Below are 121,896 nucleotides of genomic sequence, written 5' to 3' on the forward strand. Positions count from 1 at the left end.
GGTACCCTTCCCCAGATCTTTGCCTCGACACAATCCTGACCTCATGGCTTGTTTTTTGTTCTGACATGCACCGTGGGGCCTTATATAGATAGGTGTGTTTTCCTTTTCAAATCAATTGAATTTACCACAGGTGGACTCCAATCAAGTTGTAGAAACATCTCAATGGAAACCGGATGCACCTGAGCTCAATTTTGAGTTTCATAGCAAAGGGTCTGAATATTATGTAAATAAGGTATTTATGTTTTTATATTTAATACATTCGCAAAAATTTCTATAAGGATGTAATGTAACAAAATGTGGAAAAAGTCAAAGGGTCTGAATACTTTCCGAAGGCACTGTACCTTGCGGAAATCTCTGGTACAGGTAGATTCTCAGAAAATGTGGTAATCATTTGGGTTCCACATTATTAGTGAGGAGATTCTGGGAGCCACAGATCTACTGACAAAAGAAGTAAGGAAGATCATTGAGTTTAATGTCTGTTTCTGAAAATGACTTGGCTTGGTGAAAGTGTAGGTTACAGTATGCTGTGAAAATATTTTCTATTCATTTTGTCCAGATGGTCTTTGAATGGGGATATGTATCCCAGCTTGAGACCAATGATGTTTAGAGAATATGTGGGATGAATTAGGCAGTCATTTTATCATGTTGACTAGGTTTATTAATTTACATTGGAAATGAGCAAAGCATCGCTGGCAGTCAACTGACTAGACTACTGTAGTTTACCTGCAATTCTGTAAAAGTCCTCCTTGATTATATGGACAGCTTGATGGCCAGGGAATGCAACAAAGACATTCAAAAAAATCTCTTCAGCACGAGGGTGACTCTTCGTACGGCTCTACACACAATTGCCTTGCCAAATTGTTCAACATCGCCCACGATGTACAGGAAACTTCCAGTAGTAAAAAATGAAAGCAATACACGATGTTTGTGTAGCAGTCAAAGCGATTTGCTTTATATGGGTTGAGTAAATGTACCAGGTATATGATTGATTGTGCGGAAAAACGATGACGTTCAAAAATAAATACTTCTGAATGATCTAAAGGATGTACTCGAGGTCCAATAATGTGTTCCCTTTGTAAAGCACTGTGAACAATACAGGCTCCAATGTCAAGTGGATTTTCCAAGAATGGACAGGCCATAGTGACAAACAAGAATCTGATTGGCAGAGAAGTCCACTATTTATTCACCAGGACAGGCTAAGATCAAGTTAACCTAGTAGGTGGCAGGTTTGCTTCAGATCATTCGTAACTATGGTTTCTAATCAGGCTCTCTTTCAATCTCTCTTCCTGGAGCCAGAAATTCTGAGTCTGCACACGGTCTAGTTTGACAGATCTTGCTAAATCACGAATCCGGCTCCTGGAATACGAATCCGGCTCTCTGATCTTTGGTTGACCTGGAAAAAGCAGGCGACTCGCACAAACTCTACCCACAATGGGATTACTTTAGACTTTTAGAAAGTGTTTTACTCAATTATTTCAATCACTGGTAAGCTCACCCTTGATGTGATGAATTCTAAATAGTAATTTCTATTAACTAATTCATATTATGGTTTCTATCAGCTGAGAGTTGGCTAGTGTTAGGCAAGGCACTGGAGTGATGAACCTCCCTTGCTGTCTCTGCCTGGTCGGCTGCCCTCTCTCCACTGGGATTATCTGCCTTTGACCTTATTACGGGGGGTGAGTAACTGGCTTACTAATGCCCTTCCATGCTGTCATTAGGAGGGGTGTTTGACGTCGTGCCAGGCTTTTTTCGCTATACTCGACTTGAGTGGGTTGTGTCACTGATGCGATCTTCCTGTCCGGTTTTGCGCCCCCTCGGGCTAGTGCGGTGGATGAGATCTTCGTGGGCCATACTCAGCCTTGTCTCAGGGTAGTAAGTTGGTATCCCCACAGTGTCCCTGGATCCCCCCTGTCTCAGCCTCCAGTATCTATGCTGCAATAGTCTATGTGGAAGGCAGTTTTTACTGGGTGACTTTCTATTAACTGGGTGACTTTCTATTCTTTACTTTTACTCAAGTATGACAATTGGGTACTTTTTCCAACACTGGTGCCGGGGGCCAGGAGTCAGTCTGTCCTATCTGGTGAAATGATCCTGTCTCATCTGGTGTCCTGTGTGAACTTTTAAGTATGCTCCCTCTCTTTCTCCCATCTCTCTCTCTCTTGATCTCTCTCCCCTCCTGGAGGATCTGAGCCCTAGGATCATGCCTCAGGACTACCTCGCCTGATGACTCCTGGCTGTCCCCAGTCCACCTGGTCATGCTGCTCATCCATTTTCTGCTGTTTTGTCTGTGGCTATGGAATCCTGACCTGATCACCAGACATGCTACCTTGTCATGCTGCTGCTCCAGTTTAAACTGTTCTTTCTGCGGCAATGGAACCCTGACATGTTCACTGGACGTGCTACCTTGTGCAGGACTTGCTGTTTTCGACCCTCCCTCTCCCTTTTTCTCTCTCTTACTCCCTCCTTCACGTTCTCTACAGCCCCTGCAGTCTTGCAACTGACATTTACTACTAAAGGTGCTGACCTGTTGCACCCTCTACAACCACTGTGATTATTATTTGACCCTGCTGGTTTATGAATGTTTGAACAGCTTGAAGAACAATCTGGCCTTAATGGCCATGTACTCTTATAATCTCCACCCGGCACAACCAGAAGAGAAATGGCCACCCCTCAGAGCCTGTTTCCTCTCCAGATGCTTCTACATCTGCATTGCTTGCTGTTTGTGGTTTTAGGCTGTGTTCCTGTATAAGCACTTTGTGACATCTGCTGACCTAAAAGGGCTTTATAAATACATTTGTTTGATTGAATAGGATGGTACATTTAATCTGAATTGTATTGGAATTTTACACACAGCCACACTGTAAAAAAAATCTGGGGTGAATTGAAATTGTACAAAAAATAAAAATAAAATATTCTTTTTTTTAATACATGTTTACTTATTTAGGGGTAGATCAGCTTCAATATTGCAGATCAATTATGTGCTCTATCAATGTAATTGTCTGCATCATTTCCAGTTCCCCTTATATTTTTCCCTAACCCAACCACCCCTCCCCTAATTGGAGTAAACTAATGGACAACAATACTTAGGCTTCTACTTCCATCTTAAACATGCATACACAGTATATTTGACATAGCTTTTTTATTTGTTTTTAGTACCACCCTTCATCTACCCTCAACCCCTCCCATCTATCTCTAATTGCTATATATTTTTCAACTGTGCTGTAATGTTTCACAAAAGTTCCGAACCCTTCTATTCTCATAGTTCCTACAGATTGTAAATTAAAGATGAACATTTTTAGATTAGTATTATATTATTGATCAATTGATTATGGCTGTTCAGGTCACCCAGCAGTGCTATTTGCAGAGTTAGCTCCAGGTAAATGTTGCAATTCTTTAGCCTTTCCTGAACCTGCGACCCAAAAAAGCTACATATGGTCAGTACCAAAACAAGTGATCTAATGATTCTGTCTCTTCACAGCAAAATCTGCAGAGCTAGGATGGTAGTATGTTGGGCCGACAGACAAGTTCCTTACCTTCTCCCATGCTTCTTTCATTTTTGCGGTAATGCTGCAATCAGTTGGTTGTAATTTTGGATAGAGCAGATATTTCCATATATATTTTTTGCTGCATGTGTGACAACTCCAACAGTCCTATTTATTATATCATTAACAAATATGATACCATTTTTTTTTTTTTACCATAATATTCGTTCTGTATTTTCTGGTGGATTAAACTGAAATTGCAACCAGATTTCTATGGCTTGTTTTAAAAATGTCGATATTCTGGAGATTTCATTTTCAAATAACCGAAAGGGAGAGGTTGTAATCTGAATAAAGGGAAAAAGGCTGTTTTTGAACACAAAGTGAGCCATTCTTACTAATCTGCTGGAAAACCAGTTCAGATTTAAGTACAACTTTAGTGAGAGGTTCAATGCTTTAATATTTAATAATTAATTCATATGAATTATATTAATAGGCCCATTACATTTTTTCTGACTTGCAGTTGCAAATAAAATCGGATTTTAAAAAAAGTATTTTTTTAAACAAGTCGTCCGGTGTAGGCAGGGCCATAAAAAAAAAAATTGTAAACTGGGATATGACTAAATAATTAATCAGGGTGATTTTTCCTTTCCATGGTAGCATTGTATCTATTTTGATAACTTTCTGTTAAAATGTATTGTAGTGAGATCTTTGCTTTCTTTTGGGATATGAATACTGAGTATGTCCACCGTCAGAACATTATTATTGATAAACTACACGGTAATGTAAAAGTTATATTTTTTTGTGAACCAATACATAATACGGTACACTTATCATAGTTCGGTTGTAATTCAGAGAGGTTGGACAAATTATCTAAATCCTCCATGAGGCTATGCAGGGATCCATATTACAGATTTTAAAGAAAACATGAGTCGTCAGCGTACAATGACACCTTTTGTTTTTAAGCCCTGGATTTTTTGCCCCTTGATATTATTGTTGGATATAATTTTAATAGCTAACATTTCGATGGCCATAATAAATAGATATACTGATAGTGGACAACCTTGTTTCCCTCTTTTTTCTGAGAAGTAGTCATTATTTAAATTTTTTTAACATATATTTAAAAATGAATGCAAGTCATTTGATAAGATTTGTTATTTTCATTTTACCTACAAATTTAAGAATAAATCCAACTTAACATGTTTCCCGAAGTGTAAGTCTCATTTATGAGGATGACCAAAGTCAGAAAATTGAGTGATTGAACTCATTGGAAGTCTGGTTTTAATCTCCTTGCACTTCCTATCTTGCCACATGACTCTGTTTTAAGAGGATTGTGGGTTTTATGATTATTATACACAATGTTGTATGCACGGCTGAAGAAAGAAAAGTATACTTCTGTTTCAGTTTTAATCAGCTTATTGTTGTGCCATGCGGTGTAATGGATCATGATGAACAATGGATCATGATGAGCGGATATAAAAACCTACAGGAAAAATGACATTCAATGATGAGACGACCCATTCCCACATTTCCAACTTTTAATGTTAGAGACAAATACACTATCCTGCAATGTTTGCTGTAAAACAGCTAGTTACTGCTGGTGGATTGAACACTGCTCAACAATGCCTGACAAAATGGGTTAAACCGGCAAATGATCAGATGCATAAATCAATGTTCAACATTTAAATGCTGCAGAAGAAGAGATCTAATTCTCCACTGAACAGAACTCTTCAACACCAAAACACTATTTTCAACCATTTCCAGTAGTGCTCTCAGTCCCTGGCAAGGTGTTGCACAACACTTGATTAAGTGGTGTTTCAACACACCAATAAATATTTCAAAACATCTCAGGAGGATGTGTTTAAATACTCCAGCAAAGTTAAGGTTTTGTCTCCTTCACGTTGGTGGCAACTCAATTGCCACTAGTTTGGTGTTAAAAATCCCTTAATTTTAACAGTGCACAATAATTGACTGTCATCCACCCGTCATAACGCAATGTATATTATAAATCCAAATTATACCTTTTCTATATCACATGATGGAGAAATACATCTTTGAGGAATAAATCTTCAAGAAATCTAAATTGGCAACAGTTCACAATGCTGAGCAACAGAGTATAATGTGCACAGCAGGCTATCTGTTTGAAATGTGTTGGTTCTCTTTCAATCAATAGTTTCAATATCTCACAGCGGGATTCGTTACAATCTCTAAGCATCTCGAAGAACCAATCACACACGTCTGTCGGAGACAGACAGGTCGAGTGGCGAATGAGGGAGCCCCAACCAGCACATGCGTGTCCATGCGGGGCAACCATATCAGGCAAGGACATGCATCCCTTGTGTGTCGTGTGCTTGGATCTTGAAGTGGAAGCAACGCTTGACGACCCCCAGTCATGCGTCCATTGTAGGGATTTTTCTGCTGGCAGGGCAGCCCAACGTGGCAGGGAGAGGGCAATTCGATGGCACCAGGGCACTGACCACACAGCGACGCAGCAGGCATTGACCTTATAGTTTGAAATCACTAAACAGTGGCCGACAGTGGGGAAAACGGTCCTTCACTGCAGCCGCATCAAGGTCCACTTATTTGATTCCCTTGGAGGGAAGAAGGGGTGCTCGATCTATGGGTACGACCCCTGCGGCAGAAGGGCAGTCAGCAGTTCACCCCATGTTCTGGCCTGCCACCTATCGGGTGGAGCACAGTACAGCACCTGTGCTCCTAAAACCCTTCCTTGTGCTGTGACCCATTCTCATGTGTTCGCTGTCAAGGAAGAAGGAGGGAATCGACTCTACCCCCAAGTGCCTAACGTGCTACGGCTCTCCCCCTGGCTCTAGTTGAAGCAGCAGGGGTAGGAAGACTAATTGTCAGTTGCCACCAAGCACTGTCTCCATGTTCCAGTGTGTCAACACTGCCCTTTTCAATTAAAAAAAGTATTTCCTGTATCCAGCCGTTTGCTACCAACACATAGCAAAAATACAATAAAAATGACTAGCTCCATCGCCACCAAAGGGTGAGCGAGAGACTACCGACCCATGGGCTACTATCTGAAGAATTTCACGTTCCGTATGCTTATGTTCATCGTGTTGTCTCGCTCTATTCGTTGAGGCAACTGGATCACAACAGTCGACCTGCAGGACGTTTATTTTCACATAAGCATGCTGACAGCACACAGGAGGCTTCTAATGTTTGCTTTTCAACGCACAGCCTATAAATACCTCGCTGTTCCGTTCGGGCTAGCACAAGCTCCCCAAACAAAACAAGTCGCTGAGAGTCTCCACCTGCATAGAGGATTACCTGCTTTGCTCCCCATCACGGGAGCAAGCAGTATGAGACATGAATTCTCTAGTAACCCACCTCTCCGAGCTAGGGTTCAAGATTAATCACAGAGAATAGAATCCGAGAGGAAGAGGTGAAGCAAAAGGTTTTATTTTACTCCACCCAACATCTGTACATGAAAATAATTTTTGTATTGAGGTCAATGAGAGAGTGTTGAATTTGGTAAACAAAAAATGTTATTGCTAATTTGCTAAGTGAGGCTTATTTGACCAAATAGAAGTTTTGTAATGTTGTTACGAATGCATTAATATAAGCAAGTAGCATTACTTTATATCGGACTTGTGCCTGTTGTTCACAGATGTATCTGCCCTCTCATTGGCTAGATCGGTCCCAACTGATCTCGCCTCTTCCTGCCTGCCTTCCATCTTTGGGAGCATGCATTTCCATTGTTAAAGCAGTCAATTGACTATTTTGTCAATATAATAGGTCATCTTTGATGGAATACCTAGGCGTAATGCCTGATTCTCTCTTATCAGGCAACACTCTCGGGCGACCGCATCGCATCTTTTCGACAGTGCCTCTACCTGTTTCACAGGGAGCGCTCGGTCACATTCAGGATGTGCCTCAGAGTGCCGGGGTTGATGGCATCCACCATCTCAGTAGTACCTCGGACTACAGAGGATGAGAGACTTCCAGCAATGGATGTTTGCCCAGCGTCTGTGTACACGGCGTCACCTCAATCTTCATATAAATGTGACCTCCGCATATCTCTTGGCTCTCTGTCACTGGAAGAGCACCTCAATCTTCGTTCTTGTTACTCCCCTAGGGATAGTGGCAACAAGAAAAGTGGTGATGCCAGATGCATCACTCTCGAACTGGGGTGCAGATCATTAGAGCAATGCAATAAACGGAGTGTGGAACTAGGGGTCTTCACGGGTCTAACAGACCCGAAATTCTGAGATCCTGGTCCTAAATTAGTACTTTGGGTTGGGTCTGATATAATTACCACAGGTCTCATATGTGCAACTAAAATGTATTTACACACCGATTGGACACGTTTAATGTGTGAGGTGATGAGAACTGCACAAGCTTGTTACAGTACCTTCAGAAAGTATTCACACCCTGTGACTTTTCCCATATTTTGTTGTGTTACAAAGTGGGATTAAAATTGATTTAATTGTCATTTTTGTCAACGATCTACACAAAATACTCTAATGTCAAAGTGGAAGACAAGTTCTAACATTTAAAAAAAAAAAATATATATATATATGAAAAATTAAACACTAATATATCTTGATTAGAGAAGTATTCAACACCCTGGGTCAATACATGTTAGAATCACCTTTGTTTGGGCGTGTTTAATGTGTGAGGTGATGAAAACTGCTCAAGCTTGTTACAGTGCCTTCAAAAGGATTCACACCCCTTGATTTTTTTTCCACATTATGTTCTGTTACAGCCTGAATTTAAATGTATTAAATTGATAGTGTGTCACTGGCCAACACACAATACCCCATAATGTCAAAGTTGAATTATGTTTTTAGATATTTTTACAAATTAATTAAAAATGAAAAGCTGAAATATCTTTTAAGTATTCAACCCCTTTGTTATGGCAAGCCAAATACAGTGCCTTGCGAAAGTATTCACCCCCCTTGGCATTTTTTCTATTTTGTTGCCTTACAACCTGGAATTAAAATAGATTTTTTGAGGGTTTGTATCATTTGATTTACACAACATGCCTACCACTTTGAAGATGCAAAATATGTTTTATTATGAAACAAACAAGAAATAAGACAAAAAAACTGAACTTGAGCGTGCATAACTATTCACCCCACAAAGTCAATACTTTGTAGAGCCAACTTTTGCAGCAATTACAGCTGCAAGTCTCTTGGGGTATGTCTCTATAAGCTTGGCACATCTAGCCACTGGGATTTTTTCCCATTCTTCAAAGCAAAACTGCTCCAGCTCCTTCAAGTTGGATGGGTTCCACTGGTGTACAGCAATCTTTAAGTCATACCACAGATTCTCAATTGGATTGAGGTCTGGGCTTTGACTGGGCCATTCCAAGACATTTAAATGTTTCCCCTAAAACCACTTGAGCGTTGCTTTAGCAGTACGCTTAAGGTCATTGTCCTGCTGGAAGGTGAACCTCCGTCCCAGTCTCAAATCTCTGGAAGACAAACAGGTTTCCCTCAAGAATTTCCCTGTATTTAGCCCTATCCATCATTCCTTAAATTCTGACCAGTTTCCCAGTCCCTGAGATGAAAAACATCCCCACAGCATGATGCTGGGATGGAATGGTGTTCTCGGGGTGATGAGAGGTGTTGGGTTTGCAGTTTCCTTGACGGCCGAAAAGCTCAATTTTAGTCTCATCTGACCAGAGTACCTTCTTCCATATGTTTGGGGAGTCTCCCACATGCCTTTTGGCGAACACCAAACATGGTGGATAATTTTTTTCTTTAAGCAATGGCTTTTTTATGGCCACTCTTCCGTAAATTCCAGTTCTGTGGAGTGTACGGCTTAAAGTGGTCCTATGGACAGATACTCCAATCTCCGCTGTGGAGCTTTGCAGCTCCTTCAGGGTTAACTTTGGTCTCTTTGTTGCCTCTCTGATTAATGCCCTCTTTGCCTGGTCCGTGAGTTTTGGTGGGCGGGTACCATAAACCTCTCTTGTCAGGTTTGTTGTGGTGCCATATTCTTTCAATTTTTTAATAATGGATTTAATGGTACTCTGTGAGATGTTCAAAGTTTCTGATATTTTTTATAACTCAACCCTGATCTGTACTTCTTCACAACTTTGTCCCTGACCTGTTTGGAGAGCTCCTTGATCTTCATGAGATCAGGTGACACTTAGATTGCACACAGGTGGACTTTATTTAACTAATTATGTGACTTCTGAAGGTATTGGTTGCACCAGATCTTATTTAGGGGCTTGATAGCAAAGGGTGTGAATACAAATGCACGCAACACTTTTCAGTTTTGATAATTTTTTAAAACAAGTTTTTTTTTTATTTCACTTCACCAATTTGGACTATTTTGTGTATGTCCATTACATGAAATCCAAATAAAAATCCATTTAAATTACAGGTTGTAATGCAACAAAATAGGAAAAACTAATTTTGCAAGGCACTAAGATCTGGACTAAAAATGTGCTTAGTAAGTCAAATAATAGTTGCATGGATTCACTCTGTGTACAATAATAGTGTTTAACATGATTTTTGAATGACCACCTCATCTCTGTACCCCACACATACAATTATCTGTAAGGTCCCTCAGTCGAGCAGTGAATTTCAAACACAGATTCAACCACAAAGACCAGGGAGGTTTTCCAATGCCTCACAAAGGGCACCTGTTGGTAGGACAGAATATCCCTTCGACTATGGTGAATTTATCAATTACACTTTGGATGGTATACACCCAGTCAGTAGAAAGATGCAGGCATCCTTCCTAACACAGTTGCCGGAGAGGAAGGAAACCGCTCAGGGATTTCACCATGGGGTCAATGGTGACTATAAAACAGTTACAGATTTTAACTGCTGTGATAGGAGAAAACTGAGGATGGATCAACAGCATTGTAGTTACTCCACAATACTAACCTAAATGATAGAGTGAAAACAAGAAAGCCTGTACAGAATAAAAATATTCAAAAACATGCATTCTGTTTGTAATAGCACTAAAGTAAAACTGCAAACAACTAAGCAAAGAAATTAACTTTTTGTCCTGAATACAAAGCATTATGTATGAGACAAATCCAAAAACACACATCTCTGAATACCACTCTTCATATTTCAAGCATCGTGGTGGCTGCGTCATGTTATGGGTATGTTGGTCATCAGCAAGGACTTGGGATTTTTTGGGGGTGGATAAAAATAAATGGAATAGAGCTAAGCAAAGGCAAAATCCTAGTGGAAAACCTGGTTCAGTCTGCTTTCCAACAGATACTGGGAGACAAATTCACCTTCAGCAGGACAATAACCTAAAACAAAAGGCCAATTACTAAGATGACATTGAATGTTCCTGAATGGTCTAGTTACAGAGTTTTGACTTAAACTGGCTTGAAAATATATAGCAAGACTTGAAAATGGCTGTTTAGCGATGATCAACAAGCAACTTGAGCTTGAATAATTTGGAGAAAAAAAGAATATGCAAAAATTGTACAGTCCAAGTATGCAAAGCTCTTAGAGAGATTTACCCCCAAAAGACTCACAGCTGTAATCGCTGCCAAAGATGATTCTAACATGTATTGACCCAGGGTGTTGAATACTTCTCTAATCAAGATATATTAGTGTTTCATTTTACATATAAACATATTGTTTTAAATTTTAGAACTTGTCTTCCACTTTGACATTACAGAGTATTTTGTGTAGATTGTTGACAAAAATGACAATTAAATCAATTTTAATCCCACTTTGTAACAACACAATATGGGAAAAGTCACGGGGTGTGAAAACTTTATGAAGGCACTGTATCTGCGTCAGTCAATTGACAGTAAATAAAACGTATAGTAGGTCCAGCTCAAACTTGTACCGGCCACTAACTTCACGTGCACCTGCTGCTGAGGAGAGAGAGAGAGAACCTTGGCTTAGCCTAGGCTATTGCTGAATGCTTAGACGGAGGTATTTTTCATTGAAGTAAAACGAAAGTTAGTGGAGAAAGAGTATAGTGAAAAGAAGCCGGTAAGGGGAATGTCCATGGGGATAAGTTTGAATATTGTAGTGGACAAAGTGAGAAGAACTTTGGTTTGGCCAAATGGACTGTGTGCAACTCGCTATTCAGGTTTGATGCAATTTTTTTTCTTTAACCTCTTGGGGCTAGGTGGGACGCTAGCGTGCCACCCGTGGTGCACTCCATCAACAGCAGGTGCATTTCAAGAGCGGCAAATTTGAATCCAAATAAATGTCAAAATTCAAATTTTTCAAAAATACAACTATGTTACACCATTTGAAAGATAAACATCTCCTTAATCTAACCACGTTTTACGATTTCAAAAAGGTTTTACGGCGAAAGCATAAATTTAGAGTATGTTAGGACAGTACATTTACAAGAGTTGTGTGTAATGTTTTGTCAAGTCAAAGACAGGGTCACCAAAACCATAAAACCAGCTAAAATGATGCACTAACCTTTTACAATCTCCATCAGATGACACTCCTAGGACATTATGTTAGACAATGCATGCATTTTTAGTTCTATCAAGTTCATATTTATATCCAAAAACAGCGTTTTACTATGGCATTGATATTGAGGAAATCGTTTCCCTCCAATAACCGGCAGTCAAGTCAGCGTAACAAATTAAATAATTAAAATTAGAAAACATTGGTAAAATATTATATTGTCATTTAAAGAATTATAGATTTACATCTCTTGAACGCAATCAACTTGCCAGATTTAAAAATAACCTTACTGGGAAATCACACTTTGCAATAATCTGAGCACTGCGCCCAGAAAAATACGCGTTGCGATACAGACTAGACGTCATGTTGGGGAGATCTAAAATCGAAAATACTATGTAAATAATCCATTACCTTTGATTCTCTTCATCAGATGTCACTTCCAGGTATCACAGGTCCATAACGAATGTAGTTTTGTTCAAAAAAGCTCATCATTTATGTCCAAAAATCTCCGTCTCGTTAGCACATGATGTAAGCCAGCCGGACTTCTCGTCATGAACGAGGGGAAAAAATATATTTCCGTTCGTTCAAACATGTCAAACGTTGTATAGCATAAATCATTAGGGCCTTTTTTAACCAGAACATGAATAATATTCAAGGTGGACGAATGCATACTCTTTTATAACGTATTGGAACGAGGGTACCCAACATGAACTAGCGCGCCAGGTGTCTAATGGGACATCATCGTTCCATGGCTCTTGTTCGGTCAGATCTCCCTCCAGAAGACTCAAAACACTTTGTAAAGGCTGGTGACATCTAGTGGAAGCAATAGGAAGTGCCAAAATATTCCTAAACCCCTGTGTTTTTCAATGGGATAGGTTTAAAGTCAATACAACACATCAGGTATCCACTTCCTGTCAGAAAATGTCTCAGGGTTTTGCCTGCCAAATGAGTTCTGTTATACTCACAGACACCATTCAAACAGTTTTGGAAACTTTAGAGTGTTTTCTATCCATATGTAATAAGTATATGCATATTCTAGTTACTGGGTAGGAGTGGTAACCAGATTAAATCGGGTATGTTTTTTATCCAGCCGTGTCAATACTGCCCCCTAGCCCTAACAGGTTAATTTATTGTATATTATTATTATTATTATTATTATTGTAGGCATATTTATTAATCTAAACCTGTTCTTTAAATATGCTCAATGTGTTTTGTTTCATTCTGTTAAATGTTTTGTCTTTTTAATTTTGTGCTCCGTATTTAGTTTAAGAAATGTTGTAAGTATGCCTGTTGTAAAGCAAATATCATTAGCCTATTGAAGTATTTATGTAAATGATTGGGTACAGTAGGCATTTGCCTTTGCTGGTAATTGCTGCAATATAACCTGTTAAAACATTTGTAAAGGTTTCAACCAGTTCTTTTAATATGCAAAGTATTTTGTTTAATTCTGTGGAGCAATTTTCTTTGACCAAATTAAGTACCAACAGTACTGTTGTGTTTGTCACGATATAATAGAAGTACTATGTTGCTCGCATTCAAACCATGAAAAGGAAAAACCAAGGAGGCCGAGAAAATAAATAAATGTAATTTAATGCTGCAGTATGGGCAGTACGCACCGACTCCTACAGATGTGCTTGTGGTGAGGAAAAATGTTTAAAGTCTACCAGAGTTACTCCTTTAATCGAACAATATAATGCTTATATAATGCTAATGATCTGTTTTTTTAAAAGTAATTTATGCCTATCGGGTGGGAAAGCCACTTGTCCATTTTGGAACAGGTCCAAATTTTTGGACCTGTGAAGAGCCCTATGTGGAACCCACAACACCGCTTTCGTCAAATAAACTAACTCAAATTGCTGACAGTGTTTCTTGCTCTGAGACACTTTCGACCCTCCCTTTGGAATTGTCAGGTCTTGATCAAAACGGACAATACGATTGTGGTGGCGTACATCAACGGCCAGGATGGCACTCGCTCCATGCGGTTACACAGGTTATTTGTCAGGATTATTCTGTGGAGCAGAGCACACCTACTGCCACTATGCACTATGCGCGACTCATGTCCCAGGTAGGGCTGTGAAGGTCACGAAATTTTGTCAGCTGGTGATTGTCAAGCAAATAACTGTCGGTCTCATGGTAATTGACCATTAATTAACATAAACAAATCTAGCAGTTCCTGGCTTCCACACAACCCACTGATGCAGACCTTTGGAACATCTACATTTTAAAAAGTCTAATACATCCATAGCCTACACCATCACAATACATCCATTATTTATTTTAGACAAGTCTAAAGAAACATGATATGAAGAATATAATAGCATACTCTGAGTTGTCCTTATGTTAGGTCCTGATATGGCTATGCCATATGGCTGTGGGCTACACTTTGTTTATTTTATTTAAGTCATTTAAGAACAAATACTTACTTACAATGATGGCCTACCCCAGCCAAACCCTTCCCTAACACGGACAATGCTGGGCCAATTGTGCGCCGCCCTATGAGACTCCTGATCACGGCCGGTTGTGATACAGCCCGGGAACGAACCAGTGTCTGTAGTGACACCTCTAGCACTGAGATGCAGTGTCTTAGACTGCTGTGCCACTCGGGAGGGGTAGTTAATTTAGTAGACAAGATTTGCTTAGAATTCCATGACATTATTTTATATTATTTTATAGTATGAAGAATACAATTGAACAAAGCTGAATTAATTAGAAAGGATATTTTCTCCAAACGATTTGCGGCTATTCTGTATTGAGTTAGATGTGCTGATGTCACTCAGGCAGTTTAAATGATTGACTGAGGACCTCTATGTAGTTGAATGTGATTGCTTTTATTAAAGATGTTTATTTTGGTTTATTGTGTGCTGAATAATATTGTTTTATACACATGTGTATGTTGTTTTATTATGTAGTTGTTATTGCAATCTATACAGGGCTCTCTTGTAAAATTGAGGAAACAATGGGAAAGTAATTCTGCTTTGAAAGTTGACTTCCAGACACATAATGAGACAACACCCCACTCTAACCATTTTACTCACCTTAGCAGAGCTGGTTAGGCTTTTTTCATGTTATCCAGAGCGTTAGTGACTGTAACTGTGCTGCTGGCATTAATAGAATTACGCTTTGTTGACGACGTTTACTGACACCGGACATATTCAACGGATGTTGAGCGTTCAAAAATGCATCAATTATTCTGTGCTCTGGCACACTTAGACGAGAGTCTTTTGTTATGAAACATAACTAGATAGGTAAACAATGAATCCCAGCGCATGACGTAACGACGTTAGTTAGCGAGCCAGCCAGCTAACAGCACACTTTAACTTGAAATAAAAATACAAAATTAGAGTGTAGTCTTTTGTTAAGACATGTAGCTAGCTAGCTAGCTAGCTAAACAATGGACCATAATCACAACTCATGACGTTACTACCCTGCATGAATCTGCATGTAGCTAACCAACCAGGTTCTATGGCTATAACTAGTCATGCAAATGTATCTGAGATACGAAGAATAAGATCACACACATAAAGTTAGCTATCGACCCAGCCAGCTAACGTTAGCTAGCTAACAGTACAGTTGAAATGAAACCACTTTCTGTCAAAATTAGAAGCATGTAATATCTGAACATCTACCAGTATACATCATGGTTGGACGCGTCTCCTGTCTGATGTCATGCATGGTTGCCTTAGTTTGACGATGTAATCGAGACTGGTGTTTTCTCCATCTCCTTAGCTATCATACTCGAATTCCACTGATTTCAAAACTCGGTCCTCCAGAAGTGGAGAGCATACACATACAGTGAGGGAAAAAAGTATTTGATCCCCTGCTGATTTTGTACATTTGCCCACTGACAAAGAAATGATCAGTCTATAATTTTAATGGTAGGCTTATTTCAACAGTGAGAGACAGAATAACAAAGAAATCAAGTAAAACGCATATCAAAAATGTAATAAATTGATTTGCATTTTAATGAGGGAAATAAGTATTTGACCCCTCTGCAAAACATGACTTAGTACTTGGTGGCAAAACCCTTGTTGGCAATCACAGAGGTCAGGCATTTCTGGTACTTGGCCACCAGTTTGCAAACATCTCAGGAGGGATTTTGTCCCACTCCTGTTTGCAGATCTTCTCCAAGTCATTAAGGTTTCGAGGCTGACGTTTGGCAACTCGAACCTTCAGCTCCCTCCACAGATTTTCTATGGGATTAAGGTCTGGAGACTGGCTAGGCCACTCCAGGACCATAATGTGCTTCTTCTTCAGCCACTCCTTTGTTGCCTTGGCCGTGTGTTTTGGGTCATTGTCATTCTGGAATACCCATCCATGACCTATTTTCAATGCCCTGGCTGAGGGAAGGAGGTTCTCACCCAAGATTTGGCGGTACATGGCCCCGTCCATCGTCCTTTTGATGCGGTGAAGTTGTCCTGTCCCCATAGCAGAAAAACACCCCCAAAGCATAATGTTTCCACCTCCATGTTTGACGGTGGGGATGGTGTTCTTGGGGTCATAGGCAGCATTCCTCCTCCAAACACGGGGACTGCAGGATTTCAGTGCTTCACGGCGTAGTGTGTTACCAATTGTTTTCTTGGTGACTATGGTCCCAGCTGCCTTGAGATCATTGACAAGATCCTCCCGTGTAGTTCTGGGCTGATTCCTCACCGTTCTCATGATCATTGCAACTCCACGAGGTGAGATCTTGCATGGAGCCCCAGGCCGAGGGAGATTGACAGTTCTTTTGTGTTTCTTCCATTTGCGAATAATCGCACCAACTGTTGTCACCTTCTCACCAAGCTGCTTGCCGATGGTCTTGTAGCCCATTCCAGCCTTGTGTAGGTCTACAATCTTGTCCCTGACATCCTTGGATAGCTCTTTGGTCTTGGCCATGGTGGAGAGTTTGGAATCTGATTGATTGATTGCTTCTGTGGACAGGTGTCTTTTATACAGGTAACAAACTGAGATTAGGAGCACTCCCTTTAAGAGTGCGCTCCTAATCTAAGCTCGTTACCTGTATAAAAGACATCTGGGAGCCAGAAATCTTTCTGATTGAGAGGGGGGGAAAAACGTATTTCCCTCATTAAAATGCAAATCAATTTATAACATCTGTTTTTCTGCATTTTTGTTGTTATTCTGTCTCTCACTGTTCAAATAAACCTACCATTAAAATTATAGACTGATCATTTCTTCGTCAGTGGGCAAACGTACAAAATCAGCAAGGGATCAAATAATTTTTCCCTCACTGTAACGTTAGCTAGCGAGCTAGCTAACAGTACACTTTAACTTGACATTAGATTCATGCAGTTTTACTACACAATCATTTTTTTAAAGCAGTGTTTGACATGATTACCTAAACATACTGACCAGCTCCAGTAGACAGACGCATGCTATATTGTAGACCAATCCAAACTCATCTCTCGGCATGTCCAGCCCACTCATTATCTCAGCCAATCATGGCTAGCAGGAACGTTGCTCAATTCTTTTGTGGCTAAACCAACTTGGCTCATAATTTAACCATTTTATTTGTATTTACAGATGGCATACAAGTTTGATATTAAGGCACATGAAAGTTCACATGTTCGAGAAGGCATTTCTGGCAAAAAAAAAACGCATTTTGATGAAAAATAATATTTTTTATGTTCAAACAGCTTTCCTGTGAAGCCGTAACTTGCAACATACGCCTAGTTTCCTCAATCGTGTCACATATGGTCGGTTGAGGTAATATGGTCACTGCCTGTTCTTCTTCACACTACTGGGGTGGATGTGCTGGCACACCCTTGACTGAGGGTATTGCTTTACACTTTTCCTCCCCTCAGCCCTCATCTTGGTAGCCCCTTGATGGCATGGCAAGCTCTGGATAGCTCTCCTGCTGTGCAATGAGCTTTGGCAACTCCTGTCATGCAAGCGAACCAAGCGAAAGGAGAGATTATCCACCCTCTGCCCGACACCTTGGCCCTCTGGGTCTGGCCCGTGAGAGGTTAAATCTGGATACGACAGGCCTGCCTCTCAGAATCATTGAGACTATCCAGAGTGCTAGGGCTCCTTATGCACGCTCACTGTATGGAAACAAGTGGATTTGTCTATTGTGCTTGAGGCGATTTCACAGCAGCCTTTTGAGCCGTTGGAAAGCGTAAAGATGAAATATGTCTCCTTTAAAGGGGAATTTCACCCTGGCTCTGCCACGGCACATAGTCATTACTACATTAAGAACATTAAGTTTTTATCATAAACATCACAATTATCCAAGATACAAGCTAGAACTAGCACATTTTCATTTGACTGGTAGAATCGGAAGGTTTTGACTCCCTGTGTATTCGTCTGCTCATAGTGAACCATAAAGTCCGGCATTCAGAGCGAATGCTGATACCACCCACTAGGTAGAGGGGGCGAAGCCACAAACTTGAATAATGCCGTTGTTTACCTTGAACAACCAAAACAGTAATCTCAGACAAGGTGTTTTTGAAAACGTTTGATATTCACAAATTTGTGTCGTCATGCCCATGTGGTGTTCTGGGCCTTTGTGCTAATTACAAACAAGCGCGAACATTTGTTAACTTTCACCATTCTACCTACCAGAGATTCACCCCGATTCTGCCAGTGGTTTGCGGCTACCAAGAATGATGCAGTGACCAAAGCTTATCAGAGGGATTTTAACGCTGAACTGATGGGGAATCCATTTCGACGACGGCTGACTTTTTTCCTTCACAACAAAAGTTACCTAGCTTGCGATCCTAGCTGGGTAAGTTACCTAGCTAGCTAACGTTACAGTCCTGAACTCTGAAAGCCATCAGCTAAATCATTTAGCTATCTTTTGATATACACATAGTCAATCCATGTCACCTGTGCCATGGTAGTCACTGTTAGACTGGTAGCTACCATCATCAGACAAAACACGTTTGTTTGTTCGGTCTATCTTTGACTGACGTTAGCTAACGTAAGCTAGCTAATGTTACCAAATAGCCATTTATTTCCCCCTTGTCTGCATAATTTTTTGGGGGGGCTATAGCTAACTCATTCTCTGTTTGTGTGTTGGTAGCAATGATGAATATGTACAGTTGAAGTCGGAAGTTTACATACACTTAGGTTGGAGTCATTATAACTCGTTTTTAAACCACTCCACAAATTTCTTGTTAAGAAACTATAGTTTTGACAAGTTGGTTAGGACATCTACTTTGTGCATGACAGAAGTCATTTTTCCAACAATTGTTTACAGACAGATTATTTCACTTATGATTCACTGTATCACAAATCCAGTGGGTCAGAAGTTTATATACACTGAGTTGACTGTGCCTTTAAACAGTTTGGAAAATTCCAGAAAATTATGTCACGGCTTTAGAAGCTTCTGATAGGCTAATTAACATAATTTCAGTCAATTGGAGGTGTATTGTGGAGGTATTTCAAGGCCTACCTTCAAACTCAGTGCCTCTTTGCTTGACATCATGGGAAAATCTAAAGAAATCAGCCAAGACCTCAGAAACAAAATTGCAGACCTCCACAATTCTGGTTCATCCTTGGGAGCAATTTCCAAATGCCTGACGGTACCACGTTCATCTGTACAAACGATAGTACGCAAGTATAAACAACATGGGACCACGCAGCCGTCATACCGCTCAGGAAAGAGATGCATTCTGTCTCCTAGAGATGAACGTACTTTGGTGTGAAAAGTGCAAATCAATCCCAGAACAACAGCAAAGGACCTTGTGAAGTTGCTGTAGGAAACAGGTACAAAAGTATCTATATCCACAGTAAAACGAGTCCTATGTTGACATAACCTGAAAGGCCGCTCACCAAGGAAGAAGCCACCGCTTCAAAACCGCCATAAAAAAGCCAGACTATGGTTTGCAACTGCACATGGGGACAAAGATCGTACTTTTTGGAGAAATGTCCTCTGGTCTGATGAAACAAAAATAGAACTTTTTGGCCATAATGACCATTGTTATGTTTGGAGGAAAAAGGGGGAGGCTTGCAAGCTGAAGAACACCATCCCAACCGTGAAGCACGGGGGTGGCAGCATCATATTGTGGGGGTGCTTTGCTGCAGGAGGGACTGGTGCACTTCACAAAATAGATGGCATCATGAGGGCGGAAAAGTATGTGGATTTATTGAAGCAACATCTCAGTCAGGAAGTTAAAGCTTGGTCGCAAATGGGTCTTCCAAATGGACAATGACCACAAGCATACTTCCAAAGTTGTTGCAAAATGGCTTAAGGACAACAAAGTCAAGGTATTGGAGTGGCCACCACAAAGCCCTGACCTCAATCCTATAGAAAATGTGTGGGCTGAACTGAAAAAGCCTGTGCGAGCAAGGAGGCCTACAAACCTGACTCAGTAACACCAGCTCTGTCAGGAGTAATGGGCCAAAATTCACCCAACTTATTGTGGGAAGCTTGTGGAAGGCAACCCAAAACGTTTTACCCAAGTTAAACAATGTAAAGGCGATACTACCAAATACTAATTGAGTGTATGGAAACTTCTGACCCACTGGGAATGTGATGAAAGAAATAAAATCTGAGATAAATCATTCTCTCTACTATTATTCTGACATTTCACATTCTTAAAATAAAGTGATGATCCTAACTGACCTACGACAGGGAATTTGTACTAGGATTAAATGTCAGAAATTGTGAAAAACTGAGTTTAAATGTATTTGGCTAAGGTCTATGTAAACTTCCGACTTCAACTATATAAATCGTCTATGGTTGATTAATTGGTTCTCAACCCGTCTAGGCTGGCAATCAATCTTGCTGCCAATTTAGTGATGCTAGTTAGCTAACAGCAAGCTAACAATATTGAAATATCCATGTTAGGTATGCTTGGCTAGACAGTCTAATAGAGATCAACAATTGGAGATCTTTTGTATCTTGATTGTAAAACCTCTTCTCTTTTTAGTTGTAGGTGTGGATAGCTACTAAATAGCAAGCTACAATGTTACAACCAGCCACTTAAATCTTAGTTTACCAGCAAATGTTAGCACATGGCTGGAGTTGGCTAGCTAGTTAGACTGGCGCCTACTAACTTGTTATGAGCCACCGTACTTCTACATCTGCATTGCTTGCTGTTTGGGGTTTTAGGCTGGGTTTCTGTATAGCACTTTGTGACATCGGCTGATGTAAAAAGGGCTTTATAAATACATTTATTTGAAATTTTATTGATTGCATCTGGTCAGTTCTTTCAGTTTTGCCCAAAGGATTGTTGTAAGTGTCCATCTCCTTTTTAAAACAGCCCGCCTTGGGGGAGGGACGGGGGCTACAGCATGATGCACCGCCCAATGCAAGTTGTAGTCTTTCAGAGACTGGAAAAAATGTATTTGCTTGTATATTTAGCAATGAACCCACCAATGGAACATCGCTGAAAGACATCCAATTGCTCTATCAAACAAGTACAACCATATCGACACTCACAAAAACCTGTAGTTTGATCAGTATAACATAGAGCCTTCACTAAATGCCACAAAGCAGGACTACATGTATTTTTAGACCCCCCCCCCAACATCAATCACCGAAAGCCATCATAGGGTGTATCATTCATTGCGCTAAGCCCTGACCTGCCTTCCTCTTGGGCAATTATGTGTGAAACACATCACACTCTCCTATAAATGCCTCAGACATGATGAAAATAAGCCCCCTTTAAGACTGCTTCACTGGTGCCCTTATGTTGGCAAAGTGAGTGAGTGAACTAGATGCACTGTCAGTTCACCATTCGTGCCTACAGTTTGCCCATGTTACCTTCTTATCCAACCCTGCCTTTATACATAAGGTCAGCGGCAATACAATTGTCTCACCTTGGAGATTGTGGCTTTTGTGAGATATTGAAACTAATAATTGAAAAATAACTTAAGGTTACTTGCATTACCCCAGTTCTCTGATATTATGAGTGAGATATCTCACCACATTCCCCTACTTGCAAGAGTGTGAGGAAGTTCGGCATGCTCGAGAATGATCAGAGATTAAGCAAATGGCTCTTTAATATGAGGGGAGGTCCCTCATTCGTCACTCAACCTGTCTGTCTCCTACAGACGTGTGTGATTAGTTCTTCGAGCTGCTTCGAGATTCTGGTAAATCCAACTGTGAGATAGCAAGTAACCTTTTAGTAATAAAGGTTTTAGTAATAAACACACACTTTTTAACTGAATTCTCTGTAACTGAAAATGTCTGGCACATAGTTTGTTCTATTTGTTCTATTCATGCTTCAAGGGCGGACTGTCAGCAGAGGAGACGGGTGAGGGGAGGCTGGCTCATAATAATGGCTTGAATGGAGTTGATGGAATTGTATCAAACACATGGAAACCATTCCGTTTATTCCATTCCAGCCATTATTGTCAGCCATCCTCAGATTTGAAGTGCCACCAGCCAGCACTGGCTGTCAGGTAGGATCAGAATACTATTTCTCCCTGCTATCTGTTGCCCATGAACTGAGCAACCAGGCTCTGTCTCTGCTGGTTGTCCTGCTCCTGTGTTCCCCCCTGTAGGTGACTCATGCTGGGCAGGGCCACCGGCTGGGGTGGTACCCAGGTCTGGTAGTAGGGACAAACCTTCAAGTGCTCCGACATGGACGGCACGTTGTCTATAAAACGCCACAAATCTACTGTAGAGAACAGATGACTGAACTCCCACACCTGGGGAGCGATACAAGATGAGAGGAAAGGAAAGAGAGGAGAGGGTAGGCAGGGAGAGAGAGGAGAACATGGGAAATGTGACAAGACACAGAAGGGGGTTACGTTTCCATTTCACTGCATTTAACTTACTCGACAGACTGTTGTCATTGTAAACTCCGGTGCTCTTACCGTTTTGGCCTTCCATTTGGCCACACCAGACTTGTAGGTCTTCTTTTCCCAGAGGAGGGACACCATCCCCCTGTCCTGCAGCAGAGAGGAACACACCTCTCTCATGAGGCGGGACACAAGGGCTAGTTGGGACAGGGACAGGCTGTCCAGGAAGCTGGCCATGTGGCACAGCACCTCGGATGGCAAAGCACTCAGAGAATCGCAGTCCCCTTCTCCCCTCAACCGCCTCCTCCTGGGGGTTGGGACAGGTTCTGGAGCAGACTGTGACTTGGAGGGTTTAAGGGGCTCTGGTCCCTCCCCTTGAGAAGCTGGGATGGTGGGTCGGAGGTTGAAGATGCTCAGTTCCTGGCTGTAGGTAAAGGGTCAGAGGCCAGGATTAGGGTATGGTAATGAAAACACCTCTCCAAAAAACATTTGCAATTGGAGGGGATGTACTGAATGACTGTAAATACAACTACTGAACTATATACAAACACTAGTTCTTCCACAATCAGAGCATGAGTTGTGAGTAGTTAGTTGAATGGTTCTTACTTGTAGGTGACCGTGGCAGGTTGTTTGAAAGGCTCTAACCTTCTCTGGCTGTAGGTGCAGCCCAGGTAGGCCAGGGGACACCTCTGCTCAAACCAGCCACTAGCACATGTCTGAATGTCTGTGTGCACGTTCCTGAATAATTATAACAATGTTTCATTTTAGTTGTGTGGAAACCATTACAATGGAGGCTATACAGCCATATCAGGGCAACTACTCAAGGCTACATGACATCACAGGGGCCCAGGTACCTGAAGTGTTTGGGGAACTCTTTGCATTGGAAGTGTTTGGGGTACCTGACGTTTTTGGGATACCTGAAGTGTTTGGGGAATTCCCTTCGTTGGAAGGAGTGTCCACAGAGGAAGGTGAAGGCGGAGCTAGCCTTGTTGTGTCGGCTGGAGGTGCTGTCCGCATGCAGCTGGAGGCTGAGCTTCAGAGGCCTGTCCCTTGTCAGGTCTGCTAACGTCGTGTCTCGTCTGAACGGTGCCGTCTTGAAGGAGTGGGTCTGCATCCCCATGTCCACATAAAGCCCGTCCTGTCCACGCTCCTCACTGATCTTAGAACCAGGAAGACAGAGAGAAAGACATCTCAGCTCGCTCAAGAACAGCTCCAAGAACCTTATCTGGGCAGCGATAGCAAGAAATGGGGCGGCAGCGTAGCCTAGTGGGTAGAGCGTTGGACTAGTGACCGAAAGGTTGCAAGTTTGAATCCGAGAGATGACAAGGTACAAATCTGTCGTTCTGCCCCTGAACAAGGCAGTTAACCCACTGTTCCTAGGCTGTCAAAGAACATAAGAATTTGTTCTTAACTGACTTGCCTAGTTAAATAAAGGTAAAATAAAATAAATTAAAAAAAATCTCCATCAATTGTTTATTAGGGGTTACTCCCAACAGGGGATGGAACCCGGGACTAGCTTGTCAACCCAACACCTTAGCTGTTACACCAACAGATCCAAACCACTTGATAAAGTAGCCAAGTGTTGGGTTAACATCGCTATAATATCTTTATGTGTTATGGATGTACGTATTGTATTTCTGTTCTGATAGCTGTGAAACGTATGCTCTTTTTTGTTCAGCATTTTATTGCACCTAGCACTTGCACTTATTTTAACCTGCTGTGCTATTCTGATAGCTATAACTTACCTGATGCCCCATGACCTCTCTCTCTGCGTATCCCAGTAGTGTGCTGTCAGCCTCGTCCGTCCACCAGGACTCCTTTAATGCCCCCAGGTCAGACGTATCCACACAGGCCCAGGTACTCTCAGCACGGGCTGATGCGTCATAGTAGTGGACACTACGCTGCTTCTCACGGTAGCTGACAGGAACCTGCAGGGGAACAATGATTGATAACACATACAGTAACATGACTACATGACATTACTTTACAGAGATTTGTGTATGTAAGTGTTTGTATCTGTGTGTACGTGAACATGCATATGCCTTAGAGAGAAAAAAATAAACAAAACTGCATCAAGTTTCTGCTTGCCCTTATTTTTTACATTGTGTGTGAAGTCTATGCAGGCCTCACTTCTACCTTCCACCCTACCTTCCACCCTTACCTTGAAGGAGTACAGTGACTGAACAGGGATGGGCTCTATGTTTCCATAGACAAAGTCTTTTTCCCGTGGTGTGCAGGCATCCATCTGGCCAAAGGTGAGCAGCATGCGTCCGTGGTGCACCAGGTACATGTTGAATTCCTGAGGGGTGACCTCCTTGGCCATGCGCTGCAGGACCCCGTCCTGCCACGGGGCCATACCTGTAATCCCTGTGGCATTACGGTTGGCCTCGGTCCCCCTTGGTCCCCCTGGAGCTTCTGGAGCTTGCAGAGCGCCCATCAACCCTTCTGCATCTCTTCTCTCCTTCTTCTCTCTGCACGACTGCTGCTCCAACTCCATCCAATGGTTCCACTCCTTCCCTGCTCTGCCCCGGCTGTTTTTGCTGTCCACATTACAGCCTCCTTTATCCATATTGAACATCCTCTCATACCTGTTGTATCTGTCAGAGCTGATGTCTCCCCCTGGTTCCTCCACACCCACATCTCCCTCCTCCTTCTCCAAAGAAAAGTCTGAAAGGTCTGTCACTGCTGTTTCTGGAACGCCTGGCGTGGAGAGAGAGGGTAATAATGAAGAATAACAAGTTATTGTAATTTATAACAAAGTTCAAATAACATTTTGGATTTGTCCAGAAAATCCAGTTACCAGATAGGATATGATATGGCCTATCTTCACTCCACCCATCATCAGCACCCGTACAGAGGGTGGAGGCCCCATTTCTTAGATGCACTGTGGCCCAGTCTTCTGTCTTCTCCTTTTTCTTATCTTCTTTCTTCTCCTCTTCCTCTCCCTCCACCTTCTCTATCATCTCTGGGTAGAGAGTCTTCATCTTCATACGGGCGTACAGGTGTCTCTGATCATCCAGGGCCATGGCCAGGTCCAACTGTTCTCCTGCCTTCTGCTCCTTCAGCAGGTTCTCATGCAGGGTGTGTGTGGGTGCGTGGACGTCGAGGTGTGTGTTTGCGTAGGCTTCATCGGCTGGCCAGCGGATCCACTCCATTGAGCAGCACACCACACTGGCGGGACAGACCTGCAGGTGGCCCGCCTGCCAGGAACGGGGCATGATGATTGGACAGCCGAAGGCGGCGTTGAGGCATGGCACCTTCTCATTGGGGCAGAGGAGCGCATGCTCCCCCTCTTTGCACATGTGGAACAGGGCTCCACACAAAAGGCGGCAGGGGATGAGCACACAAGACACGGAGATCACCACGGGGGCCTTACACCGCCGGCTGTAGCAGCTGTCACAGTGGCGATGACCGGCAGGACGGGGTGGACGAGAGGAAAGGGAATGACGTCTCTGATGGAAGAAGGATGGAAAGAGAGAGAGAATGAAAGAAAGTGTGAGAGGAAGAGAACACAGTCAAAACTACTTCACCTCTCACATATTAAAGTCATGGGATGGCATAGTCTCCACTTGTACACGAAACATGAATTGTAAACACGCATCTAAAGTCTTGTGAGCTAGACATGGTTAACTATTTTTATAGGGAAACAGCATCAACTGTTTCACAGAAGCTCTATAGTACACATTCCCCACAAAAACATAATGACGAAATCAATTCAATGAAAACATTGAGAAATGTTGTTCAATTTGGTTGTATTGTGGTTTTTACTTTAACATGCCATAAAGTAAGCTTCAATTTAAATAAAATAAAACATACCATGTTCTTATTCTTCAGTTCAACATTGTTCAACTCAAATCCCTTTAAACAGAAAGACATTTTGAATGCAACCTTGACTTTATACTTAACCTTATAATATAATGTAAAACTAAAAAGTTTAAAGGTTTCAAACCATAGAAACAATTGTTACACAACTGTCTTGTTGTCCATAGTCTCAACATTACCTGAAGTAAGCCATTTCCCTTGTGCCGCTACAGTACTACTGCATGGTATCTGTCCCTTCTGAAGATCATGTGTTAGTGCTATAAATAGGCCAACGTGCTGACTGAGAAATGCTACACAGCTTGTTCAAAAACATGCTCTGGTTACCAGACAAGGGCTGACCCTGGGTCAGTTGAGAACTCAGTTATTCAACCAACCAGTGCGACTGAGTGATAGGGAGAAACTTGTGAGGAACCATAGCGATATTGATCCCTACTTGGAAATAACCTGTTTTTGCATAGACATTGCCATTGAGGACTTCCACCATTTTAAAGTAGTCAACTGGGTGGGACTAAGGCTTAAGGAATGACCGAAGGTTACGTATGTAACCATGGTTATGTGAGCTACTTGGATCTCTCCAATATATTGGTATCACTCTGCGGCAGAGGGATACAATCGAGGTGAGCATTTACAGATTTACTCCCGTGTACACACGTTCTCTACATCATTTTTGAAGTGCCTCTAGCACCGTAGAGGATTGGAGTGATCCAAATAGCTCACTTAACCGTGGTTGCATACGTAACCTTCGTTATGTTTCACTATACTGGATCACTCCAATATATTGGTATACCCGTACCAGATTAGTCGGTGCTAGAGGGCCAGCCAGCGGCAAAGTCCCAGCGTGGAACCGAGACGCAGGGGCCGTCAATGTGGAAGGGGGGTCCCGGCACAGTCCTTTGATAGCCCAGCCCCCAGGACTCTCTCACCATAGCAGACAAAGAGCTGGTCTGTTGTTCTCACTGACCGTGTCAACTCCACATAGGCAGCCAGTGCCCTCACAGGACACAGCATGCCAGAGGGAGGCCCAGACTGTGCCGGGGAGTCAATGCCGGGGAGTCATAAGCAGACAGGATAAAAGGGACGTTCACATGCTTATCTGACAGAAGCTTTGGGAGGAATGAAGGGTTGGGGCGGAGAGATACACCCCCCCCCCCCCGGGGGTCCATCCGGTAGCACTCAGAACTTACCGAAAGAGCATGGAGCTCACCCACCCTCTTCATGGAAGCAAACACTACCAAGAAAGCCACCTTCATAGAGAGGTGTTTCAGGGAGGCTGACTCCAACTGTTCGAAATGGGGCTTTGCCAAAGCTGCCAAGACCACATTCAGATCCCAGATCACCATTGAGTGGGTCCTAGCTGGACGCAGGCGACGAACCTCCTTCATAAACCTGGAGACCAAGGGATGGCGCCCCACTGGCCTGCCCATCCACCCCACATGGCAGGCAGATATAGTGGCCAAATACCCTCTCAGTGTAGAGGCTGTCAAGCCCTCATCCAAGTGAGACTGCAGGTATTGGAGGACATACTGCACCCCGCATGACTCGGGCACAACCTCAATACCAGTGCACCAAGAGCAGAACAACAGCCAGCGCAACTGGTATGCCGCGGTTGTAGCCGGTGCCCTTGCCATCTACATGGTGTTCATTACACCCTCCTGAAAATCTTAACATGGACCATTGGTGACATTCAGTGGCCAAGCACACAGACTGAGGCGGTGCGGCCTCGGATGCCACAGAGTTCCCTCAGCCTGAGACAGCAGGTCCGGTCTCAGGGAAAGTTGCCAAAGTGTCCCAGACAACAGCAACAGGAGAAGGCTGAACCAGGGTCGTCTGGGTCAGAATTTGGCCACCAGAAGCAGACGATGCTCTACCAACCTGGTACTTTCCAGCACAGGACCAGGGGGAATGCGTAAGCTACAGCCCTGGCCAATCGTGACCCAGAGCATCCAAGACTAGAGGCCCTGGTGACTCTGACATGGAGTACCACAGGGGGCAGTGTGATTTGTCCAGGGAGGCAAACAGGTCCACCTGCACCTTCTCGAACTTGTCCCACTGGTGCTGCACCACCTGGGGATGTGGGCTCCAGTCCCAAGGTGGCGGGCCCTCCCTCGAGAGCATATCCACTGCCACATTCAGGATGCCAGGTACGTAGAGATGCTAGATGTCCCTGAGCCCAGAGAAGGAGCTCCCGTGCCATAAGATGGCGGTGGTGCGACCTCAGTCCACCCTGATGGTTGATGTAAGCCATTACTATGGTGTTGTCCATTCTCACCAGAACATGTCTTCCCTTCAGATGTGGAAGCTCAGACTGCAGGGCCAGCAGTACAGTTCGGAGCTCTAGTGTGTTGATGTGCCTTCTGCAATAAGGGGGTGGTCAACAGCCGCTGGCTGACATGCCCTTGGTCACACCCCTCCAGCCAAACTGGGAGGCGTCTGTGCTGACGAGCTCCCACGGCACATCCTCAGCATCTCCACCCCACATGAGAGAAAGGAGTGACAGTGCCACCTCAACAATGCCCTGAAGCACTGTGCGGTCACCCGCAGCTGGTGGGGATGGTGGTGCTTCCGGGGCAGCCGGTGGGAGTTGAGCCACCGCTGAAGAGGCCAGAGATGGAGCAGGCCTAGGTGAATCAACAACAAGGCCACTGTCAGCAAGCCCAACAGGTAAGTTAGGACAGATACCATCCGCCCCTGCCAAAAGTGGTCGAGGCCAGACAAGATCGCCTGAACCCTTCTGGTGGGCAGGCATGCTCTCATGAGGACTGAGTCCAGTTCCATGCCAATGAAGGCCACCCTCTGGGTGGGCGTCAGACGACTCTTCTTGTCGTTTACAGTAATTCCCAGCCTGCCGATGTGGGTCAGGAGCATGTCTCTGTCTGACAGGACCTGGGTCCTGGTTGGGGCACAAATCAGCCAATCGTCCAGGTAATTGAGGATCAACAACCCCCATGGACGTGAGAGGTGCCAGGACAGTGCCCATGGACTTTGTGAAAGTGCGGGGTTCCAAGGAGAGGCTGAAGGGAAGAACCATAAATTCATGAGCCCTCCCTTCGAAAGCAAATTGGAGGTACTGCCAATGAGCTGGGTGAACAGGAACATGGAAATACACATCCCTCAGGCCAAGCGTCACAAACCACTGGTCCCTGGACACGGCCTGCAACACGCGGGTTGAGGACAGTATGTGGAACCTCAGTACCTTTAAGTACCTATTGAGGTTGCGGAGGCCCAGAATCGGACGAAACCCTTCTCTTTTTGAGTAGAACCCACCTAGACGTTCTGATCTCTCAATCCTACGGATTTCACCCTTGTCCAGGAGTGAGGCAAACTCCAGGCGCAGGGTTTTCTTCTGGGGGTCGGCCACCGTGGTGACACGAAGGCCCCTGAAGGACGGGGCCTGCACCAGAATTGGAGTCGGTACCCCTCGAGCATTGTGGACAACAACCATGGGGACTCCACACACTCCTCCCACTTTGCCCTTTGAGACCAGGAGAAGCAGCCAAGGCCGGGGAAGGGTGTGTCAGGGGTCCTGCCCGGGCCCCCCTTTCCTCTGGTGCTCCAAGCGCCTGGGTCCCCAGGCACGTCCCTAAGGCGGTGACGGTTGACAGGTTGTTGTTCCACCGCACGCTGTGCCACTCCCCGCTGTCTTTCCTCAGCACAAGGTGAGGAGGCAGGAGAAGGACCCCACCATCATTCGGGTGCAGGTGGGTGGCGACGGTCCCCCTGTCTTGGACCCGGGGCCTGAGGATGCGGCATGAACTAAGATCCTTCCTTATCGGTCTGCTCCAGAATGTCATTAACCGCTGTGCCAAATGTCAGCCCTGGGGTGATGGGGAGAGTGGCAAATGTACTCTGAAGAGCAGCTGGCAGAAGGGATTGGGCCAGCCAGAGAGGGCGCCGGGAGGTAACCACCTGCGCCATGGCCCAACAGTTGGAGCGGGCCACATCCCTCTGGAGCAGGAAAAGCAGGCGAGACACCTCCATCGCTTCCTGGAGGAGCTCCTCTGTACCCGCCTGCAGCCGGGGCAACAGAGTCTGCAGGTAGGCCTGCAGCAGCATGGCCACATTGGTAAGGCGGCCGAGAGAGCAGAGGGACCTATATGTGGCTTTCAAGTCCGCATCAAAGACACTGGGGGGTCCTGGCTTAAGTCGCAGGTTCCGCCATATAATCTCCCAGTACGGGAGGACCATGGCAGCTATCATGGTGTCCATGGTCGGGTACTCCCGGAGGCTGAGTGACTCTGCGCCCGCCACATAACTCCATGGTCCAGTCTCTGCTGTGAGTCTGAAGCACCCCCTGGCAGAGGCTCAGCTCTCCTGCAAGGCCTCACAGAATTCAGCAGAGATGGGGACAGATGAAGAGTCATCACTGTCCAACAGTTTGATGTCCAGTGCAGTGGCTACCCGAGTGAGTAGGCCCCTCATAGCCTCTCGAGCTGCTGGGGGCGATGAAGCCCCACCGCCGGCTTTCTGATGGCCTGTCAGCCTGGTAGCTCCGCTCCCAGTGGTGAACAGTGCCAGCATCGTCCCTCAGGAACAGCCTATCACTGCCCAACAGGTAACAGCTATCGTCGCCATTGAAGCTATCAACCTCCTGACACAGGGCATGCGCCTTCCATTCAAGGTGGTCCCAGCGGTCCGACTCCTGCCCCCGTCCAGGAGAGGCAGCAGATGGGCTCTGCCTGCGGTGGCTCCGGCCACACCTCCTGGGAGGGGTACTGGGCCCAGTAGACTAACAGCACGGTGGCGCACCACTTCTGAGGAAGGCAGCTCGTCCCCAGCCTGAGCCCGATCCTGGCCAACCTACTCGCGCATGGCCTCCAATCTCGCCAGGTGCAGACGTTCTGAGAACACCACACAAAACAGGCATCTAGTAGGGCGCTTCACCGCCCTCTCCGCGTGGCTCAAACCCAGGCAGTGCATACACAAGGTATGTGGATCTCCAAGGGGATGTCACCATCACACCTGTCACAAAGGGAAGCCATAAACTCAGCCAAGCCAGCAAGGCCATGGAGCAGGGGTCCGACGCCCTGGGAAAGCTTATGTCGTGACCCGCTTGAAGGAATAGGAACTTGGTGAGGGATAAATTACCCAATCATTTTGAAAAACAGGCAGACACAAAACAGCAACCGGGTAATGGATTTGTTGTGGATTTGATTAATGTGAATTGCTTTAACATGACAGCATGTTAAGCAATTCACAACACACACAGAACAAGCCAGTCGGGAAGTTGTGTAAGGTAAATACAGTTTGGGGCAGCAAGAGCCACCAATATATTAAAAGATGCACACAGAGTCGTAGTGTAACGCTAACGAAACACAAGCACGACAAACCACAGGCGGAAGATACAGATGAACCGCGCGCAGCAAGTGGAGCACTCAAGAAGAGGGGCTGGCCATGTGGTCCAGCTGCTCCAGGCTGCAAACAGCCAGTGAGTATACCTCCAGTGAGTATACTTGTGAGCAAACATTCCATAATTGCAGGTGTCAGTAAATCGCCAATCTTGGCTTTATACCTGTTCAAACAACACACTCTAGGTGGCAGTATGCAGCCTTTCAATTTGTTTATCAATTCATAGAAGTAGTAGAATTTGATTTAGATTTAGATTTATTAGGATCCTCATTAGCCGACGCCGATGGTGACAGCTAGTCTTACTGGGATCGGCACATAACGAAAAAGACATTACAAACAAAATAATTTACAATTTACATAGATTTAAAAACATGAATTAGATTTAAAAACACACATGTAGTGTGTGTGTGTGTGTGTGTGTGTGTGTGTGTGTGTGTGTGTGTGTGTGTGTGTGTGTGCGCGCGTAGTAGCTCACATGGGGGAGAGGCATTGTGCCATTTTTATTTATTTATGTCACCTTTATTTCACCATGAGGTGTTGCTTTATTTGTTTTTTAAACCAGGTCTGCTGTTCACTTGCGCTACATGAGATGGAAGTGAGTTCTATGCACTCATGGCTCTGTTATAATACTGTACTTTCCTTGAATTTGTTCTGGACCTGGGGACTGTGAAAAGTGTGTGTGTTGTGTGTAATTTGACTATTTGGAATTTCCAAAATATTCATGTTTCTTATAAAAACAAGTAGGTTAGAAGAAGAAAATTGACTACTTCAAAATGGAGATGGCCTCAATGGCGCTGCCCATGCCCTCACATATGCCTTAATGGGACAGATACAAAGATGTGCAATCTTGTGCAAAGATGTGCAATCTAACTATGTGAGTAACACTCCTCCACATACAACACAGTGTCCTCTAGTGGCTGTTTACAAAAAAATGTATGCAAAAGTAAAGCTATGATTGATCCAGTTGGATACCAACTCTTACCTCCCACTCTCAGACATATCCTCTGAGCAGCGGAGGCTGGTGGGAGGAGCTATAGGAGGACAGGCTCATTGTAATGGCTGGAATGGAATAAATGGAAGGGTATCAAACACATAAATCATATGGAAGCCACATGTTTGACTCCGTTCAATTTATTGCCATTACAATGAGCCCATCCTCCTATAGCTCCTCCCACCAGCCGCCACTGCCTCTGAGTATAGTCTAGCCCTACCCATCAGACAAGTCTTGATGGCCCCTTGCAGAGCTGAAAGCAACTTGATGGGTGTAAGCAATATGTCAGACAACTCTGCCCAACCCACGAAGCCTTGCCTGCCTTCCACCATGACAGTTTTCACCTTCAGAAGACACACTGACACTGACCATTACAGACACAATGAGCTGATTGACAACATGACATCCATGTTGGATCTATAATGCTTTGAAACACCAATGAAATCTCTGCAGTGTTTTGTGGTTTCCTTCTGTCTGTATCACTGTGTAACCTGACTCCACTGCTCCAGAGAGAGACCCCCTTCACCCTGCAGACCAGAATGCAACCTAGCTATATTTATCACTGCCCTGGTAAATGTTGTAACAAAATTCAGGACTGTAACCCATGCAAGGTTGACAGACTGACTAACCGAATGTCTGTTTGACTGACTTTGTGACTGACTAGGTGACTAACTGCAACTAACCCTGACTAGGTGACTAACTGCAACTAACCCAACACTGTCAGATTAGTAAGTACACTGTTCTGAACTCCTGGTTCTGGAGGGTTGCAGTCAATTGCATTTCAAATCAGCCAATTTAGGAAGTAAATGGAAGTTCCAATAAAAACAAATGTCTGAGAAAAGCACTGAAACACAATGGAATTGGAATTTCAGTTTACATCCTGAAGTGACTGAATCTAAATGGAATTGACCCCAACCCCGTTGTCTTACGTTCAGATGGTGTTCACTCCTATGCGACGTTCATCACTCGGTTCGACACACTATCTGATGCAAGACAATGCTCCAACCCTGGTTGCAGCATGTGCAGGGTTCTGTCCTAGCCTAGCACTAACACACCAGATTAAGCTAAGCAAGGTCTTGATGATTAGTTGATTATTTGAATCAGGTGTGTAGTGTTGGTTTGGGACAAAAACCTGCACACACCACGGCTCTCCAGGACCAGGGTTGATTTACTGTAGGTTCTGTATTGGAGGTGTTAATTAGAACTATTCAGTGAAGTCACAGGACTGTCAGGGCTTCTAGCCAGAGTGTATTTTCCAGGATATTCACATGAAATGAATTTTAACTCAAAATTAACTAAAATCAATAGCTATTGAAACCAAATAAAGACAATCATAAAAGAGGAAGTTACTCTCTTACCTTTTTCCCTCTCTCTATCTCTCATTCCCTCCCTCTCCCTCCCTCTCTCCCTGTGTCTCACCCTCCCCAAAGGTTCGTCCTTCCCGCCCCGCCGTCACGCGACTGTGACAGCTGTTTCAGCTGGCCCTGAAAGGCCCTGTGGATATCTCTGTGTCCTGTGTGCTCATCCCCTGACACCTGCTGTGTGGTGCCCTCTTCCACCTGTGCAAAGAGGAGGAGCATGCGCTGCTCTCCCCCAATGAAAAGGTGCCATGCCTCAATGTCGGCTTCGGCTGCTCAATCAGTATGCCCCGTTCCTGGCTGGCGGTCTACCTGCAGGTCTGTCATGGGTGTGCTGCTCCATGGAGTGGAACTGACACCCGGCGCCAGGATAAAGTGACTAAGGGGGCAGTGAAATTGGCGAGGGGTCAACATTTTGGGGGGTTCTTGCATTGGAATGATATTGAATTCTGCTTACATCACGCTATACCACAATAAACACAATGTTCAAATGCCGAGACTCAGAGATCATTGAGTGCTTTTGAAGTGACAGGTAGGCTACATATTTCGCGTCAACCTATCTCCACTCTGCTGTTAGAGCACAATGGACAGAGCCCTTCACACTAAAGCAAGGCTGTTTTGCTAATAAATATGGGCTACAAGATAGATAAGGTTATTAACCTGTTACAAACAGCCTATTTGACTGCAAACATACACACAACTGTCTTACCAAAATACTACAAAATAAATGCTGAATATAGTAGCCTCGTTATTCAGTAGTAGCCTAGCCTGCCTGCCGTCCAGTACCTGTATCTGCTGACTCTGACCTGATCACAAACCTCTGCCTGTCCTCGACCTGCCCTTTGCCTGCACCGTGTTAATAATAAATTATCTGAAAACTGTACTATCCGCCTCCTGGACCTCGACCCCCTCATAGCCTTGACCATCCGGATCGATAGGTGGCTACGGGAATGTAGGAGGGAGAGGGAGTCTGTTCCCTGTCGCCGATGCTCGTCCTCGATTTCCACCTCACCTCGGAGAAATCCCGTAAATCCCTGAAGCCCACATTTCCGAGTGGATCCGATGTCGCCCGAGATCTCTTATATATATATACCTTGTTTATAGAAAACTGTTTATAACTCTATTTCATGGTTGCAACTTGCTGAAAATTGTCCACAGTGGTCCTATCATCTAGTTTAACCTCTATGGGCTAGGTGGGACGTTTGCGATGTTAACAACGCACACACACTCATGAAATATATCATTACATTTCCTCCCAAATGAGCGGCGTTGGATCACTAACTGATGGTTGTATGGGGGAGTTGTTTATGGCTCAATCACTTTCTACGTGCCAAAGAAAATGAAACAAAATGAATGAAAGCATAAACAAAACAAAATATAGTTATGCCACCTTAATCATCTAATTGGACTGTATTCTATCTACGTCCATGGTTTTGGCAACATGACCCTATCATGGCATTGTCTAATGTCATATCTAGGGCTTTCCTAATTAGCGGGGTGTTGCTTAGGCACTATCCTAAGTTGATAACTATATGATAAGTCTACAGATGTAAGGCACTAGTTTTGGGCAGTCTACAGGGATGACCTATGGCCTTCTGGGGAGAAAACTGGTGAGTGCTGTAGCTGTAGAGTTAAAGGCTTCAAAATAAATGTTCAACTTTACTAAGGCTGGTATTTTGCTTGAACCCTTAACTTCTCTAGGGCCAGTGGGACGATTTCGTCCCACCTACTCAACAGCCAGTGTAATCCCGTGGCGCGTTATTCAAATTCCTCAAAAATGCAAAAACTTCAATTTTTCAAACATATTACTATTTTACACCATTTTAAAGATAAGACTCTCGTTAATCTAACCATACTGTCCGATTTCAAAAAGGCTTTACAACGAAAGCAAAACATTAGATTATGTCAGCAGAGTACCAAGCCAGAAATAATCAGACACCCATTTTTCAAGCTAGCATATAATGTCACAAAAACCCAGAAGACAGCTAAATGCAGCACAAACCTTTGATGATCTTCATCAGATGACACACCTAGGACATTATGTTATACAATACATGCATGTTTTGTTCAATCAAGTTCATATTTATATCAAAAACCAGCTTTTTACATTAGCATGTGACGTTCAGAACTAGCATTCACCTCCGGTGAATTTACTAAATTACTCACGATAAACGTTCACAAAAAACATAACAATTATTTAAAGAATTATAGATACAGAACTCCTTTGTGCAATTGAGGTGTCCGATTTTAAAATAGCTTTTCGGTGAAAGCACATTTTGCAATATTCTCAGTAGATAGCCCAGCCATCACGGCTAGCCATTTAGACACCCACCAAGTTTAGCCCTGACCAAAGTCAGATTTACTATTACAAAAGTTTGATTACCTTTGTTGTCTTCGTCAGAATGCACTCCCAGGACTGCTACTTCAATAACAAATGTTGGTTTGGTCCAAAATAATCCATCGTTATATCCAAATAGCGGTGTTTTGTTCGTGCGTTCCAGACACTATCCGAAGTGGTAAATCAGGGTCACGAGCATGGCGCAATTCGTGACAAAAAATGTCTAAATATTCCATTACCGTACTTCGAAGCATGTCAACCGCTGTTTAAAATCCATTTTTATGCCATTTTTCTCGTAAAAAAGCGATAATATTCCGACCGGGAATCTGCGTTTCGGTAAACAGAGGAAAGAAAACAAAGCATTCTGTCGACGCGGGCACGCGCCTGAGTCTCACAGTACTGTAACCAGCCACTACCCAAACGCGCTACTTTTTTTCAGCCAGAGCCTGCAAAGCCACGATTCAGCTTTTTGCCGCCTTCTGAGAGCCCATGTGAGCCGTAGGAAGTGTCACGTAATAGCAGAGATCCTTTGTTTTGGATAGAGATGGCAAAGAAGGCCAAGAAATGGTCAGACAGGGTACTTCCTGTACAGAATCTTCTCAGGTTTTGACCTGCCATTTGAGTTCTGTTATACTCACAGACACCATTCAAACAGTTTTAGAAACTTTGGAGTGTTTTCTATCCAAAGCCAATAATTATATGCATATTCTAGTTACTGGGCAGGAGTAGTAACCAGATTAAATCGGGTACGTTTTTTATCCAGCCGTGTCAATACTGCCCTCTAGCCCTAACATGTTAAACAATAGGGCGGGAATTGTTTGCTGGACTCCCGTCCGGAGCCTGCCGTTGGCTCGAGCTGGAACGGCTGTTATTTACGTCCCATCGTGGGACTATGCAGGTGCTGTATACTTCAGTTGCATTGTGGCCACTTCACCCAGGCCCCATACAACAGCTGTAATGGCTGGCGTGAACCTCTCTGCAACCTTCTGTCTGGATTGTCAGGAGCACCTGGAATGGACCAGTCCAGTGCTGTTGTTGGCAAGTCTTTCTGTGGAGGTGCTTGATGACCACCCAATCTCCTAGTTGAAGTTTGTGGAGCTGTCCTCCCTTTGGTTCAGGCAAAGCTGCTTTAACTCTGGGGAAAATAGACTTCAGAGCATTGTTAGTAACTTACCATTCCAGCGGTATACTTGACGGGTATTTGACCTGTCCTTAAGAAAAATGAGTTAAACAGTTCAAACAGTTCAAACAGTTCATCATTATGCAATCATTCATTCACCATCATTCTGTTATTGTGTGCGTCCATGGGGTACCCCTCCTTATTTGTTTAGTTCTTCAACAGTATCTACATTTCTTAACAGTTGTCAACTCTTAGATCAATCAGTTAACTAGTATGGGCTAGGTGGGACTCTACTGTCCCACCTGCGGGACACAGCCAGTGAAATAGCAGGGCAAAAATTCTAAACAGTAAAAACCTCATAATTCAAATTTTTCAAACATACGACTATTTTACACCATTTTAAAGATACACTTCTCCTTAATCGAACCACGTTGTCCGATTTCAAAAAGGCTTTACGGCGAAAGCATAACGTTAGATTATGTTAGGACAGGGACAACACAAGAAAAACCACACAGCCATTTTCCAAGCAGGAGAGGGGTCACAAAAACCAGAAATTCAGCTAAAATTAAGCACTAACCTTTGACGATCTTCATCAGATGACACTCCTAGGACTCAATGTTACACAATACATGTATGTTTTGTTCGATAAAGTTCATATTTATATCCAAAAACAGCATTTTACATTGGTGGGTGATGTTCAGAAAATATTTTTCCTCCAAAACTGCCGGTGAATCAGCAGAACAATTTACAAAAATACTCATCATAAACGTTGATAAAATATTAAACTGTTATTCAAAGAATTATAGATAAACATCTCCTGAATGCAACCGCTGTGATAGATTTCAAAAACGATTCACGGGGGAAAGCACACTTTGCAATAATCTGAGTACGGCGCTCAGAAAAATACAGACAATACAGATACGCGCAATTTTGGAGTCATCTAAAATCATAAATAGCATTATAAATATTCACTTACCTTTGATGATCTTTTATCCAAGATGGCGTAGCAGTTCAGACGTTCTTTGTTCTCCTCCTGTCGTGTCCTGTGTATATATATTTACATATTTTCTTCGCATATCTTTTTACATATTATTTTCTAAAAACTCAACCTCAAAACACTCTCCTGCAACCCGCCTCACCAATAAAAAAAAAAGTATTATTTACCTCAAATCTGAAATCCACAACAGAAGCTAGCCAGAGGTTAGCCATTTCACTGGCTAACGTTGGAGTTCAGCTAGCCACGGTTAGCGGTCATCAGCTAGCCACGATTAGCGGTCCTCAGCTAGCCATTAGCTCGAAAAGCTATCGGCAGTTTTTGTACAGCGCGACTCAGACCAGAGCATACCGGACCTATTCTCTCTCCATATCCCCGGTTTTCTACCGCAGGCTCTGGACATTTACACCTGGATCTTGCAGCGAGCTAGCTGCTACCTGAGTGACTATTGGCAAACGTCGGTCCTGGAGCTAACATAAATTATTCCGGAGCTAGCCAGCTGAAGAGTTCCTTCAGCCACTCCTGGGCTACAACCACCTATGCGGACCCATTTTTACTGCCGATGCGGAGCCCCATCGGGCCTTCACGACTGGACCACCCACGTTATCTGCCCGAGGGAGTTATCCAACTGGCCCCTCCGTCGCGACGTAACCTGAACGCCCATGTGCGGCCCGCTAATTCGTTAGCTATCTTATCGGCTGCTCTCTGAATAGGTCTATCGGACAACTTTCTTGGGCCACTATAACTATAACTATTTTGCCAATTGGACCGGTCCACCCTACCACACGGAACCCCACTAATCTACAGACAGAAACACACGAGGTGGCTAAAAACAGACATCCCTCCATCTTCTACCAGCTTGCTACCTATGGCTCAGCTAGCTATCTAATTCTCACTGGACCCTTTGATCACTCGGCTAAGCATGCCTCTCCTTAATGTCAATATGCCTTGTCCATTGCTGTTCTGGTTAGTGTTTATTGGCTTATTTCACTGTAGAGCCTCTAGCCCTGCTCATTACACCTTATCCAACCTCTCAGTTCCTCCACCCACACATGCTATGACATCTTCTGGTTTCAACGATGTTTCTAGAGACAATATCTCTCTCATCATCACTAAATGCCTAGTTTTACCTCCACTGTATTCACATCCTACCATACCTTTGTCTGTACATTATACCTTGAAGCTATTTTATCGCCCCCAGGAACATGCTCCTTTTTCTCTCTATTCCGGACGTCACAGACGACCAATTCTTATAGCTTTTAGCCGTACCCTTATCCTCATCCTTCTATGTTCCTCTGGTGATGTTGAGGTGAATCCAGGCCCTGCAGTGCCTAGCTCCACTCCTACTCCCCAGGTGCTCTCTTTTGATGACTTCTGTAATCGTAATGGTCTTGGTTTCATGCATGTTAACATTAGAAGCCTCCTCCCTAAGTTTGTTTTATTCACTGCTTTAGCACACTCTGCCAACCCGGATGTCCTAGCCGTGTCTGAATCCTGGCTTAGGAAGTCCACCAAAAACTCTGAAATCTTCATCCCTAACTACAACGTTTTCAGACAAGATAGAACGGCCAAAGGAGGCGGTGTTGCAATCTATTGCAGAGATAGCCTGCAGAGTTCTGTCCTACTATCCAGGTCTGTTCCCAAACAATTTGAACTTCTACTTTTAAAAATCCATCTCTAAAAACAAGTCTCTTACCGTTGCCGCCTGCTATAGACCACCCTCGGCCCCGAGCTGTGCTCTGGACACCATATGTGAACTGATTGCCCCCCATCTATCTTCAGAGCTCGTGCTACTAGGTGACCTAAACTGGGACATGCTTAACACCCCAGCCATCCTACAATCCAAGCTTGATGCCCTCAATCTCACACAAATTATCAATGAACCCACCAGGTACCACCCCAAAGCCGTAAACACTGGCACCCTCATAGATATCATCCTAACCAACTTACCCTCTAAATACACCTCTGCTGTTTTCAACCAAGATCTAAGCGATCACTGCCTCATTGCCTGCATCCGTAATGGGTCAGCGGTCAAACGACCTCCACTCATCACTGTCAAACGCTCCCTAAAACATTTCAGCGAGCAAGCCTTTCTATTCGACCTGGCCCTGGTATCCTGGAAGGATATTGACCTCATCCCGTCAGTAGAGGATGCCTGGTTATTTTTTTTAAATGCCTTCCTCACCATCTTAAATAAGCATGCCCCATTCAAAACATTTAGAACCAGGAACAGATATAGCCCTTGGTTCTCCACAGACCTGACTGCCCTTAACCAACACAAAAACATCCTGTGGCGTTCTGCATTAGCATCGAACAGCCCCCGTGATATGCAACTTTTCAGGGAAGTTAGAAACCAATATACACAGGCAGTTAGAAAAGCCAAGGCTAGCTTTTTCAAGCAGAAATTTGCTTCCTGCAACACAAATTCAAAAAAGTTATGGGACATTGTAAAGTCCATGGAGAATAAGAACACCTCCTCACAACTGCTCACTGCACTGAGGATAGGAAACTCTGTCACCACCGATAAACCCACTATAATTGAGAATTTCAATAAGCATTTTTCTACGGCTGGCCATGCTTTCCGCCTGGCTACCCCTACTGCAGTCAACAGCACTGCACCCCCCACAGCTACTCACCCAAGCCTTCCCCATTTCTCCTTCTCCCAAATCCATTCAGCTGATGTTCTGAAAGAGCTGAAAAATCTGGACCCCTACAAATCAGTCGGGCTAGACAATCTGGACCCTTTCTTTCTTAAATTATCTGCCGAAATTATTGTAACCCCTATTACTAGCCTGTTCAACCTCTCGTGTCGTCTGAGATTCCCATAGATTGGAAAGCAGCTGCTGTCATACCCCTCTTCAAAGGAGGGGACACTCTTGACCCAAATTGCTACAGACCTACATCCATCCTACCCTGCCTTTCCAAGGTCTTCGAAAGCCAAGTCAACAAACAGATTACCGACCATTTCGAATCCCACCGCACCTTCTCTGCTATGCAATCTGGTTTCAGAGCTGGTCATGGGTGCAGCTCAGCCACGCTCAAGGTCCTAAACGATATCGTAACCGCCATCGATAAGAAACAATACTGTGCTGCCGTATTCATTGACCTGGCCAAAGCTTTCGACTCTGTCAATCACCACATCCTCATCGGCAGACTCAATAGCCTTGGTTTCTCAAACGATTGCATCGCCTGGTTCACCAACTACTTCTCTGATAGAGTTCAGTGTGTCAAATCCGAGGGCCTGTTGTCCGGACCTCTGGCAGTCTCTATGGAGGTGCCATAGGGTTCAATTCTCGGGCCGACTCTTTTCTCTGTATACATCAATGATGTTGCTCTCGCTGCTGGTGATTCTCTGATCCACCTCTACGCAGACGACACCATTCTGTATACTTCTGGCCCTTCTTTGGACACTGTGTTAACAACCCTCCAGACGAGCTTCAATACCATACAACTCTCCTTCCGTGGCATCCAACTGCTCCTAAATACAAGTAAAACTAAATGCATGCTCTTCAACCGATCGCTGCCTGCACCTGCCCGCCTGTCCAGCATCACTACTCTGGATGGTTCTCCAATACCCTACTCAACAAACTGGATGCAGTCTATCACAGTGCCATCCGGTTTGTCACCAAAGCCCGATATACTACCCACCACTGCGACCTGTACGCTCTCGTTGGCTGGCCTTAGCTTCATAATCGTCACCAAACCCACTGGCTCCAGGTCATCTACAAGACCCTGCTAGGTAAAGTCCCCCTTATCTCCGCTCACTGGTCACCATAGCAGCACCCACCTGTAGCACGCGCTCCAGCAGGTATATCTCTCTGGTCACCCCCAATGCCAATTCCTCCTTTGGCCGTCTCTCCTTCCAGTTCTCTGCTGCCAATGACTGGAACGAACTAAAAAAATCTCTGAAACTGGAAACACTTATCTCCCTCACTAGCTTTAAGCACCAGCTGTCAGAGCAGCTCACAGATCACTGCACCTGTACATAGCCCATCTTTACTTTAGCCCAAACAACTACCTCTTCCCCTACTGTATTTATTTATTTTATTCATTTTGCTCCTTTGCACCCCATTATTTATATTTCTACTTTGCACTTTCTTCTACTACAAATCTACCATTCCAGAGTTTTACTTGCTATATTGTATTTACTTTGCCACCCTGGCCTTTTTTTGCCTTTACCTCCCTTATCTCACCTCATTTGCTCACACTGTATATAGACTTATTTTTCTACTGTATTATTGACTGTATGTTTGTTTTACTCCATGTGTAACTCTGTGTTGTTGTATGTTGTCGAACTGCTTTGCTTTATCTTGGCCAGGTCGCAATTGTAAATGAGAACTTGTTCTCAACTTGCCTACCGGAATCTCAGGTCCACAATAAATGTTGTTTTGTTCAATAAAGTCCATCATTAATGTCAAAATACCTCCTTGTTGTTTGCGCGTTCAGTAAGCTACTCCAAATGTAGGAAGCGCGCCGAAAATTTCACGACAAAAAGTTATATTTACGTTCGTTGAAACATGTCAAACGTTGTAAAGCCTTTTTAACGTAAAATTTCAATAATATTCCAACCGGACGATTCCAATGTCTTGAAAAACATTATGGAACACAGCTACACCTCACGTGAATGCGCGTAATTGAGGCCATGTCATTCTCTCAGTCATCAGACTCCAGGAGGTCTTGTTCGCTGTCTGTTGACTGCAAAAGCCTGAAACACGTTCTTAAGACTGTTGACATCTAGTGGAAGCCTTAGGAAGTGCAAATTGAACCCTAAGTCACTGTATACTGAATAGGCCCAGTCTTGAGAAACTTCAATCCACCTCCTGGTTGGATTTTTTCTCAGGTTTTTGCCTGCCATATGAGTTCTGTTATACTCACAGACATCATTCAAACCGTTTTAGAAACTTCAGTGTGTTTTCTATCCAAATCTACTAATAATATGCATATCCTACATTCTGAGCCCGAGTAGTAGGGAGTTTAATTTGGGCACCTCACTCATCCAAACTACCCAATACTGCCCCCGGGTCCAGAAAGGTTAACCAATTCCAGGCCTATTTTAAATCAAATTTGATTAAATTAAATTCAAAAGCCAAAATGCATGCTCTAGTGAGAGCAAACAATTCTGCAACTTGGGCTGACAGACGTGGTGGTGATGTAGCACTCTCTAAGGTAGTGGCAGCTATACTGTAGTTACTGCATAAACCACTAATAGTTCGCCTTGAGTCCCCCTGAGTCCACTGTATCTTGTCATTCATTTGTTTAGTTCTTTAACAGTATCTACATTTCTTAACAGCAGTCAACTCTTAGATCAATCAGTTAACCAATTCCAGGCTTATTTGAAATCAAATTTGATTAACTTAAATTAAATTGTGGTCAGAGAGTGGCTGTACAACCTCAGCATAGTCAGGCAGCCAGGTTATACAATAGCCTGCCATTCCTGTGAGTGTTAACATATGTTGTTTTGTAACTGGCTGTGGTACAGAAAGAATTGCAGCCACACGTACTATACACCATTTGGTGTTATATCATGTTCTAGATACTTAACGGATTGAGACACAAGCTGCAGCTTTTTTCTTAGAAACTTTGTGGCCATTTTCAGCAAGAAACATTAACAGAGCTCTGGTTATCGACTTCACATGCTTGTTGGGTTTCAGAACACAATAACAGGTCATCGATATACTGTATTAACATACTCCCAGCGGGGGGTTATGAAACCCTGCAGGTGGTCCGATTCCGTATAATGTAAACTCGAACTAGAACTGTGATTCTGAAGCGATGGGAAGGCTAAAGAAAGCATTAGCCAAATCAACAACTGAAAGCCATTTAGCCAACGCTGGCTCGGCAGATAGTACTGTAACAGGGTTTGGTACAACAGGAGCTCTTGCATAAAGTGCATCGTTAACTAGTCTAAGATCTTGAACAGTGACGTCACCGATTGAAACGCTATTAGCTCGCACACCGCAAACTAGGTAGCCATTTCACATCGGTTACATGAGTATCACTGCATAGTAAACTTTCTTGGGGTGCAATTTATTTCAGCCAATTTTGTTCATAATATATATATCAAAGTGTAAATCTCTCAAAGTAAATCTCTCGTCAATGGTGAGAAATGGACAGTGCAATGTAGGTCTGTTTGTGGCATAAAACTACGTTTCTTTATCCAACAGCTACAGGCCGTTAAGAAAATCTCTTCAATTGGGTCACAATGTGATCCATCAATGTCCTGTATGTGCCATTCATAATACCAATCACATATTTGGATAAAATAATATTAATTCCCAATTTACAGAGAAGATCTCTTCCTGCCAAATTTGTAGGGCAACATGCAGAGGCAATACATTGTGGTGATCAATTTTAACCGGCAGGGGCATTGTGAATAATTCTTTCATAATTACTCTCGAGGCCCCCACAGTGTTGACTGAATCATTTGACATGGGAGGATTGGACAAAGGTTAAAAAGTTGACGTCATTGTAACGCCCTGGCCATAGAGAGGGGTTTTTTGTTCTTTATTTTGGTTAGGCCAGGGTGTTACATTGGGTGGGCGTTCTATGTTCTGTTTCTATGTGTTTGTATTTCTTTGTTTTGGGCCGTGTGTGGCTTCCAAATCAGGCACAGCTGAAGTTCGTTGCTGTTGATTGGGAGTCACACATAAGTGCATGTTTTTCTGTTGGGGTTTTGTGGGTAATTGTTTCTGTTCGTGTTACTGTGTTTAACGTGACAGGACTGTTTTGGTTGTCTGTTTATTGTATTGTATAGTGTCCGTTTTCTCAATTAAATATGACGAACACTAACTCCGCTGCGTTTTGGTCCGCTCTCTCTAAAGGCAACCGTTACAGTCATACAGAATTTATGACAGACATTGCAGCGCCAGTATCTACTAGAAATTCAATTAACTCACCAATGACGAAGAGATGAATCATTGGCTCCTCACAAGGGTGTCAATTGTCTCGACCTCGCGTCAGTCTATGTGCGGGTTGTAAAGGGTCGTTTTCGGTGGCGGTCCTGTTCTCCAGTTACCTCCCCCTCGCCCTGCCCCACCTGATCCGTTCTTGCAGTCTATTGCAAAATGTCCACTCTTTCCACATTTATAGCAGGCAAAGTTCCTACCCAGTGGTTGCAGCCCGTCCATCAGCACTGTCTCCCCTCCTCCTCTTCCTTTTCCTCTCTGTCCATCGTTTTGAGGTCCTCCCTGAGCCTGCCGCTGCTGGCCCTGTCCTTGAGAATGCCAGCTGTGCATTCCTCCTTTTCCATTCTCTGTTTCGTCTTATCTTCTTGAGACAGTTGCTGCCTCTTAACGTGTTTACAGTGTTCAATGACTGTCTGTTGTTGGTCTGATGCCACTGTGTTTGCGGAAACAGTTCTCCAATTTATGCCTGTAGCCCCTCCAGTGAAACGGGATACACTGTAGGCAGTGTGTAGAATGGGTTCCTACTGCTCTGGGGCTGCCTCTGAGGGGTCTGACGGTCCTGCAGTCGCATCAGGTCTTGTTGGGGGTAGATCTGCGGCGGGGGAGGTGGCTGAGTGGGCTGCTGTTGGACAACCAGGGCGTGTTCTGGTGCAGTGGATACAGGGGTATAATAGGGAAGTGCAAAGTCATTGTTTCTCCTTCTTTTCTTATCATTCACCATTATTCCTTAAAAAAATTGTCTGTCCTTCTCTGCTTCTCTTTCCCACTTCCTAAAATCATCTCAGTCTATTCTACTTGCCTTGCCTTTCTTGGTTTCTTCAAAGTCCTGTAACTTCTTTCTACATTCTGCTAACAAAACTTAACTTAATGTGCCTTTCAAGGGAAAGTCTGCTACCAGAATGTCCCTGCCCCACTTATCCACCATTACATTCACCAGTCCGGTCAGCAGGTCGGGCAGACGGTTCCCCCCTGCTGCTCTTGGCTCCCATTGTGAAACTCCATCTATACACATACACTTAGAGACAAACAAAAACAAACACACAATACAAAACAGTATTTAGTTAGGAACGTCTTCCTTTCTTAAAATTAAATATGGGATAACTCTAAAAGAAATTGGGATTCTAGGACTTCCCCTATCAGGAATAACTCTATTACAACAACGTTTCTAACTAGGGGTGTCTTTGCTTCAAAAAATACTTAATTTGCACAACCTGTTGCCAGAACAGGATTTTCCATGATGTTTGAATGAAAATCAGTCTCAACCTTAAGTTATTTTGTCTGTTCGGAATGGTGTATCCGCAGACTGACACTCCATGCTGGGTCCCAGGCAGGACCATTGAGTGGAGTGTGGGCTCCCTGAGCCACGCCTAATGTAGCCCCTGTGCAGTTAACCTCTGTGTCCCCGGGAAAGATCAGCAAGCGGAGTTAACCATCCCATCCTCGTCGCCAAGAAATGTTGTGGAAATTCTAATCAAAATGAAGAGAGACTGCAGATTCTTAAAAAAAAAAGTTTATAAGATTTGCAAATCTGGAGCTGGTTACCAATCCACTCAACAGTGAAGCATTAAGAGCCCAACAAGCAAGAGTTGGGTCTCAACCTTTATAGGAAAATACAACCTCTGTCTACGTGGCAGTTTAGCAGGTGTGTGAGATTATGGTGGGAACATAGCGTACCAAGCAAGTGACAACATCAGTTTAGTTACTTCTTTCTGCTGATTGAATTGTCGCTGCTGCTCAAGCTAGCCTTTGTTCTGTTCATATCTCCATACCGCTGTGCCCTTGAAAGAGAGGAAAAGAACAGGATGACCAAAGACTGTGGTCATTCTCAGAGGCTCTTCGTCTTTGGCCGCGTGACCATGTTACTCAGAAACAAAAGAGGAAAAACACTGGCTTCTCTTACAGAAGAGAAACAGATAGTGGCAATGTAGAGGTTTAATGTGCCTTTACATTGTTTAACTTGGGTCAAACATTTTGGGTAGATTTCCACAAGCTTCTCACAATAAGTTGGGTGAATTTTGGCCCATTCCTCCTAACAGAGCTGGTGTAACTGAATCAGGTTTGTAGGCCTCCTTGCTCGCACATGCTTTTTCAGTTCTGCCCACACATTTTCTATAGGATTGAGGTCAGGGCTTTGTGATGGCCACTCCAATACCTTGACTTTGTTGTCCTTAACTTCTTATGGGCAGTAGCGAAATTCTAAAATACCAAATTCAAATATTTAACCTGTTGGGTCTAGGGGGCAGCATTTGCACGTCTGGATAAAAAAAATGTACCCGATTTAATCTGGTTACTAATCCTACCCAGTAACTAGAATATGCATATACTTATTATATATGGATAGAAAACACTCTAAAGTTTCCAAAACTGTTTGAATGGTGTCTGTGAGTATAACAGAACTCATTTGGCAGGCAAAACCCTGAGACATTTTCTGACAGGAAGTGGATACCTGATGTGTTGTATTGACTTTAAACCTATCCCATTGAAAAACACAGGGGTTTAGGAATATTTTGGCACTTCCTATTGCTTCCACTAGATGTCACCAGCCTTTACAAAGTGTTTTGAGTCTTCTGGAGGGAGATCTGACCGAACAAGAGCCATGGAACGATGATGTCCCATTAGACACCTGGCGCGCGAGTTCATGTTGGGTACCCTCGTTCCAATACGTTATAAAAGAGTATGCATTCGTCCACCTTGAATATTATTCATGTTCTGGTTAAAAAAGGCCCTAATGATTTATGCTATACAACGTTTGACATGTTTGAACGAACGGAAATATATTTTTTCCCCTCGTTCATGACGAGAAGTCCGGCTGGCTTACATCATGTGCTAACGAGACGGAGATTTTTGGACATAAATGATGAGCTTTTTTGAACAAAACTACATTCGTTATGGACCTGTGATACCTGGAAGTGACATCTGATGAAGAGAATCAAAGGTAATGGATTATTTACATAGTATTTTCGATTTTAGATCTCCCCAACATGACGTCTAGTCTGTATCGCAACGCGTATTTTTCTGGGCGCAGTGCTCAGATTATTGCAAAGTGTGATTTCCCAGTAAGGTTATTTTTAAATCTGGCAAGTTGATTGCGTTCAAGAGATGTAAATCTATAATTCTTTAAATGACAATATAATATTTTACCAATGTTTTCTAATTTTAATTATTTAATTTGTTACGCTGACTTGACTGCCGGTTATTGGAGGGAAACGATTTCCTCAACATCAATGCCATAGTAAAACGCTGTTTTTGGATATAAATATGAACTTGATAGAACTAAAAATGCATGCATTGTCTAACATAATGTCCTAGGAGTGTCATCTGATGGAGATTGTAAAAGGTTAGTGCATCATTTTAGCTGGTTTTATGGTTTTGGTGACCCTGTCTTTGACTTGACAAAACATTACACACAACTCTTGTAAATGTACTGTCCTAACATACTCTAAATTTATGCTTTCGCCGTAAAACCTTTTTGAAATCGTAAAACGTGGTTAGATTAAGGAGATGTTTATCTTTCAAATGGTGTAAAATAGTTGTATTTTTGAAAAATTTGAATTTTGACATTTATTTGGATTCAAATTTGCCGCTCTTGAAATGCACCTGCTGTTGATGGAGTGCACCACGGGTGGCACGCTAGCGTCCCACCTAGCCCCAAGAGGTTAACATTCTTGAAAATATATGTGTTATACATCGAAATAAAGCTTAACTTCTTGTTAATCCAGCCGCTGTGTCAGATTTTAAAAAGGCTTTATGGCGAAAGCAAACCATGCGATTATCTGAGGTCAGTGCCCCGCATACAAACACATGAAAATCATATTTCAACCAGGCAGGTTGAAATATGACTGTTTCAAGAACAGCTTTTTTTCATCCAAGTAACATTGCAAAAATCTGAAACTTTCTGTGCACAGGTGCGCCACAAGTCAGAAATAGCGATATAATTAATGCCTTACCTTTGAAGATCTTCTTCTGTTGGCACTCCAAAATGTCCCAGAAACATCACAAATGGTCCTTTTGTTCGATGTCCTTCTTTATGTCCCAAAAATGTCAATTTATTTGGCGCGTTTCATTCAGAAATACACCGGTATCAACTCGCCCAACATGCCTACAAAGTATCTAATAAGTTACCTGTAAACTTGGTCCAAACATTTCAAACAACGTTCCTAATCCAACCTCAGGTACTGTTACATGAATTAAGTTATCAATGTTCTTAAAACAAACTTCAATTAAACTACTCAGTCTGTCTCCCCAGAGTGTGTAAGATTCTGGTTGAATGAAGCAGACTTAGAACCAGCCTACAATGGTCAAAACATTTATTTATGAGAGCTCTGAAATCCGTACAATGTACAAAGCCTTTTATATTAACACACACCCAAATGAACTCGCATCAGTAGAGAACTCCACCCCACTTTAGGCGGCTGTATTTCTCTACAGTACACATACATTCCTTATCAAACCTTGCCACCTGTCTTCTAATCTCCTGCCAACTAAGCCGTTCCCAGGCCATTGTTTCTCTCTCTAACTTAGGTAGGCATCTTCTCCTGTTCCTTTCCCAAGGTCGTCTTATCAACTCTGCCCTGCTCATTTTGAAGTGGTAACAGTGTCTTAGTTTTAAACAGTCTACTCACCCACATTATTGAATTATAGGTTTTAGCACATTATTATAGCCTTTTATAATTTCTAATACATTTCAACAGGTTATATGGTTTCTGAGTGAAATCATTTAGTCAAACCTTTAATCAGATCATTTCCATTACAGGTACCCTAAAACGTAAATAATTGATAACATTTAAGACGGAATAAACTGTTTCTAATACCGAATAAAAACAATGTGAAGCGCGCTACAGTTCACACACACCAAAACAGTAGAGTCCACCTGGAGTGACACTTACAATGAATAGGACTACTTCTTCATTTCTCAAAAGAAAAACATCAAACAATTTCTAAAGACTGTTGACATATATCCTAGCTTCTAGGCCTGACTAACAGGCAGTTTACTTTGGGCACGCTTTTCATCCAGATGTCAAAATACTGCCCCCTACCCAAGAGAGGTTAAGCCATTTTGCCACAATATTGGAAGTATGCTTGGGGTCATTGTCCATATGGAAGACCCATTCGTGACCAAGCTTTAACTTCCTGACTGATGTCTTGAGATGTTGCTTCCATATATCCATATAACTTCCTACCTCATGATGCCATCTATTTTGTGAAGTGCACCAGTCCCTCCTGCAGCAAAGCACCCCCGTGCTTCACGGTTGGGATGTTGTTCTTCGGCTTGCAAGCCTCCCCCTTTTTCCTCCAAACATAATGATGGTCATTATGGCCAAACAGTTGTATTTTTGTTTCATCAGACCAGAGGAGATTTTTCCAAAAAGTACGATCTTTGTCCCCATGTGCAGTTGCAAACGGAAGTCTGGCTTTTTTATGGGGGTTTTGGAGCAGTGGCTTCTTCCTTGCTGAGCAGACTTTCAGGTTATGTCGATATAGGACTCGTTTTACTGTGGATATACATACTTTTGTACCCGTTTCCTCCAGCATCTTCACAAGGTCCTTTGCTGTTGTTCTGGGATTGATTTGCACTTTTCGCACCAAAGTACGTTCATCTCTAGGAGACAGAATGCAACTCCTTCCTGAGCGGTATGACGGCTGCTTGCATACTATTGTTTGTGCAGATGAACGTGGTACCTTCAGGCATTTGGAAATTGCTCCCAAGGAAGAACCAGACTTGTGGTCTATAAAAAAAAATCTGCGTTTTCATCTTTTGAGCTTCTAGTCATGAAATCTATGCAGCCTACTCAATCACTTTTTATAGCTACTGTTTACAGGGCTCCTGGGCCATATACAGCGTTCCTCACTGAGTTCCCTGAATTCCTATCGGACCCTGTAGTCATGTCAGATAATATTCACATTTTTGGTGACTTTAATATTCACATGGAAAAGTCCACAGATCCACTCCTTTCGGAGCCATCATCGAATCAGTGGGTTTTGTCCAACATGTCTCCAGACCTACTCACTGCCACAGTCAAACTCTGGACCTAGTTTTGTCCCATGGAATAAATGTTGTGGATCTTAATGTTTTTCCTCATAATCTTGGACTATCGGACCACCATTTTATTAAGTTTGCAATCGCAACAAATAATCTGCTCAGACCCCAACCAAGGATCATCAAAAGCCGTGCTATAAATTCTTGGACGACCCAAAGATTCCTAGGTGCCCTTCCAGACTCCCTCCACCTACCCAAGGACGTCAGAGTACAACCATCGGTTAACCACCTAACTGAGGAACTCAATTTAACCTTGCGTAATACAGTAGATGCAGTCGCACCCCTAAAAACCAAAAACATTTGTCATAAGAATCTAGCTCCCTGGTATACAGAAAATACCCAAACTCTGAAGAAAGCTTCCAGAAAATTGGAACGGAAATGATGCTACACAAAGCTGGAAGTCTTCCAACTAGCTTGGAAAGACAGTACCGTGCAGTATCGAAGAGCCCTCACTGCTGCTCGATCATCCTATTTTTCCAACTTAATTGAGGAAAATAAGAACAATCCAAAATGTATTTTTGATACTGTCGCAAAGCTAACTAAAAAGCAGCATTCCCCAAGAGAGGATGGCTTCACTTCAGCAGTGATAAATTCATGAACTTCTTTGACGAAAAGATCATGATCATTAGAAAGCAAATTACGGACTCCTCTTTAAATCTGCGTATTCCTCCAAAGCTCAGTTGTCAAAGTCTGCACAACACTGCCAGGACCTAGGATCAAGGGAGACACTCAAGTGTTTTAATACTATCTCTCTTGACACATTGATGAAAATAATAACGACCTCTAAATCTTCAAGCTGCATACTGGACCTTATTCCAACTAAACTACTGAAAGAACTGCTTCCTGTGCTTGCCCCTCCTATGTCGAACATAATAAATGGCTCTCTATCCACTGGATGTGTATCAAACGCTCTAAAAGTGGCAGTAATAAAGCCTCTCTTGAAAAAGCTAAATCTTGACCAAGAAAATATAAAAAACTATCGGCCAATATCGAATCTCTCATTCCTCTCAAACATGAAAAAAAAAGATGTTGGGCAGCAACTCACTGCCATCCTGAAGACAAACAATGTACATGAAACGCTCCAGTCTGGTTTTAGACCCCATCATAGCACTGAGACTGCACTTGTGAAGGTGGTAAATTACCTTTTAATGGCGTCAGACCGAGGATCTGCATCTGTCCTTGTGCTCCTAGACCTTAGTGCAGCTTTTGATCACCACATTCTTTTGGAGAGATTGGAAACCCAAATTAGTCTACATGGACAAGTTCTGGCCTGGTTTAGATTTTATCTGTCGGAAAGATATCAGTTTTCCTCTGTAGATGGTTTGTCCTCTGACAAATCAACTATACATTTCGGTGTTCCTCAAGGCTCCATTTTAGGACCACTATTGTTTTCACTATATATTTTACCTCTTGGTGATGTCATTCGGAAACATAATGTTAATTTTCACTGCTATGCGGACGACACACAGCTGTACATTTCGATGAAACATGGTGAAGCCCCAAAATTGCCCTTCCTGGAAGCCTGTGTTTCAGACATAAGGAAGTGGATGGTGGCAAATGTTCTACTTTTAAACTCGGACAAAACAGAGATGCTAGTTCTAGGTCCCAAGAAACAAAGAGATCTTCTGTTGAATCTGACAATTAATCTGGATGGTTGTACAGTCGTCTCAAATAAAACTGTGAATGACCTCGGCGTTACTCTGGACCCTAATCTCTCTTTTGATGAACATATCAAGACTGTTTCAAGGACAGCTTTTTTTCATCTACGTAACATTGCAAAAATCTGAAACTTTCTGTCCAAAAATTATGCTGAAAAATTGATCCATGCTTTTGTCACTTCTAGATTAGACTACTGCAATGCTCTACTTTCCGGCTACCTGGATAAAGCACTAAATAAACTTCAGTTTGTGCTAAAAAACGGCTGCTACAATATGGGAAAAAAACACAAAGTTTGATCATATTACTCCAGTGCTAGCCTCTCTACACTGGCTTCCTGTTAAGGCTAGTGCTGATTTCAAGGTTTTACTGCTAACCTACAAAGCATTACATGGGCTTGCTCCTACCTATCTTTCCGATTTGGTCCTGCCTACACGTACACTACGGTCACAAGACGCAGGCCTCCTTACTGTCCCTAGAATTTCTAAGCAAACAGCTGGAGGCAGGGCTTTCTCCTATAGAGCTCAATTTTTATGGAATGGTCTGCCTATCCATGTGAGAGACGCAGACTCGGCCTCAACCTTTAAGTCTTTATTGAAGACTCATCTCTTCAGTAGGTCCTATGATTGAGTGTAGTCTGGCCCAGGATTGTGAAGGTGACGGAAAGGCACTGGAGCAACAAACCGCCCTTGCTGTCTCTGCCTGGCCGGTTCCCCTCTCTCCACTGAGTCACTGGCTTATTGGTGTTCTTCTATTCTGTCCCTAGGAGGGGTGCGTCACTTGAGTGGGTTGAGTCACTGATGTGATCTTCCTGTCTGGGTTGGCGCCCCTCCTTAGGTTCGTGCCGTGGGGGAGATCTTCGTGGGCTATACTCGGCCTTGAGTTGTTGGTGTAAGTTGGTAAGTAAGTAAGTTGGTGTTTGAAGACATCCCTCTAGTGGTGTGGGGGCTGTGCTTTCTCAAAGTGGGTGGGGTTATATCCTTCCTGTTTGGCCCTGTCCGGGGGTATCGTCGGATGGGGCCACAGTGTCTCCCGACCCATCCTGTCTCAGCCTCCAGTATTTATGCTGCAATAGTTTATGTATCGGGGGGCTAGGATCAGTCTGTTATATCTGGAGTATTTCTCCTGTCTTATCCGGTGTCCTGTGTGAATTCAAGTATTCTCTCTCTCTCTCTATTTTCAATTCAATTAAATTAAATATGCTTTATTGGCATGACGTAACAATGTAGATATTGCCAAAGCTTACTTTGGATATTTACAATATGAAAATAATAAGAATCAAAATTGTCAACGGGACAACAGTAACAACAATAACCAAGGGTCAAAATAACCATACATTGAACAATAACAATAAGCATATACAGTAGAGGACATGTGTAGGTTGATTGGTCTGTCAGACACTGTCCCTCAACTTAAGGCAGGCAGCAGTGTAGTGCGCTGCCAACCCACAGCTCTCTGCGTTCTCCCTATCCTAGCCTATCCTCATCAGAGAGGTCCTTGAAACCTTGAATAAGGGTTTTAAATTTGGGGAAATGACACTCTCTAATTGTTTTATATTTTTTACATTTTGTCAGGAAATGCAGCTCCGTCTCAGGTTCTGCTGTTGTGCAGTGGTTGCACAGCCTTTCCTCTACAGGGAGCCAGGTTTTCCTGTGTCTACCCTTCTCAATGGCAAGGCTGTGTTCACTCTCTCTCTCAGAACCTGAGCCCTAGGACCATGCCTCAGGATTAGCTGGCCTGATGACTCCTTGCTGTCCCCAGTCCACCTGGTCATACTGCTGCTCCAGTTTCAACTGTTCTGCCTGCGGCTATTGAACACTGATCTGTTCACCGGACGTGCTACCTTGTCCCAGACCTGCTGTTTTCAACTCTCTAGAGACAGCAGGAGCGGTAGAGATACTCTGAATGATCGGCTATGAAAAGCCAAGTGACATTTACTCCTGAGATGCTGACCTGTTGCACCCTCTACAACCACTGTGATTATCTGTCAACACCCTGCTGGTCATCTACGAACATTTGAACATCTTGGCCATGTTCTGTTATAATCTCCACCCGGCACAGCCAGAAGAGGACTGGCCACCCCTCATAGCCTGGTTCCTCTCTAGGTTTCTTCCTAGGTTCCGGCCTTTCTAGGGTGTTGTTCCTAGCTACCGTGTTTCTACACATGCAATTCTTGCTGTTTGGGGTTTTAGGCTGGGTTTCTGTACAGCACTTTGTGACATCAGCTGATGTAAGAAGGGCTTTATAAATAAATTTGATCGATTTATTCTTCGGCTGTCCCCATAGGAGAATCCTTTTTGGTTCCAGGTAGAACCCTTTTGGGGTTCCATATAGAACCCTCTGTGGAAAGGGTTCTACCTGGAACAAAAAGGGTTCTACCTGGAACTAAAAAGGATTATTCAAAGGGTTCTCCTATGGGGACAGCTGAAGAACCCTTTTAGGTTCTAGATAACCTTTTTTTCTAAGAGTGTACCGAAAAGTGCTGTATGTGAAAAATGAATGTCATATGCTGCATTTACTATAGGCATATTGTTTACATTTTTGTTGGTGTAACTGATATCTCAATAAGCTGATTAAGTCTAGCAAAAGTGTGCGAGTTTGAGCATGTGTCCAATAGGCCTATGGATTTTTTTGTATCAGCACGAATGACAGTAAGCAACCAAAGCCCCACTTGTGGTTTTCTTAAATTAAACTAGTTTTTGACAATATGGAGGACAATACCACTGAGGAGTTTAGGAGGAACTCCCTCAAACTTTTATTCGATAGGCTGGGATCTGCACTATGCAGCTGTTGCAAGAGCGCATTTTTCACTGGCTGTCCACAGGTTGCAAAAACAATGATAGGCATCTTAAAATAATGTAAAAGTAATCATAGAAGTAATCATTGAGTTTTTCAAAAGTATCTGTAATCTGATTACAATATTTTTGCTGATAACGTAACAGATTAGTTACATGGTACATGAGCACAATGTTGAGTAAAAGTCAAGCTTACACAACTAATACACAACACAGCTTACACAACCTTGAATAGCCAGTGTTTGTGTATTGCCTAGAGTTTCAGTGGAGTTTCTGCCTTAAACCTTGGTCCAGTCAATAAACATGATTGATAGGCAAACACACGCATGGACACAAGCTCACACACACAAAGACATGGAATGTGACTTCAAATTAAACTTTTACTGCGTGACCCCTAACAATGACCCCCCCCCCACACCAATTTAACTTTTACAAATTACACATTTTATTACAATCAGGAATCAGGATGTTGGCAAATCAATCAAGAATTCTGGGGCAGCCCATAGCCTAGTGGTTAGAGCATTGGGCCAGTAACCTAAAGTTTGCTAGATCGAATCCCCGAGCTGACAAGATAAAAATCTGCCGTTCTGCCACTGAACAAGGCAGTTAACCCACTGTTCCTAGGCCATCATTGTAAATAAGAATTTGTTCTTGACTGACTTGCCTGGTTAAATAAAAAAAAATCACTGTGGGAAATGTCTAACATGGCCTGTTCTATACAATTATCCCTTCATCCACCACCAAAATGAACTATCACTGATCTTCTGTCATTATCAGTGGTGTGCAAATAAAATGTGACTTTGGTCATTATAGTGTGCCATTACACCAACATTTGTTAACCCCCTCCATATTTGACCACACAATTCCAGAAACAGAGGTATACCTTCCTTCCAGAGAACATTCTGTTGTGTGTTGAGATTCAAATACATTTCCCTGAATTTCAAAATAAAAGGTTATTGTAAAAAGTATTTTTATGTAGCATTGGTTTAGTTCCACATTGTGGGTTTAATTTAATCCTCATTGTTACCAAAGAATGAAGGAATTTGAGTAATTTCATTACAACCTTGTCTTTATTTACAATACCCATATTTTTTTTGTTTTAATTTGGCAGCATGCCTTTTATTAGGCACTACAACAAACCCAAAAAATCAATAAGCAGAAAGAAAACATCACTCAATGCTACAGTGCATTGAGTGCAAGCATTCCAACGGATTCCATACTTGCTCAAATCTAATATATATTTTATTGTACAATAAATGTGACTATCACTTTCAATGTTATCAGCAGCTCTGCACTCAACAAACCCCTAGTTACATTCTGGTCTTGCGGGTTGGTAAAACTGAGCAAAATCAAAGAAATACTGCAGAACGAGACCTTTTATCCATGTATGGAAACGATTTGTTCAACTTGCATCAAAAGTGCCTTCTAGTCAACTACAAACAAGTAAGGGTATCCCCACAGTCCATCTGAAATTCCCTTATCTACATCCTAACACCAGTAGAACATGACAAAACTTCTACAAGTGACTGCACTCACTGTAGCCTCATCCCAGATCTTTTTGTGCTATATAGCCATAATGCATATGGTTGCTGTCAGCTATACAACACAAACATCTGGGTCCAGGCTAAATACATGGGTCTTCAAGCAAACTCTATGGCCTAATGCTTCATCTGATAAACTGCTGAGACAAGTGCCCTGTTGGTTGAGAAGCAAAACAACATACCAACAAACTTACTGAAACAGTTCAACACATACACATAACAATATCCTTTATGTATGCATTTCCTTCATCAAATCTAAACATTCCTATCTATTACACAGAGATTTAGATTTATCAAAGCATATACAGTTGAAGTCGGAAGATGACACACTTAGGTTGGAGTCATTAAAACTCGTTTTTCAACCACTCCACAAATGTCTAAAACTATAGTTTTGGCAAGTCGGTTAGGACATCTGCTTTGTGCATGACACAAGTAATATTTCCAGCAATTGTTAACAGACAAATTATTTCACTTATAACTCACTGTATCACAATTCCAGTGGGTCATAAGTGTAAATACACTAAGTTGACTGTGCCTTTAAACAGCTTGGACATTTTCTGGAATTTATGTCACGGCTTTAGAAGCTTCTGATAGGCTAATTGACATCATTTGAGTGTACCTGTGGATGTAGTTCAAAGCCTACCTTCAAACTCAGTGCCTCTTTGCTTGACATCATGGGAAAATCTAAAGAAATCAGCTAACACCTCAGAAAAAAAAATGGTAGACCTCCACAAGTCTGGTTCATTCTTGGGAGCAATTTCCAAATGCCTGAAGGTACCACGTTCATCTGCATAGTATAAACACCATGGGACAACGCAGCCGTCATGCCGCTCAGGAAGGAGACGCATTCTGTCTCCTAAAGATTAACGTACTTTGGTGCGAAAAGTGCAAATCAATCCCAGAACAACAGCAAAGGACCTTGTGCAGATGCTGGAGGAAACGGATACGAAAGTATGTATATCCACAGTAAAACGAGTCCTATATCAACATAACCTGAAAGGCCGCTCAGCAAGGAAGAAGCCACTGCTGAAAAAACGCCATAAAAAATCCAGACTACGGTTTGCAACGTACATAGGGACAAAGGTCATACTTTTTGGAGAAATGTCCTCTGGTCTGATGAAACAAAAATAGAATTGTTTGGCCATAATGACCATCATTATGTTTGGAGGAAAAAGGGGGAGGCTTGCAAGCCGAAGAACAACATCCCAACCGTGAAGCACGGGAGTGTCAGCATCATGTTGTGGGGGTGCTTTGCTGCAGGAGGGACTGGTGCACTGCACAAAATAGATGCCATCATGAGGTAGGGAAGTTATGTGGCTATATTGAAGCAACATCTCAAGACATCAGTCAGGAAGTTAAAGCTTGGTCGCAAATGGGTCTTCCAAATGGACAATGACCCCAAGCATACTTACAAAGTTGTGGCAAAATGGTTTAAGGACAACAAAGTCAAGGTATTGGAGTGGCCATCAAAGCCCTGACCTCAATCCCATAGAAGATTTGTGGGCAGAACTGAAAAAGCGTGTGCGAGCAAGGAGGCCTACAAACCTGACTCAGTTACAGCAGCTCTATCAGGAGGAAATGGGCCAAAATTCATTCAACTTATTGTGGGAAGCTTGTGAAGGCTACCCGAAACGTTTGACCAAAGTTAAACAATTTAAAGGCAATGCTACCAAATACTAATTGAGTGTATGTAAACTTCTGACCCACTGGGAGTGTGATGAAAGAAATAAAAGCTGAAATAAATCATTCTCTCTACTATTATTCTGACATTTCACATTCTTAAAATAAAGTGGTGATCCTAACTGACCTAAAACGGAATTTTAACTAAGTCAGGAATTGTGGAAAAACTGAGTTTAAATGTATTTGGCTAAGGTGTATGTAAACTTCTGAGTATCCATACAGTTGTATGGATATTGAGGCAGTTACAATAATAGGGAAAGTGGAAGAAAAGCATTCAAAACCTTCCTAAAATGATTTTATCTGAATTTAATAGATTTCAGCATAGAGCAATGGTGGCTTGTCTTACAATAACTCAAATAGTAATGAATAAATTAGCAAAACTTCTGTTCATTAATATAGTGTTAAGATTACATCCTTTCAGTACAGTAACAAAAACAGTTGTGTCCCAACATTTTACTTTAATGTTCCCTTTTACAAAATATAATTTCACTTTTAATTAGTTCAGAAAGGGAGGATTAATTGTTATATTTATTGAAAGAAAAGATAGGTAGGTAGGTAGGAGAGTGTTATACTCAATTCAGCCAGTGTTATATTGAGGCATTCTGGGTATCTGGAGGAGTTTGGCGGTAGGGTTGTCCAAATAGTTTAGAGCTTCTTTGATGCAGCCATCCCAATGAGTGCAGCCAATCCAGCGACGCCAAGGCCGACTCCTCCAACTATCCCTCCAACTATCGCCATGCCGACCAAACCATCTGGGGAGACAAACAAATGTTTTTGGCCTAATATATAGCTACAGTTGAAGTCGGAAGTTTACATTCACTTAGGTTGGAGTCATTAAAACTCGTTTTTTAACCACTCCGCAAATTTCTTGTTAACAAACTATAGTTTGGCAAGTCGGTTAAGACATCTACTTTGTGCATGACAAGTAATTTTTACAACAATTGTTTACAGATTATTTCACTGTATCACAATTCCAGTGGGGCAGAAGTTTACATCCACTAAGTTGACTGTGCCTTTAAACAGCTTGGAAAATTCCAGAAAATTATGTCACGGCTTTAGAAGCTTCCGATAGACTAATTGACATCATTTGAGTCAATTGGAGGTGTACCTGTGGCTGTAGTTCAAGGCCTACCTTCAAACTCAGTGACTCTTTGCTTGACATCATGGGAAAATCAAAAGAAATCAGCCAAGACCTCAGGAAAAAAATTGCAGACCTCCACAAGTCTGGTTCATCCTTGGGAGCAATTTCCAAACACCTGAAGGTACCACGTTCATCTGTACAAACAATAGTACGCAAGTATAAACACCACGGGACCACGCAGCTGTCATACCGCTCAGGAAGGAGACGCATTCTGTCTCCTAGAGATGAACGTACTTCGGTGCGAAAAGTGCAAATCAATCCCAGAACAGCAAAGGACCTTGTGAAGATGCTGGAGGAAACAGGTACAAAAGTATCTATATCCACAGTAAAAACGAGTCCTATATCGACATAACCTGAAAGGCCGCTTAGCAAGGAAGAAGCCACTGCTCCAAAACTGCCATAAAAAAAGCCAGACTACGGTTTGCAAGTGCACATGGGGACAAAGATTGTACTTTTTGGAGAAATGTTCTCTGAAACAAAATTAGAACTGTTTGGCCATAATGACCATCATTATGTTTGGAGGAAAAAGGGGAGGCTTGCAAGCCGAAGAACACCACCCCAACCGTGAAGCTCGGGGGTGTCAGCATCATGTTGTGGGGGTGCTTTGCTGCAGGAGGGACTGGTGCACTGCACAAAATAGATGCCATCATGAGGTAGGGAAGTTATGTGGCTATATTGAAGCAACATCTCAAGACATCAGTCAGGAAGTTAAAGCTTGGTCGCAAATGGGTCTTCCAAATGGACAATGACCCCAAGCATACTTACAAAGTTGTGGCAAAATGGTTTAAGGACAACAAAGTCAAGGTATTGGAGTGGCCATCACAAAGCCCTGACCTCAATCCCATAGAAGATTTGTGGGCAGAACTGAAAAAGCGTGTGCGAGCAAGGAGGGTTACAAACCTGACTCAGTTACACCAGCTCTGTCAGGGGGAATGGGCCAAAATTCACCCAACTTATTGTGCGAAGCTTGTGGAAGGCTACCAGAAACATTTGACCCAAGTTATGCAATTGAAAGGCAATGCTACCAAATACTAATTGAGTGTATGTAAAGTTCTGAGCCACTGGGAATGTGATGAAAGAAAAAAAAAGCTGAAATAAACCACTCTTTTTACTATTATTCTGACATTTTACATTCTTAAAATAAAGTGGTGATCCTGACTGACCTAAGACAGGGGATTTTTACTAGGATTAAGTGTCAGCAACTGTGAAAAACTGAGTTTAAATGTATTTGGCTAAGGTGTATGTAAACTTCCGACTTCAACATTACATTCAAGCAAGCCAATCCCTGTAGAGTATCTATCAAATTTCATACTTACACATTTTTAAAGCGTAACATTTCTGTTAAACTACACCAGGTGTTCAAACACACCTATGGTTGTTCTGACTGTAGACTTAAATTGTACCTACTGCTATGCATATAATATTGAAGATTAATCTTCAATACCAAATATTGCTGATGGATGTGTGGGACACACATTTTACAGTGAACTCCTGATTGACCACTCTACCCTACCCTGGTTGCCAGTCTGTTTCTGCTTTCTTGCCAACTCTTTATAGAATTGTCATGTTTGGCATGACAGTGATTTACAAGGAGTTGGCATGATAACACAAACAGATTGGTACTCAGACTAACCCTGACCTCACCTTTCCTCATTGCCTTCACTATGAGCTTCTCCAGATCCAGAGCTTGCGTGTTCCCTGGTTCATTCTTCAGGAGGATCCGGATGCATTTCAGGCCCCTCTCATACTCCTGTGGCGTGACATCAGGGATGGACATTAAGGATTGCCTTATTGCCTGGGGCAAGTGAGCACACTGAGCATGCGTCGAGGTTACCCCATTGGGTAGATGATAAAAACAACCAAACTGCTATTAATTCCAGTAGTCTAAAACTGGTCTTTCTGGTTCCTCCCCATTGTTTAATTGAAAGACAGACAATTTATGGCAGTAGGGAAAGTTGAGGCTGCTCTGGTAATGTTTTTACTAATAACAGCCAAAAGACAAAGAATTCCAGCACTGATCTTTCTGATTCCTCCCCTGTAGGTGAAAGGCAGGCAATGTATTTTAGCGTGTAAATAGCTATTTTACATTTTCGGACAAGTGATCATAATCTTTGGGAAACCAAAAAAACTCTCCCGACTTGCCAGATGGGCAAGTGTCTTTCAGACTTCAACATCAATCCCTGGACATGGTCAAATTAAGACATAATTGTTTTACATGCACCAATCAAATGTATTCGTGAAGCCTACATCAGAGGTTAACACCAAGTGCTTTGCAGTAACCCAGCCTAGACCCCCAACAGCAAGTAGAAGGACAGTGGCAAGGGGGAAAAACTAAATTCACAGCACCTTCAGTTTGTAGTTTCCAATAGCCAGGTAAAACAAGTAGTCCCTCTGGTCATCCTTGGTCCCCTTGTGAACCAGCTCTGTAGTGACAGAAAAAAAACATTAGCATCTCTGTTCACTTTCAGTTTAAATGATAGGGGTGTAATGTTAGTAGCCTGGTCCTATATCTGTTTGGCATTGACATTGATCATAACAGTCGGGTATATGCACAATCATATCTGGGACTAAGCTAATGAGTCGGTGTCCAGTTGATGTTTTACCATCCAGCAGAACGATGCCCTTATTGATGTCATCCGGGAAATTGCTCCTGATCAGACACCAGGCATACTCAAACTTTGTGTCTTTGGTCAAATCCCCTTTAGCCAACTCCGTAGAATACTTCTTCTCAAATTTCTGCAAAAAAAAATGTCCAGCAATAATGGCTGATGGTGAATGATGCAATGACGGCTATTAAATTGCAATGATGGTTGAGCTTATGACACGTTCTCTTAGCTAGCTAGAGCTTCGTATTGTCACTCACATCTGATTCATTAGCAATCTCCAAAAACATGGCTAGCTTGCTAGCGAATAATGCTATCCAGAACCACTGTGTAACATAACTTAAATATCCAAACAACAACGACAGGCTAGTTAACGTTAGTTAGAAGCTACAGTAGTTTACGTTACTGTAACTAGTTCTACTGAATTGGCCTCGATATCTCCAATAAATGATACGCCGATAAGGCCAAATTAAACGTTCAATGTCAGCTCGGTCAAATCGCCAACCATGCCATGTCGGAGGAATAAACCTTACCAAGAGATCCTCTGGTGAAACAACATCACAGACGACAGCCTCCATGTTTCCGGATGAAGTAACAAGGGTGTATTCATTACGCCAATTCTGTTGCAAAAGCTTAGCAAAATAAACCATTTACTCAAAACGCTCTTCAAAGTGGGTTCTTGAACGGAAGATATAGCTAGTCATTTTATGTGTATGGTTTCCACACGTTGCCTTTCCAATCTGAATAGTCCGACGTTTTTGGCAATAGCTGCGCATAAATGATCGATTCTTCCATGTGAAGTCCGCAGGGTTCCTTCCAACTTCTTCCAGTTGCTTATTTTTTGAGGAAAGACAGGACTGAACAACAACTTCAGTTTAATAACAAAATACAGTTGTTTGGCGAAAACGGTTTCTGTTACAAAACGCTTAACCGACAAAGCGTTTAGCAACAGAATCAGCTAATGAATACACCCCCGCATTTTTGGGGAGAAAGTGTCATTCAATACAAACCATTCCGCAACGTAGCAAACGTTCAAGCGAATTGAACACACATCTGAAGTTTTTGCAAATTCTCTGACATCGTGGGCTATTGACCAATCTCAACTCACTATATCCTCCAACACCTACAAGATTGGCTGGCTAGCACCATTTTAGCGCATTGCTAGAAATGACGGACTCATCCATTGGAGGAGAAGTTCAGAGGGGAGGGGCCTCTGGCTTTCTCTTCTAATTGGTTTTGAGAAGGATTCAAGCAGGATGCAATTGAGATTGAATGATCATTTTTTTATTTCAGTTTGGGTGTCGTAATTTTTTTTATTATTTTTTTGCCACAATAATAACAGTACTACACATCAATACAGGGACATTCCTGTGAATACAATAAATAAAATAATAGAACAAACACCAGGCTACAATTGAGATCTTCCCATAGTGTAAATCCCGTCAGACCAATGGTCGGGCACCACATTATCGCTGTGTCATCGACTGACAGACTGCTGTAACAGATGATGTGGTTAGCTCATACTTAAAATACCAATCAAGGCGTTGTAAGATCTGGCATGCGTCAACAACGCCTGGGCAGAGAAACGCCCGTGTTATTCGACATGGCACATGAAGCTGAAAATTAGCGCTTTCTTTCCCTTTTGCATTACAATCTTTGAATGAAAATGCTACAACAACGTTGCCATAATTACTATTAGTGGGGAAGTCTTGACAGTAATATAGCTCAAAAAACGGTAGATACATAGCTTATGCAATTAGGCTAATTGTTGATTCACCTACCAGGTGTGTGGTCCTCACCCAGTCAAAATGGCAGCTGATAAGACAATGTGCCTGATTCAAGAGTACAACAAATGTGAAAGGACATTTGTAAGTTAATTTTACAAATGCACAAGAACCTTGTTGTTTATGAAATCACAATTATGAAAGATGAAAGAGTTATCTGGTGAGCTGCTTTGGTTTTTAAAAAGTATTAGGCCTACGAATATAAAGGAGAAAAAGTGTCCAAAGCTTTAGAGTGTAGTTGGTATCCAGATTTGACTGCTGTAACAGTTGATATATTGCATGGGTGTATTCATTACGGAAACCGTTTACTGTTTAAGACCCAAACTAGTTTCTGTTGGACAAATTGGGCTCCCGAGTGTTGCAGCGGTCTAAGGCACTGCATCTTAGCACTAGAGGCGTCACTACAGACCCTGGTTTGATTCAAGGCTGTATCACAACTAGCCGTGATTGGGAGTCCCATAGGGCGGTGCACAATTGGCCCAGCGTCGTTAGGGGTAGGCCGTCATTGTAAATGTTGTTCTTAACTGACTTGCCTAGTTAAACGTTAAAAAGAAAGTTCAGGTAGATCCTTCCCCATTTTGTTTGCTTCAGTTTAAGAAATGTTTTGCAACAATCGGTGGAATGAATACACCCCAGAGCAAACATAAGAAAACGGGGAGGGACTTACCAAAATGTTTACAATAGAAACTCTCGTTTGCTTTTTCTTTTGAAGTAAATGGTTTGTTGTGAAATGTTTTGCAACAGAATCACCTTAATGATTTCACACCTGGTGTCATGCCCAAGGAATTAATTTGTGTGCTGTGACTGACTGACTTTGTTTTTTTTTAGTGTACTTTTGCTTTGCATCCTTCCCATCTATGCTACTGACACCATACCCATTGGTAAGTTGGTATCAAACCTGCATCCCTCTAGTCTCTACTCACTTCATAACCAGTGACTACCTACAGTGTACAAAGTATATGACATCCTCTTTATTTTGTGAAGGAATGTTCAGAACTGAGTGTCAGGATCGCCACTTCTGGCTGTCAGTCAAGTCGAGCCTCCTTGGTCAGAAGTTTAGGTTTGATGTTGAAGGTGAGTAAGATATCTAGTATGTAACTACACTTTGAAATAGTGGTGATATGTGAATGCTTCCATACATACAGCTGTTACAGTAGGTAATGTAAAGCATAAAACAGAGAATTCGGCCAACCTTTACTTGGCGATACTTCCTAAATTCCCGACTTGTAAGACAACACATCTTCTAAACTTCCATGTCTATGCTCCATTTAAAAAAGATATATTTTTTGCTCCATGAAGTAATCCAACAATGTGTACGCCACCATCTTGTTTATTTCAAATCTTCTCATTGATCGAGACTTGTGAATTTCATCCTGACATGAGGCACTTTTGGGTGGACACCCACCTGTCTCAATCAGTGAGAGAAGATTTTAAATAGACAAGATGGCAGCGTACAATATTGTTGGATTACTTCACGGAGCAAAACATTTAATAGCAGAACATTTTCTAAATGAAAGCTAACCCCCTGTAACTACAAATGAAAATGTTGAAGACTTGTTCTCTTCCAAGTTAGGACTTGAGGAAGCATCGCCAAGTAAAGGTTGGTCGTAAATTCTCCATGCTATGCTTTATGCTACATACTGTGTAACGGCTGTATGGAAGCATTCACATATCACTGCTGTTTAAAAATGTAGCTACCAAGTATGAGGCTTGTATCACTGCATCACATGAACAGGTCATAGAAATGACCACTCTACTACCCCCCCCCAACCAACCAGATGGCAGTGGAGCCCACACCCTCTCAGGCCAGGGGGCTGCAGAATGTGGCTACACCATGGTGCTGGACTCCTGGGGGGACCTGGTCCTCCGTGCCTCCTACCTGGCTTGTCATGTACACAATCAGGTGATTATTACTATCAGTGTCTGGAAGCCACAGTTAAGGCGATTCATAGCGAATAGGGGGGAATCAGGGAGGAGCCTCTAAAGAACTAAGACCATCAACTTTTAATTGTGAGTGAGTGGTCACCTGTTTTTCTTCTAAGGGTTCCTAATGATTCAAGTGTGAACAAAATTATCATGTGTGCCTGAGTCAGTTTCTACATTTAGCATTTTTGTTAGTATGCCTCCTGCTATATTATGTTCTTCAGAAAGACACTGCTTTCCGACTGCTGGTGTGGTTTGTGAATAGAGATGTTGACGGTGAGGAGATGTCCTACCCTCTCCAGCTGACCTGCCCTTTACACCAGCCATGGAATCCCCGGGAGATAGTCTGTGAGGAGAACTATATGGAGGTCATGGAAACTTTTAACTGAGTTATATGTGACTGACTGTACCTTTTTGATCTATTATCGTCTGACATGATTTACTCAATATTCATTAGGATAGAATGTATTTGCATATGGTTGTTCAATTCTTTATTTTCCAATATTAGGTGTCTGCCATAAAACAGGTCCCTCCTGCCAACCACAAGGGTCTGGAATGGATGACACCACCACCTGTGGTACATATTCCCTTTCACACACTGAGGCCAACGAGAGGGCCATTCATGCTTTCAAGTGCTTTCCACTGTGATCAAATACACATCTTGTAGATGTATATTTTATCTGTTGGTCAAAATAAAATTCAATTCAATAGTGTTTTGTTGTTCCCCATATCCACCTCTTTCAATGCCTTTGAATTCTTGATTAATACCTTGTAATCTCTCTCCAGTGGTCGGAGGAGGGTCTGAGGGAGTGGCGTGTGGTGTTCCGGGTGCCAGGTGACCAGCAGGGGAGTGATGGGAGACCCTCTATGAAAGAGAAGACCCTGCCTGTAGAGATGGCCCATCTCCTGGGCTACCACATCAACACCACAGAGACACGTGTTCTGCTGCGCTGTGCCTATGGCTCCCGCCTCGCCTACATCCTACAGGTCAGACTGCAGAGCCAGGGCTGTAGATCTGTTTCCATTGGTATATCAATCCTCCTTTAGGTCAGTTTGCTTTGCTCTATTTCCTATGGATTACTGGTCAGATTCACCAATACCCTTTTCACGCTATCGTGATAACCTAAACCATGCAGTTCTGGATTGGATATTTTCTTTTCACAATGTCCTCTCCAGTGCAGTTCCAACAACTGTCCAGTGCAGCTTGACTCGGTTCTGCTTGGCTAAGTAATGTGAAAGCTTTTCTAACTATTTCAGGAGAAAGGTATCGAGGTGGAGGTGGTCAGTGCCACCATTCTTTACAAACACCACTGGACACTTCTAAGAGTGGATGCCTCGGTTGCTTGCACCACAAGTACATCTCTTTTGATCATTGGAAAATAGACGGTTCATAACTGAATTTCATTCATGTAATTGAATGCATGATATGTGAACATGACCCCATTTGCTTCTAACCTGGTCCCAGATCTGATTGTGTGGTCTTGCCAACATACAGTTGAAGTCGGAAGTTTACATACACTTAGGTTGGAGTCATTAAAACTCGTTTTTCAATCACTCCACAAATATCTTGTTATCTATCTACTTTGTGCATGACAAGTAATATTTCCAACAATTGTTTACAGACATATTATTTCACTTGTAATTCACTGTATCACAATTCCAGTGGGTCAGAAGTTTACATGCACTAAATTGACTGTGCCTTTAAACAGCTTGGATAATTCCTGAAAATTATGTCATGGCTTTAGAAGCTTCTGATAGGCTAATTGACATAATTTGAGTCAATTGGAGGTGTACCTGTGGATGTATTTCAAGGCCTACCTTCAAACTCAGTGCCTCTTTGCTTGACATCATGGGAAAATCAAAAGACATCAGCCAAGACCTCAGGAAAAAAATGTAGACCTCTGCAAGTCTGGTTCATCCTTGGGAGCAATTTCCAAACGCCTGAAGGTACCACGTTCATCTGTACAAACAATAGTACGTAAGTATAAACACCATGGGACCACGCAGCCGTCATACCGCTCAGGAAGGAGATGTGTTCTGTCTCCTAGAGATGAACGTACTTTGGTGCGGAAAGTGCAAATCAATGTCCTCTGGTCTGATGAAACAAAAATGGAACTGTTTAGCCATAATGACCATTGTTATGTTTGGAGGAAAAAGGGAGGGGCTTGCAAGCCGAAGAACACAATCCCAACTGTGAAGGACGGAGGTGGCAGCATCATGTTGAGGGAGTGCTTTGCTGCAGGAGGGACTGGTGCACTTCACAAAATAGATGGCATCATGAGGGAGGAAAATGATGTGGATATATTGAAGCAACATCTCAAGACATCAGTCAGGAAGTTAAAGCTTGGTCGCAAATGGGTCTTCAAAATGGACAATGACCCCAAGCATACTTCCAAAGTTGTGGCAAAATGACTTAAGGACAACAAAGTCAAGGTATTGGAGTGGCCATCACAACGCCCTGACCTCAATCCTATAGAAAATGTGTGGGCAGAACTGAAAAAGCGTGTGCGAGCAAGGAGGCCTACAAACCTAACTCAGTTACACCAGCTCTGTCAGGAGGAATGGGACAAAATTCACCCAACTTGTTGTGGGAAGCTTGTGGAAGGCTACCAGAAACATTTGACCCAAGTTATACAATTTCAAGGCAATGCTACCAAATTCTAATTGTGTATGTTATCTTCTGACCCACTGGGAATGTGATGAAAGAAATTAAAGATGAAATAAATATTTCTATACTATCATTCTGACATTTCACATTCTTAAAATAAAGTGGTGATCCTAACTGACCTAAGACAGGGAATTTTAACTAGGATTAAATGTCAGGAATTGTGAAACTGAGTTTAAATGTATTTGGCTAAGGTGTATGTAAACTTCTGACTTCTCCTGTATATGGTCATTTGTAATTCCAAACACACCTGCCCATAACCATAAGTGTTCGCAAGACCACAAACTGTTCTGGGATCAGGTCTATTTTGCCTCTACAGCAGTTTTAGTACCTTACCCCCTCCTCTTCTCCAGACAAGGCCTCCATGGATGGGAAGCACATTCTGTGGAGGTTCCCCAAGGTGCTGTCCACCCTGGTGCAGCCCCCCTTCAGAGACAAGGGCCTGACGGTGGGAGTGGAGGGACGCTACCTGAGTGACTGTGTGGCCCGTCAGAGAGGATATGACATACAGGAACAGGATGGAGCTGTGGAGATCAGGATTCCATTTGGTGCAGAAGGTGGCTACGTCAAGGTATTACAGACAAAGGAGATTTAATTTCACTGGTTTTAGTTCTTATCCCAGTTTTAATCATGAGCTGTACTTAGTTAATTTCCTAACAAATACTGGTGGCATGTCAGTGAAGTACTGACTATTTTAGTGAAGAAATGGGTGGCTTGATTTGAAGTGTGAGCAGGTGACATGCACAACTGACAAATGTCCAATCTTTGTGAATTTTGTGGGGAATAAAGCACTCAGAAGCAGCATATGTGCAGTGCCCCAGCCTCTCCTTTCTTTGATTTTACTCCTTGATGCTGCAGCTTCATTATGCTTTTCATAATGCCATTGATTGATTAATTTATGTTGCCTTAACCATTACTCTCTCCCTCAGAGCCAGGTGGTGGATGGCCAGTACTCCCAGTCCTATTTCATTGACCTGTTCTACATGCACCAGTGGGAGGATTCTCAGTCGGCTCACACTGAATACCGCTCCTTTAGACCCCTTTCTATCATCCATCTGCCTCAGACACCAATCCTTATAAACAGCAAGTAGTCCTTATACCATACAAATTAAAAAGAAAGTTGCATATCTTCCCTTTCTGTCACTTTGGCCAACGTTTCACTTAAGAGCCTCCAGCAGTGCAGGGTTTCCCATACTCGGTCCTGGGGCACCCCCCTAGGTGCACATTTTGGTTTCTGCCCTAGCACTACACGGGTGACTCAAGTAACCAACTAATCATCAAGCTTTGATTATTTGCATCAGCTGTGTAGTGCTAGGGCAAAAACCAAAACTTGCACCCGGGGGGGCAGGACCAAGTTTGGGGAAACTCTGCATTAGAGTGTGCTCATCCCTATTTGTGATGTCTTGCCAAATCCTATGGTCGTCGTCTGACAACGACATGACCATAGGAGTTGGCAAGAGGGCACAAACGGATCTGGAACCAGGTTAACTTCCACCAACATATTAATGAGAGAACTTACAGTATGGAATGTTATGACTGTTCTTCCTCCTGCAGAAACCAATCCCTCTGAGGGACAGTTCTCTGTGTCTCTGGGCTTGTTCCCTCGTGACGTGTCTCTGTCCAACATCACCGTGGGGGACCAGTCCTTGGCAGAGCAGCTAGGGGTTTACCTCTCACAGGTCCCCTTCCCCAATGGCACCCATGCCTACCTACTGAAGACCCCCTTCTCACACCATCTGGTCTCCCAGAAGGTGAGGGCATGTTAGTACCAGTCAGTGTGATACTAGAAACACTGAAGCAGTTCATGTATGAGATTAAGGAACAGTAAAACTGCTCTGTGTGTGTGTTCAATACTTAAGCTCTGACCTTAGTCTACATATTTTTCGCTGATATCCTCCTGTCTCTGGTCCTGTAGTATCTTGGGCAGGGGTACAGGAGGTACAGTCTGGCAGTGACCTTCACTCTTACCATCTCCCCCCACTCTGACCTGTACCACCACCCTGCCACCGTAGAGGCTGTCCTACAGGATGTTGGTATGTATGACTCGCATGCATTCCCATACAAGTACAGCCCCTCTGTGAGCTTATAAGGTTAAATTAAACTCAAAAGGTAGGCTACTGTAAGGTAGGCTAACACCTGAAACCATTCCCTGACTTGAAAATTGTCAATCTATCCATCAAACCTTCCAACCCGTCCATCCCTCCTTCTGTTCTCCCTCCCCTGTCCTCCAGTCCTGCCCAGAGTGGATGGGGGGTGCTCTGATAAAGGGGTGCGTCTGCAGCTGCACTACGGAAACATGGACACCCAGTGGGAGGTGTACGTGGGGGGTCGCAGGCTGGACTGGGAGCTGGTGGAGTTGGGCGACTACGCCCTAGAGACCAGGCAGGACTACTTCAGTATGGTGATCCCTCTTTACGGCCTTGGCATGGCCTACGAGGTGAGGGGACTAAACCAGTTTAGCTGTTGGGTTCTATTTGTTATGGGTGGCAATGTACATTTTTGTAGTGGGCATAACAAAGTTGAGTCAAAGTGGCTCTATACCCATATTTAGCCTTAATCTCTTGATCACAGCCTGTTCCTCTTTTTTTGCTCTCTCGCTCTCCGTCAGGGTCTGAGTTTGCAGGGGCTGGTGGTAACTGTGAAAATTACACTGGAGGACAGAGAGACGGCCATACAGGAGCACACCTTCACCCAGCGCTGTGTCTTCCTTGTGAAGGAACTACTGGGTAAAACAACCAATGCATTTACAGTACCATCCTACATGCATACATATTATGCAATGCATTCGGAAAGTATTCAGACTCATTTACTTTTTCCACATTTTGTTACATTAAAGCCTTATTCTAAAATGGATTAAATAAATGTTTTTCCTCATCAATCTACACTCAAAATGACAAAGCAAAAACAGGTTTAGACATTTTTGCAAATGTATAAAAATAAAAACGACCTTATTCACATAAGTATTTGGACCTGTTGCTATGAGACTCGAAAATGAGCTGAGCTGCATCCTGTTTCCATTGATCATTCTTAAGATGTTTCTACAACTTCATTGGACATGATTTGGGAAGGCACACACCTGTTTATACAAGGTCCCGCAGTTGACAGTGCATGTCAGAGCATAAACCAAGCCATGAGGTTAAAGGAATTGTCTTTAGAGCTCTGAGACAGGATTGTATCGCGACACAGATCTGGGGAAGGTCCCCAAGAACACAGTGGCCTCCATCATTCTTAAATGGAAGAAGTTTGGGACCACCAAGACTCTTCCTAGAGCTGGCTGCCTGGCCAAACTGAGCAATCGAGAGTGAAGGGCCTTGGCCAGGGAGGTGACAAAGAATCCGATGGTCACTCTGCGAGAAACTTCCAGAAGGACAACAATCTCTGCAGCACTCCACCAATCAGGCCTTTATGGTAGAGTGGCCAGACGGAAACCACTCCTTGGTAAAAGGTACATGACAGCCCGTTTGGAGTTTGCCTAAAGGCACCTAAAGAACTCTGATCATGAAACAAGATTCTCTGGTCTGATGAAACCAAGACTGAACTATTTTGGTCTGAATGCCAAGTATCACGACTGGAGGAAACCTGGCACCTTCCCTGTGGTGAAGTGTGGTGGCAGCATGCTGTGGGGATGTTTTTCTGCGGCAGGAACTGGGAGACTAGTCGGGATCGAGGGAAAGATGAATGGAGCGAAGTACAGAGAGATCCTTGATGAAAACCTGCTTCAGAGCGCTCAGGCCCTGAAACTGGGATGAAGGTTCAGCTTCCAACAGCACAATGACCCTAAGCACACAGCCAAGACACTCAGGAGTGGCTTTGGGAGAAGTCTCTGAATGTCCTTGAGTGGCCTGGACTTGAACCCGATTGAACATCTCTGGAGATACCTGAAAATAGCTGTGCAGCAACGCTCCCCATCCAACCTGACAGAGCTTGAGAGGATCTGCAGAGAAGAATGGGAGAAACTCCCCAAATACAGGTGTGTCAAGCTTGTAGCGTCATACCCAAAATGACTCGAGGCTGTAATCGCTGCCAAAGATGCTTCAACAAAGTACTGAGTAAAGAGTCTGAATAATTACGTAAATGTGATATATCCGTTTGTGTTTAATACATTTGCAATAATGTCTAAAACACTTTTTGCTTTGTCATTATGGGATATTGTGTGTAGATTGATGACGGAAAAAATATTTAATACATTTTAGAATAAGGCTGTAACGTAATGAAATGTGGAAAAAGTCAATTTGTCTGAATACTTTCCGAGTGCCCTGTATACAATACGCTAAGGATTAAAAACCAAGGGAGGATCTCCTCTTATAATGCCGTGACGATTTTCTTCATTTTAGGCTCAAAAGAAGCATGTCATCCTCCCAAATGGTATTATCCAGTTTATATTCCGCTGTGGTTTTTTGTTTGGAATAGCACGGTTACTATAACATCATCCTACCAATAGTTCCTGCCAGTATTCTTTTAATAATATAGAATTCCCCTCGACCACGCCCACATATTGGGGAAAACCAACATTATTTCCTATTGAACCCCATTGTAGAAGAGGCAACTTCATTGTTGATTTTTTTGTTTGTTTTTGTTTTGTTATACAGAAAAAATCTGAGGTGTTGTTCAATGTACAGTACATGTAGCCAGGTCAAAAATCCTGACCTGGGGTTTGCAATGCTCCCATGTAGGGAAATGGAGCCTATTTGGTATGGAAGACTGGGAAATGTGGGGATGGGGTGTCCAAGTAGAACTAATTAAAATAATTGGCAACATCAAATGGCTTTGTGGAATAAGCCATCTGATTTGAATAAAGATGGAGTTTAATTTCTTTCTAACCATTTAATTTAAAGTACTCCAATGTTTTCCAGAATTCTCTATTTAATTGATTTTGGCTTCATAATACAATTTATTTTTGTTGAGTTTAGTCACACAATTTCTCAATTTGCAGTCAGCCAGTCAAATGTTCAGCAAGACTTAGCCACTCCTTTTTCCTCATCTATTTCAACCATAGTTTTTTCAATTCCTCATCAATCCATGGAGCCTTAACAGTTAGTTTCTTAACAGGTGCATGTTTATCAATAATTGGAAGAAGCAATTTCATATTTAGCAAGTGCAGCATCTGGATGCTCCTTATTAATCACATCAGACTAACACATATTTCTTACATAATCGACATAAGAATCACAGCAAAATCTTTTGTATGATCTGTTATTTACATTTACGTAATTTAGCAGACGCTCTTATCCAGAGCGACTTACAAATTGGTGCATTCACCTTATGATATCCAGTGGAACAACCACTTTACAATAGTACATCTGTATATTTTTTTTTGGGGGGGGGGGTTAGAAGGATTACTTTATCCTATCCCAGGTATTCCTTAAAGAGGTGGGGTTTCAGGTGTCTCCGGAAGGTGGTGATTGACTCCGCTGTCCTGGCGTCATGAGGGAGCTTGTTCCACCATTGGGGTGCCAGAGCAGCGAACAGTTTTGACTGGGCTGAGCGGGAACTGTGCTTCCGCAGAGGTAGGGAGGCGAGCAGGCCAGAGGTGGATGAACGCAGTGCCCTTCTTTGGGTGTAGGGACTGATCAGAGCCTGAAGGTACGGAGGTGCCGTTCCCCTCACACCTCCGTAGGCAAGCACCATGGTCTTGTAGCAGATGCGAGCTTCAACTGGAAGCCAGTGGAGTGTGCGGAGGAGCGGGGTGACATGAGAGAACTTAGGAAGGTTGAACACCAGACGGGCTGCGGCGTTCTGGATGAGTTGTAGGGGTTTAATGGCACAGGCAGGGAGCCCCACCAGCAGCGAGTTGCAGTAATCCAGACGGGAGATGACAAGTGCCTGGATTAGGACCTGCGCCGCTTCCTGTGTAAGGCAGGGTCGTACTCTGCGAATGTTGTAGAGCATGAACCTACAGGATCGGGTCACCGCCTTGATGTTAGCGGAGAACGACAGGGTGTTGTCCAGGGTCACGCCAAGGCTCTTAGCACTCTGGGAGGAGGACAGAATGGAGTTGTCAACCGTGATGGCGAGATCATGGAACGGGCAGTCCTTCCCCGGGAGGAAGAGCAGCTCCGTCTTGCCGAGGTTCAGCTTGAGGTGGTGATCCGTCATCCACACTGATATGTCTGCCAGACATGCAGAGATGCGATTCGCCACCTGGTTATCAGAAGGGGGAAAGGAGAAGATGAATTGTGTGTTGTCTGCGTAGCAATGATAGGAGAGACCATGTGAGGATATGACAGAGCCAAGTGACTTGGTGTATAGCGAGAATAGGAGAGGGCCTAGAACTGAGCCCTGGGGGACACCAGTGGTGAGAGCATGTGGTGCGGAGACGGATTCTCGCCACGCCACCTGGTTGGAGCGACCTGTCAGGTAGGACGCAATCCAAGAGTGAGCCGCGCCGGAGATGCCTAACTCGGAGAGGGTGGAGAGGAGGATCTGATGGTTCACAGTATCATAGGCAGCAGATATGTCTAGAAGGATGAGAGCAGAGGAGAGAGAGTTAGCTTTAGCAGTGCGGAGAGCCTCCGTGACACAGAGAAGAGCAGTCTCCGTTGAATGACCAGTCTTGAAACCTGACTGATTTGGATCGAGAAGGTCATTCTGAGAGGGATAGCAAGAGAGCTGGCCAAGGACGGCACGCTCAAGAGTTTGAGAGAAAAGAAAGAAGGGATACTGGCCTGTAGTTGTTGACATCGGAGGGATCGAGTGTAGGTTTTTTGAGAAGGGGTGCAACTCTCGCTCTCTTGAAGACGGAAGGGAAGTAGCCAGCGGTCAAGGATGAGTTGATGAGCGGGGTGAGGTAGGGGAGAAGGTCTCCGGAAATGGTCTGGAGAAGATGGGAGGGGATAGGGTCAAGCGGGCAGGTTGTTGGACGGCCGGCCATCACAAGTCGCAAGATTTCATCTGGAGAGAGAGGGGAGAAAGAGGTCAAAGCATAGGGTAGGGCAACGTGAGCAGGACCAGCGGTGTCGTTTGACTTAACAAACGAGGATCGAATGTCGTCAACCTTCTTTTCAAAATGGTTGACAAAGTCATCCGCAGAGAGGGAGGAGGGGGGGGGAGGATTCAGGAGGGAGGAGAAGGTGGCAAAGAGCTTCCTAGGGTTAGAGGCAGATGCTTGGAATTTAGTGGTATAAAGTGGCTTTAGCAGCAGAAACAGAGGAAGAAAATGTATAGAGGAGGGAGTGAAATGATGCCAGGTCCGCAGGGAGGCTAGTTTTCCTCCATTTCCGCTCGGCTGCCCGGAGCCCTGTTCTGTGAGTCGTCAAGCCACGGAGCAGGAGGGGAGGACCGAGTCGGCCGGGAGGATAGGGGACATAGAGAGTCAAAGGATGCAGAGAGGGAGGAGAGGAGGGTTGAGGAATCAGAATCAGCAGATTGTTTGGAGAGGGATTGAGCACAGGGAAGACATGATGGGATGGAAGAGGAGAGAGTAGCAGGAGAGAGAGAGCGAAGGTTGCGATGGCGCAATACCATCTGAGTAGGGGCAGAGTGAGTAGTGTTGGAGGAGAGCGAGAGGGAAAAGGATACAAGGTAGTGGTCGGAGACTTGGAGGGGAGTTGCAGTGAGATTAGTAGAACAGCATCTAGTAAAGATGAGGTCAAGCGTATTGCCTGCCTTGTGAGTAGGGGGGACGGTGAGAGGGTGAAGTCAAAAGAGGAGAGGAGTGGAAAGGAGGCAGAGAGAAATGAGTCAAAGGTAGACGTAGGGAGGTTAAAGTCACCCAGAACTGTGAGGGGTGAGCCGTCCTCAGGAAAGGAACTCATATCAAGGTGTCAAGCTCATTGATGAACTCTCCAAGGGAACCTGGAGGGCGATAAATGTTAAGGATGTTAAGCTTGAATGGGCTAGTGACTGTGACAGCATGGAATTCAAATGAGGAGATAGACAGATGGGTCAGGGGAGAAAGAGAGAATGTCCACTTGGAAGAGATGAGGATTCCAGTGCCACCACCCCGCTGACCAGATGCTCTCGGGGTATGCGAGAACACGTGGTCAGAAGAGGAGAGAGCAGTAGGAGTAGCAGTGTTTTCTGTGGTAATCCATGTTTCCGTCAGTGCCAAGAAGTCGAGGGACTGGAGGGTAGCATAGGCTGAGATGAACTCTGCCTTGTTGGCCGCAGACCGGCAGTTCCAGAGGCTGCCGAAGACCTGGAACTCCACGTGGGTTGTGCGCGCTGGGACCACCACGTTAGAGTGGCAGCGGCCACGCGGTGTGAGGCGTTTGTGTTGCCTGTGCAGAGAGGAGAGAACAGGGATAGACAAACATATAGTTGACAGGCTACAGGAGAGGCTATGCTAATGCAAAGGAGATTGGAATGAAAATTAACTAAACAACTGGGGAAGCGAGAGCACAGGGCCTCCCTCACTAACTATTCACTGAAACACTCATATAACTTTTCCAACTTCCACTTTAGAAATATAATTGATGTAAACTACAGTGGTTCAATGTTTCCAGGAATAGGCTCAAACTTAGTTTATTCAGCTAGATAACTTGGTACATTATTCTTCCGTGAAACCCACCCAGCGCACTGTCCTATGACGCCGTAGCTAACTAGCATGCTAGCATCCAATAACACACGGTTAGCACCAATACACAATGTTAGCACCAATACTTGGTTACAACAAACTACCAATACGTGTCCGTGTCTAGTTCCTTTCATAACGCAGAAGTGATTAAACGTTGACTAGCTAACACAAAGTCAGTCCTGCTAGCTACACAAACTCAGTCCTGCTAGCTACACAAGTGGACTACACGTCTCGAAAGTTCAGAAAGTTAAGCTTACGTTGCAAAAATCTTATTGACTAAAAATGATTTAGTGCTGCTAGAGTTGGCTGACTAGCTAGCTAGCAATGGCTGTGTTTGCCTTTATCTTACCTTTATCTTTGATACAAAGACAACTATGTAGCTAGCTAACATTACACTAATCAAAACGTTCTGTTGTAATGTATTTAGTTTCTACAGTACTGCTAGTTGTTATATACTATTTTAAGCCCAGCTTTTGGAACTTTGGCTTTCCTGGATAACAGCAACTATATTGTGATCACTGCATCAAATGGATATGGATACAGCTTTAGAACAAAGCTCTACAGTATTAGTACAAATGTGATCAGTGGATGATCTTGGTCCTGTAGTGTTTGTAAACACCCTGGTAGGTTGATTTTTAATAACCTGATCCAGATTACAGGCACTGATTACACATGGGGTGAACAGCTGCAGTGATTGTTCTCTATCCAACAGCATAGACGTGAGACAGACCTGCCCAGCAGTTCGGACTTTGTTTACATTCAGTTTTGGAAAAAAATTGACCAGATGCAATGCTTTTTCATAGTAAAAGAAATTGACAACAGAATTTCAGTATGCTTATAGGGATGGACATTCAACAAGCACAGCACTTACATAAATTACTGATGATTGGCTGAGAGAAATTGATGATAAAATGATTGGGGGGCTGTCTTGTTAGACTTCAGAGCAGCTTTTGACATTATCGATCATAGTCTGCTGCTGGAAAAACTCAGGTTTATGGCTTTACACCTCCTGCTATAATGTGGATAAAGTAGATTTTCTAACAGAACACAGAGGGTGTTCTTTAATTGAAGCCTCTCAAATATAATCCAGAATCAGGAATTTCCCAGGGTAGCTGTTTAGGCCCCGTGCTTTTTTCAATTTTTACTAATGACATGACTGAGTAAAGCCAGAGTGTCTATGTATGCGGATTACTGAACACTATACACGTCAGCGACTGAAATGACTGCAACACTCAACAAAGAGCTGCAGTTAGTTTCAGTTGGTGGCAAGGAATAAGTTAGCCTTAAATATTTCTAAAACTAAAAGCATTGTATTTGGAACAAAACACTCACTAAACCCTAAACCTCATCTAAATCTTTTAATAAATAATGTGGAAGTTGAGATGACTAAACTGCTTGGAGTTTCCCTAGATTGTAAACTGCATGGTCAACATATTGATGCAGTAGTAGCTAAGATGGGGAAAAGTTTGTCTATAATAAAGCAATAACACTATCAACAAAGCAGGTCCTACAGCAACAACACTATCAACAAAGCAGGTCCTACAGGCCCTAGTTTTGTCGCACCTTGACTACTGTTCAGTCGTGTGGTCAGGTACCACAGAAAAGGACTTAGGAAAATTGCATTTGGCTCAGAACAGGGCAGCACGGCTGACCCTTGGATGTACACAAAGAGCTAATATTAACAATATGCATGTTATTCTCTCCTAACTGACACTACTACATAGAGCCATGGAACTCTATTCCACATCAAGTAGTTGACGCAAGCAGTAAAATTAGATTTTAAAAAACACCTTATGGAACAGCGGGGACTGTGAAGCAACACAAACATTGGCACAGACCGACACATGCATACACACACGATAACATACGCACTATACATACACATGGATTTAGTACTGTAGATATGTGGTAGTGGCCTGAGGGCACACATTGTGTTGTGAAATCTGTGAATGTATTGTAATGTTTTTCAAATTAGCTGGACCCCAGGAAGAGTGCTAATGGGGATCCATAATAAATACAAATACATAAGACAACACGTTGCACATTTTGTAACTTGAGAAATACGGCACCAAACACCTTAGTTGATTGTGCAAATAACAAATCCTTGGCAAAAACGTCTAAATTAATTACAGATTCCTTGAGTTATCTAGTGTCTCATAGGGGACAAACATCATTAACCAAACGCAGAATCGGTCAGGAAACACCTCCAAGAATGAAATTTCAGAAAAACACCGGTGCCAATCGGTTTGTTCAGTTGCAGTTTAATCTACAGTGCCTATAGAAAGTGTACACCCCCTTGAACTTTCTACTCACATTTTGCTGCCTTAAAATATATTCTTAAAAGGATTATTTGTATTTTTTAGCTTTACACAACCTTCAAAATTAAAGTTGTGTTCACAATTTAAGATTTTTTTTTAATCCTAATTGGATAAGTCTCCACCCCTCCTGAGTTTAATAGTTGTTGGAAGCACCTTTGGCAGCTGTGAATCAATTTTATTAAGATTCTACCAACGACCAAATATATCCATTTATTTTTCTAAATTGCTCAGTAAATCTGGTTGGGGGTCATTGATGGACAGCAATATTTAAACTGTTTTTTCTTATGCAGATTTAAATCAGGACTAGACCTCTCAGTAACATTCAACACCTTTTGGAAAGCCATTCTGGTGTCTTTTGCATGAAAACATTTTGTAATTGTCCCGCAGAGAAATAAAACCCTAAACCCAGGGTTAGGTTTCAGAAGACTGAGGTGGGGTTTCCTCTAACTTTTTACCTAGGCTTTGCTCCTTTGATATTTCATGGATGCCAAAGGAAGCCAGGCTTCCCCAAATATTTGACCAATAGAACCATTTAAATTATACTATTTATTTTGTTCCTCTGTCTTCATAGTTTTCCTTCAATTCACAAGTGACTGAATCTCACCGGAGCACTTACCGGAGCAAGGGGAAACGGCGCCCCTCTGTCTCAGTATGTATAGCCCATGTATCTGTTGCTGTCTGGACCAAACTACTATGACATGTAGCCAATCAGCGCTGAGCTCAACTGTAGGTTCTCCCCCCCGGCTTGCTTGCTAAATCATCCCTTTCCTAAACCATGGATTGGGAATTTGGATTTGTGGTTTTCAGTTAATTATCTGTACAGGCCAATGATTATGACAGCGATTCTGATCTAACCATAAATTCTTATGTGCCACTGGCCTAAGACGATTTAAGTTCAATTTGTAGCCTAGTAAGCTCCCTTTTAACTAGCTAGCTAACTTAGCTGATTCTTTGTTGCCCATGCGAGGAAGTTAGGCTAGCAAGCATTTTAGCTAAGTTAGCCTATGACAACAAAAAACAAAAGCTTACTGTATGACAAAGCCATAGACTGTTTTGCCAACATGAAAGAGAGGAGGATGGCAACAACTAGGTTGAGTCAACTTGAATTTTTTTTTATTTGTGCCACACACACAGACAGCAACATGATATTTAGGAACATTGATTGGACTAAATAGTTTTTGGTATCTTTTTTAAGATTTGTTTTCATTGTATTAAACTAAGCATATATAGCCTAGTTGATTTGATGTTTAAGTTGAAATGGTGCTGGAATAGCGGAGGCAGTGCTCCTGTCTTGCGGTAACTCTGGTTCTAAATCAGTTTAGTAAACTGACAAACATGGAATCAAATCACATTTTATTGGTCACGTACACATATTTAGCAGAGGTTATTGTGGGTGTAGCGAAATGCTTGGGTTCCTAGTTCCAACAGTGCAGTAGTATCTAACAGATATCTAAATGTAAAAGAATGGAATTAAGAAATGTATAAATATTAGGATGAGCAAGAGCAATGTCAGTGACATTGACTAAAATACAGTAGAAGAGAATACAGTGTATATACATATGAAATTAGTAAAGCAGTATAAACATTAAAGTGACCAGTATTCTATGTATATAGGGCAGCAGCCTCTTAAGGTGCAGGGTTGAGTAACTGGCTGGTAGTTGACTAGGGATGGCTATTTAACAGTCTGATGGCCTTGAGATTGAAGCTGTTTTTCAGTCTCTCGGTCCCAGCTTTGATGCACCTGTACTGACCTTGCCTTCTGGATGGTAGTGGGGTGACCAGGCCGTGCCTTGGGTGGTTGATGTCCTTGATGATCATTTTGGCCTTCCTGTGACATTCGGTGCTGTATGTGTCCTGGAGGGCAGTCAGTGTGCCCCCAGTGATGCGACGGGCAGACCGCACCACCCTCTGGAGAACCCTACAGTTGCGGGCGGTACAGTTGCCGTACCAGGCGGTGATGGAAGTTGTGAAGGAAGTGAGTTTGTATTTATACAGGACCTCCCGCCCTCACATACCATCAATCATGTCAATGCGGAGATATACGGAGCCATCCACATTTGTTAAAAATTTGAGGCGCATGGCGATGCGGTACGGAGCTCAATTTGGCCTCTGCAAACCTGTGGAGGCTTCGCAAGTGCGTCACCATCCATATGGCGCCTCCGAACACATTTTCGGATCAAGCATAAATTGGCTTTGAGTTGTGCATGCCAATGCAATAGAATCCTATTCCAATGCGCTCTGTCTACAAGAGAACCACTTGCACAGTTTCGCACAGTTAATTTGTTTCGGTATGTTATATTACGTTGATTCGAGCACAATTCCCACAACAGAGCGAACCGTTGATAGTGTTAACTAAAGGGGAAAATTCTAGAAAGTTGAGTAGTTCAATCTCGTGCTTCTCAGTGCGGGCTGAAATTTCATCTGCACGGCAATCCGAGGGCAGCTATATTTATTTTTATTTAACCTTAACGCGGCAAGTTGGTTAAGAACAAATTCTAATTTACAATGACGGCCTACCAAAAGGCCTTCTGCGGGGACTGGGATTAAAAGTAAATCAATTAAATATAGGACAAAATACACATCACGACTAGAGACACCACCACACTACATAAAGCGAGAACTAAGACAACCGCATGGCAGGAACACATGACAACATGGTAGCGACACATGGCATCAGCACAAAACATGGTACAAACATTATTGGGCACAGACAACCGCACGAAGGGCATTAAGGTATAGACAACAATAGTGAAGCAGCCACAATTGTCAGTAAGAGTGTCCATGATTGAGACTTTGAATGAAGAGATGGAGATAAAACTGTCCAGTTTGAGTGTTTTTTTTGCAGCTCGTTCCAGTCGATAGCTGCAGTGAGCTGGAAAGAGGAGTCATCCATGGATGTGTGTGCTTTGGGGACCTTTAACAGAATGTGACTGGCAGAATGGGTGTTGTATGTGGAGAATGAGAGCTGCAGTAGGTATCTCAGTATCTTTTGCAACGGTGACACACATAATGCATGCACTGGAAGGTAGTTCATAACATTGGATGAAATGGTACTCGCACACAACTATTTCATGTTTCTAAACTATGTCTTTATCCAGACAAAGGGCACTGCTATGGGATCCCCCTATGGCTCCTAACAATGCTAATTTGTATGTGGGTTACATGGAGAAACAGTCAATTCTCAATCCTCTCAAAAATATTTTTGGGGCTTAACAGTATTATTTGGAAACGTTACATTTATATTTCTGTTTTGTGGAGGGGTGATGAAAAACAGCTCCAGGCATTCCATGCTTTTCTTAACTCTTAACTCTGAGCACCTGAGATTTACTATGCAGTTTGACACACGTCAAATCAGTTTCCTTCAACGTTTGATTTTTGTGTGAGGATAATGTTCTATACACTGATCTTGACATGAAACCTACTGATCGTAAGTTTGAGGGCTTATGGAGATCACCAGCTACCCTTGAAAAACAGTTTGACCTACAGGCAATTCTGTGGAATCTAAAGAATTAGCAAAAAACTATTTGGACAGAAAACATAGGTGAGATGCAAAGAAAATTCAAGGAGAGGGGTTACAAAAATGGTCAGATCAGTAGTGCTATTGAGACAATCGAAACCTCTCAAGGACAGTGTAGCAAAAATAAGCTTTTTTGCTTTCTTACTACAAACTATTCAAAGTGCTCTGAACAAATTAAGGGAATCGTTTACACACATTGGCACATTCTATGAGCCGATGACAGTATTGATAATGTTTTCCGGCGACAGTATTGATAATGTTTTCCGGCAATCCCTTGGTTGTATTCTCGCGGGGCAGAAATCTCAGGTCAATTGGTAAACTTTGATTTACCACCCCAAAATACCCCTGCACACGTCTATTTGCGCCTCTACCGGATGGAAACTAGAAGTGCAATGGCACTTCCAAACTAGGAAACAGATCTCAATTAAAGGTGTTATCACGTGCTCCACTAAGGCAGTTAATTATCTTAACTTGTCCTTGTGGTAATTGATGTGGGTAGAACAAAGCGCAAATTAATGGTGCAAAAACTCGCCGTACCCAATTGTGGCCCACTTTTGGAAGCTATTTCGTCTCTTCGGTATATCAGCATAAAACATGTCACCCTACCTAGGAGAGGGGGTGAACTTGACAATTTATTGTTAAAACGAGAGGCCGCCTGGATTGTTTTAAGACCCTTGCTACCTTCGGTCTCAATGTAGACTTTGATCTGAAGCCATTCTTGTGATTGTGTTTTTTGCTATCCATTGTAAATGTTTGTTATCCATTGTAAATGTTTGTATCTATGATCATATGTTATCATTACTGCTTTTTTTTTTTTTTTTACATGTTCTGTAAATCAACCAATGAAATCAAGTCACATGATTACAGACACCTATGTGTGTCCTTTCAAAGTATTTAAATGAGTGACCCACAGTGTTTGTCATTATACCATGATGAAGCAATACAAATATTGCATCTGAGCTCCTAGGGTGTGAGGCTCTCCTTTTTCTTTTTCAAGTCTAGAGATGTTAGTCTGCTTAAATAAAAGAGAACTTAACTATTTCGTCTTAAATATGATTAGATTTCTCTTTGACTTCAGTCAATATATTATCACTAGTGATGATATTGTATATTGACTGAAGTCAAAGAAATCTGTGGCTCCTTAAATGCATGTTATCAGTGCTCACAGTAGTTTAGAAAGTGGTCATCCAAAAATAAATACAATTATATTACCATGGTGGTCCTTTTGCTTTTCTGAAGTCTAGATGTTCTTCCCTTCTCTCTCCATGCAGTGTGCCTCCCAGACAGCAGGATGGTGGTGTTGGTGGATACATCCAGGGTTTCTTCAGCCGTCAACCCCAGGCTAACATCCCTGCTGGATGCCTCCTGTGTTCCCATAGAGACTGATGGAGCTAGGGCTCTGTACAGCTTCTCTCTAGACTCCTGTGGCACCTCCACAACTGTGAGTGGACCTCATCTCGACTCTACAGCGTCAGCAACTTTGATTTCATCTGTTCAGAAATACCATACTAGTTTTGTAGGTCTTTTGTTGCGAGATAGATCTGACTAAATGAGAAATGAACTTTTTGATTGGTATCATGGGAATGGGATAGGGTTCGATGAAGGGAAGAGTTGAAGAATCTCTACTCTTGTACCATTGTTTTGGATTTTATTCTCTACAACACCTGATGACTCTCCTTTCTACCCAGCTGGTGGAGGATCACCTGGTGTACACCAATGAAGTCCGGTATCGGCCCAAAGTCCCCATAGATCTGAAGACCCTCAGCTCCCCATATCCCCAATTCAGGTGAGACATTTTTTTTCTCCACCTTTTGCAACCATATTCCAATATTTCCACTCAGTCTGTTTTTGATTGACTCCATTCATCCATTCATTCATTTATAGTATCCCAATTGGTTGCATCCACCCAGCGAATGGGACCCGTGCCCTGACAATCTACCAGCCCCGGGCCCTCCCTGCCTGGCCCCACAGCCGAGCCTCTCGCTCCCACCACCATCACCCAGGGTCCCAGCAACACCCCTTCATCAGAGGTGAGCTTCATCCATCTGAATAGAATAAGGAGTAATGTCAACTCTATTCTTGACATTTCTATTGGCAACATTTGCCAATACTGTCCCTTTAATGCCTCTATTCTGACATGGCTTCGATTGCATTTTCCAACCACTTGTCCTCTGAGTCCCTATAGGAAGAAAACGTAATGGGCTACCAGCTGGAGGTTGACATCAGTAGCAGGTATGTGTGTCTCATTTCAGTCTTTGCAGATTACACTGTTTAAGCATTGCTATCTTTTACTGTTGAGCAACTTTTTTATTTATTTTTATGTTCTCTGGAACATATTTCATGTTGACTAAAATAATTACCCATAACTTTCAATAATTAATACTACCACTGTACACAGCTTTGATACCTTGAAGGCATTGGAAAGAGGGGCAACTACCAATGATAGGACATTTAGTGACTGTTTATCTTGTTTGTGTGTTGCATGGTATTGTATTTGCAGGCCCCCTGTCCTCTGAGGTGTACCCGTACCAATGATAAACCTGGTCACCATGATGCCAGGGGGTCCTGGCATTATCGTTGTATACTGGGCTGTCCCTGATTTGGCCAGTCACAGCCCAGCCTTATACAACATCATGACACGTAATGTCTGTCTAATAAAATAATAATTTGGCATATAAGCATGTTTATTGAATTTTTGTCTAGGAAAGATTTCCATCAATACAGTACATAAAACAGTGGATGGGGAGCATTTGGCAGCAGGTGTAGGTAAGAGTAGTATAGCACTATTAGTTTAACCAATACAGCTACAAAAGTGTATGTGTGTGATATATATGATGCACTTGAGTTGAAGCTCTGGGTAAAAAAAAAAGAAAGAGGGTTAGAGAAATCCTTGGTTTGACATAGGCTTTGTCCCAAATAGCACTGTAATACCTTTTTATAGTGCACTTCTTTTGACCAGGACCCATTGGACATTTCTCCAAACTAGTGCACTATATGGGGAATAGGGTGTGATTTGGGACATACATACAAATAGTTAGTTCTTTGTGACTTTAGCGATGCGGTACTGCTCCCGAAGGTTCCGTCTCCTCCGATGCTCATTGGTTATCTCCACAACGCTTTTGCTAGGGAACCAACCCTTCTCTCCGTCAGACAGACGCATCCCCTTGTACCAACCTGACGGAAGCAGGGCATACCGGTAGTCATAAAGGGGAAAAGAGATAAAAATGTACTGTGGACAAAATATACTTAATTTTTATTCATGGAAAAGGTTTTCACATTGTACAGTGCATTCAGAAAGTATTCAGACCCCTTGACTTTTTCAAAATGTTACGTTAACCTTATTCTAAAATAAAAATGTTTAAATTCCCTCAATCTATACACAATACCCCATAATGACAAAGCAAAAACAGTTTTTATTGCATTTACATAAGTATTCAGACCCTTTACTCAGTACTTTGTTGAAGCGCCTTTGGCAATGATTACACCCTAGTGGCGGCTTCTAGGGTATGACGCTACAATGTTGGCAAGCCTGTATTTGGGAGTTCCTCCCGTTCTTCTCTGCAGATCCTCTCAAGCTCTGTCAGGTTGAATGGGGAGTGTCGCTGCACAGCTATTTTCAGGTCTCTCCAGAGATGTTAGATCGGGTCCAAGTTCATGCCATGGCTGGGCCACTCAAGGACCTTCAGAGACTTGTCTCGAAGCCACTCCTGCGTTGTTTTGGCTGTGTGCATTGTCCTGTTGGAAGGTGAACTTTCACCCCAGTCTGAGGTCCTGAGTGCGATGGAGAAGGTTTTCGTCAAAGATCTCATTGTACTTTGCTCTGTTCATCTTTCCCTTGATCCTGATTAGTGTCCCTGCCCCTGAAAAACATCCCCACAGCATGATGCTGCCACCACCATGCTTCACCGTAGGGATGGTGCCAGGTTTCCTCCAGACGTGAAGCTTGGCATTCATGCCAAAGAGTTCAATCTTGCTTTCATCAGACCAGAGAATCTTGTTTCTCTTGGTCTGAGATTCATTTAGGTGCCTTTTGGTAAACTCCAAACTGGCTGTCAAGTGCCTTTTACTTAGGAGTGGCTTCCGTCTGGCCACTCTACCATAAAGGCCTGATTGGTGGAGTGCTGTAGAGATGGTTGTCCTTCTGGTAGGTTATCCCATCTCCACAGAAGAACTCTGGAGCTCTGTCAGTGACCATAGGGGTTTCTTGGTCAACTTCCTGACCAAAGCCCTTCTCCCCGCATTGCTCAGTTTGGCACTGTGGCCAGCTGTAGAAAGTCTTGGTGGTTCCAAACTTCTTCCATTTAAGAATGATGGAGTCCACTGTGTTCATTTGGACCTTCAATGCTGAAGAAACTGTTTGGTACCCTTCCCCAGATCTGTGCCTAGACACAATCTTGTCTTGGACAATTCCTTCAAACTCATAGCTTGGTTTTTGCTCTGACATGCACTGTCAACTGTGGGACATTTGTATAGACAGGTGTGCCTTTCCAAATCATGTCCAATCAATTGAATTTACCACAGGTGGACTGCAATAAAGTTGTAGAAACATCTCAAGGATGATCAATGGAAACAGGATGCACCTGATCTCAATTTTGAGTCTCATAGCAAAGGGTCTGAATACTTATGTAGATAAGGTATTGTTCCTTTGATACATTTTCAAACAATAAAAAAAAAACGGTTCGCATTGTCATTATGGGGTTTTGAGGGGGGAAAAAACTATCCATTTTAGAATATTGCGGTAACGTAATTTTGGGGGGGAAAATGTCAAGGGGTCTGAATACTTTCCGGATGCACTGTAAGTCTTCAAATAAAGATGCTTGACAATTCAGTAGGAATTTTGTACTGAAAGTATGTTTCCTTGTTTGTTCCACCTACCCTCATGGGTCTTGCGTAGCACGTTGATGATGTCAGCAGGCTCCATGGTGAGCTCATCAGCCTGCTGGGCAACGTATTGTTCCACACACTGCACCTGGGGACAATCTATAATCCCATAAAAGGTTAAGCCTACAATTTCACTTCAGGGAAGTATGTGCATCTAACTAAGAATGTTAATATTTTATAACTGGGTCAGTCACATCTTTTTACTCACCCCAGTCCTCATAAACCACCTCTTCCTTCTTTCTGTTTGGGTCATTTAGGGAAGGGAATGCTGCCATCCACCGGTGCATATCTGACCTAGAGAGAGTAGAAACTTGGTACAACACTGTGTAATGCATTTTTGTCTTTACTCTTTAGTGCATTATCTGAGAGGTGGTTGGTTGGGAGGCTGTGTGTTTTTTTTCTCACTCTGAGGGGGCTTTCAGCAGGTGTTCACAGGCCAGTCCTCGGTGGTTCTCCAGCAGTAGCAGACAGAAGGAGTGCTCCAACTTGGGCCCTGGGTCCTCCGCTCCAGCCCCAAACCCTGTGGGCAGGACCTGCACCAGGGAGCGGTGGGCGTGGTCTGTCACCATATAGCGCTCTGAGCTGGAAAGGAAAGGGGGAGAGAAACTATACTCAACTTGCATATTCACCACCCAGCAGGCAAAACAAGGTTGAAATATGACAACCAGTTGCCCACAGCGCATTTACTTAAATGGTCAGAAAACGTTGTAACAGTTGGTCAGTATGTGGAGTATATCCTTTTGCTTGCCTCTTTTTGCATGTGATGATGAGTAGGTCATTGAAGAGGAAGAGGTAGATGGGGGTGAGTTTGAGACGAGCACTGAAGAGGGAGGCCCCCTTGGATAGCTCATACAGCTCTCCTCTCTTCTCCAGGAAGCGAGCCTTCGAGACAATGGGAACAGCCTGCATGTGGACATGGTGGAGAGGCAGGGTCTCAATCAGTGAGCTTCATCCAATCAATCATTTATAAAGACATTTTCTATAGTAGTCACAAAGGCTTCATTCACATAAGCAGCCCAATTATATATTTTTTTTCTCACTCATTTGTCTTTTGACCAACTGGGGCCGATTTCCCAAAAGCATCTTAACTTCTCTAGGGTAGGGGGCAGTATTTTGACGTCCGGATGAAAGGCGTGCCCAAATTAAACTGCCTGCTACTCAGACTCAGAAGGTAGGATATGCATATTATTAGTATGATGTCTGTGAGTATAACAGAACTCATGGCAGGCAAAACCCTGATAAAAATCAAGTGCAAAATGAACCCTAAGTCACTGTGTTAGATAGGCAATCACTTGAAAAAAACTACAGCCTCAGATTTCCCACTTCCTGGTTGGATTTTTCTCAGGTCTTTGCCTGCCATATGAGTTCTGTTATACTCACAGACACCATTCAAACAGTTTTAGAAACTTTAGGGTGTTTTCTATCCAAAGCCAATAATTATATGCATATTCTAGTTACTGGGCAGGAGTAGTAACCAGATTAAATCGGGTATGTTTTTTATCCGGCCATGTCAATACTGCCCCCTAGCCCTAACAGGTTAATTAGAAGAGAAATTGATCAGATATTAAAATATCTGAAGAGTTATATTAGGAAAATTGTAACTTTGTAATCTGAAGATTTTCCTTGGTGCCCTAACTTCCTAGTTAATTACATTTACCTGATTAGTTGAATCACGTAATAATAATTACAGATAATTGATTTGATAAAATAAGTCTTCACTTTAATGATGCCAAAGACACGACAACTACATGACCAAAGGTATGTGGGCATTTGCTAGTCGAACATCTCATTCATTCATCTCAATTGCATCCATTATTGGTCACCTCATTACCATTCCCTAAAATATGTTGGTGTTACCTTAGTCCTTCTTGCAAACAGTCTTTCAACATACACGAAATGAAGTATGTGGACACTGCTTGTCAAACATCTCATTCCAAAATCACAGGCATTAATATGGAGTTGGTCCCCCCTTTGGTATAACAGCCTCCACTCTTCTGGGAAGGCTTTCCACTAGATGTTGGAAAATTACTGCAGGGACTTGCTTCCATTCAGCCACGAGCATTAGTGAGGTCGGGCACTGATGTTGCGCAATGCGATGAGGCCTAGCTCGCAGTCAGCATTCCAATTCATCCCAAAAGTATTCGATGGGGTTGAGGTCAGGGCTCTGTGCAGGCCATACAAGTTCATCCACACCGATCTCGACAAAGCCTTTCTGTACTGACCTCGCTTTGTGCACGGGGGCATGGTCATCTGAAACAGGAAAGGGCCTTCCTCAAACTGTTGCCACAAAGCACAGAATTGTGAAAAAACACTGAACTTTGCAGTTGGCACTATGTATTCGGGCAGGTAGCATTCTCCTGACATCCGCCAAACCCAGATTTGAACATGCTTCCACTGCTCCAGAGTCCAACTGCGGCGAGCTTTACACCACTCCAGCCAACGTTTGGCATTGTGCATAGTGATCTTAGGCTTGTGTGCTGCTGCTTGGCCATGGAAATGCATTTCATGAAGCTCCCGACAAACAGTTCTTGCGCTGAAGTTGCTTCCAGAGGCAGTTTGGAACTCCGTAGTGAGTGTTGCAGCCGAGGACTGACGATTTGTATGACCTACGCGCTACAGCACGTTCTGTGAGCTTGTGTGGGCTACCACTTTGTGGCTGAGCTGTTGTTGCTCCTAGACCTTTCCACTTCACAATAACAGAACTTACAGTTGACCGGGGCAGCTCTAGCAGGTAGAATTTTGAGAAACTGACTTGTTGGCATCCTATGACGGTTCCACGTGGAAAGTCACTGATCTCTTCAGTATGGGCCATTCTACGCCAATATTTTACTATGGAGATTGCATGGCTGTGTGCTCGATTTTTAAACACCTGTCAGCAACGGGTGTGGCTGAAATAGCCAACTCCAACAAGGTGTGTCCATACATTTGGTGATGTAGTGTAGATTGACGCACTGGTGCCTCAATAGACTAATAGACTATGTTATGGAAAGAGCAGGTGTTCCTAATGTTTTATACACTCCGTGTATGAGATGGGAGTTCCATGCAATCATGGCTCTGTATAATATTGTAGGTTTCCTTGAATTTGTTCTGGATCTGGGGACTGTGAAAAGGCCCCTGGTGGCCTGTCTGGTGAGGAAAGTGTGTGTGTGTCAGTGCTGTGTGTGTGTGTCAGTGCTGTGTGTGTGTCAGTCCTGTGTGTAAGATGACTATGCAAACAATTTGGAATTTTCAACACATTGTTTTTAAAGCAAGAAGTGATGCAATCAGTTTCTCCTCAACTTTTAGCCAAGAGAGACTTGCATGCATAATATTGATATTAGGCCTCTCATTCCAAAATGTGCAGCTCTGTTCTGGGCTAACTGCAGCTTAACTAGGTCCTTCTTTGCAGCACCTGATCATATGACTGGACAATAATCAAAATTAGATAAAACAAGCCTGAAGTACTTGCTCTGCTTTTTTTGTCACCACAATCCACAAAGCATCTGTTTATCACGGCTAGACCTCTCCCTATCTTTACAATCATAAAATCAATATTTTTTGACGATGGCCGTTTACAATCTAAGGTAACACCAAGTAATTTAGTCTCCTCAACCTGAGGAGCCACACATTTCATTACGAGGTCTAGAACTTAGCGAATGATTTGTACCAAATACAATGCTCTTAGTTTTAGAGATGTTCAGGAACAGTTTACTACTGGCCCCCCATTCTAAAACTGACTGCAACTCTTTGTAAAGGGTTGCAGTGAATTCACTAGCAGTGGTTACTGAAACGTATAGGGTTGAATTATAAGTATCCATAGACACACAGGCTTTGTTTAATGCCAGTGGCAGGTCATTGGTAAAAATATAAAAGAGTAAAGGGCCTGGAGAGCTGCCCTGTGGTACACCACACATTACATGTTTAACATTAGAGCAGCTTAAATTAATGAAAATCAACTGTGTTCTAGTAGATTGCCATATCATGGATTCAACACATACAGTACCAGTCACAAGTTTGGACACACCTACTCATTCCAATACTTTATTTTTTTATTTTCTTTACTATTTTCTACATTGTACAATAATAGTGGAGACATCAAAACTATGAAATCACACATATGGAATCATGTAGTAAACTATTTTTTTAAACAAATCAAAATATATTTGAGATTCTTCAAAGTAGCCACCCTTTTGTCTAAAAGACAATTTTGCACAATCTTGGCATTCTCTTAACCAGTTTCATGAGGTAATCACTTGGAATGCATTTCAATTAACAGGTGTGCCTTGTTAAAAGTTCATTTGTGGAATTTATTTCCTTCTTAATGCATTTGAGCCAATCAGTTGTGTTGTGACAAGGTAGGGGTGGCATACAAAAGGTAGCCCTATTTGGTAAAATACCAAGTCCATATTATGGCAAGAACATCTCAAATAAGCAAAGAGAAACGACAGTCCATCATTACTTTAAGACATGAAGGTCAGTCAATACGGAATATTTCAAGAACTTTGAAAGTTTCTTCAAGTGCAGTCACAAAAACCATCAAGCGCTATGATGAAACTGGCTCTCATGAGGACCGCCACAGGAAAGGAAGACCCAGAGTTCCTTCTGCTGCAGAGGAAACGTTCTTTAGAGTTACCAGCCTCAGAAATTGGCATTAACTGCACCTCAGATTGCACCTCACAGAGTTCAAGCAACAGACACATCTCAGAGGTCATTCATATGTTGATGATGTAAAGAATATTTGCTGGTCGGTGATGTGTGATGAGGAGCAACCAGACGCTGCACTTGACACATTTATGAAACTACTTGTTCCAGTTACTAATAATCAAGCACCCATTAAGAAAATGACTGTAAAAACTGTTAAATCCCCTTGGATTGATGAGGAATTGAAAAATGTTATGGTGAGAGGGATGAGGTAAACGGTATGGCAATTAAGTTTGGCACCCCAACTGATTGGCAAACGTACTGCAAATTAAGAAATCATGTGACTAAACAAAATAAAAATAAACTACACTATGAAACAAAGTGTATATAAAGAATGATAGTGAATAGCTTTGGAGCACCTTAAATGACATTTTTGTGAAAAAGCAAACTCGGCTCCTTCATTCATTGAATCAGATGGCTCATTCATCACAAAGCCCACTGATATTACAAACTACTTTAATGACTTTTTCATTGGCAAGATAAGCAAACTTAGGGATGACATACCCGCAACAAATGCTGACACTACACATCCAAGTATATAGGACCAACTTATGAAAGACAAGAATTGTACTTTGAGAATTCCGTAAAGTCAGTATGGAAGAGGTGAAAAAAATATTGTCGATCAACAATGACAAGCCACCAGGGTCTGACAATCTGGATGGAAAATTACTGAGGATAATAGCAGATGCCACTCCTATTTGCCACATCTTCAATTTAAGTCTACTAGAGAGTGTGTGCCCTCAGGCCTGGAGGGAAGCTAAAGTCATTCTGCTACCCAAGAATAGTAAAGCCCCCTTTACTGGCTCAAATAGCCGACCAATCAGCCTGTTACCAAACCCTTAGTAAACTTCTGGAAAAAGTGTGTTTGACCAGATACAATGCTGTTTTACAGTAAACAAATTGACAACAGAATTTCAGCATGCTTATAGGTAAGGACTCTCAAGAAGCACAGCACTTACACAAATGAATGATGATTGGCTGAGAGAAATTGATGATAAGACTATTGTGGGGGCTGTCTTGTTAGACTTCAGTGCAGCTTTTGACATTATCGATCATATTCTGCTGCAGGAAAAACTCACGTGTTAAGGCTTTACATCCCCTGATATAATTTGGATACAGTGTTAATTGTCTAACAGAACACCGAGGGTGTTCTATAATGGAAGCCTCTCAAATATAATCCAGTTAGAATCAGGAATTCCTCAGGGTAGCTGTTTAGGCCCCTTGCTTTTTTCAATTTTCACTAACGACATGTCACTGACTTTGAGTAAAGCCAGAGTGTCTATGTATGCAGATGACTCAACACTATACACGTCAGCTACTACAGCGACTGAAATGACTGTGTTCACTCAACAAAGAGCTGCAGCTAGTTTCAGAGTGCGTGGCAAGGAATAAGATAGCCCTAAATATTTCTAAAACTAAAAGCATTGTATTTGGAACAAAACACTCACTAAACCCTAAACCTCAACTAAATCTTGTAATAAATAATGTGGAAATTGAGCAAGTTGAGATGACAAAAATTCTTGGAGTAACCCTAGATTGTAAACTGCATGGTCAAAACATATTGATGCAGTAGTAGCTAAGATGAGAAGAAGTCTGTCTATAATAAAGCAATGCTCTGCCTTCTTAACAAAACTATCAACAAGGCAGGTCCTACAGGCCATAGTTTTGTCGCACCTTGACTACTGTTGAGTCGTGCGGTCAGGTGCCACAAAAAAGAACAGGGCAGCACGGCTGGCCCTTGGATGTACACAAAGAGCTAATATTAATAATATGCATGTCAATCTCTCCAAACTGAAAGTAAAGAAGAGATTGACTTCATCACTACTTTTATTTATGAGAGATATTGACATGTTGAATGCACCGAGCTGTCTGTCTAAACTACTGGCACACAGCTCGGACACCCATGCATACCCCACAAGACATGCCACAAGAGGTCTCTTTACAGTCCCCAAGTCCAGAACAGACTGTGGGAGGCACACAGTACAACATAGAGCCATGACTACATGGAACTCTATTCCACATCAAGTAACTGATGCAAGCAGTAAAATTAGATTTAAAGAACAGATAAAAAACACCTTGTGGAACAGCGGGGACTGTGAAGCAACACAAACATTGGCACAGACAGACACATGCATACTTACACACACACGATAACATACGCACTATACATTTAGTACTGTAGATATGTGATAGTGGTGGAGTCGGGGCCTGATGCCACACAGTGTGTTGTGAAATCTGTCAAAGTATAAACATACCTTGAGTTGTGGAACTCCAGTGTGGTCATGACATGTATATGAACATACCTTGAGTTTGTGGAACTCCAGTGTGGTAATATCACAACAGTCATAAGTTTGGACACACCTTCTCATTCAAGGGTTTTTCTTATTTTTACTATTTTCTACATTGTAGAAAAAAGTGAAGACATCAAAACTATGAAATCACACGTATGGAATCATGTAGTAACCAAAAAAGTCAAATCAAAATCAAATGAAATTTTATTGGTTACAAACAAACATATTTAGAGGAAATGGTTAAGGTAATATTACACTTCACTACATTACAACGGTTTGATTTGTTTGATCTGAGCAATTTTTCTTAGCTAGCTACATAGCTGTCTTTGTATCAAAGATAATTGTGTAGTTTAGAGTAATTAGAGTAATTATCGAGGTTAGCTATCTTCGTCCTCCTAACGTAGTCAACACTGCTAGCTAGCTAGTCAACACTGCTAGCTAGCCAACCAGCCAACTTCTACCGACTAGCAGCACTATAGAAACTATTACATTACAACGGAACGACTTGATTAGTGTTAGTGAGCCAGCTACATAGTTGTCTTTGCTGTCTGTATCTAAGATAATTGTGTAGTTTAGAGTAATTATAGTTTAGAGTAATTATCGAGGTTAGGTAGCCAGCCGCGACGCGACGCCAGACTTAGTCAACACACCTAGTCATCATTAACCAACTGCTAGCTAGCCAACCGTTACCGACTAGCAGCGCTGTAGATACTAATACTTTACAACGGAACGATTTGACAAGTGCAGTGTTAGCTAGCTAGCTACATAGTTGTCTTTGTCATAGCTTGATAATTGTGTAGTTTAGTAATTATCGAGGTTAGCTAGCCAGGTATTTCCATCCCCTGCGACGCCATTTTTACAAACACAGCCAACTATTACCGACGAGCAGCATTGTAGAAACTAAATACATTCAAAGGAACGTCTTGATTAGTGTTATGTTAGCTAGCTACAAAGTTGCTTTTGTATCATGACAAGGTGTAGTACTGTAACTATCGAGGTTACCTAGCCAGCAACACGTTTCAAAGTCAACAACGCAGCCACTGCTAGCTAGCCTACTCCACCAGCCAGCAGTACTGTATCATTTTCGTCATTTTAGTCAATAAGATTCTTGCAACGTAAGCTTTCTGAACATTCGAGACGTGTAGTCCACTTGTCATTCCAATCTCCTTTGCATTAGCGTAGCCTCTTCTGTAGCTTGTCAACTATGTGTCTGTCTATCCCTGTTCTCTCCCCTCCGCACAGGCCATACAAACGCTCCACACCGCGTGGCCGCTGCCACTCTAACCTGGTGGTCCCAGCGCGCACGACCCACGTGGAGTTCCAGGTCTCCGGCAGCCTCTGGAACTGCCGGTCTGCGGCCAACAAGGCAGAGTTCATCTCAGCCTATGCTACCCTCCAGTCCCTAGACTTCCTGGCGCTGACGGAAACATGGATTACCACAGATAACACTGCTACTCCTACTGCTCTCTCCTCGTCTGCCCACGTGTTCTCGCATACCCCTAGAGCATCAAGCCAGCGGGGTGGTGGCACTGGAATCCTCATCTCTCCCAAGTGGACATTCTCTCTTTCTCCCCTGACCCATCTGTCTATCTCCTCATTTGAATTCCATGCTGTCACAGTTACCAACCCTTTCAAGCTTAATGAATTCGTCCCACCTACGTAACAGCCACTTTAAGCCTGTGGCGCGATTTTCAAAACCTTAAAAATCCTATTACTTCAATTTCTCAAACATATGACTATTTTACAGCTATTTAAAGACAAGACTCTCGTTAATCTAACCACACTGTCCGATTTCAAAAAGGCTTTACAACGAAAGCAAAACATTAGATTATGTCAGCAGAGTACCAAGCCAGAAATAATCAGACACCCATTTTTCAAGCTAGCATATAATGTCACATAAACCCAAACCACAGCTAAATGTAGCACTAACCTTTGATGATCTTCATCAGATGACAACCCTAGGACATTATGTTATACAATACATGCATGTTTTGTTCAATCAAGTTCATATTTATATCAAAAACCAGCTTTTTACATTAGCATGTGACGTTCAGAACTAGCATACCCCCCGCAAACTTCCGGGGAATTCGCTAACATTTTACTAAATTACTCACGATAAACGTTCACAAAAAGCATAACAATTATTTTAAGAATTATAGATACAGACCTCCTCTATGCACTCGATATGTCCGATTTTAAAATAGCTTTTTGGTGAAAGCACATTTGGCAATATTCTAAGTACATAGCCCAGGCATCACGGGCTCGCTATTTAGACACCCGGCAAGTTTAGCACTCACCATAATCATATTTACTATTATAAAAGTTTGATTACCTTTTGTTGTCTTCGTCAGAATACACTCCCAGGACTGCTACTTCAATAACAAATGTTGGTTTGGTCCAAAATAATCCATCGTTATATCCGAATAGCGGCATTTTGTTAGTGCGTTCCAGACACTATCCGAAATGGTAAAGAAGTGTCGCGCGCATGGCGCAATTCGTGACAATAAAATTCTAAATATTCCATTACCGTACTTCGAAGCATGTCAACCGCTGTTTAAAATCAATTTTTACGCCATTTTTCTCCTAGAAAACCGATAATATTCCGACAGGGAATCTCCTTTTCGGCAAACAGAGGAAAAAATCACAAAGGCGGGGGCGGTCGGGTCATGCGCATAAGCCCAGAGTCCCTTGATCGGCCACTTGAGAAAGGCGATAATGTGTTTCAGCCTGGGGCTGGAATGACGACATTCTGTTTTTTCCCGGGCTCTGAGAGCCTATGGAAGACGTGGGAAGTGTCACGTTAGAGCAGAGATCCTTAGTAAATGATAGAGATGGCAAAGAAGTTCCAGAAATGGTCAGACAGGCCACTTCCTGTAAAGGAATCTCTCAGGTTTTGACCTGCCATTTGAGTTCTGTTATACTCACAGACACCATTCAAACAGTTTTAGAAACTTTAGGGTGTTTTCTATCCATATGTAATAAGTATATGCATATTCTAGTTACTGGGTAGGAGTGGTAACCAGATTAAATCGGGTATGTTTTTTATCCAGCCATGTCAATACTGCCCCCTAGCCCTAACAGGTTAACATCCTTATCATTTATCGCCCTCCAGGTTCACTTGGAGAGTTCATCAATGAGCTTGACGCCTTGATAAGTTCCTTTCCTGAGGATGGCTCACCTATCACAGTTCTGGGTGACTTTAACCTCCCCACGTCTACCTTTGACTCATTTCTCTCTGCCTCCTTTCCACTCCTCTCCTCTTTTGACTTCACCCTCTCACCGTCCCCCCTACTCACAAGGCAGGCAATACGCTTGACCTCATCTTTACTAGATGTTGTTTTTCCACTAATCTCATTGCAACTCCCCTCCAAGTCTCCGACCACTACCTTGTATCCTTTTCCCTCTCGCTCTCATCCAACACTTCTCACTCTGCCCCTACTCGGATGGTATTGCGCCGTCCCAACCTTCGCTCTCTCTCTCCCGCTACTCTCTCCTCTTCCATCCTATCATCTCTTCCCTCTGCTCAAACCTTCTCCAACCTATCTCCTGATTCTGCCTCCTCAACCCTCCTCTCCTCCCTCTCTGCATCCTTTGATTTTCTCTGTCCCCTATCCTCCAGGCCGGCTCGGTCCTCCCCTCCTGCTCCGTGGCTCGACGACTCACTGCGAGCTCACAGAATAGGGCTCCGGGCAGCCGAGCGGAAATGGAGGAAAACTCGCCTCCCTGCGGACCTTGCATCCTTTCACTCCCTCCTCTCTACATTTTCCTCTTCTATCTCTGCTGCTAAAGCCACTTTCTACCACTCTAAATTCCAAGCATCTGCCTCTAACCCTAGGAAGCTCTTTGCTACCTTCTCCTCCCTCCTGAATCCTCCTCCCCCCCCCTCCTCCCTCTCTGCGGATGACTTCGTCAACCATTTTGAAAAGAAGGTTGACGACATCCGATCCTCGTTTGCTAAGTCAAACGACACCGCTGGCCCTGCTCACACTGCCCTACCCTGTGCTTTGACCTCTTTCTCCCCTCTCTCTCCAGATGAAATCTCGCGTCTTGTGACGGCCGGCCGCCCAACAACCTGCCCACTTGACCCTATCCCATCCTCTCTTCTCCAGACCTTTTCCGGAGACCTTCTCCCCTAGCTCACCTTGCTCATCAACTCATCCTTGACCGCTGGCTACGTCCCTTCCGTCTTCAAGAGAGCGAGAGTTGCACCCCTTCTGAAAAAACCTACACTCGATCCCTCCGATGTCAACAACTACAGACCAGTATCCCTTCTTTCTTTTCTCTCCAAAACTCTTGAACGTGCCGTCCTTGGCCAGCTCTCTTGCTATCTCTCTCAGAATTACCTTCTTGATCCTAATCAGTCAGGTTTCAAGACTGGGCATTCAACTGAGACTGCTCTTCTCTGTGTCACGGAGGCTCTCCGCACTGCTAAAGCTAACTCTCTCTCCTCTGCTCTCATCCTTCTAGACCTATCTGCTGCCTTTGATACTGTGAACCATCAGATCCTCCTCTCCACCCTCTCCGAGCTGGGCATCTCCTGCGCGGCCCACGCTTGGATTGCGTCCTACCTGACAGGTCGCTCCTACCAGGTGGCGTGGCGAGAATCTGTCTCCGCACCACGTGCTCTCACCACTGGTGTCCCCCAGGGCTCTGTTCTAGGCCCTCTCCTATTCTCGCTATACACCAAGTCACTTGGCTCTGTCATATCCTCACATGGTCTCTCCTATCATTGCTATGCAGACGACACACAATTAATCTTCTCCTTTCCCCCTTCTGACAACCAGGTGGCGAATCGCATCTCTGCATGTCTGGCAGACATATCAGTGTGGGTGACGGATCACCACCTCAAGCTGAACCTCGGCAAGACGGAGCTGCTCTTCCTCCCGGGGAAGGACTGCCCGTTCCATGATCTCGCCATCACGGTTGACAACTCCGTTGTGTCCTCCTCCCAGAGTGCTAAGAGCCTCAGCGTGACCCTGGACAACACCCTGTCGTTCTCCACTAACATCAAGGCGGTGACCCGATCCTGTAGGTTCATGCTCTACAACATTCGCAGAGTACGACCCTGCCTCACACAGGAAGCGGCGCAGGTCCTAATCCAGGCACTTGTCATCTCCCGTCTGGATTACTGCAACTCGCTGTTGGCTGGGCTCCCTGCCTGTGCCATTAAACCCCTACAACTCATCCAGAACGCCGCAGCCCGTCTTGTGTTCAACCTTCCCTAGTTCTCTCACGTCACCCCGCTCCTCCGCTCTCTCCACTGGCTTCCAGTTGAAGCTCGCATCCATTACAAGACCATGGTGCTTGCCTACGGAGCTGTGAAGGGAACGGCACCTCCGTACCTTCAGGCTCTGATCAGGCCCTACACCCAAACAAGGGCACTGCGTTCGTCCACCTCTGGCCTGCTCGCCTCCCTACCTCTGAGGAAGCACAGTTCCCGCTCAGCCCAGTCAAAACTGTTCGCTGCTCTGGCACCCCATTGGTGGAACAAGCTCCCTCACGACGCCAGGACAGCGGAGTCAATCACCACCTTCCGGAGACACCTGAAACCCCACCTCTTTAAGGAATACCTGGGATAGGATAAAGTAATCCTTCTAACCCCCCCCTTAAAAGATTTAGATGCACTATTGTAAAGTGGTTGTTCCACTGGATATTATAAGGTGAATGCACCAATTTGTAAGTCACTCTGGATAAGAGCGTCTGCTAAATGACTTAAATGTAAATGTAAATGTAGCAGATGTTACTGAAGGTATGGTGAAATGCAGTAGTATCTACAAATTCACAACAATACACGCATATCTAAATGTAAAATAATGGAATTAAGAAATATAAACATTAGATTGAGCAATGTCGGAGTGGCATTGACTAAAATACAGTAGAATAGAATACGTATTAGATGAGAAATGTATGTAAACATTATTAAAGTGACTAGTGTTCCAGTGATTCCAAGTCTATGTATATAGAGCAGTGGTCTCTAAGGTGCAGGGTTGCATAACTGGGTGGAAGCCGGCTAGTGATGGCTATTTAACAGTCTAATGGCCTTGAGATAGAAGCTGTTTTTCAGTCTCTTGGTCCCAGCTTTGATGCACCTGTACTGACCTCGCCTTCTGGATGATAGCGGGTGAACAGGCAGTGGCTCGGGTGGTTGATGTCCTTGATGATCTTTTTGGACTTTCTGTGACATCAGGTGCTGTAGGTGTCCTGGAGGGCAGGCAGTTTGCCCCCGGTGATGCGTTGCACAGACCGCAGCACCCTCTGGAGAGCTCTGCGGTTGTGGGCGGTGCAGTTGCCGTACCAGGCGGTGATACAGCCCAACAGGATGCTCTGAATTGTACATCTGTGAAGGTTTTAGGGGCCAAGCCACATTTCTTCAGCCTCCTGAGGTTGAAGAGGTGCTGTCTTTGTGGGTGGACCATTTCAGTTTGTCAGTGATGTGTACGCCAAGGAACTTGAAGCTTTCCACCGTCTCCACTGCGGTCCCATCGATGTGGACAGGGGCGTGCTCCCTCTGCTGTTTCCTGAAGTCCACGATCAGTTCCTCTGTTTTGTTGACGTTGAGAAAGAGATTATTTTCCTGGCACCACTCTCCCAGGGCCCTCACCTCCTCCCTGTAGGCTTTCTCGTCATTGTTGGTATTCAGTCCTAATACTGTTGTGTCATCTGCAAACTTGATGATTGAGTTGGAGGCGTGTGTGGCCACGCAGTCATGGGTGAACAGGGAGTACAGGAGGGGGCTAAGCACGCACACTTGTGGGGCCCCAGTGTTGAGGATCAGCGATGTGGAGGTGTTGTTTCCTACCTTCACCACCTGGGGGCGGCCATCAGGAGGTCCAGGACCCAGTTGCCCAGGGTGGGGTTCAGACCCAGGGCTCCGAGCTTAATGATGAGCTTGGAGGGTACTATGGGGTTGAATGGTGAGATATAGTCAAGGACCAGCATTCTTACATAGGTATTCCTCTTATCCAGATGGGATAAGGCAGTGTGCATTGCAATGACGATTGCGTCATCTGTGTATCTATTGGGGCGGTAAGCAAATTGAAGTGGGTCTAGGTGTCAGGTAAGGTAGAGGTGATATGATCCTTAACTAGCTTCTCAAAGCACTTCATTATGATAGAAGTGAGTGCTACGTAGCGATAGTCATTTAGTTCAGTTACCTTTGCTTTCTTGGATACAGGTTACAATGGTGGACATCTTGAAGCAAGTGGGGACAGTAGACTGGGATAGGGAGAGATTGAATATGTCTGTACACTCTACCTAGCTGGTCTGCACATGCTCTGAGGACGCGGCTAGGGATGCCGTCCGGGCCGGCAGCCTTGCGAGGGTTAACACGCTTAAATGTCTTACTGACGTCGACCACAGAGAAGGAGAGCCAACAGTCCTTGGTTGCGGGCCTTGTCAGTGGCACTGTGTTATCCTCAAAGCAGGCACAGAAGGTGTTTGGCTTGTCCGGGAGCAAGACATCAGTGTCCGCTACGTGACTGGTTTTCCCTTTCTAGTCTGTGATTGTCTATAGACCCTTCCACATACGTCTAGTGTCTTAGCCATTGAATTGCGACTCCACTTTGTCCTCTGTACTGACGTTTTGCCTGTTTGATTGCTTTATGGAGGGAATAACTACGCTGTGTTTGGTAATATTCCCAGTCACCTTGCCATGGTTAAATAAGGTGGTTTGCGCTTTCAGATTTGCGAGAATGCTGCCATCTATCCACGGTTTCTGGTTTGGGTAGGTTATAATAGTCACAGTGGGTACGACATCTCCTATACACTTCCTGATGAACTCAGTCAACGTATTCGTCGATGTTATTCTCAGAGTCTACCTGGAACATATCCCAGTCCACATTATCAAAACAATCTTGAAGCGTGGATTCCTATAGGTCAGACCAGCATTGAATAGACCTTAGCACGGGTACTTTCTGTTTGAGTTTTTGCCTATAGGAAGGGAGGAGCAAAATGGATTCGTGATCAGATTTGCCGAAGGGAGGGCGGGGGAAGGCCTTGTAGGCATTTCTAAAAGTTGAGAAGCAGAGGTCCAATGTTTTTTCAGCACGAGTACTACATTCAATGTGTTGGTAGAACTTCGGTAGCGTTTTCCTCAAATTGCTTTGTTAAAATCCCCAGCTACAATAAATGCGTTCTCAGGAAATGTGGTTTGCATTAAGTCCAGCGTAGTTCTTTGAGGGCCGTCGTGGTATTGGCTTGAGGGGGAATATACACGGCTGTGACTATAATTTTCTTTGGATGTCATACCGCATTTGCATGAGGTATTCTAGGTTGAGTGAAAAAAGGACTTGATTTTCCATATGTTATGACAATCGCACCATGAGTAGTTAATCATGAAACATACACCCCCAGCTTTCTTCTTCCCGGAGAGTTCTTTTTTCCTGTCTGCACGATGTACTGAGAACCCAGCTGGCTGAATGGACGGGGACAGTATATCCTGAGAGAGAGAGCCATGTTTCCGTGAAACAGAGTATGTCACAATCCCTGATGTCTCTCTGGAAGGAGTTCCTCGCCTTGAGCTCGTCTACTTTATTATCCAGAGACTGAACATTAGCAAGTAATATACTCTGAAGCGGTGGATGGTGTACACGCTTCCTGAGTCAGACTAGAAGTCCACTCCGAATACCTCTTCTCCGCCGGCGGTGTTTTGGAGTAGCCTGTGGAATAAGTTAAATTGCCCTTGGAGGTACGAACAAAAGATCCAATTCGGGAAAGTCGTATTCCTGGTCGTAATGCTGGTTACCGGCTGTATGTAATAACACAAAACATTTTCTGGGCTAATATTGTAAGAAATAAATCACAAAAAAACAAAATACTGCAAAGTTGCTTAGGAGCTATATCTGTCGGCGCCCAAATCAAAATATATTTTAGATTCTTCAAACAAGCCACCCTTTGCCTTGATGACAGCTTTGCATTCTCTCAACCAGCTTCATGAGTTAGTCACCTTGAATGCTTTTCCATCAGTCTTGAAGGAGTTCTCACATTTGCTGAGCACTTGTTGGCTGCTTTCCCTTCACTATGCGGTCCAACTCTCCCAAACCATCTCAATTGGGTTGAGGTCGGGTGATTGTAGAGGCCAGGTCATCTGATGTGGCACTCCATCACTCTCTATTCTTCTGTTGAGATGTGTCTGTTACTTGAACTCGGAGGTCCAATCTGGAGTGCAGTTAATTGCCCATTTCTGAGGCTGGTAACTCTAATGAACGTATCCTCTGCAGCAGAGGTAACTCTGGGTCTTCCTTTCCTGTGGCGGTCCTCACGAGAGCCTGTTTCATCATAGCGCTTGATGGTTTTTGTGACTGCACTTGAAGAAAGTTTCAAAGTTCTTAAAATGTTCAGTACTGACTGACCTTCATGTCTTAAAGTAATGATGGACTGTCATTTCTGTTTGCTTATGTGAGATGTTCTTGCCATAATATGGACTTGGTCTTTCAACAAATATGGCTATCTTCTGTATACCACAACACAAATGATTGGCTCAAATGCATTAAGAAGGAAAGAAATTCCACAAATTTACGTTTAACAAAGCACACCTGTTAATTGAAATGCATTCCAGGTGACTACCTCATGAAGCTGGTTGAGAGAATGCCAAGAGTGAGGATGGCTACGTTGAAGAGTCTCATTAACACTTTTCGGTTACTACATGTTTCCATATGTGTTATTTCAGAGCTTTGATGTCTTCACTATTATTCTACAATGTAGAAAATAGGACAAATAAAAAAAAAAACTTGAATGAGTTGTTGTGTCCAAACCTTTGACTGGTACTATATATGAAGATACCATGAGTTTGTGGAACTCCAATGTGGTAATAATTGCATGTTTATGAACATACCTTTCATTTGATGAACTCCAGTGTAGTAGTGACATGTATATGAACATACCTTGAGTTTGTTGAACTCCAGTGTGTTATTGACTTGTATGAGTTCTTCCATCTGCTTCATCTGGCCCACCTGGGTGTTGGACTCCTTGATGATCTGGAAGAGGGAGAATAACAACAAAGAGTGGAGGTGTAGTGGAGCACATTTTGGTAAGGTTTTGTTGGCCCAGTATTTTAAAGAAGTATCCAACAGAAAGACTGCTGTCCATTTCCTAATGGATTTCAAATCTTTTCAACAGGCCTACTTATTTTCAATGGCACATTGTTCATAGTGTATGTCTAATATTTTCTACTGCTTGCATGTCTAAAGTGACCAATACGTACTGTTAGGTTCTAATTATCAGAGTAAATAACTCAATGGACACTATGAAAGCTTAACCAAGTTTAATTCTTCCCAAAAGGGTCGATACAGCTGCATTAGACAAAACATGTTTCCACCACCACAAGTATATATACTCCAATTTAGGCACTCCTCCTTCTCTCCAATCCTTACATATTTTATGGTTCAACAGGAAGACGAAGTGATTGGGTAATAAACCATTGTTTCTCCCTTAAGGGGATCTGACCTGACCTCAACCCCGTTGATGCCTAATCCAAAAATCTCCACCCATATCCCCTATAGCAATCCTGTGACTTCATCCTGTCAACCCAGCACATTCCAAAGCCATCTGGCTCCTACAGATAACCATTAACTTCTGATGTAATGTTCCAAGTTTAACCCAGAATCCAACGGTACACTATATATACAGAAGTATGTGGACACCCCAAATTAGTGGATTCGGCTATTTCAGCCACACCCGTTGCTGACAGGTGTATAAAATTGAGCACACAACCATGTGATCTCCATAGACAAACATTGACAGTAGAATTGCCTTACTCAAGAGCTCAGTGACTTTCAACATGGCAACGTCATAGGATGCCACCTTTCCAACAAGTCAGTTCATAAAATGTCTTCCCTGTTAGAGCTGCCCCGGACATCTCTTCATTCAAACACTCAACCATGGACACTTAGTGTCAGTTGTGGCTGCTTCGTGTGATGTATTGTTGTCTCTGCCTTCTTGCCTCTGTGCTGTTGTGTGTGCCCAATGATGTTTGTACTATGTTTTGTGCTGCTACCATGTTGTTGCTACCATGTTGTTGTCATGTTGTGTTGCTAGCATGCTGTGTTGTCATGTGTTGCTGCATGCTATGTTGTTTCTCTTTATGTAGTGTTTTGGTGTCTCTTGTCGTGATGTGTGTTTTGTCCTATATTTTTTTTATCCCAGCCCCTGTCCACGCAGGAGGCCTTGTGGTAGGCTGTCATTGTAAATAAGAATTTATTCTTAACTGACTTGCCTAGTTAAATAAAGTTTTAAAAAAATGTTTTTAAATAAATGCTGTTATTGTGAAGTGGAAACGTCCAGGAGCAACAACAGCTCAGCAGCGAAGTGGTAGGCCACACAAGCTCACAGAAAGGGACTGCCGAGTGCTGAAGCGTGTCTGTCCTCGGTTGCAACACTCACTACTGAGTTCCAAACTGCCTCTGGAAGCAACGTCAGCACAATAAGTGTTTGTTGGGAGCTTCATGAAATGGGTCTCCATAGCCAAACAGCCACACACAAGTCTAAGATCGCAATGCCAAGTGTCGGCTGGAGTGGTGTAAAGCTTACCGCCATTGTACTCTGGAGCAGTGGAAACGCGTTCTCTTGAGTGATGAATCACTCTTCACCATCCGACAGACCAATCTGAGTTTGGTGGATGCCAGGAGATCGCCAGCTGCCCCAATGTATACTTTCAACTGTATACTGTAGTTTAATGGAGAGGAACAATGGTCTGGGGATGTTTTTCATGGTTTGGGCTAAGCCACTAAGTTCCAGTAAAGGGACATTTTAACACTACAGCACGCACACAATGACATTCGAGATGATTCTGTGCTTCTAACTTTGTGGCAACAGTTTGGAGAAGTCCCTTTCCTATTTCAGCATTACAATGCCACTGTGCATAAAGCGAGGTCCATGCAGAAATGGTGTGTCGAGATCGGTGTGGAAGAACTTGACTGGCCTGCACAGAGCCCTGACCTCATCCCCATCGAATACCTTTGGGATAAATTGGAACGCCGTCTGCGAGCCAGGTCTAATCGCCCAACATCAGTGCTCACCCTCACTAACACTCTTGTGGCTGAATGGAAGTCCCTGCTGCTGTCACGCCCTGACCTGAGAGAGACGGTTTATTTCTCAATTTTGTTAGGTCAGGGTGTGGGGTGGGCATTCTATGTTTTGTATTTCTTTGTTTTGGGCCGAGTATGGTTCCTAATCAGAGGCAGCTGTCTATCGTTGTCTCTGATTAGGAACCATACTTAGGCAGCCTTTTCCCACCTGTGTTTGTGGGTAGTTGTTTTCTGTTTTGTGTTTCTGCACCTGACAGAAGTGTGCGCTTTCGTTTTCCATTGTTTACTATTTTGTTTAAGTGTTCTGAGTTAAAATAAATAATATCATGAACACGTGGCACGCTGCATCTTGGTCCCCTCTCTCTGACGATTGTTACAGCAGCAATGTTCCAACACCTGTTGGAAAGCCTTCCCAGAGGAGTGGAGTCTGTTATGGCAGTAAAGGGGGGACTAGTTCCATATTAATGCCCATGATTTTGGAATGAGATGTTCGACGAGCAGCTGTCCACATACCTTTGGTCATATAGTGTATCAAATTGGGGTGGATGGAATAGGTGTTACCTCAGACACTGAGGTCAGGGCTCTAGAGGCAGTGTTCTCCTCCCTAGTGCCCTCTTTAGTCCTCTTCAGGATGTTCTGTGTGGAAAAGCAGACTTAGGCTGTGTCCCAATTGCACCCTATTCCCTATATAGTGAAGTACTTTTGACCAGGACCAATAGGGTTCTGGTCAAAAGTAGTGCACTGTATAGAATAGGGTGCCATTTGGGATGCACCGTACATTAAAGTGAGTGCATACATTTTTTGCATTGCTATGTAATTTGACCTGGAGATGGTGCCAGCCGCTGTTACTGACCAGGGCCCGATGCATCTTTCTTACAATGGCCGAAGATGTACCATGCGTTTCCCAAAACGCCACGCAGAGAGAACATTCTCTAAGTGCATCGTTGAGGCATTTGTCGATACTGATAGGATCGAAAGAAAGACAGCGCTGCTCTCGAAACAGTTTTATCCATTGAAATCTTACCCTAGCATTAAAATTATTCCACAATACTGACGATGCTTACCCTGTAATAATGCACTAAATCAAGTTTTGGCACATCATTGAGCACATGTTATTACACATCATGAAATATATTGAGGTAAAATTGCAGACAGTAATAGAACTCAATGAAATGAACATGAAATTGATTTCAATATGATTGTAATATATTGGTCTACGTAGCCTAAAGGCCTACAGTATTCAACACTGCAGTCATCTCGGTTTTCATCCTTCACTTTTTTTGTAACAATTGCAAATACATTTGCAACTTTGTATTTGTAGTCAACTTTGTTCAGAAGTTATCGGTGGTCACAGAGAGACAGATAAACATCTTGATTCTATGTTTAGTAGCCTGTGTATAAAGGGATGTAACACATACAAGGGCAAATTACGCACTTAGCTGTTCTATGAGTGGCTTAGGCAGTCGTTAAGTAACGAGCATTTTCAAGTGTAGCTTCAGCAACAATGGTTTTGGGAGATTTAACGATTATCCTACGAAAGTTCTAACAATTAACTTAGCCTTAAGATGCTTTTGGGAAATCGGACACTGGATGTTGATGCATGTGATGGAATTACAACTATCTAATTGATTCTAATTATAATTACATTATGATGATTCTGGGTTGGAGAGATGCAGCCACTGACCTGTACAAGGATCTTGATGCGTGTGATCCTCTGGAAAGGAAGGAGCAGAAAGGAGGAGAAGGGAAGACGACGACATAGGGGAGACTCCTCCAGCCTCCGCATCACCAATGCAAACGGGTTGTTGGTCTGCCTGCAAAGTGGATTGGTGGGTTAACGAATAGTGATGGCAAGGTCGGCTCTTTTTACTGACTCTGATCTTTCCGACTGAATCTTTCGACTGATTTTGTTCATTTGAGTCCGTAAAGGACGATTTATGATTTATTGGCCAATGCAGAAACCGGATAGACCATGCAGAGCATTTACCGCATTGCCTTGCCCCCCCCCCAAAAAATGAACAATGAGGAGGGCTCCGTATAGCTCTGCATTGACATGATTGGTTGACGGTAGGTGGGGTTGGTAAGATCTATATAAACACAAACTCACTTCCTTGACAACTTCCTTCACAACAGCTCTGCTCCGCAAAGCACAAGAAGTATGAATGCCCTGACTTCTGCAGAGGCCGCATCGCAGAAAATGCTGTATGGCCAATGCAGATTCCAGAAAGACCACAAATTGGCTTTACTACCCAGAGCACGCAGGACCCCCTACTGGCGAACGATGAACTAAAAACAAAATAATCATGATTCTACAAGCCTCTCGTTCACAATAGGTGGCTTATTGGAGCTGTCATCTATGACTGAAACTTATAAAACCGTGCTTCAAACAATGTACATTTGGGATTGCTAGGCATACAAATAAGATCATTTATTGACACCTTTTAAATTAGGTCTAGTTGCTGCCACAACCAGACTAGATTGTGAATGACTTGGCGGAATGCAATTGCTTGACTGCCACGAAGGAGATTTGCCCAATAGCCTAGCTATCATTCGCGAACTGCAGCAGCCCCCGAAATTATTCTCCTTGAGTTTGAGAGTTGAGCAGAGGCAGACTGTGTATGTTTTGGATCTACAAAGCTGTGTCCATCGATAATGTTCAATAATCAATTGATTGCATTCATTCTTACACCATGCGATCTCACAATGATCACGGACATACTTTTTTGTGGTGGGAGTGGTCGAGTGGGGATTTTTTTCTCTGCAATCTTTTTTTCAGAGGGTGGGTAATGGGTTGTTGTTTTTTTGTGGGTACTTGTAGGTGGAATGTCTTGTCACTGTGTCTACCTCAGGGTTTGTGTGGGGACTTGGGGAAGGGATAGGACCTTATTTAATTAAATTGCTGTTGTGTCTTTAAATATGTTTTATGAATCATTTCACACCGCTGTCTTGGAATGTAGATGGTTTAAATATGCCTCGCAAGCGGGCTAGCAGCTTAGATTTATTAGTAAGAAGGAAAAATGTTACAAAAATATGTGAATTGACTCGGCAACAAGCAATATCAAGTGATATCCTCGTACAACAAAAAAACAAGAGGGGCAATGATAGTAGCAAAGTGAAATTTACAATTCATTAACTTGGGTAATGACTCTGAGGGTATAATAACTTTTATCTAAACTACAATATATGCATACGATTGCTCTGGTGTCAGTCTGTGCACCAAACACATTTGAGAAAAACTTTCATGGCTCATTAACAAATATTTTGCAACAATTGTATGATTTCAGACTGATTATTGGTGGTGATTTTAATGCTGTATGGGATCATGTGCGTAATAGAACTGGACCAACAGAGGTGAGAGACCAATGACTATCAACTATGGCGCTATGGTGCTAGGCTGATGAAATCGCAATTATTGACCTCTGGCTCTCAATCCTACAGCCAGAGATTTCTATTTTTATTAATTGAGACACCCCAAGAATAAAATATATTTCTTCTTCTAAAGATCTGTTTGATAACATTCAAAATGATGGAATATTACCCACTGCTTTATCTGCACAAGGGTATTTTATGCAAAGCCTCTCTTGGTGAAATCCTCAGCTCATGTCTCAGATGGAAGAGCAATTATCTGAATTCATTGATATAAACAATGACTGTTCAGGGTCCTCGAATACTGTGGGATGTGGTCAAAGGTTTTATTAGCTCATACTCTACCTTATATTAATCTAATTTAAACAATGAAAAATTACTGATTTGGAATTTAAATTATCACCACTAGAAACAAAAATGCACTCTGACATCTCCACAAGCTATTCTTGATCAGTAGACTATCAGAAAATAACTTAATTATTCACATAGACACTGGGAAGAATCTCAGTTTCCTAAAACACTTCTATTATTTTCATGGTGTTCACCCAAGCCTTCTGTTAGCCCAGAGACTATGTGCCAACCAAAACTTTAAAAATATAACTTCAAATAAATCAATGGACGGAATCACACACTCGGACCCAGTATTAATAAATTCAACATTCCGGGACTTTATATAGATCTGAGATCCCACATGATAATGATAAACGTATCTCCTTACTCCATGACTTGCAAATGCCACAGCATCACCCTGATACTCATTCCTGCAACACTAGAGGCACTTGTTACTCCCTATTACTCTGATTCGAGCTAAAAAAAAAAAACTATCCAAACAATGAATACCAGGAAATCAGAGTTATTTGTGTCTTTTTAGGTCAACTACTTCTAGACATTATTCATTATTTCAGTAATAGGGGCTCCTTCAATAGAGACGTGATCACTGCTATAATTTCACTTGCTCTATATTTTTTATGGGTCTATAAATACTGATACTCCATCACCTACGTATATTTTCATTAGATGCAGAAAAAGTGGCTATAATGGGAATTGTTATGGCTCGTCCTACGACGTATGGGAATTGGTGAACAATTCATATCCATGATCCAAGTCCTTTATACCAATCCCACTGCCATGGTACCAACTGGCAAAATACGGTCATCCCACTTCAACATAGGCAGATCTTGTTGCCAAGGTTGCCAGAGTCCTTTGGTATTTGCTTTATCCCTAGAACCGCTTGCGCAAGTGGTCCGACAGTCACAATATTATGATCCCATTACTGTACTTGGCACAGACCACCACATACTGTATCTCTGTATGCAGGTGATAAACTGCTCTATGTTGGCAATGCACCTCAGTCATTACCTAAACTTTTCAGCGTTTTTAATAACTACAGCTTTATATCTGTATATAAAAACTGGACAAAATCAACTCTATTACCCCTGAACTAGGCAATGTGTAATTCACAGCTGCCTCTAAACATTCCCAGAGTCCAGCATTTCCGCAAACTGGAAATAGAAATCTATCCTTCTTTCTAATCAATAGTCAAAAACAACTTCAATAGAAGAAGCATATAGTCTGATGTGGAAAGATGGGAGCAAATCCCAAACTCATTCCAGGCTCAAGACTCGATAATTAAAATGAATATACTGCCAAGAATCAACTTTTATAATTCCATGATCCCTCTTTCACCACCATTAGTATATTGGGATAGGCTACATTCATTGCTTGCCAAATTCATTTGGAAGAGGAACTCCCTCATATTAAATTCTCTGTGGGAAAGTGGGAAAAATGTGCAGGTGACCAAAACCGGTGGCCAAATCTTATTTTTCATGGCTAAATCCATGAATACAGAGGGCGTATCCCGGCGCCCCCTGGAGGACAATCTAGTTGCCCCTCACAGACTCCAAGACATAACCCATTCTGATATCCCACTCAAACACTGCAAACTCAAATTTGGCACTAACGTTTCACACCTTATTTCAGTCTGGCACCTGTTTGGAAAACATATCTTTTTTCCTCAATGGTCTCAGACATTAGTAAAGGCTACTGTTTCCGTGCATTACAAGACCTCCAGAAACATTTTAACCTACCTGGCACTTCCTTTTTCTATTACTTACAGCTCCATTCTGCTTTGCATGCCTATGGGGGAAAGAATGCTCTATATATCCAACTCACAAATTGTTTATTCAGTACACAGGGATTTATTTCGAAATTACGTTGTCTGTTAATTAAAATTACCCACAAAGCAATTCCTTCCCATGCTTCTTGGAAGAAAGACCAATCCATGCGTACTACTGTAATCAATTGGACTAGAGCGTGATCCAATATATAAATTGCTTCAAGAATCCCCGATCATCAAACAAAACATTACAATTTTGCCCATAGAATTTACTGCACAACAATCCCCAAATTGCTCACAAATTGCTCACTCCTGGCAATTTTTTTCATTTCTGGAGATGTGTTTCATCCTGTTTCTCTGACATAATGGGGAGAAATGTACCATGTTCACCATCTATTTTACTGTTAAATGATGACACTACTTTGGACCTGTCTCTCAAGCAGCGACATATTTGTCTGGCTGGATTAACAGCAGCCAAAAAATGATAGCCTCAAGTTGGTGGGCTCCTACTTTTTTCAAACAGACATCAGTGGCTGCTGTCATTCAAAGACATTATAAACATGGAAATATCTGTAGCACATATGCATGAGGCTAGTGAAAGAAACATAACAGCTCTTTCATCAGCATATGACTCAGTAAGATTGCTAGTATGAACTACTAATCTACTACTATTAGTTAGGGAAGTCCTGTGAGTGGGGGAGACATGTTTGTCTTGTTCTTGTTCCATCTGTTTATTTGTCCATGTGTACTTGTTTTACCAATAACAATAAAAACATTTGATGACAAAAAAAAACAAAAAATATGCTGGAGTACAGAGCTAAATGTGAAAATGTTACTTCACTGTCCAAATAAGAGGGAAGCTATAATTTAAAACGTGGCTCTATGCTCCAGCATTTTGGATTGGAGATCAAATGTTTTGTATGAGGTGACAAAAGGTCACCTTTTATTTGAGGGTATTTTCAAACATATGTTTTACCACTTAGAAATGTATCTAGCCCCTGAAGAAGTCATAAGTATTTGGACAAATTCTCTTATAGTATATTTAGTCCTTATATTTCTTGCATGCAATGACTACATCAAGCTTGTGACTCTACAAACTTGTTGGATGCATTTGCAGTTTGTTTTGGTTGTGTTTTGGGTTATGTTTTGCCCAATAGTCTTAAGATAAATAAATATATATATTTATTTCAAAACTCAGAAGCACACAATCCATAAGTACATGGGCCTTATAAGGTGTTATGGGTGAACTTATTTACTCACACGAGGGAGCTGTAGGCCCTCTCCTGGTAACCCTGGTTACGGATGTAATCAATGTAGACTGAGAAGTCGTTCAGGGCGTATTGGTGGATGATGTCACACACATCAGTTATCAGAATGTTTTCATCGATCCTATTCAGAAGATCCTTCAAGAACCTGTGAGAAGAATTTGAGAGTGAGGGATGTTTCAACTTACGTAGGTTGGACCTCTCTTTCTTTACAGTCCCCTGTATCATCCCTTCACCATTCCCTCTCACTCCATCCCCCTCTCTCTCCAAACCCTCTCCCCATCCCCTCTCTTTCCATCCACTCTCCTTCTATCCCCTCTCCCTCTATCCCCTCTCTCTCCATCTCCTCCCCCAATCCACTCTCTATCCACACCATCTCTTTCATCCCCTCTCCTTCCATCACCTTTCCCTCCACCCCCTCTCCCTCCATCCCCTCTCTCTCCTTCCCTCCCTCCTTCCATCCACTCTTCCTCCATCTGTCTGTTTTCCAGACAACATTTACCTCTGGCTGACATCATACACATGGAGTATGTTGGAGAAGAGGGTCTTCTTGTCATGGATCACCAGTGTGTCGTCAAGGTCCCGACACATTAGGAAGTGATCAGTGAGAACGTTCAGTGAGTGGAGGTACGAGGCTTCTGATGTCAATACTTCAAACATGCTCTGATAGAAAAAACATTAGTGAAATATTGTTGAACTGTTAACCTGTTAGGGCTAGGGGGCAGTATTGACACGGCTGGATAAAAAAACATACCCGATTTAATCTGGTTACCACTCCTACCCAGTAACTAGAATATGCATATACTTATTACATATGGATAGAAAACACCCTAAATTTTCTAAAACTGTTTGAATGGTGTCTGTGAGTATAACAGAACTCATTTGGCAGGCAAAACCCTGAGACATTTTCTGACAGGAAGTGGATACCTGATGTGTTGTATTACCTTTAAACCTATCCCATTGAAAAACACAGGGGCTGAGGAATATTTTGGCACTTCCTATTGCTTCCACTAGATGTCACCAGCCTTTACAAAGTGTTTTGAGTCTTCTGGAGGGAGATCTGACCGAACAAGAGCCATGGAACGATGATGGCCCATTAGACACCTGGCGCGAGTTCATGTTGGGTACCCTCGTTCCAATACGTTATAAAAGAGTATGCATTCGTCCACCTTGAATATTATTCATGTTCTGGTTAAAAAAGGCCCTAATGATTTATGCTATACAACGTTTGACATGTTTGAACGAACGTAAATATATTTTTTTCCCCTCGTTCATGACGAGAAGTCCGGCTGGCTTAGATCATGTGCTAACAAGACGGAGATTTTTGGACATAAATGATGAGCTTTTTTGAACAAAACTACATTCGTTATGGACCTGTGATACCTGGAAGTGACATCTGATGAAGAGAATCAAAGGTAATGGATTATTTACATAGTATTTTAGATCTCCCCAACATGACGTCTAGTCTGTATCGCAACGCGTATTTTTCTGGGCGCAGTGCTCAGATTATTGCAAAGTGTGATTTCCCAGTAAGGTTATTTTTAAATCTGGCAAGTTGATTGCGTTCAAGAGATGTAAATCTATAATTCTTTAAATGACAATATAATATTTTACCAATGTTTTCTAATTTTAATTATTTAATTAGTGGTGCTGACTTGACTGCCGGTTATTGGAGGGAAACGATTTCCTCAACATCAATGCCATAGTAAAACCCTGTTTTTGGATATAAATATGAACTTGATAGAACTAAAAATGCATGCATTGTCTAACATAATGTCCTAGGAGTGTCATCTGATGGAGATTGTAAAAGGTTAGTGCATCATTTTAGCTGGTTTTATGGTTTTGGTGACCCTGTCTTTGAATTGACAAAACATTACACACAACTCTTGTAAATGTACTGTCCTAACATACTCTAAATTTATGCTTTCGCCGTAAAACCTTTTTGAAATCGTAAAACGTGGTTAGATTAAGGAGATGTTTATCTTTCAAAGGGTGTAAAATAGTTGTATGTTTGAAAAATTTGAATTTTGACATTTATTTGGATTCAAATTTGCCGCTCTTGAAATGCACCTGCTGTTGATGGAGTGCACCACGGGTGGCACGCTAGCGTCCCACCTAGCCCATAGAGGTTAAGAAAATGTTTCACATAGGAATGTGGTACGATAAAGGACTGGTATAATGTAACTGACAATATAACTGACTCCTCTCTCCCCTCCCCCTCCTTTCCTCACCCCGTCCTCCCATCCCCACATATCCACCCTTCTTCTTTCCCTTCCCTTCCCTCCTTCTCCTTCCCTCCCTCCTCCCCCTGCCCTTCCCTTCCCTCTCGCCTCCCCTCCGCCCCTCCTCTCACCTCCTGTCTCTGCAGCTCCTCTGGACTGAGTCTCTCCAGGATCCCACTGTCTCTGACCACAGGTAGCTCCTGCCACAGTGTGACCTCCGCGGAGTACAAAAAAATAAATCATATTCGAGTGCTGGCCTTTTTCATTATTATGTGATACATTTTTGGTTCAAAACACCCTTTTTGCTTGTTTACAGAAGAGGATTTAGAGTTGAGCACTCTCATTCTTTACTGAGACTGACCTCTGCGGGGCCATTCCTGGCCCTGGAGGACTGACCCTTAGGGGCCCCTAAGGACCCACCGCCCCTCAGCCTCACATGGAGGTCCACGGTGGCCCTGCTGGCACTCCGGCTGATGCTCTGGAGCTGGATTGCCTCCTTGATGGACTTAGCCTGGTAGATCTGGTACAGAGGTTCTGAGAGTGGAGGGGGTTGGCAGTGGTGGGGTGAGGTGAGGTGGGGGAACAATAACGAGGGAGGAGAGGGGGGGAGAGAGAGAGGGCCAGGGAGAGATATTCAGGGTCAGGGAGAGAGAGGAAGAGAGGAGAGGTAAAAAGATACACTGAGTAAACAAAACATTAAGAACACCTGCTCTCTGCATGACATAGACTGACCAGGTCAATTCAGGTGAAAGCTATGATCCCTTATTGATGTCACTTGTTAAATCTGCTTCAATCAGTGTAGATTAAGGGGAGGAGATGGGATAAATAATGATTTTTAAGCCTTGAGACAATTGAGACATGGATTGTGTAGGTGTGTTATTCAGAGGGTGAATGGGCAAGACAAAATATTTAAGTGCCTTTGAACAGGGTACGGTAGTGCCAGGCGCACTGGTTTGTGTCAAGAACTGCAATGCTGCTGGGTTTTTCACGCTCAACAGTTACCCGTGTGTATCAAGAATGGGTGCAAATCAATATGTGTTCCTATTTGGTATACTCAGTGTATATTGTCTCCGTGTTGTAATATCAGAAATAAAACAAAACCGAGAGAGTCTGTACCGTCCAGCCTCAAAGGTCCCCAGTCTGAGGAGATCCTCCTGGGCATATCTGCCTGTTCCTGTGGCCTGTGGAAACACAATGCTGAATGTAAAACATATTTATCAATCTTTTAAACATTTGAGATGATTCATAACATAGATGTAAACACATTTATGGTGTTTGTGTTGTACTGTATGTTGAGAGTTGCCACTATGGCAGCGCAGACTTACTCCTCTACGTCCTCCTCGTCTACAGTCACCCAGTCATCCCTAACATCAGCATCTGGGAGGGAAAGTGGTGATTTCATCTGGTTTCTAATATTTCTCTATTGATTCATTATTGAATTGTGAGCATTTTCCCCATATAAATAGAATTTCTAGATTCATAACCAAATCAACCATAGAATCCATATTTATAAGTTCTTCCTCTACCCACCTGTGGATGAGTGTCGGCTGGGACAGCTAGGGCCACTGGGCTCAGGGTTAGGTGGAAGAGGTTTCATTGGAATCTGAAGTCTGAGTTGAGGAGGGCGGGGCATGATGGGGCAGGGGAGAAAGCGGAGATCATGTAAAACAGGAAGTGGAGGCAGAGGTCGCAGGATTGGCTGATGGGGGTTGCCGTGGGAGATGGAGGGAGGAGTCTGAGGGGAAGGGGCACTCTTCTGGATGTCTGACTTTGAAATTGAGGTTAGTAGGCCAGAGAGAGAGGGAGTGGACATGCTCTGGAGAAGGGTTCCCTGGAGATGATCCTTCGGAGGGGAGGGATGCTGCGTCTTGTGCGTCAGTGGAGGTTTCATCAGGTGTGGGGGTCGGGGTGGGGGTGGGGGTGGATGTGGTTCTTCTCTGTCAGACATGGGCATGGCCTCATATGTAACCTCATCATATGTCTCAGTTTTGTTTTGAGGGGGTCTAGTCTGCTTGGTGTGTGAGCTGTGCTGGTGTGAGCTGTGCTTGGTGTTTGAGCTGTGCTGTTGTGTGCTAAGCTGATATGAGCTGTGCTGTGAGCAGATCATCAGGGCCAGGGAAGATTCTGCGTTGGATGATGTGTTATGTTTTGAAGAGAAGGATCTCTGGCTGTTATTCTCGCTGACCTCGTGAACTCTGACCTCTCTGTGCTCACTGAACACAGCAGCTGTCTCTGTCTGGCACCCTGTCTGACTTTTCCCCCCTCGCTCATCTGCTCTGAAAGATCCCAACATCTCTTCATTCACCTCCTTCCTCTCTCTCTTCTGGTCCTCATTCCCTCGTTTTTCTTTCTCTTCATCCCCTGTCACTTCTATGTAGTCATCTTCCTCCTCTTCCTTCCCCTCCTTAGCCACTCTCTTCTGGTGCTCATTCCCTCGTTTGTCTTTTTCTTCATCCCCTATCACCTCTACATAGTTATCTTCCTCTTCCTCCAGAGGAACCCAGACTAACTTCATGCCAGTTCTCCTCAGGTGACAGATGCACTGGCACTGTGTCATGTTGCCATGGTGACCACTAGGGGTGGCTGCCGAGCCTGTGGTTTGTCTGCTCTCAATGGTAACACACACAGGCGCTTCATCCACCTCACTACCATCGGGAGCTGAAAGACAGTGCGTGATATAGTGTTGTGAGTGTGAAATACACTGTGCTTGTTTGTTCATTTGTTACTTACTTAGTGCAACATTATTATATCAAATAATCCATTCCATGTGAACCTAATCTCGGCACCCAGAACCAAATCTCCTGCTACTCAATTTTTACATTAATGTCACAAGAGACTACTTGGAACATAAAACAGATTCTGTACGTCTGAGACATGATCGTTATTTACTCTTTCTCTTCCTCATAGACATATGGACATGGATATATAGGAACATCAATATACCACAAGGTTTTCTCTGTTCCTTCATGTGCAGCAATGCACCCTTTTTCACGTATTCATTGTCAGAAAATAGTGCTGACTTCTAATCATTTTACAAAGGAACGTTCTGAGGTTAAGAGATGTGACTTGGCTTACCTGATCTGTTTCCTCGTCCATGTCCAGGTGTGAGAATGGTGCACGAATGGTTGTCTGTCTCCTGCCCCAGGGGCACGGCATCACTCTGTGCTGTGGGTTGTGCTGTAGGTTGTGTGTAAGGGCCAGAACGTGGCTTTCTCAATGGTACTGGAGGTGGTATGAGGCTGAGTTCCACAGAAGGGCTCATTATTATAGCATCATAGTCGGCCTGCCGGGCCCTTGTCTGTCCTCTGTTACTGTCTGCCTGTTGTCCTGCCTCTGTCCTTGTCCTTGTCCACCCCACCACCCCACCGTCTCCCTGCTTTTCCCCAGTCACTGTCTCTGCCCCTGCCTTTACCCCTGTTCTTGTCTCTAGTCCTGCCTGCCCCATCACCTCATTCTCCTGGCTGCTGAACTTACGCACAATCCTCTTCACCTTCCCCTCCGGTGGTTGATGTTGTTTCCTCTCCTGGCTCCTCTCCCCTGATGGGGGTTGGTTCTGGTTTGGGTTTGGTCTGTTCTGGTTTCTGGTCTGGAAATGGTTTGGGATGTTTGGCCCCAAGGGTTTGAGGTTAGAAGGCTTTGGGGGAACGACGGATCTGGGTCGAAGTCTTGACTTCATTAACAACAAGAACATTGATAAAACTTTATTATCAAAGCAATTCTTCTTATGACTCACCACTATTTGTTAATTTACACTGAACAAAAATATAAACACAACATGTAAAGTGTTTCATGAGCTGAAATAAAAGATCCCTGACATTTTCCATAGGCACAAAAAGTTTATTTCTCTCAAATTTGGTATATACACAAGTTGAATAAACTGCATGGTGATTACACAGGTGCACTTGTGCTGGGGGCAATAAAAGTCCACTCTAAAATGTACAGTTTTGTCACACAACACAATGTCGCAGATCTCAAGTTGCCAGATAATCTCATGCCATCAGAGCTGTTGCCAGATAATTGAATGGTCATTTCTCTAACATAAGCCACCTCCAAAGTTGTTTTAAAGAACTTGGCAGTACATCCAACCTGCCTCACAACTGCAGACCACATCCGGCTTCTTCAACTACAGGATCGTCTGAGACCAGCCACTCGGACAGCTGATGAAACTGTTGGTTTGCAAAACTAAAGAATCTCTGCACATATCGGCGTTGTGTGGGCGAGCAGTTTGCTGATGTGAACAGAGTGCACCCATGGTGGCAGTGTGGTTATGGTATGGGCAGGCATAAGCTACGGACAACGAACAAAATTGCATTTTATCGATGACAATTTGAATGCACAGAGATACTGAAAAGGAGTGGGACAACAATCCACAGGCCACAATCAACAGCATGATCAACTCTATGCAAAACAGATATGTTGCGCTGCATGAGGCAAATGGTGGTCAAACCAGATACTGACTGGTTTTCTGATCCACGCCCCTACTGTTTTTATGTATCTGTGACCAACAGATGCATATCTGTATTCCTAGTCATGTGAAATCCATAGATTAGGGCCTAATTAATTTATTTCAATTGACTGATTTGCTTATATGAACTGTAACTCAGTAAAATCCTTGAAATTGTTTCAGTTGCTTTTATATTTTTGTTCAGTGCAGCTGAAAAGGGCCTCCGCTATTACTCTCTATTACTCTCCAGATCTTTGAAATGCTACAGCAGCAAGGAAAGTAAGTTAAAGATCACCACAAGGGAGTTGACACAGGAGAACTCAATCACTTTAATAAAATGATCATTCAGCAGACGTGTTTATACAAAGCATCATAAATAACTGTCAACATTAACAGTGACACTTTCAGTATGTGAAGTTGAACCATGAAGTTGAATAGGGTGCCAATTGGGACGCCAGAATGACTTCGATGATAATTAGTAGATATTATTAATATTTACATACCACGATCATGTCTTTTCCTGCCTGCAGTCCTCTGTGAGACTGAGAGTGGTGTGCTGTAGCCTACTTTAATTTTACAGTGGGCCAGATAGGGGGTCACTTCTGCGTTTTGTCTGTAGATTTACCCCGTACTCTCTTAGTCATAGGGGAAGTCCTTAAAGGGGAAGTTCACCCAAAAACACTTCTGGGCCCTTTATAACAGTTGCCTGGTCGTTTGTCAGTTCCCCAAACAGTTTTTAGGGTCATTGCTTGAGTATTTAGATGTACAGTGCATTTGGAAAGTATTCAGACCCCTAGACTTTTTCCACATTTTGTTATGTTACAGCCATATTCTAAAATGTATTCAATATTTTCCCCCCTCATCAATATACCTCATAATGACAAAGCAAAAACTGTTTTTTAGATCATTTTAGATCAGTTTAGATAAAAAATAATATATATATATATTACATTTACGTAGGTATTCAGACTCTTTACTCGAGTCTTCTTGGATATGATGCTAAAAGC

At 43.1% G+C, this 121,896-nt stretch overlaps 4 protein-coding genes across 10 annotated transcripts; 1 reads left to right on the forward strand and 3 right to left on the reverse strand.

Annotated features, from left to right (window-relative positions):
* Window positions 1-20,860: 20,860 nt before the first annotated feature.
* LOC106602853 (F-box only protein 40) lies at window positions 20,861-47,424 on the reverse strand. 3 transcript variants are annotated; one of them, XM_045716821.1, is made up of 10 exons: window positions 46,690-47,424; window positions 45,418-46,441; window positions 26,369-26,410; window positions 25,353-26,004; window positions 24,714-25,252; window positions 24,298-24,480; window positions 23,470-23,711; window positions 23,159-23,290; window positions 22,628-22,976; window positions 20,861-22,459 (listed from the first exon to the last, which is right to left on the reverse strand). In XM_045716821.1, exons 3-10 carry the CDS (start codon window positions 26,369-26,371, stop codon window positions 22,238-22,240), a joined length of 2,322 nt encoding a protein of 773 aa, XP_045572777.1. In that variant the 5' UTR covers window positions 26,372-26,410; window positions 45,418-46,441; window positions 46,690-47,424; the 3' UTR covers window positions 20,861-22,237. The 3 variants fall into 3 exon arrangements, with proteins under 3 accessions (XP_045572777.1, XP_014051263.1, XP_045572778.1); XM_014195788.2 differs by lacking the exons at window positions 45,418-46,441; window positions 46,690-47,424 and adding an exon at window positions 26,554-26,883; XM_045716822.1 differs by lacking the exon at window positions 26,369-26,410 and having other exon boundaries at window positions 45,418-47,423.
* A 12,002-nt stretch (window positions 47,425-59,426) lies between these two features.
* LOC106602855 (mitochondrial fission 1 protein) lies at window positions 59,427-63,920 on the reverse strand. 2 transcript variants are annotated; one of them, XM_014195789.2, is made up of 5 exons: window positions 63,413-63,920; window positions 62,880-63,012; window positions 62,623-62,699; window positions 61,921-62,026; window positions 59,427-59,887 (listed from the first exon to the last, which is right to left on the reverse strand). In XM_014195789.2, the coding sequence occupies exons 1-5, from the start codon at window positions 63,527-63,529 to the stop codon at window positions 59,781-59,783; spliced, it is 540 nt and encodes a 179-aa protein (XP_014051264.1). In that variant the 5' UTR covers window positions 63,530-63,920; the 3' UTR covers window positions 59,427-59,780. The 2 variants fall into 2 exon arrangements, with proteins under 2 accessions (XP_014051264.1, XP_014051265.1); XM_014195790.2 differs by having other exon boundaries at window positions 63,140-63,417.
* A 718-nt stretch (window positions 63,921-64,638) lies between these two features.
* Window positions 64,639-86,184, forward strand: LOC106602857 (uncharacterized). 3 transcript variants are annotated; one of them, XM_014195793.2, is made up of 19 exons: window positions 64,639-64,823; window positions 65,492-65,544; window positions 65,648-65,737; window positions 66,442-66,566; window positions 66,852-66,954; window positions 67,095-67,163; window positions 67,373-67,573; window positions 67,844-67,940; window positions 69,605-69,822; window positions 70,181-70,334; window positions 70,806-71,002; window positions 71,167-71,284; window positions 71,483-71,688; window positions 71,860-71,977; window positions 84,873-85,042; window positions 85,290-85,387; window positions 85,486-85,631; window positions 85,787-85,833; window positions 86,102-86,184. In XM_014195793.2, the coding sequence occupies exons 1-18, from the start codon at window positions 64,808-64,810 to the stop codon at window positions 85,819-85,821; spliced, it is 2,214 nt and encodes a 737-aa protein (XP_014051268.1). In that variant the 5' UTR covers window positions 64,639-64,807; the 3' UTR covers window positions 85,822-85,833; window positions 86,102-86,184. The 3 variants fall into 3 exon arrangements, with proteins under 3 accessions (XP_014051268.1, XP_014051270.1, XP_014051269.1); XM_014195795.2 differs by having other exon boundaries at window positions 64,643-64,747; XM_014195794.2 differs by having other exon boundaries at window positions 64,692-64,747; window positions 66,811-66,954.
* Window positions 86,185-86,263: 79 nt separating this feature from the next.
* LOC106602856 (rho guanine nucleotide exchange factor 15) lies at window positions 86,264-121,540 on the reverse strand. Of its 2 annotated transcripts, XM_014195791.2 has the most exons (17): window positions 121,393-121,540; window positions 119,521-120,115; window positions 117,976-119,103; window positions 117,771-117,822; window positions 117,562-117,626; window positions 116,807-116,979; window positions 116,577-116,660; window positions 114,726-114,886; window positions 114,219-114,371; window positions 109,161-109,290; window positions 108,038-108,112; window positions 105,335-105,427; window positions 89,231-89,385; window positions 88,888-89,064; window positions 88,691-88,776; window positions 88,477-88,581; window positions 86,264-86,775 (listed from the first exon to the last, which is right to left on the reverse strand). In XM_014195791.2, exons 1-17 carry the CDS (start codon window positions 121,399-121,401, stop codon window positions 86,636-86,638), a joined length of 3,381 nt encoding a protein of 1,126 aa, XP_014051266.1. In that variant the 5' UTR covers window positions 121,402-121,540; the 3' UTR covers window positions 86,264-86,635. The 2 variants fall into 2 exon arrangements, with proteins under 2 accessions (XP_014051266.1, XP_014051267.1); XM_014195792.2 differs by lacking the exon at window positions 108,038-108,112.
* Window positions 121,541-121,896: the final 356 nt, after the last annotated feature.

The sequence above is a fragment of the Salmo salar genome, chromosome ssa04 (assembly GCF_905237065.1).
Source record: "Salmo salar chromosome ssa04, Ssal_v3.1, whole genome shotgun sequence".
NCBI lineage: Eukaryota > Metazoa > Chordata > Actinopteri > Salmoniformes > Salmonidae > Salmo > Salmo salar.

Excerpts from the sequence above, each read along its gene's own strand:
- LOC106602856 (XM_014195791.2), bottom strand. Across the intron at positions 119,104-119,520 it reads TGGACGAGGAAACAGATCAG|CTCCCGATGGTAGTGAGGTG; the intron begins GTAAGCCAAGTC and ends ACTGTCTTTCAG. Across the intron at positions 89,065-89,230 it reads ATCATCACATGCAAAAAGAG|CTCAGAGCGCTATATGGTGA; the intron begins GCAAGCAAAAGG and ends TTTCCTTTCCAG.
- LOC106602853 (XM_045716821.1), bottom strand. Across the intron at positions 23,712-24,297 it reads GAGAGGTCATGGGGCATCAG|ATCAGTGAGGAGCGTGGACA; the intron begins GTAAGTTATAGC and ends CCTGGTTCTAAG. Across the intron at positions 22,460-22,627 it reads CCAAATGGAAGGCCAAAACG|GTGTGGGAGTTCAGTCATCT; the intron begins GTAAGAGCACCG and ends ATCGCTCCCCAG.
- LOC106602857 (XM_014195793.2), top strand. Across the intron at positions 67,164-67,372 it reads GGATGACACCACCACCTGTG|TGGTCGGAGGAGGGTCTGAG; the intron begins GTACATATTCCC and ends ATCTCTCTCCAG. Across the intron at positions 71,689-71,859 it reads GCCTTGGCATGGCCTACGAG|GGTCTGAGTTTGCAGGGGCT; the intron begins GTGAGGGGACTA and ends GCTCTCCGTCAG.
- LOC106602855 (XM_014195789.2), bottom strand. The coding sequence starts at position 63,529 with ATGGTTTATTTTGCTAAGCTTTTGCAACAGAATTGGCGTAATGAATAC. Across the intron at positions 63,013-63,412 it reads TTTCACCAGAGGATCTCTTG|AAATTTGAGAAGAAGTATTC; the intron begins GTAAGGTTTATT and ends TTTTTTTTGCAG. Across the intron at positions 59,888-61,920 it reads AGTGAAGGCAATGAGGAAAG|ATGGTTTGGTCGGCATGGCG; the intron begins GTGAGGTCAGGG and ends TTGTCTCCCCAG.